At 43.8% G+C, this 144,179-nt stretch overlaps 2 protein-coding genes across 6 annotated transcripts in view; one reads left to right on the top strand and one right to left on the bottom strand.

Annotated features, from left to right (window-relative positions):
- The first annotated feature begins 36,399 nt into the window (after window positions 1-36,399).
- FHL1 (four and a half LIM domains 1) lies at window positions 36,400-119,888 on the top strand. 5 transcript variants are annotated; one of them, XM_055120926.1, is made up of 7 exons: window positions 36,400-36,545; window positions 70,470-70,543; window positions 114,758-114,939; window positions 115,671-115,845; window positions 116,405-116,574; window positions 117,006-117,192; window positions 118,435-119,888. In XM_055120926.1, exons 3-7 carry the CDS (start codon window positions 114,784-114,786, stop codon window positions 118,587-118,589), a joined length of 843 nt encoding a protein of 280 aa, XP_054976901.1. In that variant the 5' UTR covers window positions 36,400-36,545; window positions 70,470-70,543; window positions 114,758-114,783; the 3' UTR covers window positions 118,590-119,888. The 5 variants fall into 5 exon arrangements, with proteins under 5 accessions (XP_054976901.1, XP_054976902.1, XP_004606606.1 ...); XM_004606549.2 differs by lacking the exons at window positions 36,400-36,545; window positions 70,470-70,543 and adding exons at window positions 105,459-105,593; window positions 117,844-118,043; XM_055120927.1 differs by lacking the exon at window positions 70,470-70,543.
- Window positions 119,889-125,650: 5,762 nt separating this feature from the next.
- MAP7D3 (MAP7 domain containing 3) overlaps window positions 125,651-144,179 on the bottom strand; it is a 21,957-nt gene continuing 3,428 nt past the window's right edge. Inside the window, exons 4-17 of the mRNA XM_055122240.1 lie at window positions 143,150-143,313; window positions 141,681-141,804; window positions 140,314-140,406; window positions 137,586-138,340; window positions 136,497-136,597; window positions 136,154-136,317; window positions 135,648-135,831; window positions 135,331-135,478; window positions 133,197-133,301; window positions 132,336-132,389; window positions 129,562-129,670; window positions 128,472-128,667; window positions 127,419-127,669; window positions 125,651-126,678 (exon numbers count right to left, since the gene is read on the bottom strand). Of these exons, the coding sequence (XP_054978215.1) occupies window positions 126,671-126,678; window positions 127,419-127,669; window positions 128,472-128,667; window positions 129,562-129,670; window positions 132,336-132,389; window positions 133,197-133,301; window positions 135,331-135,478; window positions 135,648-135,831; window positions 136,154-136,317; window positions 136,497-136,597; window positions 137,586-138,340; window positions 140,314-140,406; window positions 141,681-141,804; window positions 143,150-143,313 (2,456 nt within the window). The 3' untranslated portion in view covers window positions 125,651-126,670. The remainder of the gene's footprint in view (window positions 126,679-127,418; window positions 127,670-128,471; window positions 128,668-129,561; window positions 129,671-132,335; window positions 132,390-133,196; window positions 133,302-135,330; window positions 135,479-135,647; window positions 135,832-136,153; window positions 136,318-136,496; window positions 136,598-137,585; window positions 138,341-140,313; window positions 140,407-141,680; window positions 141,805-143,149; window positions 143,314-144,179) is intronic.

Genomic DNA, 144,179 nt, shown 5'->3' with positions numbered 1-144,179 from the left:
GGTAATACTAAGCAACCCTGTTGTGCCAGGCATGAATCAAGTTTTTCTGCATGCAACACGTGTACTCATGCCATTGAGTCTTCTCTTCATCCCCCAAGAATGCAACTTTTTTTATTTTGGGGAGGAATTAAAGGTTCCTTAGTTCCACACATTGAGGAACTAAGGGTTTCCTCCCAGCTCTGTGCTCAAGGATCACTCCTCATGGTACACGGGGGACCATATGTAGTTCCAGGGATCAGACTGAAGTTAACCACATGCAAGGCAAATGCATTACCTCCCGGGCTATCTCTTCAGTCCCAAGAATGAAATTTTACAGAAAGTCTTTTTTTTTTGCTTTTTGTGTCACGCCCAGCGATGCTCAGGGGTTACTCCTGGCTTTGCACTCAGGAATTACTCCTGGCGGTGCTTGGGGGACCATATGGGATGCCGGGGATCGAACCCGGGTCGGCCGCGTGCAAGGCAAACGCCCTACCCGCTGTGCTATCGCTCTGGCCCCCAGAAAGTTTTTTTTTAATTTATTTTTTTAATTTTATCACCATGTGGAAAGTTACAAAGTTCTCAGGTTTATGTCTCAGTTATACCGTATTCAAACACCATCCCTTCACCAGTGCCCATATTCCACCACCCAAATCGCCAATATACCCCCACCCCCCACCCCAACTGTATAACTGATGAATTTCACTTCATTTTCTCTTCACCTTGATTACGTTCCATATTTCAACACAAAACTCACTATTGTTGTGGGAGTTATACCCCCAAACAAGATAGCCCTACTAAGGAAGCATTTGATAATTAGTTTTCCATTAAAAGATTGTATGTTTTCAGATTTTAGAAAAGGTCGCATGGCCCCGTTAGCGGCCTCGTGGCTCGGATGTGTCCCAGTCCCGAATCCCGGAGCCGTGTTAGTTGCTGCTCAGTGTCACCAGGGCTCCATCTGGAGAAGGTGTGCAGGTTGCACCTCCTCTGTCCGGCTCCCCGGTGTTGTTGGCCCCAATTCGGGTCCGGAGCATTTTCCGGGCTGCGTTGCTCACCAGAATGCCTGGCCGCTTCTCTGTTGAAGTGGCAAGATGGCGCCGAGGGTGGGTCGAGGGCGTGACTTCCGGCAGCCGGGACCACTTGGAGTTTGGGCTGGCGCCGCCCCACTCCAGTGCCCCCCCGCGGCTCGGATTACAGAAAGTTTTATCTCTGATAACTTCTTCAATTAATTTTGATATTCAAAGAACTAATACCAGTGATTAGTATATAGCACACATGAATAGATAATCATTAAATAAATGTATGAATGGTCTTACATCAAGATAGTGACGTGAACATATACAAATTATTCCCCACACTGTTTTAAATACATAGGAGCAATCAATTAAAGATAGGTTTTAAATGTATGAGAAATGTAAAAGGAAAATGGGAATGGACAAGAACACAACTTGGTAAGCCGTGAGCAGCTATGACCAGTGCCAAGTCCATGGGGTGAAGCTAAGCTTTCCCAGTATGTGGTTGGGAGCTGTGCCCAGGACCCCAGTGAGAAACCAAGCCCTAGGGCTATGCTTTCTCTCTGGAATCAGTGGCTGAAAGCTCTGCCCTCCCACAGGAATTGGACTAAGATCTCCTGCTTGCCTGCAGAGAGCTCCATCTGAACTTTTGCCATGTGGTCTGGGCATTTAAATGGCTGAATCCTTTGGAAGAAGCTTTTAGTTGAGCAGCTCGAAGCAGACCAAAGTCACTGAGCATCCTTATCTCTCCAAACACCCTCAAAGGAATGGTAATGCAGGAAAGAGATCCCATAGAATATTGGCTCTAAAACAAAACTGAAGTATTTAATATGTGAAACACCATACAACTGTCAACAGACCCGATATCTGGGGAAATAACAAGAACAGTTTTTTATAAAGGACTTTCTTCTAAGCTTGCTAAAAATCTTCAAAGACACTACAGTCATGCACCATATAATGATTTTTTGGCAACGACAGATACATATATTGCTGTGGTCCCTATATAATCTAGGTGTGTAGTGGATTAGATAAGCATTTCTAAACCAGAGGGCATATAGCTCTCTGTGGATCCCCAGGATTTCCAATAGGACCACAGGTAAAATTTTGATAAATTGGGGTCTATCATGGAATGATACTAGGGGGCCAACCAGTATAACAGGCTGGGGGAGTATCATAGGAGGGAAATAAAGTTGGAAGGGGGGCATGTTTGGAAAGGGTTAAGAAGCACTGGATGATACCATCTAAATTTGCACAAGTACAGCCATGACATTCTTGAAATGATGAAGTTGCTTACAGTGCATTTCTCAGATGGTATTCCTATCATTAAGCAAAGCATGACTTGTTCAGAAGATTATACATGGTATGTATATATTATACATATATTCTACCTTTTATGTAAGAAAGAGAAATATATACATATGTACCTGCTTATAGCTTCACAGCATATATTTCAGAGAGGATAAAACAGATAAACCAGGATAAACCAGCTATTAAGGGCACTGATTTCTTTTTTTAATTTTTTTTTATTAGAGAATCACTGTGATGTAGTTACAAACTTATGAACTTTTGTGTTTGCATTTCACTCCTACAGTGATCGTTTACCAATCCCTCCACCAGTGTCCATTCACCTTCACCAATGAACCCAGTATCCCTCTTACCACTCCCACCCCATCCCCCACCACCCCACCCTGCCTCTGTGGCAGGGCATTCCCTTTTGTTCTCTCTCCTTTGGGTGTTGTAGTTTGCAATAGAGGTATTGAGTGGCCTTTATGTTCAGTCTATAGTCTACTTTTAGTTCTCATCTTCCAATCCGAATGGGTCCTCCCAACATCCTCTACTTGGTGTTCCCTTCTCTATCTGAGCTGCCTTTCCCCCCAGAATGTGAGGCCAGTTTCCAGGCTGTAGGGCAGACCTCCTGATCCTTATCTCTACAACCCAAGAGTTATTTTATATACCACAGATGAGGGGCACTGATTTCTTAAAGGGAGTGGGTGAAAATTAGTTGCAAGAAAGAGCAATGCTACTTCACTGAGTACAGTTTTATAATTTTTCTGTTACCTAATTTACATATTCATAAATAAAATTTAATTGGCAAAAGAAAAACAAAAGTCCATAGAAACAAATAAATTAAACATAAGGCATCCTAGTTAAAATGTAACTATTAAAAATGTCAAAAAGTAATTCATTCAAATATCATTTAACACACTACTTTCATTGTACACCTCAGGCAATTGCATCATATAGATAACAAAAAAAGCTGCAAAGAAATCTGGAACCTTTTAGTGGTTTTATTGACAGTATATTGCCTAGCAATTTAAAAATTATTTTGTGTTCATTATTCAATTTAACACAGAAATGCATTGTGAGTAGTGTACTCAGTTTCCTACTGAGAAAAGAGAAACTTTTAAGGGAAAGTGGAAGAATCATTGTATTGGAATATAGCTATTATATGAACTTATTATTTAAATATAATTTATGTCTGCTAAAATGGTATAACAGTGCCTAAAAGTAAAATAAGAGAGAGAGAAGGAAATGTTTGTCATAGAGGCAAGCTGTGGGCACTGATTGGGGAGGGGGACGGCGGGAGGGAGGGAAACTAGGAACTTGTAACTGTGATTCAATTTTTAAAAAGTGTTACTGGAGTCTCCCTTTGAATTTTATTCTTCTTTCCCTGAGTACACAAAATTATGCATGACAGAAAAGGACATTTAGAGCAGCAAAAATTGCATTCCAAGACCAAAGAATGGTGAGCATGAGCTAGCACTAGTTAAATAGTCTATGTGTTCCCATATTTGATTGATACTTCTGCTTTTGTAGACTTGAGAGGAAGGGTGGACTTATGGCTGCAGTTGTCATTGTAGGTCTCATTCGATCTTATGTCTCCATACCCAATGTTTCGTCAGGGTGACAGTATGGCTACCAAGCTGGTTTCTTCTGATCTTGTAGAAGACAGTCTGTACTAAATGCCTCCTGCAAAAGGGGTCTTGTGACAACATTGTCAAACTTTGGGAAACATTTAGCACCTAATCAGAACAGAACAGTTTGTCCCTCAGGGTGAGACTTGTGGTATTCCCTTATTGCTTTAAGCAGGCAGCTCAAACAAATTGTCCTTCTCCCCCTGAATATTTTTTCACTCCTCCTGCTTGAGCGATAGGGCCAATGATCTATCTTCTGTAACTGCTTCCTACCAGACATGGCTTACTGTAGAAGGGGCCCAAAAGAAGAGTGAAATCAGTCCCTAGTCACTTTTATATATATCTGACTGTCTCCATGATATGGAATGAGTTGCTCAGAGCCTAGGAACACGAGCAGTTGCAAATTAAGAGTGAAAGTATGTCGATACAGAGTGAAGGAGAAAGAGCTCTGAGTTCAGGGTCAAAGACAAACAAGTAGATTATGGTCACTGTGAGGCCCAGGAGGGGGCAGGAACCAAGAGGATGCTAGATTGTATCCCTTCAACTGCATTCCAAATGAGGTGTCCTGACTAGGGGAATGCGCCTTTTAGCCTTGTTCTTTTGGGGCGAGGGTGGTATTATTCCTGGTTATGTACTCAGGAGTGACCAGTGGCTGTGCTGAGGGGGTCAGGGGATATATAGTGTTCAGAGGATATGAAGTTCTGTGAAACAAACTGGGTTCAGCAAGATGTAACGCAAGCACTTTCTTTACCTCCTGTACTATCTCTGCTCCTTTCCCTTCTGTATTCGTTCTTCCTTTGCATGCCAGTTCTGAAACATTCACTTGTTCACCTCAAATAAATAAAGTTGAAGGAACTTCTGCCTCCCCCATGTTATTTGTAATGTTTGTCAAATACAGGAGGTGCTTTGAAAAATAATAGACTTTTACACTGCCAATAATTCTGGGGTTGCATGGTCTAAAGAAGTGCATTCTCTTTTTGGCCTCTTAGAGACTCTTCAAGATGTGGATAGCCTCTCCCAGGGTACCTGTTTCACTTCTTTTAGTCACTGCAGCTGGTAGGACATTTTACTGGTTCCTAAATTCCCACAAGAATGCATGCCTGGATATGGTCTAGTCTCAGATGGTCTCCATGGCTATTTAGATTACAATTAGATCGACTAAGAGGATTTCTTATTGCCTGGGTCTGTGGTTTCCCTCTAATGATCAAGGCATTTGTCTGCTTTTCTAGTCTTCTGAATTCCTAACATCTTATTTCTGGCAAGGAGAATGCTCAACAGGGATTGGACATCAGCCAAGTTAGTCTGGAAAGTGCTCTAGATTACATTCAGGAAGCCCTCCATATCTTCCCACGAGCCCTTGGTTTATATTTTTCATTTATACAGGACAGTTACCATATGCCTGTGACCGTTAAGAACCAGTTGGAGAGAAATCAGAATCACTGGGCCAGGCTGGTGAGGGGGTTCCCATTCCTCATTCTTGCTGGACTAAGTCCTTTTGTTATTGTTGGGGGCATTTTTGTTTGTGTTTGCTTGTTTTGGTTTTGGTTGTTTATCAGAATGCCTTAATCCCTGTGCCTTAATCTTTGGCCCATAGACCTAGTCCTTTAGGAAGACAGAGGATATACAGAGGTGTAAAATGGGGCCTGGGGTGTGATGGTGGTGGTGAGAGGATAGTGAGAGGAGTGGGTAGATGTTGATAGAGTCAGTGATCGTAGTAGCTTCACTGGGGCCTTAAGTTCCAGGGCCAATGCCTATGTTCCTAGAGGAAGTGTCATTGCCTCTTTGTTTGTTTCCTCAGGATAACACATTGTCATTCATTTGGGATTATTTTAGTGGTCTTTAGATTGGACTTCTTTTGGAGGCCATTGTTCTGAAATAGGGACAGAAAAATTGAACATATGGAATCTAGCCCCATTTATTGCACAGCACATCCAGTTACAAAAAGGTGTTGTGCACCAAGTAAAATGTGATCGGAGAGCCCACGCAGGAAGGGAGATGCGTGCTGAAAGTGGACTAGTGACTGAACATGATGGCCACTCAATACCCCTATTGCAAACCACAACACCCAAAAGGAGAGAGAGAGAGAGAACAAATTGGAATGCCCTGCCACAGAGGCGGGGTGGGGTTAGGGGGATGGGATTGGGGGTTGGGAGGGATACTGGGTTCATTGGTGGTGGGGAATGGACACTGGTGGAGGGATGGGCTCTCGAACATTGCATGAGGGACAAACAGGCACAAAAATGAGTAAATCTGTAACTGTACCCTCACTGTGACTCACTAATTAAAAAAATAAAAAAGGTGTTGTGATTTTGGGATGGGGGAATCACGCCAAGGAATTATTTTTGGCTCTGTGCTCAGGGGAGTATACGTGGTGTTGGGGATTAAACTGGGGTTGACTACAAGCATGGGAAGTGTGTTTGCCCCTGCACTGTCTCTCCAGCCCATGCTGCTTAATATTAAATCTTGGCTTTAGAGTTGTCGAAACTATTTTAGTCAGTTTCCTAACAACCCCCCCACCCAACGCAAACAATCTAACCCAGCACAGAATCAGGAGGCACCACCAAGTGGCTCAAACTTCCCAAGATAGGAGAGGAAGCAGGATGGAGGAGATAAAAATCAATTTACATTGTAGATAGGGGTTAAAAGCAAATAAAATGAAGAGTAATAAAATGATGCCTGTAAACCATGTGGTATGTAATTCACTGTCTCTCCTGTCCCACCCTAGTCCCCAGTTCTTTAGGCAGCATCCTAGTTGGATCATCTCAGGAATTCTGGACTCTTGTGTTTTCATTGCTTCATGCTAAGAATTTAGTGCATGAGTTAAGGCACATGAAAGTACCTGAACCAGGTTCTATCTCTGGCACCAAATCACCTCCCGTCTTAGTAGGTATTTATCCTGTAGACAAATCACCATGGGGTATGGTCCCCAGCACTGCCAATATGACACTGCACTCTGGTTTGTGGAAAGATGTGGCAATTGAAGTGTTTGCCTTGCATGCAGCTGACTTGGGTTCAATTTCCAGCACCCCATAGGGGCACCTGAGTCTACCAGATGTGTTCTGTGAGAGCAGAGTCAGAAGTGAGCCCTGTGTACTGCTGAGTGGGGCCTAAAATTTTAAAAAAAGATGTGGCGATTTTATCAAACTTTAACATCAAGTCAGAACATTTCCCCCTTTTGTGTTTGGTTGTAGTGTTCCTCTACACCTAGATTTTGTCTTATGAATATCATATACTTTGAGCTGGATTCTCTGGGAACAGATGCTGCCATGGAGTTTGAAGTATAAGCTATTGGCTAGGGAAGCAGAAAAAAAAAGAGATGTTAACTGAGTGCATGCTTTGCATGCAGGTGACATGGATTCCATTTGAGCTACCCCTATACACAACCTCACCCAGCACAGAGTCAGAAGGCACCACTGACCACTGTGTGTGGCCCAAACTTCCCCAAAAGATGAATTTATAGAGATAGGAGAGGAAGGAGGATGGGGAAGAGAAAGATCAACTTACATTCTAGACCTGACAAAGTTTCAATTAACCAAGCAGGAAACTCTAGAGCTAGTATTTTGCCCCAACAGACTGTTCCTTCCTCAAGATATTAGAAAGCTGGGCCATTCTGCCCCATTCACAAAGTCATTGGAGGTGGGCTTCAGTGAGAGGGTCTCAAGCACAACTGAAGAAGTTTTTTGCAGGTGAGATAGATCCTAACAGACTGGTAGCTGGAGACTGCGTGCTAACCCCACTCCTCACAATAGGACAACAAGTCTGTTTCTGAAAGGTGACCTGGGTGGCCAGTTCCATGCCTGCCTCTCTGTTCCCCACTCATGGAAAATAGATCTCTTTGGAGAAGTGGCTCATGCCATGAGCAGGGCAAAAATATTCTGGAATATCTTGTTAAATGAAAAAGCAGTGAAATGTTCAAATGAGCATCAAAATGAATAAGGACAGAAATGACTAATAATATATGAAATAATGAGACATGATAATTCAGGAGTCTATACTGACACTAGAAAAAATGTTTATAAGGTTGGAGAGATAGTAAAGGGGTTAAGGTTCTTGCTCTGAACAAGATGAATCCTGATTTGATCCCTGGAATTGCATATGACCACCAGAGCACTGATTGGGGTGACCCCTGCACACAGAGCCAGGAGTAAACCCTGAGTATCACTGGGTATGGCCTAAACACCCCTCCAAAAAAGATAAAAAAGTGGGAGAAGAGGAAGCTCTTGTTAAAAGGAGAATTCTACTAGTGTAGACTTTATGGCTGAAAGTGAAAATCAGTGTTCTATTTATCAAAAAAGAAAAAGGAAAAGGAAAAGGAAAAACCACCACAATACTACCTGATTTAACAAAAATAATAGGGGTTCCTGGGATATCTCAGTGGTGAAAGCACCAGCCTTTTATTTTTTACTTTATTTTAAAACCATGGTTTACAAAGTTGCTCATAATACAGTTGTTATAGGCATTCAATATTCCAACACCAATCCCACCTCCAGTGTGACCTTTCTTCCCTAGTTTCTCACCCACCCTCTAAGCCTGTCCCCTTAGCAAGCACAAAATAATTGATTTTATATTGTTTGTTGCCAGGCTATCCCGCCCGCACGGCAGAGCCTGTCAAGCTACCCATGGTGTATTCGATATGCCAAAAACAGTAACAAGTCTCACAATGGAGACGTTACTGGTGCCCGCTCAAGCAAATCGATGAACAACAGGACAACAGTGCTACAACAGTGCTACAGTGCTATATTGCTTGTTATAAATAAATGGTTAATGGAATTATAAAAAATACTTCAGTGAGGACTTGGAGCAATAGTACAGCATGTAAGCTGTTTGCCTTGCACGGGCCAACCTTGGTTCAGTCCATGGCATCCCATATGGTCTCCTGAACAATGTCAGGAGTGGTCTCCTGAGTGCAGAGACAATAGTAACTGCTGAGTATCGCCAGGTGTGATCCCAAAAGGCAATAAATAAATAAAATGTGTTTATAAAAGAGCAAAACAAAAAATATTTCAGTATAAGAAAATTTGTAAAAAAAAATAATTTTATCTCACCATGGGGTCACTAATTCATTGTCTCGGGGTTTACTAAGTGATTTGTTGTTAGTTGAGCCTTCTGTGTTAATGTTTTTGTTTGTTGACTTTAGTTGGCATCTCTGTACTTTTCCATCTAATTTGGTGTGTTTCTACTGGAATGTAAGTATTGTGGAATTTGGAGATGTTGTGCAGCCACATATGCTTCGCATCTGTTCCAGGAACTCCAGGATCTGTAGAACAAGGCCAATAACTTGACATGACGGCGGCCGTGTGATGTGGGTGTGACTTCTAGGCCTTCTGAAAGTACAGGGCGTGTGGGGGAAGGCTGCTCATTCCCACTCAGAGAAGATCCCATATTTTTAAGTCAGAAAACTGGTGTACCTGGAATTTTCATGGGTCTGGTGTCTCTGCAGAAATCAGTTGAGAAACAACGAAGTTGGCGATGTTTTTGCATGGCAATGGCTTTGGGGTGCAGGTGAGACTGCTGGGGCTTCTGCAGGGTGGAGACTCAGCCCTCTTCCTCCCGAGAGCAGCCCAGAGTTTTCAGCTGGAAGACCAGAGTACCCATAAATTTTAGTGGATTGGCTTGCATCTCTTCTGGAATTAGTCCTAATCTGGGAAGCTGAGCCAGTGCGCTTACATGGCAACAGCTGTGGGATGTGGGCATGGCCACTGGGGCTTCCAGAAATACAGGAGGGCAGAGGGAGGTTGTCCACTTCCACTCTGAAAAGACCCCAGAGTTTTCAGCCTGAAAACCTGTGGACCTGGAATTTTCGTCTGTTTGGCATCTCTGCAGAGATTAGTCATGAAGCAGCTAAGTTGGGCCATTGGCATGGCAGCAGCTGTGGAATGTGGAAAAGCAAGTCTTTTAAAAAAAATTTTATTGAGACACTTTGATTTACAAAATTGCTTGTAATAGAGTAGTTTCCATTATACAATGTTCTAACACCATTCCCACCACCAATGTCCCCTTCCCTCCATCAAGTGTCCCGAGGTTCACTACCAATCCTCATTCTGCCACTTTGGTAGGCATATAAAAATTATTTCATACTGCTTGCTCCAACAAAACTTTAAAAAATGGCAAATGGAAATATCAAAAAATAAATCAATAAAAGTCAATTAATAGTGTTTGATTGCTATATGATTTTAACCAGTGTAAATAAACACAAATCATTTAATGCAATATAGTTAGTCTATAAAATGTTTCATTAAGGGTACATAATATGAGCACAACAGTGTTTAAGCTTATATTCCTATGTGCAAAACTACTGCATACCATAACCACCCAAAAAATGCACTACAGTTGAAAATGTGAGGCTTAGAGTTTGATTCCCAGTGCTGTCCACATGCACTTGGCACAGTTCTGGCAGTCTGGCTATTTCTGACCCCTAGAGGCACAGAAGAGTGTATGAACTCTAGCACCATGTCCAGATGTATGTAAGCACCTCAACTAACAGTGTGCAAGCACTGAAGCCTGTGAGTAGCTCCTGGTGAGCACTACAACCAAAAGTGTGCAATCCCCCAGAGAGCAACATCACCAAGTGTGGGATCACCACAGCTAAGTTTGTGTGCACCACTGAGCACGCCCCCCCCCAAAAAAGCAGCAGCAATAAAAGGGGGAGGAAAGAAAAGAGAATTGGGAGGGGTTCAGGCCACATCTAATAATGCTCAGGGACTACACTTGGCTCAGGGCTCAGGAGGGTCACTCTTGATGGTCACTGTAGGGGGTCACCCCAAGCAGTGCTCTGGGGGTCATTTGGTACCAAAGCCATATCAATACACTCCGGAAAGTGCTTGTGAAATCATGTGGTGCCAGAGATCAAATATGGACTTCTTGCATGCAGAGCATGCACTCTATCCTGATGAACTCATGCTCTAGCACTAAAAAGAGGAATTTTTAAAAAATCATCTATGGTTGCTAAAACCATCAGATGAGAGCATACTGTGGTCTGTTAGACAAAATAAATTACTGAGCTGAAATAGAAAAACTCCAAGAAATACACAAACTACTAAAACGGACTCAAAAACCAGATAAAAATGTACAGAGCTGCAATAAGTAAATATGGAATTACTACTTTTTAAATTCCACACTAAGAAAATTTTGTGATAACATGACTTCACTGGTAAATTTTCTCAAAAATTTAAAGAAAATTAATATCAATTCTTCAGAAAGAAATAAATGAAGAAATGTCCCCCTTTAAATACAGTATTATATATATATATATATATATATATATATATTTAGGTGCCATGATTTGCTATTTCAGAAGGGAGAACGTTGGGAACGACATATCCATCCTGCCGAATTTGGTATGTGGGCAGGTGGACATGGCAGTCAAAGAGATCCAAGTAGAAGTCGTGAATAATTTTCTCCATTGCCTTTCTGGAGGATGTGATAGATCCATCGGGATGTCAGAGGGCAGTCATCTTGGTCTTGTCGTTGGCAAAGGACAGGCGAGCGTTGTGAATACTTTTCCCGGCTTCTGCTGCACTGGCCAACACTGCTGCTCTTCTCTCTTTGAGGCCTTCCTTTATCACATCTCTGCATAGCTTTATGAGCTTGGACGTTAGCTTGTGGTTGCCTGAGGCTCTCGCCAAACCACGTTGATGAATGAGCTCGAGAGTTTCCGAAGACAGGCGTCTGTTTGTGGCTTTCTCACTCTCGGCATTCTTCATGCAGTCATGGAGGTGCTGAACCAGTCGATCATATTCCTTGTTGATGTTGTCAAGGACGGCATCTTCCCACATAGCTGCAATAATGCCAAAGAGCTCCCTGTTGGTGGTCATTCTGGGAGTTGTCTTCTTAGACTGAAATTTTGCAGACTTTTCTCCCCGCGCTGTGAAGTAGAATTTTGCAAAGGAGATGGTAGTCTGATCCCATTTTCAATTTTGGGACAACAGCGACATCGGTCAGGCAAAACCTTCGATTGGATGATGTGGTCAATTTCATTGTGGAACTGTCCACCAGGAGACTCCCATGTCCAGCGTTTAGATTCGGCCTTCTGGAACTGTGAGTTACTATGGATGGTCTTGGTCGACATGATGAATTCAGACAGTCTCTCACCCTGATCGTACCATTCTAGGCCATGTGTCCCAATGTGGAGTTCTTTGGGCGACCTTCTCGGTCCTATCTTGGCATTAAAATCACCAACAATGTTCTTGTAGAAGGTGTGGTCTTCTTTATAGAGCTTCTCCAGTTCCATGTAGAACCTCTCAATTTCTTCTTCATCGTAGTTGGAAGTTGGTGCATAGACGATGAAGATAGAAACTGCAGGCAGTGAGCCACATCTATCCAAGCGTAATCGTCCAATTCGGGTTGTTAGGCATTTGAATGAATCGATGCTCATGGCCAAGTTCGTGTTGACAAGGACACCAATGCCACCAACGCCTCTGTTGTCGCATGTTCCGAGGAACAATTCTTCTCCAGTGTCGAAAATGGCTTGATGTGATTGATGTCTCCTCGTTTCAGTCAGACCAATGATGTTGTACTTGATCTTCTGCGCTTGCACCATCAGATCCTCGATGGATGCTTCTGATGCCAGTGTCCATGCATTGAAAGGCACATTTCGCTGGTAAAGACGCGTACAGCATCTGGTCCAGACAAGGTCAGACCCGAACACCTGAAGAATCTGCAACCAGTACTCATGAATACACTGGCCTGACTCTTCACACGCTACCTGTCTGAATGCAAGGTTCCGTCCCAGTGGAAAACCAGTAGGACCGTTCTGTTGTACAACTAGGGAGACATCCACGACATTGGCAACTATCACCCAATCTGCCTGTTGTCTGTCGTCTTCAAGTTGTTCACTCGTGTCATCCTGAATAGAATAGGCAGAACACTAGACGAAGGACAACCAAGTGAGCAAACCGGGTTCCGAAAAGGATTCAGCACGATAGACTATATCCACACAGTGACCAAACTCATTGAAGTTTTGCGAGAGTTCAAGATGCCGCTCTGTCTAACGTTCATTGACTTAAAGAAGGCCTTCGATTCTGTTGAGGTGGTCATCGAAGCCCTGGCCAAACAGGGCATTCAAACTCAATATATCAAAATCCTCCGCGAGTTGTATTGTGGATTCACCGCCAGGATCTCACCATTCTACAAGGAAGTGATCATTGATGTAAAGAGAGGGGTGCGGAAGGGTGATAACATTTCACCGAAACTCTTCAGTGCCGCCCTTGAGAACATCATGTGACTACTGGAATGGGAAGGAATGGGAGTGAAGATAGACGGTCGGCAATAACACCACCTCCGCTTCGCAGATGACATCGTTCTCATAACACCAAATATTAGCCAAGCGGCACAAATGCTGGCCGACTTCTACCACGAGTGTGGAAATGTTGGATTGCAGCTGAATCTCAGCAAGACATAAAAACTGAACTGGTCCCTGAAGCTCCATTTGCTCTCAATGGAACAAACATCTCCGAATGCAGCAGCTATGTGTACCTGGGTCGAGAAATCAATATGAGGAATGACTTGGTGCCAGAACTGTGCAGGAGGAAGAGAGCAGCGTGGAATGCATTCCAGAGCTTTGAAGAGGTGGTTAAGAGAACGAAGAACCTTCGACTCTGGGCACATCTTTTCGATTCCACCGTTCTTCCTGCACTAACATATGCCTCAAGGACCTGGGCCCTGTGCAAACAGGATGAGAATGCTATTAGGGTATCCCAAAGAGGAATGGAAAGAGAATATAATGGGAATATCATGTCTCAGTCAAGTGAGAGGAGGAATCTGGAGTTCTGACCTTCATGGACGGTCAAAATTCAGGGATGCTGTCTCGTTTGCCAAGGCATCAAAAATCAGATGGGCTGGTCATGTAATGCGATTCAGAGACAACCGCTGGACTAGAGCTGTTACTGACTGGATTCCACGGGACGTCAGAAGACCTCGTGGCCACCCACCAACTAGATGGTCAGATTTCTTCGTCAAATCCCTGAATGAACGATTTGAGTGAGGCTCTTCCTGTTCCTGGAGCAAGCAGATATCATTGGGCTGCACTAGCACGCGACAGGGACAAATGCAGACGTTACTGGCGCCCGCTCGAGCAAATGGAAGATCAACAAGTGATACAAGTGATTTGCTATATTGTTCATGACCCGGTTTCATACATACAGTATTCTAATACCACACCCTCCACCAGACTGTTCCCCCACCTCAACTTGCTCCCTCCTGAATCTCCATCATGGTAAGCTCAGTTCTGTCAATCAGTTTTCAGTTTCTGCAACTTTAGGTCGTTTGTTATTCCTTTATTATGTTTCTCTATATCACACATATAGGTTTCCCTTTTTCTATGACACCAGTAAAACTTTGATACCAATGCCAAATCAATACACACCAAGGGAAAAAAAAAACTATACAATCCGTCTTGTGAATACACATGTAAAAATCTTCAATAAAATAGTAGCATGTAGCACTGTAATCCTGTTGTTTATCAATTTGCTCAAGCGGGCACCAGTAACGTTTCCATTGTGAGACTTGTTGTTACTGTTTTTTGACATATCAAATATGCCACGGGTAGCTTGCCAGGCTCTGTCATGTGGACAGGATACTCTCGGTAGCTTGCCAGACAGAGGAATCGAACCTGGGTCGGCCGCATGCAAGGCAAGTGCCCTACCCACTGTGCCATTGCTCCAGTCCAACAAAATAGTAGCAAAATTAATGCAGCAATATTTAAAGTATTATGTACCTAACTAAATGAGATTTATTTCAGGAATGTTGGTTTGATTTAACATCAGGAAAGCAATTAATGTAATACAGCATATCAATAGGATTAGCATAGAATATATCCTTTGACTGAAGCAGAATTTTCTTAGCCAAGGCTCAGCTCTTCCAGGGTGATCAGAGATGAAGATGGTGGAAATAGGGAGCCACAACACAAAACTAAGGGGTCAACTGGTAGGACAGACACTACAGTAAGGAAACATGTTTGTAAGGGGGTCATGACTGGGAAATTTGAGAAACACTGAACTGAATTCTCATTGACATCCTGATATGGTCAGAAAAAAACATCTTCTCATGGAAAAAGCACTCAACTAATTAGCAATAGTGCCTTCCTTTAGATAACACACAGATAACATACTTAGTGGTGAAAACCTGAAAGCTTTTCCATTAATATTAAGTATAAAACAAGGAATGCCATTCTTGACATTTCTAATCAACATTGTAATAAAAAAATCTACTCAGTGTGATCAGACCAGAAAAAGAAATAAAGAAATTAAGATTAGAAATAAAGAAGTATCTTTACTTGTAGCTATAGAACCCGTAAGAAAATCTATTAGAATCAATAAATGAATTCAACAAAGTTGCAGGATGCAAGATCAATATGTAAAATTCAATTATAATGCTGCACACTAGAAATGAACAATTGAAGAGTAAAACTAGGAAAATAACTTCATTTATAAATAATAAAAATGGAAATAAATTAACCCACCAATATAAAACTAGATTCTCTGAAAACTAGAGACTATTATTTAAAGCAGGACTATATAGCCGAGTCTCAGATCCGGGGCACCCTGGAGGGGGCCAGGTGAGCCACGAACCACCCAGAGCCCTAGCAGCTAAAAATCCCACACTCCAATCGCCACCATGCTCACAGACAGACTTCACAGACTCAGGGTGAGCCTCATCCAGGAAGGAATTTGTTGAAAAACTCTGGTATGCAGTTTTTGTGACCAAAATATCCCAGCTCTCATGGAGCCAGGGATGGGTGGCTCCCCCCATTCCCCTGTTCTTCCAGGATCCTGGCAGTCACGCCCATGAACTGCCTCTGGTGTCATATAAGCTCATTAACTGGCCATGATCCAGAGACTCATAAATAAATCTAGAAAGAGATCAGCAAACTACAGAGATGTCTCCAGACTCTGAATTAACCATTCAGTAAAAAATTTGACTCGATCTGTATCACCCCATTCAAAATTTTAGAATTCCTGGAATGCACCACTGATAAACCAGGAGTAGCACACCACATTGGATACGACGTAAAGTAGAAGGCAACCGATCTTGATTAAGAAAACATTAGCACATAAGCTTAACCTGTAACAACATTTTAGTAATCTCTTATCACTGTCACTGTCATCACTGTCATCCTATTGCTCATCAATTTGCTTGAGTGGGCACCAGTAACGTCTCCATTGTGAGACGTGTTGTTACTGTTTTTGGCATATTGAATACACCACGGGGAGCTTTCCAGGCTCTGACATGCGGGCGAGATACTCTTGGTAGCTTGCCAGGCTCTCCAAGAGGAACGGAGGAATTGAACGCGGATTGGCCACGTGCAAGGCAAACACCCTACCCACTGTGCTATCGCTCCAGCCGGTAATCTCTTATACAAAGGCTTAATGGTTCCAGGATGAGATACAACAATCTTCACACACTTTCTTCTAAAAAAATCTTTTTTGATTACTTTTAGAAAATTATTCACAACAAACAATATAAAATAAATTATTTGGGGCCTGCTATTGGGGCTAAATTTAAAATAAAACAGGCCTAAATAAATTAAAATGAATCCCATGTTAATGGTTTAGATGTCCTACTGTGTAAAGATAGCATTGCTTTTCAGTGTTATACATAAAATCAATACAATCCCTATCAAAATACCAATGGTAATGTTTGCGTAATTGAAGAATTCAAAAGACTTAGGATAGAAGTTTCCATCTTAAATATTAAGAAAAAATTGACATAACTGATTGTAATTAGGTAAGACTTCGTTCTTTTCTACTTCTTTTAGTCAATTTCCTATTACACACATGATAACTTTTTAAAAATTAAAGTATACCTCCTTAGACAAAGACTTAATAACCCCATGGTGAGATATAACAATTTTCACATTAATAAAATAATTGATTTTAGGGGCCTGAAGCAATAGCACAGCGAGCAGGGCATTTGCCTTGCACGCAGCTAACCTGGGTTCTATTCCCAGCGTCCAATATGTTTCCCCAAGCACTGCCAGGAGTAATTCCTGAATGCAGAGCCAAGAGTAAACCCGGTGCATCACCAGGTGTGAGCCAAAAAGCAAAAAAAAAAAAACACAATTGATTTTTAAACTTACCAATTTTTAAATTGGAGCTTATAAAATCAATTTTAACTCTAGAATTGTAAAAAATAAAATAAGGAAAAAATTAATTATTAAAAAACTCAAAACTTGGCACATTCACACTTTGATTTTAGAACTTACTATAATGCTGTAGCAATCTAGTCAGTGTAGTGCTGACATGGATCCATGGAATAAATAATTAATAAATCCATAGATCAGTGGAATAAAAATCCATGGAATAAATTGGAGCCATTGACCCTGACATTTACAGTAAACTTCTTTTTGATAATGTTTTTTTCCCTGAAGCTTAAACATAGTTACCCTTTGACTCAGCACTCCTACTCCTAGATATATATTCAGTGGATTAAAAATGTGTGTTCAGGAACTGGAGCAATAGCACAGCGGGTAGAGCGTTTGCCTTGCAGGCAGCTGACCAGAGTTCGATTCCCAGCATCCCATATGGTCCCCTGAGCATCGCCAGGAGTGATTCCTGAGTGCAGAGCCAGGAGTAACCCCTGTGCATCGCCTGGTGTGATCCAAAAAGAATAAAAAGTGTGTTCATGGAGAAACTTGTATGAAAAAATGTATATAAAAATCATCCATTAAGAGTGAAAGGAATAAAAAACACCAAATATCCTTCAATAGACAAGGTACAATCTAGAACAGATAAGAAAAATAACTGTACAATGACTTGTTATTTGACCATATAAAAGATGAACCTTGGAAACATGCTAAGTGAAGCAGTTAGACACAAAAGGACACTTACTGCATAATTTCATGTATATAATGAGGCTGACACCCAAGGACAGTAGAAACAAGGGCCAGGAGGATTGCCCCATGGCTGGAAGACCGCTTCATGAGTGGAGGGGAGAAGAGATGGTATAGAGAAGGGATCACTAAGAAAATGATGGCTGGAGGAATCAGAGGAATCAATTGGGATGGGAGATGTGTGCCAAAAGTAGATAATGGACCAAACATGATGACCTCTCAGTGTCTGTGTTGCAAGCCATAATGCCCAAAAGTAGAAAGAAAGAAGGTATGGGGAATATTGTCTGCCATAGAGGTAGGGGAAGGCTGGGAAAGGGGGGTTTACCGGTTATATTGTTGATGGGGAATGTACACTGGTGGAGGGATGATTGATTATTGTGGGATTGTAACCCAAACATGAAAGCTTGTAACTATCTCACGGTGGTTCAATAAAAAAATAATGTATATAAAACCTTTCACTATCACTGTCATCCCATTGCTCATCAATTTGCTTGAGCGGGCACAGTAACGTCTCCAGTGTGAGACTTGTTGTTTCGGTTTTTGGCATATCGATAACACCACGGGTAGCTTGCCAGGCTCTGCCATGCGGGTGAGATAATCTCGGTTGCTTTCCAGGCTCTCTGAGAGGGACGGTGGAATCGAACCCAGGTCGGCTGCATGCAAGGAGAACTCCCTACCCGCTGCACTATCACTCCAAGAAAATTGACTAGTATTGGCCGGGAGCTCAGAAAGATTGAAGTGTCTGGTAGAGCAAATGTTAATCAAATGCCAGGGGGGGGAGGAGGTGTTGAAAATATCCTGCAATTGTATAGTGATGGCAGAACTCTGAATAAGCTAACAATCAGTGAACTGTTTACACTTTTAAAGGGTGAATGTTACAATGAGAAATTATTTTCTTTCTTTTCTTTTCATTTATGGCATCGGAAGCATCCATCGAGGACCTGATGGTGCAAGCGCAGAAGATCAAGTACAATATCATTGATCTGACCAAAACGAGAAGACATCGATCACATCATGACATTTTCGACACTGGAGAAGAATTGTTCCTTGGAACATGCGACAACAGAGGTGTCGTTAGCGTTGGTGTCCTTGTCAACACGAACTTGGCCATGAGCATTGATTCATTTGAATGCCTAAAAACCCGAATCGGATGAATACTCTCAAATAGATGTGGCTCACTGCCGGCAGGTTCTATCTTCATCGTCTATGCACCAACGTCCAACTACGATGAAGAAGAAATTGAGAAGTTCTACATGGATCTGGAGAGGTTCTACATAGAAGACCAAACCTTCTACAAGGTCATTGTTGGTGATTTTAATGCCAAGATAGGACCGAGAAGGTCACCCGAAGAACTCCATATTGAGACCCATGGCCTAAAATCAGGGTGAGAGAGAATCTGAATTTGGCACTATTGCAGCAATGTGGGAAGATGCCGTCCTTGACAACATCGACAAGGAATACGATCGACTGGTTCAGCACCTCCATGACTGCAAGAAGAATGCCGAGAGTGAGAAAGCCACAACCAGACACCTGTCTTTGGAAACTCTCGAGCTCATTCGTTAAAATGGTTTGGCGCGAGCCTCAGGCAACCACAAGCTAACGTCCGAGCTTGCAAAGCAGTGCAGAGAAGCGATAAAGGAAGACCTCAAAAAGAGAAGAGCAGCAGTGTTGACTGATGTGGCAGAAGCCAGGAAAAGTATTTGCAACGATTGCCTGTCCGTCAACAACTACAAGACTATGATGACTGCCCTTCAACGCCCTGATGGGTCTATCACATCTTCCAGAAAGGCAATGGAGAGGATTATTCATGACTTCTACTCGGATCTCTTTGACAGCAAAGTCCTTCTGCCCACATACCAAATTCCGCAGTATGGATATGTTGTTCCCAACGTCCTCCCTTCCGAAATCCGACATGCCATTTCGTTGGTAAAGACGCGTACAGCATCCTGTCCAGACAAGGTCAGACGCGAACACCTGAAGAATGTGCAACCAGTACTCATCAATACACTGGCTCTGCTCTTCACAGGCTACCTGTCCATATCTGAATTTCCATCCCAGTGGAAAACCAGTAGGACCGTTCTGTTGTACATCCACGACTTTGGCAAGTACTGCCCAATCTGCCTGTTGTCTGTCGTCTACAAGTTGTTCACTCATGTCATCCTGAATAGAATAGGCAGAACACTAGATGAAGGACAACCAAGTGAGCAAAGTGGGTTCTGAAAAGGATTCAGCATGATAGACCATATCCACACAGTGACCAAACTCATTGAAGTTTTGCGAGAGTTCAAGATGCCGCTCTGTCTAAAGTTTATCGACTTAAAGAAGGCCTTCGTTTCTGTTGAGACTGAAGCGGACATCAAAGCCCTAGCCAAACAGGGCATTCAAACGCAATATATCAAAATCCTCCGCGAGCTGTATTGTGGATTCACCACCAGGATATCACCATTCTACAAGGACCTGATCGTTGACATAAAGAGAGGGGTTCGGCAGGGCAATACCATTTCACCGAAACTCTTCAGTGCCACCCTCGAGAACATCACTGGAATGGGAAGGAATGGAAGTGAAGATAGATGGTGGGCAAATACATCACCTCCGCTTTGCGGATGACATTGTTCTCATAATGCCAAACATTAGCCAAGCGGCACAAATGCTGGCCAACTTCGACCATGAGTGTGGAAAGATTGGACTGCAGCTGAACCTCAATAAGACGATGATCATGAAAAACGAACTAGTCCCTGATGCTCCATTTGCTCTCAATGGAACGAACATCTCCGAATGCAGCAGCTCTGTGTAACTGGGTCGAGAACGCAACATGAGTAACGACTTGGCGCCATAACTGTGCAGGAGGAAGAGAGCAGCGTGGAAAGCCTTCAAGAGCGTCGAAGAAGTGGGTAAGAGGACAAAGGACCTCTAACTCCGGGCACATCTTTTCGATTCGACCATTATTCCTGCACTAACATATGCCTCAGAGACCTGGGCCTTATGAGAACAGGATGAGAATGCTATTCGGGTATCCCAAAGAGGAATCAAAAGAGCTCTGCTAGGAGTATCACGTCTCACTCAAGTGAGAGAAGGAATCCGGAGTTCCAACCTTTGTCAACGGTCAAGAATCAGGGTTGCTTGGTAGAGGTGAATGGGCACTGGTGGAGGGATGGGTAAACGATCACTGTATGAGTAAAATGCAAACACAAAAGTTCATAAGTTTGTAACTGTACATCACAGTGATTCTCTAATAAAAAATTACAAAAAAATAGAATCAGGGATGCTATCTCGTTTGCCAAGACATCAAAAATCAGATGGGCCGGACATGTAATGCTATTCAGAGATGACCACTGGACTAGAGCTGTTAACGACTGGATTCCACGGGATGTCAAAAGACCGAGTGGCCGCCCACCAATGAGATGGTAAGACTTCTTTGTCAAAACCCTGCATGAACGATTTGAGGCTCTTCTTGTTCCTGGAGCGAGCAGATATCTTTGGGTTACACTTAGCACGCGACAGGGACAAATTGGAGTCATTACTGGCACCCGCTCGAGCAAATCGAAGATTAATGGGAAGACAAGTGATGCAAGTGATTTTTTCATTGAATCACCGTGAGAAACAGTTACAAAGCTTTCATGTTTGAATTTCAGTCATACAATGATCTAACACCCATCCCTCTACCAGTGCACATTTTCCAACACCAATGTCCCCAGTATCCCCTCTTTCCCTCCCCTCCCCCTGCCTTCTATGGCAGACAATTCCCCCCATACTCTCTCTCTACTTTGGGGCATTATGGTTTGCAATATAGATACTGAGAGGCTATCACATTTAGTCCTTTATGTACTTTCAGCACATATCTCCTATAACGAACGATTCTTCCAACCATCATTGACTTAGTGATTCTTTCTTTTATTCCAGCTGCCTTCTCCCCCAGCTCATGAGGTAGTCTTCCAAATATGAATCAATGTTCCTGGCCCTTGTGTCGACTGTCCTTGGTTGTCAATCTTGTATTCACTGTCACTGTATCACTATGACCCCATTGTTCATTGACTTGCTCGAGCGGGCGCCAGTAACATCTCCATTCGTCCTATCCTTGAGATTTTAGCAGCCTCTCTTTACTCGTCCTTCCCAACGGTGCCCCATTGAAGGCTCTTTCAGGGTCAGGGGAATGAGATCCATCATTGTTACTGTTTTTGGCATATCGAATATGCCACAGTGAGCTTTCCAGACTCTTGTATTATGTTAGAGAAATTATTTTCTTTCTTTTTTAAAAATTTAGTTTTTTATTCAGGTGCCATGATTTACAAAGTTGTTTATTACAGGGTTTTATGCATGCAGTGTTCCACCTCCAATCCCACCACCCCCAGACTTTCCAAGAATGACCCCAGGTTTCTCCCTCCCTCAATCTGAATACTTGAAAGATATAGCTTTTTAATTTAATTAGAAACTAATTTAATTTAAAGCTATTGGCTCTAGTGATTTAGATATATACAAGTACCTCACCTCTACACCAGATGAGCTCATGGCCCCTGTTATTTGCCCCTATGTTACTTCCAGACCTCTTCTTGCTTCTTGGCTCCATTTATATCCTTCAGTGACAGTTTTGTTTCTGTAATCTAGAGTCAATGTCTTGCCTATCTTCCATTCCCTGACATGTTGTTCTATGTATCACAGATTAGTGAGAACATCTAGCATTTGTCCTTGTATTGTATATGAATTATATCTCAAAAACCAAACAAGTGTTGACAAAGGCTGCCTTGACAGTGCAAATATTAAAATGTCAAATCAGTATGTTATACAAAACCAAAACTGAAAAATAAAAATCACAAACAACAAAACACATTAGAGTTCAGGGTGGGATTGGAAATTTTGGGAGAAGACTAGAGCTACTCATTACACTGACCATAAAAATGACAGATGCATATCTTCTAAAATGCATATCTTCTAAATGCATCTCCTAATATCTTCAGTGACAAATGCATATCTTCTAAAAATGATGCTGGTGGTGGAGGAGAGGTCTAATAAAGGCATGACTTTGAATCAGGCAGAAAAACAACAAAAGCAGAATTATATACATTACTGGGTAGGGTGTTTGCCTTGCACGTGGCCGACCCAGGTTTGATTCCTCCGTCCCTCTCGGAGAGCCCGGCAAGGTACGATGAGTATCCTGCCCACACAGCAGAGAAGCTACCCGTGGCATATTCAATATGCAAAAAACAGTAACAAGTCTCACAATGGAGACATTACTGGTGCCCGCTTAAACAAATTGATGAAGAATGGGATGACAGTGCCACAGTGCTTCTGGTGCTACTAATAAAAAGCAGACTAAATCAGAAATCAAAGCCAACCCCTTTTATAGTGGTTGACTAGAAAAAGACAAGGTAAGATTGAATGCAATGGTTGATAAGAGCAATTTATACGCAATATTTAGTTACTTTTTGAAAGAAAGACAATGTAAATACAAACCATTAACAGTGGTTAATTCTGAAAAAAAAAAGAACGACCATTATTTGCTATAATTTTTTCTTTGTATTTTTCTTTTTCGAACTGCCTGAAAGTTAAAATATTAGATTTAACTTTTATTTTAAGTTAAAATAACTAGATTTTCAACCCATTTTGATTTCCTATGTAACCTTGGTCATGTTACAGACCTTATGTGAAATGGTATGGTATTTTATCCATACCATTTTTGAGTGTACAGCAAAAAAAATGCTTTCTTCCCTTAGGTAAAGAGGGAGGAGTGGGGAAGGAATACTGTACCTCACATCTGATATGCTAGGTTCTTTGCATGGAATTAAATTCCATTCTTGCAATAATCCTGTGATTAAGGTAAAGCTAGCCCCAAACAGCAAAGTAAATGAAGTCACACTAGGTTATAAATATCCTTGGGTTACATAAAGAACTTCCAGGATTCTGAGCACACATTTAGTTGGAAGAAATCCATATCTAAACTCAAAACTTCCTAAAACTTACACGCTGGAACCTTCTTTGGCAGGTGGGTTATGTTTTCTCACCTCCTCTTTCTCAAAGATTTCTCTCAGCCACAAAAGAAAGGGAAACCTCTGCCTCCTCCTCCACCTCTTTTGCTAATCTGACTTCAGTGCATTGCCCTCAAGGCAGTAGGGGTTAGAAACCTCCAGGGCAGCAAACAAAGAAACAGCCTAAATGCGGGTGTGGTGTGGAAAGTGAATGACCTTAATCACTGCTTAACAAGACCTTTTGCAACACAGGTGGTTTCTAATTCTTATGCTTTCAACAAAATCCCTGAAGGATCTAAGGGAATTGTCGGCTAGCAAATCATTACAATTTCATTTTCAGGATAAATCATGGTGGGATTTGGTGACTATAATGCAGAAGAAACACACACAAAAAACTGTGTGACGATGCCATGAGAAAAACTTTCCATTTTCTTCTGTGTGAACAAGGCTTCTTTGTGTTTGTAATTTTAAGCGCTAAAAATCAAAGTAAAATCTCCACAGGCTCATTCTGGCAATAACTGATCTTAATCCACAGTGCATGATCTAATTGAAAAGCAACACTGCATCCATCTCAAAGAGATTTGTCTTCCCCGGCCACATTTTTTTGTTGTATATTTAAATTATTTTTCAAGGGCTGGGGATGTAGATCATTTGCCTTGAATGTGTGAGGTCCTGGGTCCTGGGTTTGCAAAGAAAAATTGTTTTTCAAATTTTATAAAATATTTGTGGTGAAGACATTATTTTCACTCTTGTTTGGGGAGGCCTCCCCCATTCATACTGAGGTTCATCCAGGCTACATCCAGCAGCGCTTGGGAGGTATTTCTGTGCTGGGCATCAAACCTCGGACCCTGTGCATGCTGGAATTACATTCCACCCTTTGAGCAATTTCCCCAGTTCTAAAATACGTGGGTTTTTGTTTTGAAATCAATTGGATAGTAAGGTTAACTCTATGCAGAAATTGTTTTCAAACATGTACAGCTTGGTGATGATAAAAAATATTAAAGACTAATTTCAATTTAGATATGCATTTTCATTGCAGAGAAGCATATGCAAAAAATCAAAAATAGACTTATGCCTAAAGTATGTTACATTAGGACACAATTCTATGAGAGGAGTGGAATGGAGGTCTGAGTTTAAGGAACAAAAGGAAACAATGAAAAATTTCCAACTATCAAAGATTAATAATCACATACTATTAAAATAGCTGATGGTAGATGGCTCTTGTATTCATTTTCAAATAAGTAGATTTTAAAACATAATGTGACTTTATTTTAGTATGTCAATACTTAAAAATAAAGTATTTTTTGTATTAAAAATAACTTACTTTGTGATTAAACATGGGATGCACATTAGATATCAATGTGTAGCATTTAAGGGGTCCTTGGAATATAAAGGTTATTTTTGGGAGACAATACTATAAGTTTTTATCTTAATTAAATTGCATTTCATTTAGAAATAAGTTACTTGGTTGTCTAAAATAAATAAGTACTTGTGCCAGTTCTACTAGCTGCCCAATTGTGGTTAAGGTGCATTACTTCCCTCCAGAGAGCAAAAAAGAATTTAGATTTAATTTTTAAAGATAAGAGAAGTTTATGGAAAGTGCTATGATAAAAGAGATTACTTTTAGCTGAGGTATCAGCTAGATACTTGAGAAAATTATGGAATTAGACAGATCTTTGTAAAATAGATTTTGACTAGAGGAGCTACTGAGAGGGAAAGTTAGTAAGGATTCATTCATTCATTCATTCATTCATTCATTCATTCATTCATCCAAGAACCAGTAAGCAGTAGTATATCAACTAAATATAATAAATTAGCAGACAAAAAATCCTGGTTACAAGAATCTGGAAAAAACCCGAGTGCCCTAGAACAGATGACTGGTTGAAGAAACTCTGGTACATCTATACAATGGAATACTATGCAGCTGTTAGAAAAAATGAGGTCATGACGTTTGCATATAAGTGGATCAACATGGAAAGTATCATGCTAAGTGAAATGAGTCAGAAAGAGAGAGACAGACATAGAAAGATTGCACTCATCTGTGGAATATAGAATAATAGACTATAAGACTAACGCCCAAGAATAGCAGAAATAAGTACCAGGAGATTGTTTCCATGGCTTGGAGGCTGGTCTCTCATTCTGGGTAACTCAGGGAAAGGACCACCAAGTAAAATGTGGTTGGAAGTCATGTGGGGGAAGGGTGATGCGGGCCGAATACAGACTAGAGACTGAACACAATGGCCACTCAACACCTTTATTGCAAACCACAACACCTAATCAGAGAGAGAGAACAAAAGGGAATTCCCTGCCATAGTGGCAGGGTGGGGTGGGGGGAGACGGGACTGGGGAGAGGGGGAAGGATGTTGGGTTTACTGGTGGTGGAGAATGGGCACTGGTGAAGGGATGGGTTATCGAACTTTGTATGGGGGAAACATGAGCACAAAGATGTATGGATCTGTAACTGTATCCTCACGATGACTCTCTAATTAAAAATAAACTAATAAAAAAATCCTGGTTACAATACACAAACTGCAAAAAATGGGAGATGTCTGGGAAATTCTGAATAGTTGTTGATATTAAGGAATTTTAGCTAATTGCTTTTCAGTGAAATAACATTATATCTTTGTTTTAAACAAGAATGTTTTGTCTTTTACCAAGAGACACTGTGATATTTTCAGATGGAACGAGTGCTACCTTTACCCTAAAACAGACCACTCACTGTGTGAGTGCGAGTGTGATGGAAAAAATGGGTTGAAATTTAGAAATGGAAAAAATATATGTCATGTTGATAATTGTTTCAGCAGGATATAGGTTAAATTCATTGTTTTTGTCTGTTTTTGTGTGTTTTTTATATTGTCACATAAAATATTTTAAATAGAAATGTTAACTTAATTCCTACCATTGTTGTAAGACACTAGAAGAATGAGGAAAGACACATTTACTTCAAGAAGTCTATCACAATGATAGTGGCAAGTGATCACTTTGAGGAGGAATTGAGTGCTGAAAGAAGGTAAAGAGATGTATGATACCCTTTCAGTAACAGTAACACAGTAATCAGTAACAAACCACAGTACCTAAAAGGGAAAAAATGGAAAGTAGAAGTAGACTGGGGGTAGGAGGATAACTGGGGACATTGATAGAGAGAGACAGACACTGATGAAAGGATAGGTGCATGAATATTGTATCTCATTCATTCATTGTATCTCATTCATTCATTTGTTCATTGAATCTCATTCCTAAACAACTCTGTATCTCACTCTGATGAAAGATAAAGAAAAAGAGAAAGAAGAGAGAAAGAGAAAGAAGGGGAAGAAGGAAGGAAGGAGGGAGGGGGGAAGTAAGGAAGAAAGGTAAGAAGATGAAACCTGTGATCTAGTGGTGGAGAGAGATGCCTAAATCATCAGTTCCCTGGTGAATTACTAGCATTAGTCAAGTGCCATGGGTCGAATGAATGTTCTCTGCTTGAGTTAATCAGGGATAACTTGAAAAGAATTGAGGTGTGTATACTGGTGATGGGTGTGGTGTTGATATTATCTGTACTATTATCTGTACAGGAAACCAATGACAGTATTGTAAATCACAGAATCTCAATAAATTAGGGAAAATATTTTAAAAATTAAACCTTCCAGTATGAATTCAAAAATGAAAAGAAAAGAAAGGTGAGTTTTGGTTTTCTTCACAAATCAACTTGGAATAACAGTTCTATTTCACAGAACTTGGTGACCAATCAGACATAACAAAAAAAGAATCCAATGTCATGAAACCATTTAACTTTGACATCTGGGCATGAAATATGTCATTAAAAGAGCCAGGTATACAAAAGAGAAATTGGCCTGGATGAACCTGACAGGGGGCCAACGCTGACTTGGGGAATTTATTTCAAGAGAGGCTTGAAATACCTATAAAATGGAGAGACGTAAGGAAATCGGTTGATCCAATCTTTTTGAAAAAAAATATGGGCATTCCTTCAAAAACTAGAAACTAAGCTTCCATATAACCCTACAATATCACTTCTGGAAATATATTCCGAGGGTGCAAGAAAAGCAGAGTAGAGGATGTAAGAAAAGCATAGTAGAAATGACATATGAATCTATATGTTCATTGCATCACTGTTCACAATAGCCAGACTCTGGAAACAACCTGAGTGCATGAGGACAGACCACTGGTTAAAGAAATTTTGGTGCATCTAAACAATGAAATATTATGCAGCTGTTTCGAGAGATGAAGTAATGAAATTTACTTAGAAGTGGGTGGTCATGGAGAGTATCATGCTAAGTGAAATGAGTCAGAAAGAGAGGGACAGACATAGAAGGACTCCACTCATTTGTGGAATATAAAATAACATCATATGAGACTGACACCCAAGGACAGTAGAAACATGGCCAGGAATATTTCTCCGTGGTTGGTAGTCTGCCTCGTGAGCTGGGGAAGAAGGCAGCTGGAATAGAGAAGGGATCACTAAGTCAATAATGGTTGGAGGGATAGTTTGGGATAGGAGTTGTTTGTTGAAAATAGATAAAGGACCAAAAGTGATAGACTCTCAGTATCTATATTGCAAACCATAATGCCCCAAAGTAGAGAGAGAGTATGGGAGAGAATTGTCTGCTATAAAGGCGGAGGTGGAGTGAGATGGGAGGGATACTGGGGACATTGGTTGTGGGAAATGTGCACTGGTGGAGGGATGGGTGTTCAATCATTGTATGACTGAAACTCAAACATGATAGCTTTGTAAATGTATCTCACAGTGTTTCAATTTAAAAAAAACACTAACGTGGTTAAAATTGTGTTCTAGGCAAAAGAATCCACTGTAGAAAACATTTTCAGCTGGAGAATGCTCATAAGGTGTCTCCGGATCCTTCTAGAACCAGGCTGAAAGTCTGAACTGAAAGAGCTTGTAGCTAAAGTTGGCCAGAGAGATAAGTGCACTCATTAGATGTGTGCTGGGATCCATCCACACTCCAGTGCCAGGATGCAGCAATTGTCTGAAGGCTTTCGTTGAGGCCCATGTGGAATGACACCCTAGTCCTCTCTGAATTCCATTGATAAAGGGTGAAAAGCGCTTAGCAGTTTTACTCTGGCACAGAGTAGGGGTGAGGAAGCCACACCAGAAAGAAGTAGCCATTTTGCATGACCATAGTGAAAGTGAGGAACTCTCTTCTGTCATTTTGTTCAAAGTAAACTGGTTTGGGTTGTGGACTCTGGGGCCATGTTATTTTATTGTGGGTGCTACAACCAGCGGTACTCAGGTTCTGTGCTCAGCAATCCTCCTGGTGATGCTCAGGGTACTATATGTGGTGTCAGGAATCAAACCAGGGTCATCCATGTTCAAGGCAATCATCTATACTATTTCTCCAGCCTATGCTGTTTGGTTTTAACTCTTTGCTCCATAGTTCTTTAACCTATTTGAACCACAGTTTCCTAATCTCTCAAGTAGGTATGACATTAGTATCTAATGTGAGGAACAAATAAAATGAAAAGTAAATATAATGATGCCTATAAATTGCTATGCAATGCATTGTCAATAGCTTCAGATTTTCAGACATAATTTTACTTGTTTTGAGGGAAAAAAAGATGAACTTGATTGTTTTGCCTGCTAATAAATGCTTTACACTTCTCTCCAAGGGTGCTTTAAATTCTCATGAAACCTAAGACCCATTTCCTCACGCCTAGCTTTTAATTCAAACAGAGATGGGAGGAAAGGCTCAGATATGAAATCATGCCATCTGATTTTAGTCTATTTCATTTCTTTTTTGCTTCTCAATGCTAAAAACATTTCCAGAATGAAGCACATAGTTCATAATTTGGGCAGCCTCTTTCCTTTTATCCATTTTTGCTTATTCTGCAACATAGCCCCCCTGCATATTTTAAGTGAAACAATGTGTTTCTATGACCCACAAAAGTTGAGTTCAAATCCAAGAAGATGAAGTGTTGAGAGGCAAGCAGGGCTGACCTCTGGTACAAACCAAGTGGGACTACGTGGGAGATCTGTGTCTAGTACCTTGTAGGAACATTTCAGTAATATTTGAAGAAGGAAGGGAAGGAGGGGGAGGAGAGAAGGGATGTGAAGAGGGGAAAGGAAAGAAGAAAAAAAGAAGGAATGAACCACAAGTAACAATGATTGAGTGCCAATGACTGGTTGGAAGATTACCAGAGAGAGGACCATTCACCCAGAGACTAACATTCTGGGTCCTCTTGACTGTTTCTTTGGGGGTGGCAATCTGGTCAAAGGATTGCCTGCAGCTATGCTGATCATTAGAGTGTTGAACTCAAGTAAGGAGCCCTCAGAGATTTCACCAACAAAATGGATTTATTCAGAAACAACACCAAAAAGGATTTGGTAAGTGCCCTCTCATAATGAGATTTATAGTCACTTTCCCTAATTCAAGTCTGGTGCTCCCTTAAATATCTTCAGAGGGGTAATGGTTTAAAGAGGCATGTTAAGCAAAATAAACCTGAGCGAGGGAAGATAAATACCAGATGATCTTACTCATCTGTGAATAGACAGAGACAAAACAAAGGAATAGACCCTTGACCTTGGATCACAAAAAAAACAGATTGATGAGCACTGGGCGGGGGCAGTATTGGGAGGGAAACGAGAATGAGACTGAAGGTGCCATGAACACAGTGGTGGAAGGTTCTGGGCACTTTGATGGTGGTGGTATCCAGTTACTTTGTATATCAGTACCGTAATACTTTAACACTACTGTAACAATTATTCATAAACTATTTTTTTTGCTTTTTGGGTCACACCCGGCAATGCACAGAGGTTACTCCTGGCTCTGCACTCAGGAATCACCCCTGGCGGTGCTTAGGGGACCATATGGGATGCTGGGAATCGAACCCAGGTCGGCTGCGTGCAAGGCAAACGCCCTACCCGCTGTGCTATTGCTCCGACCCCTCCTAAACTATTTTTTTAAGATGGCTTCTTCTTTCCATCCTTCCATGGAAGCTAGTCATTCCATCTTGACTTCCTGTTGGAGACACAGGTTAATATTAGATCCTCCCATAGTTTGCTGATGGCATGCATATCAAAGGGAATTCTCTTTTAACCTACTGATCTTATTTTAGTAGGCTTTTGTATATTAATTTTCCCAAGAGCCATCTTGGGATCAATTTGGGCAGATCAGTGTCTTTTTTAGCAAGCTGACATCTCTATCGCCTTCTAGAAAGATCACATTCCCATGATTCTGAGGGTCAGAATGGGAAGAAGGTAAGCTCGGGTGGGTGATCGCGAGGGAGAGAAGAGACAGAAAGTGTTTATACTGCTTGATATATTCTAAGAGAGGCCAGCTCCAGCTCTTGCACCCAGAGAAAAACATAAGTGGTCAGGTTGGATTTGCTTGATGTATATAAAGGTGTGGTTACTTCACACTTGTCCCTCAATTAGCATATATTTCTGTGGTCATATAGCCGAGAAACCTGTCAGCAGTGGAGTGCCCCAACCCTCTCTTGGAATCCAGCCTTATTCCAAGTCACCTAGTCAGGGATTTGACTCCTTTCGGAAGCATTTTCTCTCTCTCAAGCATCGAACCCCCTACTGGTCACAGTGTTCCTAAAGGTGTGCTCAACAGCTCCAACCAATCAGCTGCTCGTTACACAGGGTTCACATCTCAACAGTGCTAACTCCCTCCTGGTGAAGAAGTTTCGCTGAAAACCCAAGTCAATCACATGCAATTACAAAACATGTCATTTGGGGGGGAATCCTCATGATAGTACAAGCACACAACTAAATGGGTTGTGGGGAGCAGTGGAGAGCAGAATGAACAACTAAGACTAGGACTAGAAAACTGGCATGCAGACCACTGGCGCTTAGATCCAGATGGTTCCTCACAGGAAGGGAAAAGCCACTTGTCTGAAGAAAAAGTCCCTGTGGCTTTCTCCAAACCCTGGAGAAGTTTTCAGACTCATGGGCGAGGAGTCCAGCAAGCATCTCAGATTGGCTAAATCTGTTAACAGAAATTAAGAGGTGTGCTATGAGGATTACCTATTAATTTTACTTTAGGTGGGGCTGTCCTTCCTTCACATGTCTGTTTATTGAAGTCTTCATAAATAAATTATTGCTTTTTGAAATATTATTTATTATAGTTTAGGAAGTTACAGTGGTATTAACATTTATGGCATTGATGTCAAAACTTTTCATTTGTTTTTGTTTGGGGGCCACACCTACAGATGCTCAGAGCTTATTCCTGACTCTGTGTTCAAGGAACACCTGCTGGTGGTGCTTGAGGGACGATATGGGATACTGGAGATCGAACTCAGGTTGACTATGTATAAAGCAAATGTCCTACCCCTGTACTATCTCTCCAGATCCTTGATGTATAAACCTATACACCCCACCATCATCAAAGTGCCCACAATCCTCAGCACTGTCCATAAGTCTCTTGGTTCAGTCTTCTTTCTCTGCCTCCCATCCCCCACCATTCAGTAATACAGTTCTGTGTTCCAATGCCAAAGGGTTGTCATCATTCAGTTCTGGCTATGTTCTTATTTTGACTATCTGCATCCTGTTAATATATGTGGTTGCTATTTAATTGATAAGTTAGTCCTCTATCTCAATTGCTCCCACATTCTGATCAGCCAGAGTCATTCTCTGTACGGTCTCTGTTTCGACTCAGCTCTCTTTTCAAATTCACTTTGTTAATTGTTTCTTCTTCCCTCCACAGATGCCATGTTAATCGAAACCACCCCCAGCTTTGATTACGACTTTCGGGAAAGTCTCCTAAGTACTTTCTGCTTGGAATCTTTTTTATTTGGGGGGAGAAGATTTGGGCCACCCCAATCTGTGCTCAGAAAAAACTTCTGGCTCTACGTTCCGGAGGTCACTTCTGGTGGTGCTGGGACTATTATATGGTGTTGGGGATCAAACTGGGGTGACCACATGCAAGGCAAATGTCTTAATCCACTTTAACCCTCTCCTAGGCACTCTGCTTTGATTCTTATTTTAAAAAATTAAAGTTTTTAATCTTATTAAAAATTTAAAATAATATAAAATTTATAATAAAATAAGAATAAGATAAAAATAATATAACATTTATAATAAAAATTATTAGTTACTGAGAGTATCCCATCGCATGGCAGAGCCTGGCAAGCTCCCTGTTGCATATTCGATATGCCAAAAACAGTAACAGTAACAGGTCTCATTCCCCTGACCCTGAAAGAGCCTCCAACCTTTGGGAAAGACGAGTAAGAAGTGGCTGCTAAAATCTCAAAGCTGGAAAGAATAGAGACGTTACTGGCTCCTGCTCAAGTAAATCGATGAGCAACAGGATGACAATGATACAGTGATACAGTGATTAAAGTTTTATGATTTACAAATTTGTTCATAGTTCCAGCACCAATTCCACCACCAGGATCAACTTCGCTCCAATGTTCCCATTTCCCTCCCATATCCCCAGCCTGTCCTCCAGAGAGGTTCCTTTTAAGTTCAGTTGTTAAAGTCTGGCTGTCCTAATTTCAGTGACACTGACTCTGTAGTTTGGCTAGTTAGCTCTATCATCCCTTAACATCATAAATACATCTAAATTCCCTTGACCCTTGCCCCCCTTGGTTTCTCACTGTCTCTTCTTCCACCCCCTCCATTCTATTTCTTTCCTTCTCCTCCCTATACCCTGGGAGCTTAATGTAGTTTGAACTTTTGTCCACACAGAAGTCTGGATGGTCTTTACAAAATCTGTTAGGGGCCCAAGAGATAGTATAGTGGATTGGTGCTTGTCCTTCATGCAGCCAACCCAGCACTGGCTATAGTCATCGAAGTCTCATCAGGAATGATCCCTGAGCACGACAGAGGCAGGAGTAAGCCCTGAGCACTACTGGTATAGTGTAAAAATCCAAAAATAAATATAAATTGAGGTCGGAAATGTAACTCAGTTGCAGTTGCACTGCAGCACTGTCGTCCCATTGTTCACCGATTTGCTCAAGCGGGCACCAGTAACGTCTCCATTGTGATACTTGTTACTGTTTTTGGCATATTGAATATGCCACGGGTAGCTTGCCAGGCTCTGCCGTGCAGGCAGGATACTCTTGGTAGCTTGCCAGGCTCTCTGAAAGGGGTGGAGGAATTGAACCTGGGTCTGCCGAGTGCAAGGCAAATACCCTACCCACTGTGCTGTTGCTCCAGTCCAGCATGAATAATATTTAGAAGAAAATAATGAGGAATGCTGGAAGTGTGTATGACTCACAATTATAAAGTCTCTGACTTGAACCTTGGCACCACAAAAACTTTTGAACATAAAATGGAGGACTGATAATTAAGGACAGACACTCCTGTAGAGGAACATTGTGTGCACGAAAGTTAATCATGAACAGTATTGTAAATCATGGTGCCTCGATGAAAATAAACAAATTTTAAAAGGAGCTACTTCTAAAATATTAAAGATGTAAACAAGAGTTACTCCGGTTTGTGAGTCTCTTGCCTATACAGGAATAAAAGCGCTTATTATGACACATATTTGGTTTTCTTCTTCTCATCCATACACATGTATATCATAACTGAAATAATACCCAGCAGTAAAAAGAATGACTATGGATATCCGCAACAGCCTGGATGATTCTGAAGGGAATTCAGGTGAGTGGTGGGGAAGTGAATTTCTAAAGGTGTGTTCCTATGAGTCACTTACATAACACACTCTTCTGTAGTGACAAAACTATAGAAATGGAGGGTCAAGGAGAGGTCACCAATGGTGAGGGACTGAGGGAACTAAGCAGAGTGTACAGCTCTAAAGGATGACTCTCAAAATCACATAAATGCTCTGTGTCTTGGCTGTGATAATAAAATTGTGTCGAATTAAACCCCCAGGGGTACGAGTAAAAACCAGAGAAATCCGAATGAGGCTAGGATATTGTGGCCTTGTCAGTTTCCTGGTTGTGATCTTGTGCATCTGGGAAATACTGGCCAGGGTAGATGGGCTCTCTGGCATTATTTCTTTACTTATATACGAACCTGCAATAACTCAGAAGGAAAATAGAAGGACAGTGGTGAAGTACACGGGTACTCTGGTAGTGGTCATTTGTAGTAACTGTCCATCAGTAATATAAACTGGAACACTATTGTCACCAGATCACCCAAATTTTAATTTAAAATAACAATTAGCACCATAGCACTGTCGTCCCGTTGTTCATCGATTTGTTCAAGCAGGCACGAGTAACGTCTCCATTGTGAGACTTATTATTACTGTTTTTGGCATATCGAATACATTGAGGGTAGCTTGCCAGGCTCTGCCGTGTGGGCGGGATACTCTCAGTAGCTTGCCGGGCTCTCTGAGAGGGACAGAGGAATCGAACCTCAGTTGGCCTACCCGCTGTGCTATCAATCCAGTAATAATTAAATAACAATTAAAGGGGAAAAAGGGAAACTGAAAAGAAATAGAGATATTACAGCAAGTCGTATCATGTCGGTGGTGTCATGCCTTGGGATTCATCAGCCTCCTGTGGATTTGGGGGGGCACACCCGGTGTTACTCAGGGGTTACTCCCAGCTCTCTGCTCAGGGATCACTCCTGGCACGACTTGGGGGATCATCTGGGGTGCTGGGGGATCAAACCCGGATCCCCCACCTGAATGTACGGCAAGCACACTACCCATGGTACTGTCACTCTGGCCCCTTCCTGTGGATTTTTGTATATAATGCCCTGCACCACCTGTCCACCCTATACCACGCATCTCTCCGCGGCTCTCCGAGAGCCGGTCACAACACCACCCTAAGAGGTGCCAAGATCTCTGCCCACCCCTCAGCCCAGCCTTGACATCGCTTTCATTGGGGAAGCCTTTCTCTCCTGTTGCTTCTTTCATAACTTTCCCTTTTGTAATCACCCAAGTCGCACCTCTTCCCCCCCCCCCCCCGCACCCCGCAGAGGCCTTGTCACCCTCTTGGCTGGCCTCTCTTCTGCATCGCCATCTCTCTAGCCCACCATAGCAAGATCCCGGGTCCGGCTGCCAGTGGCCTGCGTGACTGCGCCGTTGTTCCCCCAGCCCCTGGCTCCCATCTTGGCACCAGGCAAGGGCCCAGTGGCCCGAACGTGCCACTTTCCCCTCTGAGCGTGCGCACAGTATCCCGGGGAGGGTGGCATGAGGGGCTTTGGGCTGGGGCTCCTTCGGCTCCCCTTCAGCCTGCTACTAAGCAGGTCTGGGGGAAGGGGTCTGCCCAGGACCTATCAGGCTTGGTGACTGGGGGAGATTAAAACGGGTACACTCCCGACCAAAGGTGCTTTGCAAAGTGCACCGGTTGACAGGGGCCCCTGGCGAGGCCAGACGCCACCCCCCGCCCCCCCGCCCCTCTTTGTTGCTCCCACAGCCCCTGCCTTGGCCGTGGCTGCCTGCAGTGACTCGTGACTCCCAGCAGCCTCGAAGGCTGTGGCGAGAGGCAAGTGTGTGAGTCCCGGGGTGGGGCGGGTGACCCGGGCTCGCCCCCCCACACCCCCACCTCCAGCTCCCGCCCTCCATCCTCTGCACCTCCCGCTGAGATCAGCCCTCTGGGGGCCACCACCCCGCAGCCCCCTTCCCCCGCCCACCCCCTAGCTTCCCCGAGGGGGTGGCAGTGGCGGCAGGGCGGCTCCCGAGAGCTGGGCCCGTGGGGTGCGCGCCCCCCCGCGCCGCGGCCCCCGAGCGGCTCCCGCGTGGAAGCGTGCGCGCCCCCCGCACCGCAGCCCCGGCGGGCAGAGCGCGGGTTGGCGCGCGCCCCGCCCCGCCCCGCGCCCTCCCTCCCTGCCTCCCCCCTCTGTCCCTCCCTCCCCGCCTCCCCCGCGCGCCCCTCCTCTCGCGCCCCTCCGCGCCCTACATCCCCCGCCCGGCCGGCCCGTGGCTCAGTCGGTGCAGCGGCGGCCGCCGGCGGGAGCGCGGCGCGGGCCAGCATCCCAGCCGTAAGCCCGCTTTCTCTCGGCGCGGGGTGCGGGGGCCCGGCGGGGGGTGCTGAGGGGGGGGTAGGGCGCACCGGTCTGCAGCCGCCCGGACGGCGGACGCGGGCGGGGGAGTCCCCTCGGGGGCGTGCCTCGGGCGTTCACCCTGCCTGGGAGTCGGGGCGCCGGGAGGTGGTGGGCTGGGGGAGCGGAAACGGGCTGAGGGGGGGGCTCTCTTTTTTTTTTCGTCCATGAAACGGCGGGGAGGGAGTGCGTGGGGACCCTCGGTTTTGTGCCCCCGGGTGGCGGGCCTGGGCGGGGGCCCGTGGTGGGACGGGGCGGGGGGCACCCTCGGTAGCTCTTTCCACCAGGGGAGTTTGGCTCCGGGGGGGCGGGGTTGCGGGGAGCCGGTGAAGGTGAAGTGGGAGCCCCCCCTGGATTTTCCCGAAGGGCAGGGACGGTGGGGCCGTGAGGGGGTGGGGGGCCCTGCGGTGGTTCGCGCGACGCGGTAGGGGTGGGGGATGGGGATGGGAGGGTGTGTAGGTGAGGGGGGACGTGCGCCAGGATTTTCTCGAAGGGGAGGCCGTGAGGGGTCACAGGAGGGGAAGGGTCGGCTGGAGCGGGGGAGGGGGGAAGGCAGTGGGTGGGGAGGGGGAGGGCGGATTTCAGCTCTGTGGGGAGCCCTTGGAGGTGGGTTTTCAAAACTGCAGGGTGTGACCTTCCCGTCTTGAACTGCGTGCGATTCCTACGAGGTGCCGTCTGTTCTGGGCTTGGAAGGAGAGATTTCTGCTTTCGAAGTTTCTCATCCTTTCCTAGCGGTCCCTTCTCAGTCACTAGCCCAGGGCTAGGCAGAGATTTGGAAAATCAACCAGAATGGACTGAATGTGGGTCGTGTTCAGCGCTGGGTTTTCTGTATTGGGGTGGGGGGGCGCGGATTGTGTGCGTTTCTCAGGCTGGTTTTGCTCGTCCTTTGCAATTTAAAAAAATCACGGTCCTAGGAAAACCCACTGGGAAAAGAAGAGAACAGGCTTATTAGGGGATTCCAAAGATTTGTTTAATGAATTTTCCGAAGGGCAAGAGACATGTTGTAGTATTTTATTTGGCTTTCAGAGGAGTAACGTGAACGTATGCCTTGGCGTGAAGTCCTTAATATTCATTTAAATTATTCCAACGAGATGATCTGAGGCGCCTTTGGTTTGGATTTGGAATAGATCCAGGTTTTCTAATTGGAGCCATCATTTTGTAATTGCCCGTAATTCTTCCCTGGGTTATCAGATCTGTGGCTAGCGAGTAGAGCAGCAGGAATACTGGATTTTGCCTTATCTTGATTAAGACAGATTTAAGGTAAATTTTAGGTTGCTCCTGGAAAGTGCAGAGATTTGCAGACTAGCATCCATTTAAAATACAGGCCCCTTGAAATTTGGCAGAGGCATTTCTCCCCAGCTCATGGCCAGGAACCCAACCCTCCCCATCCTTCATTCTATAGGAACAAGAGCTCTGGGATGGTTGTTAGCTTTGCCTTTGGAAACTCACATTTGCTTTAAGAAGAATACATACTTTAAAGGCCTTAGTCCTTTCATGTGGTGAGGCTATACATGCTTTTCCATTTTGGTTGCATACGGTTCCAATCTAATTTTTACCTTCAGTCTATACTGAAATGCTTCTTTAACATTTTAAAGAGCAAATATAATCTTTATGCAACAGGAAAGTGATCAGATAGATAGCTTATGATTTTGTATAGCCCATCTCACAATTAAGTATACGGATCATAGAGATTCTTTAACCTACAAAGTTTTAAAATTTTAATCTGTCAATCTCATTGAAATCCTGGAGAATTATTTTTTAACCAAGCCTAGATTTTTGACTGAAAATTTTTTAAAATTAGTGTGAGGCTTAACTTAGTAAAATTCCTCTTGTGTGGTGTCAGTGCTTTGAAGCTAATTGAATATGTACCAAGTTAATGGAGCACTGAAATCAGATAATTATTGCCTATTTATTCACTGGAAATGTTTATGTAAAAATAGATTTTTGGTTCTCAGAGATTGACAAAAATACATTTTATAAATTAACTCTACTTAGTCAACACTATTGTGTTTACTATTTCTAATGCTAATGTGATACCCATTCTACACACAGGCAAGTGCTAGAAAATAGTATTTTGAAAGTCCATTTAAATCTGCTTCGTGTGTTTCTCTCATGAATAGGATGTGGGAAGTGGTAAAATCTTTCACAGAGAGAAGCATGCCAAAGGGTGGTGGACCTGAAATTTCTCCAGACAAAAGGAGTAACTGGAGTGTCACTTACCCAGCTTTTTGAGAATCATTGTTGCCTTACAGCACTGGGGGAGGGTTGAGAGATGAAGACTTTTAAAACTCAACAAGAACATGATTGAATACGTTTCTAAATATCCCTGAAGAATTTTGCTGACATCCATTTATTTGCAAAATGATTTGTTACTTGTCTTTGTGGAATAAATTGACCCTCGTCCCTAAAGTTGAGACTTTTTTTTTAAATGGATCTGGAGGAATGGAAGCTAACCTTTTTGGGAGGGGTCCCTGTTTTCCTGTACTCCACCTAGGGGTTCCCTTCTTGCAGGCGCCCCACCCTCTTCCCCTCTCTGGTGTCAGCAACATTAGCTTTTATAACCTTGTGAAAGTAGAACAAATGTTCATGCTTGCTTGAACTTTTCAGACCTTATCTTTCTGGCTGCTCTCCCCCAACTTTTGCCTTCAGTATCTCTCCCCCCTCCCCTCGTTAATTGAACTTTCCAGTTGTTTGGATTAGGGAGTAGACTAATTCTTTTCTTGTAAAAGATCTTTTCTTTCAGCTTCTGTTGGAGGAGAGCAAAGAAAGATTTTTTTGGTCAAAGGAGTACCTAATTAAGTAGAATGCATGGCCATTCACTTATTCAACAAATGTCTACTGAGTCCCTGCGTCTGTTGGAAGGATACAGATGCAGGGATTCCCGAATTTGAAATGGCTCCTTTTTTTCTGGTGCTGGTAGTAAAAAGAAAAATTGTAAAATTGTGGCTCAACAGCTGCCTAGTGTCTGTTAGATATCAAGTGTCTGCCTAAAACTTTATTAAGCCTGGTTCATTAAGCATGCTTCGGCCATGCAAATTATATGCTATTTTCCCTGGTAAAATATAAATTACATTATATTTTACCAGGGAATTGCTAATACATTCCATCTCACCTTCCTAAATAAAGGTGTGTTTTTTCATTCAGGGAAAGAGGGTTTATGCCTCACTTCAAAGTCTATAAGCTTTTGAACAATAAGACAAATTTTATATAAAGTTGATAGGATACTGAAATTTCTTGGTTTGAGTTTGATGTTGGCTTCACTGAATGGAGTGGTGAAAGCAGATGGCCAGCACAGCTTCCCTTCCTGTGACTTCACACATCCTTGGACAGGATATTATCCTGTCCCAATTATATTCCTGTGGATAGCTTTGGATTATGAATGAAAATAATGGGTGTTGGAGCCAAGTGGAACAAGTAGTAGTAACTAACATCCTGGATAAATGTTTGGCCGTTGTAGGGATACATCCTGAGTTTTGAGAAATACCTTGTTCCTACATAGTGCTAGACTGTTGTTTTCTTTTTTTTTGGCTTTTTGGGTTACACCCGGCGATGCACAGGGGTCACTCCAGGTTTATGCACTAAGGAATTACTCCTGGCGCTGCTCAGGGGACCATATGCGATGCTAGGAATCAAACCCGGGTAGGCCGCGTGCAAGGCAAATGCCCGACCTGCTGTGCTATCGCTTCAGCCCTAGACTGTTGTTTTCAAATGAGAGAACTTTGGGGTCAGAGAAGTAGTACAGGGGAAAGGCCTTATATAAGACCAACCCTAGATTTATTCCTGACACCACACGTGGTTCCCCTGAGCAACCAGGGGTCACTCCAGAGTGAAGAGCCAGAAATAACCTCTGAGCACCACCAGATGTAGCCCCAAAACAATAACAACAAAACTGAGGCGACTTCGCCCTGCAGGTGACATCGAGCAATGCCTGTTTGGTTCTCACAGCTTGGGGTGTGGCATACTATTATTGTCTTGTGGGCAGAAGACATGGATGCAATACCACAAAGAAAATTTCTCCAACCCAAAATGTCAATCAGTGTTGAGGTAGATATAATTTCCTCTCTAAAATGGGTTTCACAGAGTCAAGAACCATAACCTTGTCTTTCTGACTCTCTTCCTCTCCTCTTGATGTTATGATGACCAGGCCTCATCCACAGGCTCGATTGTGGTGTTGGGCCCTGTGGGGCTCACCGGGGATCACCTACCAGGTTGCAGTGCTCACATATACAGCCAAGGGGCCACTGGGGTGGTATTCATCTTTTTAGTTCTGATGCTCACACACAGTCTATTATCACATTTGTTGGATGTCACATTTCCTGGCCATGTTGCTCGTACATGTTTTTAGTTGTGCTGCTCTTTGAAGGGGCTCACACCCCTTTACTTGTGGTGCTTGAACACATCTGACTGGAAATCACTTATAAGGCAGGTACTCTAAGCTACTGATCTGTCTATGTAGCTGTACCTCCAGAAGAAATGTGACTGATGAGTAGCTGAGTTCATTGTATTAGTCTCTAAGAAGACTAGTTATGCTTTATGATAGGAATAATTAGAAGAGTCATACTATCTTCTCATTTGTTACTTGTTCTGTGCCAAATATGTATTTGTGTGTGTATATACACGCTGCTGACTCAGGTTCGATTCCTCCGCCCCTCTCGGAGAGCCCGGCAAGCTATCGAGAGTATCTCGTCTGCAGAGCAGAGCCTGGCAAGCTACCCGTGGCATATTCGATATGCCAAAAACAATAACAACAAGTCTCACGATGGAGACATTACTGGTGCCCACTCGAGCAAATCAATGAGCAACGGATGACAGTGATACAGTGATATATATATATATATGTATATATATTTATAATTTTGAGTTCCTAAATGAGGAATAGGACTCAGAGGGAAAGTAACTTGCCCCAGGTCTTATAGATGAGCAAGGTTGGCAGTATACCTCAAATGAAGGTTGTTTTCCAACTCAGAACTTAGGTTCTCAGCACATCACCATATTGTCTCCCTTGTGGCAGGATCCACTCAAATCTTACTTAACATAGTTAAAATTACTATGTGTCCTATATACCACTGAGCCTGCTGGAGAGTAATTAAAACCATGAACATTACATTTGATCACTCTTGCAGTCAAGTGTCCGGGAAAGTGAGGAAGAGGAAAGAGAACCAGTATGACTTGAGGCCTACCGTAGTTCCAGAAAATTCACTAGTTGAATTGATACCCATTCTGTAGTTGGATCCTCACAGCATGGTAGTTCCGATGAATATTTAACATATATTACAATTAAGTCTTATCTAAGATTGCAGATTAAAAAGTGGAACGATAGGGGGCCCAGTGCAGTAGTACAGTGGGTAGGGATTTGCCTTGCATGCTGCTGACCCGGGTTCAATCTCCTGTCATGCCATATTGTTCCCCAAGCACTTCCAGGAGTAATTCCTGAACACAGAGCCAAGAGTAAGCCGTGAGCACAGCCAGGTGTGGCCCCCAGACCAAAATAACAACAATAATAATAAAATTAAAAGTGGCACAATGATATTTGAGCTTCACTGTCATGACTGAGTTACTGCAGAGATGAGTAACTGTTACTGGAAAAGAGTAACCTTAGGGAATATTGACAGTAAATTATATACAGGTAGAGAATGGAGAGGTGTACCTGACTTAGTTGAGTTCAACGTCAAATGTTCTAGAACCCTACCCAAATTGAGACTGATTGCCATTTTGGAGAACTTTGTTTTCAATCTTACTTGAATTTTTAAAATATTGTCTTAGTGACTATGAAACTGATTTTGTATCTTTTCAGAGGTTCACATAACTTTTCTAAGGACTGTTCTATGGAACTTGGTAATGACTGACCACATTAGGTCTGTCATCTTTAACATAATTTAAACGTTTGTGTTTTCAATGGAAGTTGTTTTTGTAACAAAGTCATCAAATTCATACTTGAATTTTCCAGACTTGTTGGGGGGGTGAGTTTTGTTTTGACAGTTAAATATTCATTTTAACTTTGATGTGTTGTGTTTTAGAGCATAAAAAGAGGAAAAATAAAAAAACAGTACAACAGCAATCATATTTTGTCTGGCAAGCATTTTTTTGTGGGTTGAAGAAAGACCTCATGTTTCATTTCATTTACTTTAAATTGGAAAGGAATTTTAACCATGATTCTCAAGAGCCAGGATGTTAAGGGGGGGAAAGAAATGTTATTTCGAGAAAATGCATGTTTTGATTTCCACATAGGACTGAAAGCCATAGATTCTGATTATAATAATAATAATGTCCTGGTTCTGACTATAGCAATCAGCCACTTGAGTAATCAACCACTGTGTATAGACATATATCGTTATACTGCTTCATTTGTCTGTCCCTTCTTAAGTTATTTCTAGTAGACTTGACAGACACGATCAAACTTGAAAGAACACATTAGTCCTTTTGAAAATGTGATTCTTTTGTGATGCCAGGGATCAAACCCAGGACCTCTGATGTGATTTATGTGCTCTGCCACTGAATCACATCTCTGACCCTAAAAAGATAATGGAGGGTGGTAGCTTAAGACCACTCCCAGATATACTAGGGGTTACTCATGGTTCTGTGCTCAGGGATCATTCCTAACAGATTTGGGGTGCCAGGGATCACACCTGGGTCTTTTATATGTAAGGCAAGTGCCCTACCCATTGTAATATTTCTTCAGCCCTCTAAAAAGGTAATTTTTAAGGGCCAGAGACACAGCTAATGGGCAGGAGTATATGCATTGCATATATATGTATGTATGTACGTACGTATGCATGTATACATATATATCACTTGTATCACTTGTAGTCCCGTTGATCTTTGATTTGCTCGAGCGGGAGCCAGTAACGTCTCCATTTGTCCCTGTCGTGAGCTAGTGCAGCCCAATGATATCTCCATGCTCCAGGAACAGGAAGAGCCTCAAATCGTTCATTCAGGGATATATATATATATATATATATATAGAGAGAGAGAGAGAGAGAGAGAGAGAGAGCTTGGGTTTGAACTCTGATCACCACTGGGAGCAGCCCCAGAGCAGCTTTTTCATAACAAGAATCTTCACTGTATCACTGTCATCCCATTGTTTGTTGATTTACTCAAGCGGGAACCAGTAACGTCTCTATTCCTCCCAGCCTTGATATTTTAGCAGCCTCTCCTTACTCGTCTTTCCCAACGATTGGAGGCTCTTTCAGGGTCAGGGGAATGAGACATATCATTACTGTTTTTGGCATATCGAATATGCCATGGGTTGCTTGCCAGGCTCTGCCTGTGTGGGCGGGATACTCTCAGTAGCTTGCCACGCTCTATGAGTCAAATATATATATATATATATATATATATATGTATATATGTATATATATATATATATGACTCTCTATGATTTGTTGCCTACTGTCTGAACTCCATCAAATATAGTGTGGTAATTATGGAAAATGGGTAGGAAGTGTCTGGAGCATGGCGGTGGTTGGGTAGTGGAGGTTTCTGAAGTGGCGCGTAGTAGTGTCTGGAGTGTCTGAAGCGGCCTGGAGTGTGGCGGAGGTTGGGTAGTGGTGGTCGGCTGACAGGGCTGGGTCCCTTGGGGCGGGGAGGGTTCTGACCCGCCCCCCTCTGGGGCGCTCTAACTGAAAACAGCCTGGCGCGGAGTCCCAACAAGAATCTCATATTTTTTTATTAGGAAATTTCAGAAAATACCATAAAACCTAGACAATACAAAAGTCAGTTAAACTGACCACAAATTAGTGACAATGTCTCATTTTTCTCTAAAAAAAACTTAAAATTTTAAATTTATTGTTTGTTGAAAATGTTATGGAATTTCAGGGAGTTAGTGTCATACCTGTTTTTGTCTGTAATTCTCACTTACATCCACCGCAAAAGTTCCAGTGCCATCTAACCACCCAAAAGACCCCTCTCCTCATTCCTCCCATTCCTCCTTCCATTTTCCCTCTGATTCTCACTAGATCTAGGACATAAGTTTTTTGGTTTGGCTAGTTTTGTTTTTTTGCTATACTTATTCCACATGTGAGTAAAAGTATCAAGTTATTATATTTCACTTCCTGATTAGTTTCATTTGCCTAATCACCTGAAGATCCAAAGACACAGTTTTATCTTTTAAATGGCAGAGTAGTATTCCACTCAGTATCTAGGCCATGCTTGCTTTATCCAGGCATGTTTGGATGATAGACATTTAGATGGGTCCCATGTTTTGGCTATTGGGAATAATATTATTGTATATGAGGTGCAAATATTTGTCAAGTTATGTTTTCCTACCATTTGGATAAATGCCTGAGAATGGTAATTTGGGATTGAATGAAATTTTATTGTTTGGTGGGACTTTTGTTTGTTCTGGGGATGCATTTGGTAACGCTCAAGGATTACTCCTGGATCTGTGCTCAGGGATCACTGTAACAGGGCTCAGCAGACCATATTTGTTGCCAAGGATCATACCAGGTTCAACTGTTTGCAAGACAAGTGCCCTACCTGCTGTAGTATACCTCTGGCCCCATTTTAATTTGTTTTAATGGAATCTCCATACCATGTTGCTTAGTTGCTCCATCAGTTGACATTTCTATCAACAGAGTGCCAGGGTTCATTTTTCTTGATGCCCCTGCCAGCACTTGTTTCCAAACCTTTCATTACAGACCACTCTCACAGGTGTGAGCTGGACTCCTGTCTGTTTTGGATTTGCACTTTCCTGATAGCAAATTCTCATCTGATGGTTTTCATGTGTGCATAGGCCATCTGTACGTGTTCTCTGGAAAAGTGTTTATTCAGGTCTTTTGACCATTTTGAGGGGTTGGGTTGCTGCTTTCTCTTGTTGAGTGGTGAGGATTTTTTTTATATTGTTTGGATAGCAACACCTGTTTGGATGTATGAAGTATAAATATTTTCTCACAACCGCTAAGCGGACTTTTTGTGGTAGTTTCTTTTTTCTTTTTTGCTGTGTAAAAGTTTTTGTTTTGTTTATGTACTTTGTGGAGGTGATGGTAGAGGTAATATGGGGAGGGTCTCCCGATAGGTCTTGTATGCTTGTTGTGCTATGGATACACTCAGCAATATCTGGTGATGCTCAGCGAGGTCAAGCTCCTGATGCACGGTTTCAGAATGTGTCCATGTTTAGTTTTAAATTTTAGGGTCTCCATATATACATAACTTTTGGAATTTTGGGGGCGTGGGGGTTTGGATAACACCCAGCAGCACTCAGGGCTTACTGCTGGCTCTGTGCTCAGGGATTACTTCTAGTAGTGCTCAGGGGAACCCTATGGGGTGCTGGGGATCAAACGTGGGATTTGTATGAGACAAACGTTTTACCCACTGTGCTATCACTCCAGTCCCTATGTAAAGTTTTTATTTCCTAATGAATACTTCACAATCAAGAACTTCTAGGAGTTTGAGCGATAGTATAACGGGTTCCGCATTTGTTTTGCATGTGACTGATCCCAGTTCAAATCCCAGCATCCCGTATGGTCCCCCAGAGACACTGCCAGGAGTCATCCTTGAGCACAGAGCTAGGAGTAAGCCCTGAGAACCACCGAATATGGCCTCAAAACAATAAAAAGAGAGAAAAAAGAAAATAACTTTTGACTTGTCTCAAAAAGAGGCAAGCTTTTATGGTAGAGCCTGTAGTAAAAGATACAGCTCTATTAAATGATACTGGGAAGGGCCAAGTGTTTTCTGGTTTCAGAAAATGTGGTAGTGGGGTGCAATAACTTTTGTACATCGATACTGTAAACTCTAACACCATTGTAACTATTTCTTAAGCTGAAATTTAAAAAAAGTACAATGTGAGCAGTCCAGGACATTTTTGTATTGTTTGTTTTCTTGAAAATAAATATTAGGGGCCTGGGTGTGTGCATTGACGGAGGAGTACCCGCTTCACAGGCATGACACTGCCAGTTTATCCTCAGCACTGCCCCACAGGCTGAGTGCGACCTTGTGGCTATGCTATTTATGATATCTGGCACCACAACAAGGGCACAATCTCAAGAGCATGGCAACCAAGTCTACTTGAGCTACACAACTGAAATGTATGGAACCACAACCAACCCTACTTATTGCATAAACAAAGGGCGTGAAATGGGGGGAGGGGGCAAATAGATCTGGACAACCCCTGCACATGTGACAGTTCACAAAAACAGAGAGAAAATTGGACATTAAGGGTTGGGAAACTCTTTCATTAAGTTCTCAGATCTTTTTTTTTCTTTTTGGGTCACACCCAGCAATGCACAGGGGTTACTCCTGGCTCATGCACTCAGGAATCACTCCTGGCGGTGCTCAGGAGACCATATGGGATGCTGGGAATCGAACCTGGGTTGGCTGTGTGCAAGGCAAATACCCTACCCACTGTGCTACCGCTCCAGCCCCAAGTTCTCAGTTTTAAGTTCTCCTGGCCTCTGGAATAGGTCAAGGCACATCAAACATGTGTATACAGTTACATGTTGCATAAATCTGCCAATGGCCGACCATATATACAAAAATCCTCAGTAGAGCCTTGGTATACAATAAACTGCTCTATCTTGGTTTGTGTAAATACATTCCTGATCACTTCACAGCAAAATCACAGGCTGATACCTCAGAAGGTATTGCTAGATTTCTACTGTGTATGACTGGAGTTATAATAGTTAAAAAACTTTTAAAGTCTCTTTACATATGGTAAATTGGAAGACCAGAGTTAGCATTATTGTTACATGAACCTAATTTTCTCTTTATACAATGAAATGTTCATTAAAAATGTGGGAAGGAAATCTGAAAGATTGCATCTGCTTTTAAACTAAGGAAATTAAATTGCCTCACAGGCTGATGGTATGGCATTTTTAACACACACAAACAAAATTGTTTTAATTTGGCACTGTAAAAAAATGTATGTTCTTGGGCCAACGAGGCAGCTTGTCTCCCCTACTTTTCTTTTACTTGCCATTAGCAGTTGGAGTTACTTTTTTTGCTGTGGTGCTATTTTTTGAGGTGGCATGCCCAGTGGTACTTAAAGTTTACTCCTGGCTCTGTGCTCAGGGATGACTCCTGTTGGGGCTTGGGAGACCATATGGATGTCAGGGGAAGAACCTGGGCAAGCTGCGTGCAAGGCAAATGTTTCAGCCCCTGTACTGTCTCTCTTGCCCCTGTTGTTTGGTTTTTGATCACCCTCGGGTGCTTGTGGGCCATGGAATTTCAGAAATTAAACCCAGGACTTCATGCAGGGCAAGTGCTCTTCTGCTGCAACCCCTCCAGACCCCATGCCCACTCTTGTGTTGTTCTTATTGTATGTGTGTGTATGTGTGTGTGTGCGCACGCGTGTATTACACCTTCAGTGCCTATTTTGGATCCTTGTCCCTCTTCTGGACTGGAGCGATAGCACAGTGGGTAAGGCGTTTGCCTTGCATTCGGCCAACCCGGATTTGATTCCTCCGTCCCTCTCAGAGAGCCCGGCAAGATACCGAGATTATCCCGCCCACAGGGCAAAGCCTGGCAAGATCCCCGTGGCATATTCGATATACCAAAAACAGTAACAATAAGCTTCACAATGGAGACGTTACTGGTGCCTGCAAGAGCAAATCAATGAACAACAGGATGACAGTGCTACAGTACAGTGCTCACTCTTCCCATGCCCCCTTTCTGAGCTCGCTGCCTACCTCATCAGTCACTCTGCCATGAGTGTGCCAGTCTCCTTTCTCTGCCTAATCAGGGGAGGGCCACAGCATTCCTGAGCAAGTTTGGGATGGATTGAGTTGGTGTCACCTGAGGTGGCAGCATCACCACACAATGGAGTGAACCAAAGCTGGGGGATTAGAGAGGCTTTCTGTCAATCATTGAGATTATGGAAATTGGGGAACGGGAAATGATTTCGGCTCTGCTGCCAGTGCCCCAGCACACATCACATCTTCAGGGGAATAATGAATATGGAGACTCCTTGCCAAAGGCTTGCTATTTGGACAAATGAGAAAATTGTACCCTTGCCGAGGGGTGTGTTTTTAAGCAGTTTTTGTGCCCGTTCCTCATTATTGCCTTCTAATGAATATGTGCATTGTCAGTAGGCAGCCTGCTTTCCCTGCTGCCTTACAGCAGTGCTCTTCAATTTTTTTAAAGACCCATGGACCAGGGAAAATGGGGAAAATACTTCATTGACGATGGCTAAGGCAGAAGCAAAAACGAATGTAGGTAGTATTTCATTCACTAAGTCCAATGTTATGAAATTAACCACTTTAAAATTTTTCAGGGACTGGAGCAATAGCACAGTGGATAGGACGTTTGCCTTGCACGCGGCCGACTGGATTCGATTCCTCTGTCCCTCTCGGAGAGCCCAGCAAGCTACCGAGAGTATCCTGCTTGCACAGCAGAGCCTGGCAAGCTCCTCGTGGCATATTCAATATGCCAAAACCAGTAACAACAAGTCTCACAATGGAGACATTACTGGTACCTGCTCGAGCAAATCGATGAACAACGGGACAACAGTGACAGTGAAAATTTTTCAGTAATTTTGGTTTGGGGACACACCCAACAGTGCTCAGGGCTGCACACTAAGGAATCACTCTTGGTAGGTCCCAGGAGACCATACGGGGTGCTGGGGATCAAGCATGGGTCAGCTTGTGCAAGGCAAGTGTTCTACCTGATGTATTATTTCTACAGACCCTAAAATTAACTGGTTTTAGTTAGCGCATCATTTCTGCTGCTTTGATTGGAGAGAAATTTTTTGGCAGATCAACAGGAGATTTCCAAGGACCGGCGTTGGTTTGCAGTTGAAAGAACAGGCTGAGGCATGCTATTACTTTCCTGGAAATGACTATTCCTGTATATTTAAACTACCCAAATCACTTGTACTTGATTATCACCCCACCTTCTCTTGCTTCTATTGTTGCCACAACTATTCTATTGTTGCCACTATTGTTGCTTCCATTTTTGCAAGGACCAGGGATTTAACACACACAAGCACACGCACAAACACACACACACACCCACACAGCTCTGGTACTCACACATTCAGCTGGGGTGCTTGTTCGAGGATGTATGTGGCAGAGCTCATTGGGGGTTCACACTTTTCTATATCATGGTGTTTGCACAGATCCTTATGGGGTGTCCCACTCCTGGCTGTGGTGCTTCCACATCTTTTCCATAGGGATTCCTGCAAGGTCCACACCCTTTGGCTATGCTCAAACCTATCTAGTTGAAGTGTGACCAGAAGTTTCTTGCAGCACTGAGGATCACAGATGACAGAATGGAAAGGATTGTACTTGGCACGTGCAGGTAGTTACAGGGGATTGAAATATCTCTCATGTTTGTAAGGTAAGCATTTTAGTCGCTGCCTAATCTCTTGCACTCGTTTTACTGTTTTACTTATATAAATATATATATCAAATATTATATATATTGGTGGTCTTGGGACACACCTGATGGTGCTCAGGGCTACTCTTGGCTCTGCACTTGGAGATCACTCCTGGTGGGGCCATGGGATCATATGGGTGCCAAGGATCAAACCCAAGCAGTCCATGTGAAAGGCATGGCAAGCACTTTCCCACTGTACTATCGCTCCAGCCCATGTATATTTTTTTCTTTAAAAAGTATAGTCTTGGGGCTGGAGAAATAGCACAGCGGGTAGGGCATTTGCCTTGCATGCAGCCAACCTGGGTTCGAATCCCAGCATCCCATATGGTCCCCCGAGCACCACCAGGAGTAATTCCTGAGTGCATGAGCTAGGAGTAACCCCTGTGCATCGTCGGGTGTGACCCAAAAAACAAAAAAGTAAATAAATAAATAATATAGTCGTATAGGGGCTGGAGCAGGTGGGGTGTTTACCTTGCATGTGGATGACCCGGGTTTGATTCACAGCATCCCATATGGTCCCCTGAGCACCGCCAGGAATAATTCCTGAGTGCGCAGCCAGGAGTAACCTCTGTGCATCACTGGCTATGATCCAAAAAAAAGCAAATATATATACATATATATTATATATAGTCCTATATATAGGCATATCAGTATGTGCTTCTCTTTGTCTTTTTTAAAATAATTTATTTTATTGAACCACCATGTGGAAAGTTACAAAGTTCTCAGGCTTATGTCTCAGTTATACAATGCTCAAACACCCGTCCCTTCACCAGTGCCCATATTCCACCACCCAAAAACCCCAGTATACTTCCCACCCCCCACCTCCCCACTCCCGCCTGATAAACTTCACCCCATTTTATCTTTACCTTTATTACTTTCCATATTTCAACACAAAACTCACTATTGTTGTTGGAGTTTCCCCCCCAAAGAAACATCCCTACTGACAAGGAAGCATTTGATAATTAGTTTTCCATTGCTGAGAATGAAGAGATATGAATTTAGGATTTCTGTATTTTAGTAATTAAGTCCAGGGAGATTTATGTTAGAAATTGCATCATTTCCCTTCCTGGGGCAGTATGGGGCAATGGCTTAGTTCACAGTCTAGAGACATGGCTGAAAGCAGTTTCTGGGACCAAAAGTAGTCAAGCTGGCCTCTGTATCATGGTCAATCAGCAGCAAAGTGGCTGCACCAAAGTGTGACCACCCGGGTCTAGTCTTGGTAGAGCGCATGCCGGTATCGGCCCCAGCCCAAGACTCCTCTTTGTCTTTTTTTAGCCTTCCAAGTAGTATGCAAGAGACCAAGGAGTCCCTATGATGATCCTCAGCCAACAGTTGGGTCCAGTACAAGGGTCTAGACTATGGTGATGCTCAAGCCCTGCTCTGCCCCTAGGATAATCAGGGTCACCCATGCAGTGGTTGAGGACTTCCAGGGCCACACCCTGAGGTATACAGGGGCCTCTCCAGGGCTGTACGTGGTGATATTCAGGGGTCCAGGGAGTGCTGGTGATTGAACCTGGGTGTCTGCGCTCAGCCTGCTGAGCTCTCTCCAGACCAAATGCTTTTCTGAATATGATGAAATCTACACAAAGGTAAAGGACCATTCAAACAAATCTCTTTGTCAGTCTTTGAATGCTTGGAGAAATGATATTTGATTTAACCACACAAAAACTCTCTGGAGATTGTACATTACACATTAAATGTTCCATAGTCATTTAACTCTAAGAGTTTGTAATCTCCCCACACAGGATTTTAAATTTACTTTTTTTCAATACTTAGAAAATGAGAGCTGGGAATACAGAGGTTTTATCCTCATGGTGGTTTTCACAACGATGGTATAACATAACATTTCAGTACTTGATTCATAAATGTCTGGTCCTTCACTTTCAGTTTTGAGTGGATGCAGCTGCTTGATTCCTGTCAAATATGAAATGCATGATTTATTGGGAAGACATTAAGGATTACTTTTTCCAGTGAACCTTTGCTATATGTAGTTTTACATGTTATCCTTGTTTGTGAAACTCATTGTGAGTGTCTGCCACAAGATGTAATCCATCATCTGCATTTGCCAGGTAAACTGAGTTAACATCTGTTCCCCCATTTTCCCAGAGACACACACATAACTTAGAAATCCAAGAATTTTTGCATCTGTAAGCCATAGCAGTGAATCTAAGCGTTTGAATGAATAAAATTAGTCATTTTCAAGTTTTGGGAAAACTGCCCTATTGTAGTTTTCAAATAGTTAAAAATAAAATCCTAAAACAGATTCTAGAAGCTAAGCAGACACTTTTTGTTTTGGTTTCTGGGCCACACCCAGCGATGCATGTGCAGGGGTTACTCCTGGCTCTGCACTCAGGAATTAATCCTGTCAGTGCTCAAGAGACCATAGGGGATGCTGGAGCTCAAACCCAAGTTAGAGAAGCACCTTAACCACTGTGCTATCTCTCCAGTCCCCCAAAGGAGGAACTTTTAAGTTCCTATCAGAAACTACATCTCCAGATGCCAGGTCAATTAAAATCTTCAGATCATAGGCTGATTCCTTTCTAGATCACAAGAAGCACTCTTACTCACGTGTGTGTTCTCTTGTGCGATCTCTTCTGCTCTCCCGTGTCCTCATTCTCTTTTCTCTTCTGCTCTCCCTCTTCTTTCCATTCTAGATAAGAATTTGAGTCTTTTTTTTTGCTTTTTGGGTCACACCCGGCAATGCTCAGGGGTTACTCCTGGCTCTGCACTCAGGAATTACTCCTAGCGGTGCTTGGGGGACCATATGGGATGCCGGGGATCGAACCCTGGTTGGCTGAGTGCAAGGCAAATGTCCGACCCGCTATGCTATCGCTCCAGCCCCAGGATTTAAGAATCTTTATCCTTATCTATTTCTCTCACTCTTCTCTCTGTCTCTCTCTGTCTCTTTCTCTCCCCGAATGAGGGGCGGCTCCTGGCTTGGTGCTCAGTGCAGCAAATCATGTCTTCCGTCATTGAGCTTTCTCTTCAGCCTGGATTCTGTCTTTCTTAAGGAGAGAATTGGGAAAGAATTTTCCAGTGTAGTAAAGCATACCTAAGGGAAGTTACCAAGCAGATAAATAATATGAAAGGGTGAAAGTTTACACCTGTAGATTAAGTCTGTTTATTAGGTAAACTGTCAGCATTGTTCCCCACGTTATTAAGAAATAATTGACAACACAATCACAGGTATTTAAAGTGTAGATCAATTTAATTGATAAGATAACTGCATGTCTTTAAAGTGTATAGTTAAAGTGTTCAGCAGTTATATGTACACATACATGCATCCATGAATGTACTCTGTGGGGCAGTGTACCAAGATCAAGATAATACCAACTTACGGGGCTGGATCGATAGCACAGCAGGTAGGGCGTTTGCCTTGCACACAGCCAACCGGGGTTTAATTCTCAGCATCCCATATGGTTCCCCGAGCACCATCAGGAAAATTCCCAAGTGCATGAGCCAGGAGTAACCCCTATGCATCGCTGGGTGTGACCCAAAAAGCCAAAAAAAAAGATAATACCAACTTTAGGATAGCATTTATATACAATAAACTGTTTCCATTCAAGACATACAATCTGATGAGTTTCCACAGATGTATAAACTATAACCACTGTCCCTACCAGAATATAGGGTCATTTTATCACTTTTCCTACTATCCTTCTGCCCCATCACCACACATCCCTTTGGCTTCACCTGCAGTTAACCGCTGACCTGCTCTGGTGTGTCAATTTATATTCTGTTTTTTAAATTCCTGTCTCCCACCTTTTTGGTGATGGTGATGACTCGGGTTGGGGGTCACATGTTTGACTGCAGTGATTGCCTGGCATCATATTCTTGAGTTTTGGTGTGCACACACACATGGTTGCAGTGTGCCAGCCATCACACACTTTGTTGTGGAGCTGAGGATTTCTAACAGTGCAAGAAGGATTCCTAACAGGCTCCTTTTTGGTGCCGGCAAGGCAGGTGACTTGCCACTGCCTTGGGCCCCCAGTGACCATTTGAAAAACTTAAATATGAGGGCTGGGAAGATAACTCAACAGGCTGAGCATTTTGCATGCAGGAGATATGGATTCAAGTTTTATGTGTCTCCCTGAGCAGCACCAGGAGGAGTAACCTGAGCACTGATGGGTGTGGACTCCTACTCCCCCATACGCCAGTCCCCAAAATACACAAGCATACAAAAAAGAAAAAACTTAGATATGAACATTTTGGATTTTTCCCTAGCCAAAGACCACATTTATACTCCAAGCACAATTTTCTTCTCTGTTTAAGATAAAATTGCAGGGTGATTTGATTTCTTGGAGTCTTTTCCTGATTACCTAAGGATGAGCACCATACTTCAGAATTTTGCCTGCATACCACATCCTTGTTTGTCTCACTCATTACATACTTGGATCAAAGGGAAGTAACAGTCCTCAGAGAATCAATTCTGATGAAAGAGCAAAGCGGAGTCTGGGGATGCGCCTCAGAGGTGGAGCACATGCCTGGCGTGTGTGAGGTCCTGGGATTCAGCCCAGAAGCGGCAGCACCATTGCAGTGGATGTTCTCCTTGAGAGGTTTCTGTGAGATGCAAAATCCCTCTAGAATAGGACAAATACAATAATTCAAATTCTACTTCATGCTTCTTCATAAAGTAAAAATGAAAGAACAAGGATATTTTCCACGTTTATTATGGTTGCTTTCACTCCCTGAAAGCAGAGTGGTGCCTTGCCCTGAAGCCTTCTGGGAGCCAAAATGGCATAAACCAGAGATGCGGTTGCCATTCATTTATAGGAAAAATGTTTTAACGTTCCCAGAATCAAAAACTATCCTACCAAATTAGGCCAAAGAACACAGAAAACCCAAAATCACACTAACAGCGAATGAAAGGGAAGATAATGCTAAATACAAGCCTTCTAAAATAGTTTCTGGAACAAAGTCGTTTCAGGGCAGTAACTTTTGCTGCTTGGGGTGCTGATACTTTTAGGGTAGTTGCTCCCAAGTCAACCAGAGAGCAAAGGAGATCGCTCAAAAGTCTGGAGCATATAGTGAGCATGTGGAAAGTCCAGGTTTGATCCCCAACACTACAGGAGCACTTCTGGGTGTGTCCCTCTCCCCCCCCCAAAAAAAAAACCAAGCACACAAACAAGAAAACAACCTAAATGCCTTTTTTTTGCTTTTTGGGTCACACCCAGCAATGCATAGGGGTTATTCCTGTCTCATGCACTCAGAAATTACTCCTGGCAGTGCTTGAGAGACCATATGGGATGCTGGGAATCAAACCCAGGTCGGCAAACGCCCTACCCACTGTGATATCGCTCCAGGCCCCCTAAATGCTTTTTTTTTATTTTTGTCTTTTATCACGAAAACAGAAATCCTGTTTAGACTTTTTTCAAGGTAGTGGAAACTGGTACAATATGTAGACCTTTTATAGAAGTGAATTGTGCTAATGTGAACTTTGTAAAACCTCGTATATATATGCATATATATAATTTCCTGTGGATGGAATTTTACCATTTTTATGCATAGCAGTGCAAAGTGAGCTTTTAATATGATAAAGTTTCCCATTTGATTGTATTATATTAGGTAATTTTAGAGCTAAGCATTGAGATTCAATTTATTTCTTCCTTTCTCAATACTTACCCCAATTCGTTTCACTCTTTATAACTAGCTTTTTTTTCAGTTTTTAAAATATTGTTTGGGTGGGGATGCTGGGCAATCCCTGGCAGTGCTCAGGGGCAGGTGTGCCTGGAAGTGAGCCTAGCAGTACTCCAGGGAACATAATCTAGGGCTGAGGACTGAACTGAGGTCAGTGGGATGCAAATGCAATGTATTACCCCCTATACTATCTCTTTGGTCTTCTATCTAGTTAGTTCTTGCTTCCATTGCTCTGATGTATACCTGGTCTCCAGCTGCCACTTCTGATTGTGTCTCTTTCTGTCTTTTCATTTCCCTTTCCCAGTGGTCTTTCTCTTCTTTTCCATGTGCCGATGCTACTTCCCTCACACCATTCTGCTTTCTCATGACAAAGCTGTTTGTTTATATTTTGCTGGTGGTGGAGCCAGGGATCACACTTATTGCAGAGCCAGGGACGGAACCCAGGGCCCTCACACCAGCAAGGCATACACTTTCCACAGAGTCACAATCTTGGACCCCACAGAGCTGATTTTATAAACTTTTCCAGACCAACCATTCATCAGCTGACTAATTCCAACATGTCAGATATCATCGTGGAGACTATTCTCTTTCTTTTTGTTTGTGGTTCAATAATTCATTCAGACTGTTTTCCTGTTTGGAGTCAAACTAGACAGAAGTTTGAGGGGGATGGTTGGTTTTCAGAGAGCCAAAATTTAGTATGTTTGTGGGGATATATGGTAGATTCTTTGGCTCTGAGAATTAAAAATAATATTTACCTTGTAATATTACTATGAATCTTTCTTTTACAAAACAAATATACAGCATTAATGTAAGATGTTTCTAGTAGAGGAAATAGAGAGGAGATCATCAAAGAGGAATATGGAAACTGAACCTTTGTTCAACCTTTCTGTAAGCCTAGACGTGTTAAGAGTCTTATTAATTACAAAGAAATTTTTGTAAATTTGAGATTTAACAATGCAAAGAATGTGTCAGGAGCTTGCAAGGTTAAGATGAAAAACATGTAAAATAATAAAAGCACTTGCCCTTGAGTAAGAAGAGCACCCCCCTCCCTAACGCCCCCTCGTCTTGCCCCCAATGAGTTTCCAAGAGAACAGCTCGGGACTGGTAATGCTTGTTCCATGGTATAATAGTTACTGAACAGGTCACTGTATGCATTCAGTTGAGACTTTCTTTGTCTGCTAAGGACCATCATGCCATCTTTGTCATGGAATGGAACCCCACAACTGACAAATAGCCCACTCTACAGCCCAGTGAACTCTTTTAAGAACCTTGTATTTGTGATGTTACTAGTAATGATGACAGTTGGCGAACTTTTGCCAAGTCATTGCACCAATATTTTTTTTTGCTTTTGGGGTCACACCTGGCGATGCACAGGGGTTACTCCTGGCTCTGCACTCAGGAAACACTCTTGGCGGTGCTCAGGGGACCATATGGGATTCTGGGAATTGAACCCGGGTAGGCCGCGTGCAATGCAACCATCCTACCTATTGTGCTATCACTCCAGCCCCCATTGCACCAATATTGAGATCAGAGTTTAATCTCTTTGAGCCCCAGGCTATTGCTTGGTTTGTAGAGGTATAGACCTATACCGGAATCTTCATGCAGTTATTCATGATGGCTTTTTACACCATGTGAATTAACCCATGTAAAAAGATTAAGCTTGCAAAAGTTATTGTAAATGGCATCTACATATTGGAATCGAGTGAGTCTTTGCTTTATTTTGGGGCCATACTTGGTAGTGCTCAGGGATCAGTCCTAGTGGTGCTCAGGGGACCATATGTAGTATTGTAGATGGGACTGACATCTTCCATGTTCAAGCCGAGTACCTTAACCTATTATCTCTGCCACCCCAGGAACTGAGTGATTTTTTTTTGCTTTTTGGGTCACACCTGATGATGCACAGGGGTTACTCCTGGCTCTGTACTCAGGAATCACCCCTGGCGGTGCTCAGGGAATCATATGGGATGCTCAGAATCGAACCTGGGTTGGCCGCGTGCAAGGCAAACACCCTACCCGCTCTGCTATTGCCCCAGCCCCGGAACTGAGTGATTTTTAAAAGGAACTGCAAGTGTGCGTTGCTTTGTTGTGTTGGGTATGAAAATGGTGCACTTTTTTTGAAGAAAACTCTCTGTAATAGATGGCAATAAGCAGAAAGTGAGGGTTTGAGTCTGAGAGGACATTGAGGCTAAGAAGGGAACCAAGCAAACCTGTTGGGTTGGTTGGTTGATTTTAAACATGCCACCGGAATCCGAGCCAGGGGCGCCCCAGAGGGGGGCAGGTGAGAGCCCCAAGGGACCCAGCCCCAGCAGCCGACCTCCAATACCCAACCACTGCCATGCTCCAGGCTGCTTTCCACACGCTCAGGCTGAGCCTCAAGCATGAGTGAACATATTCCTGGACCGCATGGCCACTTCGCAGCCACACAACACATCATAAGACACTCCCTACCTATTTTCCATAAAATCATCACTGTATCACTGTCATACCATTATTCATCGATTTACTCAAGTGGGCACCAGTAACGGCTCTATTACACTCAGCCCTGAGATTTTAGCAGCCTCCCTTACTCGTCTTACCCAGCAATTGAAGGCTCTTTCAGGGTCAGGGGAATGAGACTTATCATTACTGATTTTGGCATATCGAACACACTATTGGGAGCTTTCCAGGCTCTGCCATAAAGTCATAGAGGGAAATGTATATTAATGCCTCTCGGAATGCCCGGCAAACAATCAAAAGAATCTCGCCTGCATGGCAGAGCCTGGCAAGTTCCCCTTGGCATATTTGATATGCCAAAAACAGTAACAATAACAGGTCTGATTCCCCTGACCTTGAAAGAGCCTCCAATCATTGGGAAATATGAGTAAGGAGAGGCTGCTAAAATCTCAGGGCTGGGACAAATGTAGACGTCACTGGCACCCGCTTGAGTAAATCGATGAACAGCGGGATAATGGTGACACAGTGATATCCAAGCAATGCTCAGGGCTTATTTCTGGTGGTGCAAAGGAACCATAAACAGTGCTGGAGACTGAACCAGGTTTTGCCATGTGCAAGGAAAATGCCTTAACTCCTGTACCATCTATCCGGACCAGAAGCAGTAGATTTTTGGTGGAGTGGGGTGGGTCACACCTGGCCATGCTCAGAGCTTACTCCTGACTGTGAGCTCAAGAATCACTCCAAGCAGGCTCAAGGGACCATATCGGGTGCCAGGAATCAAAGCCAGGTAAGTCGCTACAAGTCAAATGCCCTATCCACTTTCCTACCTCTCTAGCCCCAAAGCAGTAGATATTAAGAAGGAATTGGAGAGAGGGGAAGTAAACCACTTTTTCTTTGCATCATCATCTGTGATGGAGGCTGAAGATTCCAGTTCCATGGTAAAGATCACAGGTTACTGAGCCAGCAGTTAAGTAGTCAAGAGAGCACAACCAATGCATTTCTTCCGGTAACTTTCACAACAGTGATTTCTGTTCACTGTAGTAATGGCAGAATTGATGGGATGACCAAATCATCATGTGTTTGCATCATAGGTAAACATGGGCTAAGTCATAGTCATGTTCCTCCCAGAGAAGCTGCTAGAATTACCTGGCGACCCAGGAAGGTGTAGTGGCAGTGCTGGATAGACCAAGTGTGTTGAGAATAAAATCCTCCTGCTCCTCACTCTTCATCCAACTGCTTCTGTTTGACCTTGAACTCCTCTTTGTCTCCTGTTTCTTTCATTCACTTCCTTTGGAACTTTCTGTTAAGGAGCAAGAAGGGCCTCAATACACAGAAGTGTTGGGGACAATAGTCCCAAGGATTCGAATTACCAGAGCAATATAATTTAGGTTTCTAAACTCTAAAAACTTGCCAGGAATTTTGGTTTCATTTTGGTTTGGTTTCTGGCCACACCTGGTGGTGCGTAGGTGCTATTTCTCACTCTGCTCGGGAGTGACTCCTGGCATTGCTTAAGGGACCCTGTTCAGTGCTGGGGATTTGTGTGGTGCTGGGGATTTAAACCCAGCTTGACAGGATACATGGTCGACACCTTATCCACTATACTATCTCTTTGGCTCCTAAACCACCAGGTTTTTACTGCTGCCCTGATTTGTCCTGGATAAAATAGAACTTGGGGTACTTGGTAAACATTTTTTGATACAGAACTTGAAAGTTGGATTGTGTCACCTTGCATATTTACCATTCCTTTCATTTTCAAAGAACTGTCATTGGTATGTTAGTTACTATGCCTATGTAGATAGCGGTCAACTGCAGCTGCTGTGAAGAGCCTGCCCTATGGCTAATTAATTGGATAAGGGCTGGCCAGTTGTTGGTACATAAGGAAAGAATGCTAGCCTCAGACTATAAAGCATGAGCCTGAGGACTTTGTAAAATGAAATCAGTGGATGTTTACGGAGTACTTACTCTTAAAGTGCATGCATTACACTAGACTGGCTAGAAGCTGTAGGGGGAACAAAGAAAATAAAAATTATTCCTTCAAGCAAGAGCCTTTCATTCAATCTGGGAGGCTTTTAGAGATGCATTAAGCATGTGGTGGAAAATGTATTGAGTTTAGAGGGAGAAATCAGGAGTTTTGAAATCTAGCCCAGGTTCTGCCAATAACCTTCTGATCCCTTTCGGCAAAATCACCTCTCATTTCAGAATCTCAGTTTATAAAATGGGAAGCAACTAGTTAGATCATCTCTAAAATTTTCTGTAGATTGGTTCGTAAAGATGTGTTTAAAAATTAAACCATAGTGCAAACCATTAGTAGAAGAGATTCCAGAAGTTCTCTGCTAAACGAAGTTCCCATTACATGTATGTGGTACATATGTTTATATTGTATAATTATACTTAGTATTACTACATACTACTATGTTTTTGCTGTCTCAGTGATCAAATCCAAGGCCTTGTACATGCAATATTTCTCAAAATGGTCCTCAGGACTCAGGCCCAATCTTTTTGTTGTAGCATGCCCCTTTTCTCTCAGAGATTCTGGTGTCCCCCACAACTTTGACAACTGTGAGCTATAGGAATTTGCTATAATAGTGGTTCTCAAACTCACCTGACATTAGAGTCATCTGGGGAAACTTTGTAGGTAGACTCCCTGAGTTCACTCTTTAATTTCCAAACTGCTGACAATTTGAGGATAGCTCGTATAGGCGGGGTGGGGTGGAGCATGGTATGGGCAACATTACCTGTTACTCTCTTCAACTTCAGAGTTAGGATGTCAGCTAAAGCCAGAGTTGAGTACAGGAAAGGTGAAACACCTGATTAGACTGCTGAGAGAGATTGGATCTTTAAATTACAGCTGAGAGAAATCGGATCTTTAAATTACAGCTGCAGATTTGTAGTAGAGTGATGCCTTCAAGGTGGTAGGGTTTTAAGATTGTCCTGGTAGCTATGCAAAGACAAAAGTGTTCGTGTCCACAACATTAGACAAGATGGGACAGAAGTTTCTGGAGTGCAGTGCAATGAAGTAGGCTAGATGTGGGTCAAATTGGGGTCAGAGAAATAACTTAGAAGGAAAAGTATGAAAGCCCCTTCACGGGAAACAATGAACAGGATAGTCAGGAGAAATCATGCTGGGGCTAAGGTACTTGCTTTGCATCCCACCGACCCCAGTTCAAATCTCCAGCACCAAGTAGGGTCCTCTGAGCACCACCCCTCCTGATGGACAGAATGGAGTGGTGGTTGTGGAAGTAAGTTGTTGGAATGCCTTTAGTTTGGCAGTTTTCAGGTTTCTCTAGATGCATCTATCAGAGCTGTCATGGGGGAGGGGGAGTATCCAGGAGTGCTCAGGAAACATGCAGTGCCAGGTATTAAACCAGGGGCTTCCACATAACGTGCACCCTAGCCCTTGGACGCATCTCTCTGACCCAAGAGTTGTCATGTTTTATGGCTCTGGACTCATCCTTTGACCCTTATGGCTTTGATGTAGGAGTTCTGATTTGGAGAGTGGGTGTTCCCCAAGGAGTAACACAAAAATTATCAGATTGTAGTCACCCAGTAAGCTATCTGTCCCTGGCCATCATACTGGGGGTAGGGGTGGAGGTAGGGGGAGCCTGTCTCTCAGAAATGAGAGAATGCTTGTAGTTGTGGGAAAGTTGCAAACTTGGCAATGACCTGTTCGAGCCTTTCACTCAAATAAGTGAATTTGTATCTTATCATGTGTTTTATTTGTGGGCTGTTGTAATGAGCATTGAGTGGACATTCATCTTCATGTTTTAAAAACAAAAATATCATTGAACATTAGGGCAAAGGACAAGAATTGCAATGTTTTACCTTTGACTTCGGCAAATATTTGCCGCTCCGCTTTTCTTGCTGGATTTCGCCATTTGATTTTTTCCTTTGTTCCCATTTGTTCCACATGCCTGATCATGTTAGTTTCCTCTGTTTTGTTATTTATGGCATTTTAATTCTGAATGTTCATAATGTTTCAGTATTCTGGTCAAAAATAGTTTTTGATTTCTGATTTCCCTTTATGGCCAAAAATATCTTTAAGAACCTCTTCCTGTTTATTTGGGGCCTGGTGGGGGCTGTGCTCACCTTTGCCCTTTGATTAGTTTGTAGGTTGTATGCGCTGGAGCGATAGCACAGCGGGTAGGGCGTTTGTCTTGATGCGGCCGACCCGGGTTTGATTCCTCTGTCCCTCTTGGAGAGCCCAACAAGCTACCGAGAGCATCCCGCCCGCACGGCAGAGCCTGGCAAGCTACCCGTGGTGTATTCGATATGCCAAAAACAGTAACAAGTCTCACAATGGAGATGTTACTGGTGCCCGCTCGAGCAAATCAATGAGTAACGGGATGACAGTGATACAGTGATATATGCCATGTTCAGAAGCAAAGCTCGTTTTTTGAGGGGTGGGGATTGGGGCTGGGCCATACCCTACCCACGAATAAACTGGGGTCAGTTGCCTGCAAGGCAAGAAGCTTAACTTCTAAACTATCCCTCTGACATAGAAAAGCTCTTTATTAGAAAAAATATTTTTTTAAATGTTTTTGGCCAGGGAGACGGTTCAAAGGAGTGAAGCGTATGTAAACCATGAGGTGTAACCCAGCACCTCATGGGCCCCTCACCAGCACCTTGAGCATCCTCCCCAAATGGGATGGGAGTTATGGTCATATCCAGAGGTGCTCAAGGGCTACTCTGGGGTCTGTGCTCATGAGTGACCATTGGTGGTGCTCCAGGGAACTTAACGTGGTGCCGGGATGTCGGGAATGGAACCAAGATTGGTCAGTCACCTGCAGTGTCAAGTGCCTTAACCCCAATACCCACTCTCCAGCACAATTTTTATACCACTGCCTGTAGCACTGTAGCACTGTCGTCCTGTTGTTCATCGATTTGCTCGAGCGGGCACCAGTAAACTATCTATTGTGAGACATGTTATTACTGTTTTTGGCATATCGAATACACCACGGGTAGCTTGCCAGGCTCTGCCATGTGGGCGGGACACTCTCTGAGAGAGCTTACTGGGCTCTCTGAGAGGGAAGGAGGAATCGAACCCAGGTTGGCTGCGTGCAAGGCAAACTCCCTACCCTCTGTGCTATCGCTTCAGCAAAATTTTTTTTTGAACCACTGTGAGATAGACTCTTACAAATCTGTTCATGATTGGATTTCAGTCATACAGTATTCCAACAACCCCACTAGTGTAAATTTTCCAGCACCAGTGTCCCAAGTTCCCTCCAATCACACCACACCCCACACCCCCACACCCACCCTTCCTCTATGGCAGTTTATTCTCTCTCTCTCTCTCTCTCTCTCTCTCTCTCTCTCCTTCTCTCTTTCTCTCTCTCTCCCCCCACCCTTTTGGGCATTGTGGTTTGCAATATTGATAGTGAAAGGTTATCAAGAACTTCCCTTTACCTATTTTTAACCTTTAGATCTTGTCCAGAGTGATCATTCCCAGCTACTATTGTCATACTGGTCTCTTCTCTACGTACCTACCCTCAGCTCTACACACCCTTGTTGTTAGTTCCATCCATTGACCAATCCTCCTAAGCCCTGTTTTTTCTGCTATATATATAATATATATTTATTTATATTTATATACCACTAATGAATGAAGTCATTCTATATCTGTCCCTCTCCTTCTGACTCATTTCACTCAGCATGATACTCTTTGTGCCCATCCATTTATAGTCAAATTTCATGACTTCATTTTTCCCTAACAGCTGCATAGTATTCCATTGTGTAGATGTGCCCTACTTTGTCTATCCATTCTTCTGTTCTTGGGCACTCATGTTGTTTCCAGATACTGGCTATGATGAATAGTGTTGCAATGAACATGGGAGTCTCCAGGACAATTATTTTAAAAAAATATTACAAAGCGTTTCTGTTTTTCCTTTTTTACATAATTAATTCAAGTTTGCAATATTACAGAATTTCAGGGGTATAGCTTTGCATCTCTCTGTGTGTCATTGTGACCACTCCCATCACCTCAAGGGCCACTGCCATCCTACCCTATAGAAGACCCCTCTGCTCTTTCCCTCTATCTGCTCGTTTTCCCGCCAGTAGCCACCATGGTTGGTTTCACCAAGTCTGGGAGTTCGTTTCACTGGTGTTTATAGTTTGCTTTAGTGATTTATATTCCACAAATGAATAAAACCGTCTAGTAACTGCATTTCACTTCCTGGTTTCTTTGCCTTACTGTCATCACCTCAGGGTCTATCCAGTTAATTCCAAAAGGCACACTTCCCTCTTTTGATGGCAGAGTAGTATTCCAATGAATAAAAATTCAATATAACTTCTTTTTTATTTGTTTGAGGGCCACACCTGGAGTTCTCTGGGGGCTGGATAAGTGCTTAAAGACTATCCTGTTGATGTTTGGGAGAGTCTTCAGTGCCTAGGAATTGAACTCGGGGTTTTACAAGACAAGTATAGTACCACTGAGCCACATTCTGGGCCCGTGCCACAGCTTCTTTATCCAGTCCTCTATGGATAGACAGTGAGGTGGAGTCCATGAAATTTGCTGCTGTGAACATAGGGATGAAAATACCTGTTCATATTAGTGTTTTCACATCATTAGTGTAAATGCCTAGGAGTGATATTTCTGGATTATATGGATGGCAATTTGATATTTTGTTTGTTAAGGGATCTATATGCTTTTTCCATAGAGGCTATAGCAACTTAGATTCAACCATCATTGTATCCAGGTTCTTTTGCTCCACATTCTCACCAATTCTTGATTCCTGTCTCTCTGGTATAAGCCATTTTTACCAGAGGCAATACCTCATTCTTATCATTCTCATTTCCCTAATACTAAGTGATGTTGAGCACTTTGACATGAGGCTTGGTGTCCTCAGTATGACTTAGAGAAGTGTTTTGTTTGTTTGTTTTGTTTTGTTTTGTTTTTTTGCTTTCTGGGTCACACCCGGAGATGCACAGGGGTTTCTCCTGGCTCTGCATTCAGGAATTACCCCTGGCGATGCTCAGGGGACCATATGGGATGCTGGGAATCGAACCTGGGTCAGCAGCATGCAAGGCAAACACTCTACCCACTGTGCTATTGCTCCAGCCCCTGGAGAAGTGTTTTTTAGGTCTTTTGCCTGTTTTAGTTTTTAGCTGGGTGGCTTGCTCTTCTATGGTTGAGTGATGTATGAATGATATATTATGTATTTTTAATATCAATTCCTTGTCAAATGAGTGATATGCTGACATCCTCTCCTAATTGCAGGGTGCCTTTTTAGTATTTTGGTGGCTTGATTCAGTGTGCAGAGTCTTTTAATTTGATGTAGTCCCATTTGTTTTCCCTTGCTTTTACCCTGTCATTGAAGTTTTGTCTCCAAATATATCTCTGACATTGGGATCCTGGAGTTCATAACTTCATTTTTTTAATTTCTCAGATATATTTTTATGGATTTAAGTCTAATATCTAAGTCCTTTGTTCATTTTGAGTTGTTTTGTGTATGGTGTTAAACAGTGATCTTTTGTATTTTGGTTTTTGCCATGTAACTGTCATGTGTTTCTATTTTGTTCTCTTCAACAACACCATTTGTTGAAGAGATTTTTCTTTTCTTCATTCTCTAGTCTTGGCACCTTTATCATAGACTAGAGGTTCCATATATGTGTGCCTTTATTTTTAGGCACTCTATTCTTTTCCTCTGGCTTTTTACCTCTTTTTGTTCCCATATCATACTATTTATTTTATTACTGCTGCATTCTCTTTTTTTTTCCTCAGGAAAACTTTGACTATTTGGAATTTTGTGGCACCACACAAATTCCAGAGTTTCTTTTTTCCCTTAAAAACTCCATTGGTAGGCTTTTTTTCTTTGGCTTTTTAGGCCACACTTGGAAATGCTCAGGGGTTGCTCCTGGCTCTGCACTCAGGAATCACTTCTGGTGGTCTCGGGGACTATATGGAATTCCAGGTATACAGTCCGTGGGAGCACGTGGTTGGCCACATGCAAAGTAAGAGCTTTACCCACTGTTCTCTTGCTCTGGACCCTCCACTGGTAGTTTTATAGGGATTATACAGACTGTCAATTTCTTTAGGTAAGTTGGCCATTTTAATTATGTTTACTCCTCCAATCTATGAACACAGAATGTCTTTTTGTTTCTTTGTATCTTCTGTTTATATTAGTAATGCCTTTCAGTTTTCACTGTATAGAAGACCTTTTTTTCACTATTTTTGAAACTTATAAAAGCAGGTTTAATGCTTTAAAAGGTTACATCTACCCCAATGCAAATTTGGTAAAGCCTCACTTACCAACATTGGATAAACTTGGAAAGAATTTAGCAAAAAAAAAATCTAAACAGAGTTTTAAAAGATAAAAGAGTTTTATCTAAGAAGATTTTTAGGTAAGAGAGTTTTACATAAAAATAGTTTAATAAAATAAAAAACTCTTTTTAGGTTTTTTAATTTTAATAAAGGGTTTTTATTTTAATTTTACTTTAATAAAATAAAATAAGAGTTTTATCTAAAAAAGAGATTACTAAGAGTTTTGGTCAACTCTTTTTAGTTTTCTGAAGGGACTGAAAAAATGTAGGTGAAAATCCTAAACTATTACAGCTTTATAAGGATGGTGTATTTAATAGATAACTTTATTTTTTGTATTGATTGAGCTTCTATGATTTTTGATACTACTAATATTGTTCCTTATGTACATAATCCAACACCACACTCATCACCAGTGTACCTACTCCCTCTTCCAAGGACCCTAACACCCATCCCTTGCAACCCCCCTGGCTCTAGTAGATAACTTTTAAAAATATACCCTATCTTTTCACAAAATGTTTAGAGATTAAAAACTCAAGTTGTAAAGAATATCAGATGAAATAACTGTTGACTGGTGTGTCACATGATCTTCCAGACATAGTATGTGTAAATCACATAAAACCTCAATCTAAGGACCTAAAATTAGATTTTATTATATTTCCATAACCAGCAAGAGACTTTGGGCTCTTTTTTATTTATTAAGTTAATACAGCATAAGAAATTTGATTATGTCCCAGATCTTGATTATGTTGAAATTATTAAAAATGAGGTATCTTTTATCAGCACTGCTTATTTCAAAAAAATTATTGTTGCTGATGGAGAACCCGTTTATCAGTTCCTCTGCTAAAGGAAATGAGCCAGTGACCATCTCATTTGTATTAATGACTGCATTTGATGGTAACATTTAAGATGTGTTTGGAGCAATTCCTGGCACATATGGGGCTCCCTCCCGACTCCCCCAGTAGGCTAAGCATTTCAAAGAGGGAGAAATACGAGAAATAAGGAGTCCAAACTGCCTGTCGCCATCCCAAGGCTACCTCATTTAGAAGATATTTGGGGTTCATTGCTCTTTGGTTACTGAAGTGGGAGAGCATATTCTGAAGGACATGATTAAGGAACGGTTACCATGACAATCACATCCAAAGAATTTGGAGGAGACAATGGTTTTGTGGAGCTCATCCATTTTGAGTGATTGAACTAGTCTTTTAGGTCGATTCAGACAGCTGCTGTCTCCGGATTTTATTTTTTCCATAGAATTCACCAGTTGATTAGTGATTGGCAGGAGGGGGCATTGAAGCTTGGCTGTCTGTAGTACAAGGGTGAGTCACTAGTGTCCACGACCACGATGCTATTGTTAAACATGCAGGAGAGTTATTGTGGTGGATAACGGTCTCTAGTACGCCGCTACTGGATTCCTCTGGAATAATACAAATGGTTTGTCTAATTTTACTTATTAATTCTGTCAGGACAGGATGAGTTTAACATGATTTATTTTAAAGCATGTCTGACCCTAAAGTGTTTGGGTTTTATTTTGGATTACTTTGCTGTCATCACATTCCCTCCAGTGTGTTTGGCTGCTGTTCACATTTATTCTTGCGCAAGATCACCAACACAACTTGGATTGTGTCTGGTCCGAGACACAGTTGCACAGCACAGACTGAAAAAAAAAATGCAGGCATCAAGCGACCTTCCATGGGTATCTTCCGCCTTCCAGCCCCAACTGAGAGTTAAGTGCGCCAGACCAAAAGCAATCAAGCGCAGACAATAGAGCTGCATGGGTAGCTAAAAGCTCCCTGGACATTTTTCTAATTCCCCGCTGACCAGCTCTTGATGGGGGAAACATGAGCTAGGGAACTTAAGATGTCTCCAGCAGGGGCCCCTATTAGACGCCAGTATGATTATTTTGCCTACCCAGCCTTTGACCTTTCTCTTTTCTGCCCCCTGGAGGATGTCAGGGAAAGTGCAATAAAAGTTTCACTTGGCTTCCGAAAGGGAGAGCCCACATCAGGTGGTTTCTTAGCAGACAGGTTGTCTTACTTCCCTCTCAAAGCCTGAACTTGTAGGAGTGAGAAATAAATAAGCAAAGGGTGGGAGAATTACTGGCACACTTATATTATTGGGAAGGAAGCCATCCTTGTTCTTTAAGGAAAGGGCTCAACTACAACCAATAAATCTATTTTTTAAGGAAAGAGCCAGTTTCCTCCAAGTACAATACAGGATGTAGTAGAAGCTCCATCTCCAGAAATAATCAGTCCCAGAGGAGGGAGTAAGAGGAAATAGTGTAAGGGTGTAGGGACAGTACAGAATTTAAGGCACTTGCCTTGCATGTGGCTCACCCAGGTTTGATCCTGGGCAATGTGTATCATCCCACAAATGCTACCAGACATGATCCCTGAGCACAGGTCCAGGATTAAGTCCTAAGACTGCTGGATGTGGCCATCAAACCCAACCCAATTCAAATTCCAAAAATTCTGTTTCTAAGTAAATTAGGTAAAGGACCCAGAGGGTTTCTTCTAAAGGCTTTTTTCTTTTGCTTTTTGGGTCACACCCAGCGATAGCACAGTGGGTAGGGCATTTGCCTTGCATGCTGCTGACCCGGGTTCGATTCCTCCACCCCTCTTGGAGAACCCCACAAGCTACCAAGAGTATCTCGCCTGCACGGGAGAGCCTGGCAAGCTACCTGTGGCGTATTCAATATGCCAAAAACAGTAACAAGTCTCACAATGGAGACACTACTGGTTTCCACTCAAGCAAATCGATGAGCAACGGGATGACAGTGACAGTGACACAGCAATACTCAGGGGTTACTCCTGGCTCTGCACTTAGGAATTATTCCTGGAAGTGCTTGGGGACCATATGGGATGCTGGGGATCAAACCTGCCTTGTGCAATGCAAATGTCCTACACACTGTACTATCACTCTGGTCCAAGGGTTTCTTCTAAAGTTAGTCCCTTTCAAACATTCACTTTTGAAAGTTAAGTTCACCGCTGGCACAGATCGGCCTTCTTCTGGGCATTTGACTTGCCAGTTAAGAATCCTTTCCTTAGAGTGAAGCGCAGCCTATCGGTAATATTCAGTGCAGCCTTAGTGTAGATTGACTTTGTTTTCTCTTTAGCCACTGCTTATTTGATGATCTGCTGAGAATTGGTTGGTCAAGTTGGGGGCAGTCCTATTGTGGCCCAGTGCTGGCAGATACTTGCCATAATTTGGACATTTTCTTTTGTGGTTGTGGTTTAGATGGCCTCTTTCATTTGCTTAGTACTTCTTGTGAGCCTCCTGTGTGCCAGGCAACTGTTCTGGACCTGGAAGCAGCGAACAGAGCTGACAGGGGCTGTTCCCTTGGGGAGCAGGGCTTCCCTCTGATTTCATTGGCTTATGTACACATCCCAACTGATCTAAAGGTGCACATGGGATGAGTTGTAGCATTTCACACTTGGGGACTAAGACAGTGATCAGTCTTCTTTCTCCTTAATTCCAGCCAATCCTTTCTCAATAAGGGGTTTGGGGGAGGGATATTGAGGGTGAGACAGTAATGGCAATATGCCAGTGGGGTAGCTGCCTGGGTAACAGGAGGGTACCACATGGACCTCGATCTTTGTGGCCCGGTAGGAAAAGCCCAAAGCACACCTGTTTCCTAGGGCTGGGGAAGCATCAGCACCAGGTTGCGCCTACCCACCGTCTGCATCCTGATCCTGTTGTTGGTTGGAGAGCAGTCACACTGTACCTCATTGCCATGGCAACGCCTCTAAATATTCCTCTGGTGACTTGTGCGCTACGTTCTGCCTGGATCTGAGCCCTCCTGTGGCCAAATATTCTAAAGATGTTAAAAGAGGGGGAAAAAAGGGCTCAACTAATAAATCTATTCTAAACGACTGAGTCATTTGTTTTGATTACCCGGGTGATTGCCAAATGTTCATTTAAAACTGAAATAGACCATGAGCTCACTCTGCTAACAATGCTGAGTGTTTGAGCGAATCCAGCTTGATAATGAGGGAGCCAGATCCGATGCCGGGGCAATGTTAGATGATAAACAGACCGTGTGTATGTACTGGTGGGGTGAATTATACAGACCCTCATGACTGTTTTCCTTTGACTTTTAAGGGTTGTGGCTAAGAAGTAGAATTTTTCTCCTGGGCCATCTCAAAGGAAGTCAACTTCGGATTTTGCGAAGTCCTGACTTTTCTCCCGAAAAGTTAACTTTGCCTCTTGATTCTCATTCTGCCCTGACTTAGGCACGTGGGACATTGCCATCAACTCTATCCTCCTTTTGCTGAGTCCATCCCATTTGCCACATATCCTGTGTGAGGTAAGTCATACTGGTCACCACCAATTCTTACACTATATACAGTCTGCTAGTGTGTGGTGTTAGGGCAGGCATTGTATGAAGAGCTCTGTTCATACAAGAGGTATGCAAGGCTTCCTTTTATTTATTTTACCTTAAACAATTCCATTGTCACTTAGGTTCCCTGGTTATTTATAATATTGTGAACTTTCATGGTTTTGATGTTCAAGTTACTATACTTTCACTACCACCAAAACGTCCTTGACCCCTCTCCACTAGTCTTTATGTCACCTCTTATGTCCCCCAACCACTCCCCACACTGCTTAGTGCTCTCAGTTTTGTGATCAAAGGAAGAGGCTTCATTTTAATGGCCGCAACCAGTATCATGGCTTATTCTAATGACTGGATCCTTGGGGGATGCCTTTCCAAGGTGGTAAATAATCTCATTTGCTTTTCATTGGTAGGGGGTGGGTGGCATCACGAGTGACTGTGTTCAGCACAAGAAATTTGTGAAAAGGGCTGCTTGAACAGATCTGCTCTTGTCACTGCTTGAACAGTAGGGAGCAGGAAAGCTGCAGAGAGCAAATGCTGACCTGAAGGGAGATTTCTGCTGACAGATAGCTGTGAGAATGTGGGATGACCCAGTCAGCTGCCTGGAAATTTTATGCCTCTGGGTGAAAGAAGCCCAGGTGTGACAGTGGCACTGAAAATCTGGCAATAGGAACTCCCAAAGAGGCCCTCCTGGTGATTTAGTATTAACATGGGCCAGCAAAATTGTTTCTGATTTGTACACAAGTTCTGAGCAGCCCAGCTAGGTGGAAAGCCATTCAAGCTGACCTTTCATTTCTCATTTAGCCATGGTGGCATGTAGATCTGTTGTGCAGATCCAAGGTCAGTTATTTCTGCTTCGGAGAGACTGGCTATTTCCCTTTGCAAATAATAAACAGGGAGGGGATCTCATAGATGGGCCATCCAGGCACAAAGTCAGAGACCCCAGCCTTTCTATGCCCCAGTCATTACTTGAATTTACAAGAGAGGATATAACCTTTGCCAGCCCCAGATTAGTCCAGAGGTCCAATTTCGACCTGTGGTTTTGCTTTCCTAACCTCTTCCCATGCAACATCCTACAGTAAGGATACGCCCTTTTATTTCAGTTAGGGTAGGTATCCGTCTGGAGTGATAGCACAGTGGGTAGGGCGTTTGCCTTGCATGCAGCCGACCTGGGTTTAATTCTCACCCCTCTCGGAGAGCCTGGCAAGCTACCGAGATTATTTCACCCGCATGGCAGATCCTGGCAAGCTACCCGTGGCATATTTGATATGCCACAAACAGTAACAACAAGTCTCATAATGGAGACTTTACTGGTGTCCGCTCGATCAAATCCATGAGCAACTGGATGACAGTGATACAGGGTAGGTATCCACTAGATGGAGACAGCACCTTTGTTACATTCTACTTGGCTAACAGGACTTGTCACAATTTTAAAACATTATCTTCAGATAGAGGCATGGGTGTTGGAACATTGTATGACTGAAACCCAATTATGAACTTCTGCATAATGCTCTATCTTATTTATTTATTAAAATAAAAATGAAAACAAAACAACAACAACAAACAAACAAAAAACCTGTTATCTTCAAATACCCAATGCTAGTAAGGGGAAAAAAAAACATGTTTTCTTTTTTAATCCAGCTGAATTTTATCAATGTCATCAGTTACAGTGATAGTGGGAAATCCTGCCCAGGGCAAAGATGTTCCTCTGGCCTGATGGTAAAACCTTCAGCAGTTTTTCTTAGCAGCCAGAGGTGGATGTTTCCATCTTGGGTTGAAGCCCTGGCATAGTTTTCACTTATAGACTTTCCCTAAAGTGGTTGTTTTCAGACTTTTTTTTTTTGGCTTTTTGGGTCACACCCAGCGATGCACAAGGGTTACTCCTGGCTTTGCACTCAGGAATTACTCCTGGCGGTGCTCAGGGGACCATATGGGATTCTGGGAATCGAACCTGGGTTGGCCACATGCAAGGCAAACGCCCTACCTGCTGTGCTATCACTCCAGCTCCATCGGACTTATTTTTTAATGGTCTAAGACCTAACAAGTCCAAATGTATCCTCAGGTCTAACTCCCATAGAGAATACCATAGCAGTATGGCTTTGCTTCAAGTGGGAGACTCTCAACTTTCCTGTTCCTCCGAGGGACCCTCTGTCAGTTGAAAAGCATGTTTCTGTCTCTACAAAACACTGATTTTTTAAGCTCTGTGACTTTTCATGGCTCTTAATCTTAATTTTCCAGTGTCTAGATTGTTTAAGGAAATAACAGATGGTGGTGGGGGGAATATCCTCCCATCAACTTAGTTGGAAAGGCTGAGTATGGTCCTTTACATGCATTGTTTTCTTTAGTATTTCCGCAGAGGCCAACACTTTGACACATGTCATCAGTCTAAGCTTAAATAGAACTAGGTGAAGATTGTAACTGAAGTGTTTCAAACATATTTGAAGTGGTTTTATGATATGAGAAATAACCCCAATGACATCTCTAACCTGACCCAAATTTAGTATCTTTGAGTTTCCTTTTAGAGCATGTGTTTCTCAGTTGAATTCCTCAAATGGAATCTCATCAGTTGTTTCACCCTGACATAAATGTCAAAGATTCCCATAAAACTTTAGTCCAGTAGTCAAGAAGAGAAATGGGATTTCTCTCCCATTCTTTAATTTCATTCGTTCATCCAGCCTCTTAGGTACCAGGCTTCTTCACATGTAGAAATGTGAACAACAAGAATAATTACCTGGAAGATTGGTATTCTTCAAGTATAGTTACAGCCTGAGATGATTTCCACCTTGTAGATGAGCAAGCCAAAGCTACCCTTGGTTTTGTTTTAATTACATTGCCTAGTGTGAAGTGGAACGGTATGGGTTCAGAGGTACAGTTCCAAGTCCCAGTCTGTAATCTGCTGTCTTGAGCCTGTGCGCTCTGCCCTCCATAGCATGTGCAAACAATCAAGAATGTCACCATAGCTCGGGAGGCAGCTGTGCCTGGGACCCACATGCCCCCAAATGAAAACAAATGTAAACTGTGTATTTCACACTCAATTTTTTCAAAGTTTGTTTGGAATAATTGAACAGTTTTGGAAAGTGGACCTCGCAATTTCCACTGAGGGTATTTTAAGATTTGTGTTTTAATGATAATATGTTCCGTTTTATGTTTAATACAGCCTTTGTCATAGATACACTTTATAATTCAAGAACTTGGAAATGGCTCCATTTGGCTGACATTCAGTTAGGGAATGATTTGGAACAAAATTTGGAACACAGCGTCATTCTTTAGTATGTACATGAGCCGGCTACCACTCTGTGTAATTTGTTTCTGCAGCAATGACAATATTGTTAATTAATAAGACATGTATTTTATATCTAGGAAATGTTTGTATCACTGACATATGGTCACTTTCAGTATTGATTTGGCAGTTTTATAATATTGACAAAAATCTTAAATACAGTAGCCATAGTGATTTGAGTTCTGCCATTTATATTGATGTGACCTCTCTTCGTGGAACACTTAATCGTAAGTATGACAATCAGCACAGATGGTCTATACAGGCTTAAAGAGTTTTAAAATTATCAGTCTAGAGCCAAGGTCTCAAACTGGTGGGCTGGATCTGGCACACAGAGGTGTTCTTTTCATTTTTAAGCAAATTTCCAGCATTTAACAAACGAAGAGTTTTCACATTTGAAAAAAAAAACAACAACGGAGTTTTAGCTTCTCTGAAAATGCCAGAAGATCTCGAGAGACTGATCCTGCATTCCTATTTGGCAACATTCTGCTAGAGCCAAATAGCTGCTGTATCTTTAGATAGAGCATTAGCTCAGAAATTTGTCACAGTTTCTGCTGTTTTCTGTTGTCCCTTTCACATGAAGGAGAAGAACAGGTTCTTATTATTGGAATTTTCTGCCCAGTTATAAGACAAGAGCTCTTAGAGGCATATGATTTGTCCTCCCCAGGTCTATTGAAATTAAATCCACAAACTTAGAAACATCCTTTCCCCAAAAAAGTCTATTTGTTAATTTTCAGGGGCACAGTTTTGAGTGAGGGTCATTTGAAAGGAGTTTTTTGAAAAGAGGAGTTCATTAAAATGTTTGAGGGAAGGGGCACCTTCTGATGATTCCTGATTAAGAAAGGAGTCATCAACAGAGTATAGAATATGGATTTTTATTATTTTTGGGGGTTGGATTGCTGTGGTTATCCTCAGTTCTTCTCAAACTGGAACATGGCAGTCTGATACAGGAAATCGGGAATAGGAGCTGAGGGTCTGTGATTCCAACCAGGCAGCACTCCACTGGTCAGAAGACCTAGTTTTCTTAAGTAACAAGGGGTTTTAATTTGTTTAGTACTTTTTTTTGCCGTACCCAGTGGTGTTTAGGGCTTATTCCTGGTTCTTCACTCATGGATCACTCGCAAATGATCACTCCGAATGTGGTGCTGTGGATTGAATTTAGGTAAAGCACATGCAAGGCAAGTGCCCTACCTGCTTTACTATCTCTCCGGCCCTAGCAAGGGGGCCACTAAACAATTGTAAGAACAGATCTATGTAGTGAAGGTTCTATTATCTTTACATTTTGGCCAGAGAAAGAGAAGGCAATTTGAGACAGCCTATTAACAGTTGAATGTTCATCGCTAAACCTGAGTTCATTTCTAGTTGCATCAGGATCCATTCCAAAAATTGATCATCTGTTTTGAATGCAGCATAGCCCATGTGAAAAAAGATAAATCTAACTTTTATTTTACAATTTAAATAATTTTAAATGCTTCTGATAGATGAAGGGTCCAAAAATATTAAAGCTCAAGAGATACACAGGTAAGGATTCTGGGGCTTTTTATTTTATAAATTCAGGAGATTATAATTACAAGACTCTTAGCCCCCTTATAAATGAAACCACTAAAATAGGTTTATTACCAAGTTTCTAGCTATCATATAACTTGTTTACAAAGTTATAGAAGTCAGAAAGGAAAATGAGGGCAGCATATTAAAAATATGTTGAGAGTAAACCTTAAATATTCTCACCAAACCCTAAAAGAGGCAACATCTGAACTAATTTGAGTGTGGTGATTATGTCACAAAGTACATATATACTAGATCATCATGTTGTTTACTTTAAAGGTACATAGTTTTTTGTTCTTCATGCCCACAGTTAAGCATGGGGCAATAATGAAATTAAAAGTATACCAGGAAAAAATTGGTGGTGAATTTCACAAGATAATCAATTTCTCAATTCTGCACAGAGCTCATCTAGATGTTCAAGCGTGACACATGGGAAATCTCCTTACTAGTTTGTTGAGTGAGTTTTCTAAGTTGGGAGAAGGGGCAGAGGAACGGGGAGGGAGTTGGACATTTACTTTCTGTCACAAAGTAAATAACTGGAAAGAAACGTTCAGCCTCACTGGTATGCAAAGACAAGCATATTCAAACAGCAACAAAGTACATTTTAACCTTTTTAAAATCAACAGAAACAGAAAAGCACAATGCTAATATACCGCTGAACTAATAAACACTTCCTTAATGCTGCATTCTAAATTGGTTAAATGCCTTTGGGAAGTTCTTGAGTAAGTAGTATATAGCAAATTGATAGTCTTTTGGTCTAGTAATCTTCCTTTGGAAAATGTGTTCTTAAAACCCAAGTGTTTTAAGATATAATCCAAAAGATTGTATGTTATGGATATTTATCACAGTGTTTCTTGTAAGGACAAAGGTATTAGTGGCATGGAGAGCAGTACAGTAGATGGGGTGCTTGCAGAGCTGGGAGTAAGTCCTGAGCACCGTCAGGTGTGGCTTGAAAGCCAAATATATATACTGAAATGTCCAATATTAGAAGAAATATTTTTTGCATAACTATGGTATATCTCTATGTAGTAGAATTCCATGAATCTGTTTAAAATGATCATTTGATGCTTGAAAAGCCATAGACAATAATTTGTAAAATCCAACCTTAGATTTTACAAGGTGCAAAATTGTATATGTGCTATGATTGTAATCATATTAAACGAGTGTGTATGATTGGACAAGAACTAGAAGGCCCGGGGCTGGCATGATAGCACAGCGGGTAGGGCCTTGCACATAGCTGACCCGGGTTCGATTCCCAGCATCCATATGGCTCCCTGAGCACTACCAGGAGTAATTCCTGAGTGCAGAGCCAGGAGGAACCCCTGAGCATCGCCGGGTGTGACCAAAAAAAAAAAAGAACTAGAAGGCCCATTGACAAATGTAGCCCTTTGAGATTTTGTTTGTATTATTGTTCTATTATTTGTACATTTCAGAGTGTGATAATCTTGACCTTTTACCTGATGGAGTGAACTCCACCTCATAAGCAGCCATGCTCTCCCTTGATCACCCAGGTGGTATTTAGTAATAAACTAAGAGACCCATTGAGAGCTCCCACCTAGAGCTTACACATGGATTTCTGATGAGATAGTTCCTTCTTGCTGCTTTGTACCATCATCTAAAGCCGCCATTTTCCTTTCTCCCGGTTTTCTGTGATTGGCAGAAAGGCTTCTTGAAAATTTGTTTCAAGGGGCTGGAGCAATAGCACAGCGGGTAAGGTGTTTGCCTTGCATGTGGCCGACTCGGGTTCGATTCCCAGCATCCCACATGGTCCCCTGAGCACCACCAGGAGTGATTCCTGAGCATCTCTGGGTGTGACCCAAAAAGAAAAAAAGAAAAAATTTGTTTCAAGAGCTTTTCATGAATGTGTAGCCATGCCAGACAGTGACACCTCCTGCCTAAAGGGTCAATGTACACCTTAAAGAAGCAATACCCTTTTATTTCCTCTGCTGATTTCAGTTAACTCGCAAAAATCCCCTTTGTGTCTGGAATCTTCTTACAAGTGACCACTCCCCTCTAGTGCAGCCCGGTTTCATATACAGTTGTTTCCCTGCTGTACATAGACTTTTCTCCTTTAATTAGGTCAGTTACTTCATGTCTGTTTTTCTTTTCTGACATGGTTTCCTCTGGCTCTAGCAACACATATTTTCCCCATATGTCATTGCCTCTGGAGCTTCATGTTGCAATCGTTTTTCAAGGGGAACAGAGAGCACATTACTAAGGGGGGGAGTGCTCTTGACTCCTTGCCTGCCCTTTGCCTGCCTGAGCGCTCCTATTTCTTTTGGGTCTAATTCTGTTTGGTTTTGTCATCTTCATCGTCAGTTATGTTTGGACTAAAAGATACTTAAGTAAAAATAATGTAAGTCAGAAAGATGTCTGGCAAAGGTGCTGGCCATTTGTTAAGGTTACTGGTTTATTTATCTGCCCTGTCTCTATGGTGACTAAATTTGGGGCTGGGATTTAATGGACTTAATTTTGACCTCTTGTACATCTCTGAGCTTTCCCAGCCTCTGATACAGCAGGAATTTGTTTTCACTTTAGGAGAGAAACTAGTTCACTTAGAGTAAAGGTCCTAACCAGACTCTTGAAAAGTGGAGTGTGCAGTCTTGAATTCTTACACTATATCCCATCGAGGGTCAGACAACACTTGGAAGAAAGCTGAGCAATACATGCACTCAACATTACCGATTGCCCTAGGAGATAGTTTTCTTTTCAGTGAGCTATTGTTTCTTTAATGTAAATGAATGTGTGTGGATTTTTTTCTAAGAGAACCTTCTATAAAAATATTAACTTAATGGGAGCATTGGTTGGATATTTCATTTAAAATTATTCCTTCCCCTTTTCATTGTGGTCTCATGAGTTAAAATACTGTTAATCATAGTTTCCTGCATGCATTGTTCAAACACATATTTTTAAATTAATGTCTCTGTTATCTGATTATATATTTGCATGCGTATAAATATTCAACCATGTTTCAGGATGAAAGTGTATTGTATACTACTGCACTATGCTGTCCACAGTGTTGTATTTAACTAGGATTCCCATAGTAAAAATCAGACTTGGACACTGAAAAATTCAAATCTAGGGTTCTGTCTATACCCAACTGATATTAAATGAAGACATGATATCTGACCCTTTAAGTAGCTAGAGTCACACCATCCTGGATTTCACTTGGTTCAAATGACCTTTTAATGTTTTATCCCCACATTTAATGTGCTTTGACACTTAAAGAGACACAAATTCATTTCCTGCTGTAGAAAGGAAATGCAATTTTTTATCCCAAATGATATCAGAGTATGATATTTAAAGCAGTACTCTATATGTTAAATTTGTTTGAAAATCCCTTAACTTTACTTCTCTGAGGAAAGACTCACATATATGAATTTGCCTTAAAACCAAAACAAAGAAGTCAGTAAATGATCGGTATAAGCCGCCTGTAGAAATTCAGATGCCAAAAAAGCAAGCTAAGTGCCTTGGTACCCATATTCCCAAGGATACTCAGATTTGTCATCAAGTTCCATTAGAGTCCAAAATAGAAACTTTTGAGTACTTCACCTTTCTATTAAAATTTCTTACCATACTAAAACCCTATGGATTATGGTATTTGTTTTAAGTTTTCTCCCATATTGGTTCATCTAACAATAAGGCAAAGACTAAAGAATTCAACACCAGTGCTCACTTGTTAAGGAGATCTATATTTATAAGATGGATGCTCGATACCCATTAGGTTCCATCTTGAGTATGGAACCTTAACTAGTGTCTTATAACTATGAATAGAGGAATTTATTAGATTGAAGTCATGGCTAGATCATAGAAATTTTATTATGGTCAGTACACAAAAGAAAACTGGGGACAGAAATTTTAAAGTTATATTAAAATGTTAAGTCTGAAACCCTTAATAATACTTGAAAATGAGTAGCTCGCTTATCCTTGTTATCATTGTCATCATTATTGTACTATCGTCCTTCTGAGTTGTAAAGGCCAGTGTAGAGAACTTAATAATACTAGTTATTATTTATTTCATTATTTCTTGAATTTCCATTTTGTATAAATCACTCTAGGAACCAAACAAATTTATATTTATAAAAAGGAATAAATAGATAAAATGCATTTAGGACAGTTGCCTCACTTTCTTATTAAACACACTCACTTCACAGTTTATATAATATCTTTCACTTAATTCTATCCATTTATTAGAAGAACCATTGGTTTTTGTCAAACTTCCTCGACTAAATACAAAAGTCATGGTCCTTTGATCCTCTGGTGAGAATTGATACCCTCCATAAGTCTCAAGACATTTCTTAAGTCAGGTGATATTTCCATTTCTTTGGGGATATAAATTAATAATTTAATTAAGCTATAGCTAGTGTTTCTACCCCAGAACCAGTGGTGCTTTTCTTTGTAGATTCTGATGAGGGTTTTGTACATACCTGCCAGCATAAGCGGACCTAGTGGACCTATTCTTGTACCTGTAGTGTATTTTGCTCACTGGAGTGGTTCCAATGCTGATCAATTGAAGAGGATGAGTCTCATTCTTGACAATGGGTTCACATGGCAGGCTTGAACCTGGCAATGGTACAACATTTTCTGTGATTTTTTAACAAAACGTCTTATTTATTATATATTGGGATATTTTTTGGTTTGTTTTTGCTTCGGGGTCACACCCAGCAGTGTTTAGGGCTTACCTTCTGGTTCTTTGGTCAGGGGATCACTCCTGACCCTATGGTGCTGGGATCCAACTGGGATCAGCCACATGCAAAGCGTGCACCTTAATCCCTGTACCAACTCTTCAGCCCTGAGACCAGTTTATTCCCACCTTAGACTTTATGCTGGATATTGACCCAACTCATTTGATCTTCTTCTGGCACTTATTGAGACAGCTAAGACACAAAGAGAGTCAGTGACTTGGTCAATATTGATGTCTTAAGTAGTGCTTTGCTTTCCAAGAAAACTCAACCTATTTTAGAACAAGAATTATCATGTCTTCTCTGATGTTGTCTTCCATATCGTTTTTTTTTCTTTTTGGGTCACATTCAGCGATGCACAGGGGTTACTCCTGGCTCTGCACTCAGGAATTATTCCTGGCAGTGCTCGGGGGACCATATGGGATGCTGGGAATCAAACCCAGGTCGGCCACATGCAAGGCAAACGCCTTACCTGCTGTGCTATCACTCCAGCCCCTCCTCTATATCATTTATCATTATTTTGTTTTGCTTTTTTAATCACACCCAAGTGATGTTCAGGGATTACTCCTGATTCTGAACTCAGGAATTACTCCTGGAGATGCTCAGGGAACCATCTGTGATACTTGGGATCAAGCCAGGGTCCGGTGCATGCAAGGCAACTGCCCTACCCACTGTACTATCTCTTCAACTCATATCATTTATTGTTTAGTCTGGAGGCTTCCTAGGCATTTTCTAGAGATACAGTTAATTGAATGAACCATATTTGAGAAGTGACAAGTGGTAGTATTACCATAATGTTACACAGAGGATTTCAGAATCACTCTAAATTCAGTGCTCTGACATTCCTTGAGGATAGTCTCTAATAAAAAGTTGTCTTATCTCTTTCTAATATTTATCATTACTTTCCTAAAAGTTTGTTGTGAAATTTTTCAAACGGATTGAAAAGGTGACATTCTATAGTGAACACTTCTATTCCCCCCACCCAGAGTGTTAAATTAATATTTTATTGTTTGCTTCGTCTCATGTGCATCCTTCCATTACTCCATTTTTGGTTATGATTTCAAGTCTGTGACAGAGTTCTGCACAATTCACCCTTGAATAGCTCATGACATGTAACGTGATATGATTTCAGTTTTGACATTCTTCTACATGCTATCAGATTTACTGACATACTGGCAATTCTTATGGTGGTGGCTAAGAAGAGATGCTAAGTATGTAACTTAAGAGACAAAGGAGATAGCTCAAAGGACTGGAGCATATGGGTTGTTTGTGGGATGTGCAGGTTCAATACTTGGTACCCCATGGTCCCCCAAGCTTCACAGGGATCAGCCCCAAAGGCCCAGACCTGGAGTATCCCCAGAGCACTGTGGGACGTGGCCCTCAAAAATAATGAACAAACAAAATAAAGAAAATGAGCCTCATTTTAGTAATGGGAAGTTGAATTGCTTTTATCCAATGATAAGTATACAAGCACATATGTACCACTTGATACAAGATCACCAACTTGGTATTGTTGAAACTTAGAAGGTCATCTGGTGTATAGGATCAATGGTCTTGTTTATATAAGCAAAACCAGAGATCTGGGGTTGAGAAAAGTGGGGCCAAATACTGATATTTAATGCTGGGGAGGGTGGAAAGGGGCCAGAGAACTCGCACAGGGTTTAAGGGCACCTGTCTTCAATGCATCTGAACCTAGTTCGATCCCCAGACACCACATTATGATCCCCTTGAGCACCATCACGAGTCACAGAGCCAGGAGTAGTCTCTGAGCACCACCAGATGTTGCCTCAACAACCCCCCCACCTGAATAAATCAATTTAAAGGGAAGGAAAAAATAATTCCAAGTAAGAAATTACCAACAAGAGAGCACCCTAAGAGTCTCGAGCACACATAGTGACTGCTGTATGACCTGCAAATCATAGAAATAATAAACCCTGATGGGTCAAGGGTCTTTCTAGGCTAGTAGTTTTCACATTTTATTTCATGGAACCTTAAAACTCAGAGAACCGTTTCTGAGGTTTCACTCACAGTTTGACTTAGATTTTTAAAAAGTGTCTTGGATAGGTCATTAAAAAAAGACATGTACTTAGTAATAAATTTTAAGATACTAGAGAACACCTTCTTGATTGACTTTAGAATCAGGGAAGGTTATGCCTGTCAACTTAAAATAAAATTTTGAATAACACTTAGCTGTCATCTATCAAAGCCAGGGTAATATTTCTCTTGTGGGAATCAAGACAAAGGGTCTTCAGCCAGACCATTACACTAAATCCATGGTGTTAAGGCCTGGGAAAGATGAAGTTACATTTTGGTTTCTAGTTACCATGAGCTCTTACCCATCTGTTATATTTAGATTTTTTCCCCTCATACCTTTAGGAATCTGAAAACAGATGAGTGTGCGCTTTCAACTTGAAATTACCATAAAAGGGGAAAGGTAGATCAGAGATGGGACATTGTTTATCCCTGTGAGTGGATTAGAGAACCTTCAGAATGTTCTCTCGGTGGTCTGTGACTCAAAATGCCCAACATGAGTCTGAAATGTAGACGTGTCACACATTGCTGTGCATGAGAGCAAATTGTTCAGGACCTCTCCAATAGTGCCTGAAAAGCCTTCCAAAGATTTGGGAGCACATTTTCACTGGTGAGGAGGCTGGGGTCCTCATGTGGGTCCCTTTATTCCACACTCCAGTCTAAGTACCTTTTGGAAGCCAGTATCTACTTTGGCATGATTTTTAAAAAACCTTTTAATTGAATCTCTGTGAGGTATACCCTTACAGAGCTGTTCATGATTGGATTTCAGTCATACAGTATTCCAACACCCATTCCTCTACCAGTGTACATTCCCCAGCACCAGTGTCCCCAGGTTCCCTCCCTTCAAAATGAGGAGTGGGTGAAGAAAAGAACCCAGAAGCCTCAACAGGGAATACCCACAAATACAATCTCTTTGATAAAGAATTCAGATATTGGGGCTGGAGTGATAGCACAGTGGATAGGACGTTTGCCTTGCACTCGGTCGACCCGGGTTCAATTTCCAGCATCCCGTATGGTCCCCTCAGCACCGCCACGGGGTAATTCCTGAGTGCAGAGCCAGGAGTGATTCCTGTGCATCGCCGGGTGTGACCCAAAAAGAAAACAAAAAGAATTCAGAGATTAAATGTTGAGGATGTTCAATGAGCTCAAAGAAACAGTGGAACAGACATCCAGTAAATTAAAAGAGGATATGAAAGAAACAGTGGAACAGTCAGCCAATAAAATACAGTAAGAAATGAGAACAGAAATTAGAAAGGTACAAACAGAAGTGTCAGTAATAAAGAATTTGGTAGATTAAATTAAAAACTCAGTGGGTGCCCCCAACAGTAGAATGACAACAGCTGAAACAGAATCAGTGAGCTTGAAGATGAGCTGCTGAAAGCATACAGGGAACAACATACAATGGGGAAAAGATCTCAAAATAGCTCTAGGACGAATCAGAGATCTAGGGGATGAACTAAAGAGGAACAACGTGGAGTACCAGAAGGACAGGGAGGCAACCCAAATGAAGTGGTAACAGTTAAAGATAACAGTGAGAAATTCCCAGAGCTGGAGAATTCAGGCATCCAGATCCAAGAAGCCTGAAGTACTCTTTTAGTACCAGCTAAAAGAGACCCTAATAAAGACTCCAAAACGTATCCTAATCAGAATGACTATTACCACAGGTAGAGACACAATACTGTGAGCAGCAAGGTCAAAGAAGGAAATCACATACAAAGGAGCATTCCTTAGATTTACAGCAGGCTTATCAGAGGAAACTGTCTGAGCCTAAAGACGGTGGTGGGATATAGTGAAAAACTCAATGAAATGAACTCCTCACCAAGAATAATTTATCCAGCTAGACTCTCACTCAGACTTGAAAGAAAGAACAGTACATTATTTCATGGATAAACAACACCTCAGGAACTTTATAGACTCAAAACCAACCTTAAAAGAAGGGCTTAAGAAGGGCTACTGTAAGACAAGACAAACCCACAAGCACAACAAACCTCTACAGAAAGATGGCACAAAACCCCATGACAAAAATCTCTCTCAATGTCAATGGGCTAAAAGCACCAATTCAGAGACAGAGTGGCAAAATTGCATTGATTTTTAAACTATTGTTTATCATGGCCAGGGAAGTAGTAGGGCAGCAGGTAGGGCATTTGCCTTGCAAGTGGCTGACTCTGGTTTTATCCCCACCAGGAGTGATCTGAAGCACAAAACTTAGGAGTAAGCCCTGAGCACAGTCGGGTATGGCCAAAATGAAAAAAAAAGATTGTTTAACTATATTTTAGTTTTCACTAACATTATAAACAGTAACATTATAAACATTATAAACTTTTACTTTTACAGTAAAATGTATATACATATGTCTCAGAGAGCCCGGCAAGCTACAGAGAGTATCCTGCCCGCACAGCAGAGACTGGCAAGCTACCCATGGTGTACTCAATATGCCAAAAACAGTAATGATGGGTCTCATTCCTCTGACCCTGAAAGAGCCTCCAATCATTGGGAAAGACGAGTAAGGAGAGGCTGCTAAAAATCTCAGGGCTGACTGTAATAGAGACGTTAATGGTGCCCGCTGGAGTAAATTGACGAACAAAGGGATGACTGCAATACCGTGAACATTATTAAAAGAGTAAAATTTATAAGACGATTTTCCCATTTATGCCTCATCTTGAAATTACCATTTACATTTTACTACTTTTTGTTGGGTTTTTTTGGTGCCACACCCAGCAGTGCTCAGGGCTTTCCTCTTGCACTGTGCTCAGGGGTTACTCCTGGTGGTGCTTGGGGGACTCTATGAGGTGCTGGAATCAAACCCAGATCAGCTGTGTGCCAAGCAAGTCCCTGCATTATCTCTCTGGCCCCAGATTTTACTATGTTTGTGAGTTCACTAACACTTCATCACACAGCTAGCTAAATCTCGACCTGTACGTTGGAGGTGTACATTGAAGTAAATTTAATCAGTTTCATTAGTTAAGTCCATATAGTTTACGTGCTTGGGAATCTGGCTTTTTGTACATTACACAAAGATGCCTAAATGAGCAAAAAGTCCTGTGAGAGGAGATGTAAAAGATATTCCCCAGTTTTACTGGGAAGGGGGGAATTTGGGGAGCCTTATTTTTAAAATAATGGATTTTCTGGAATTCTGTCATGACGTTGGAAAAGAATACTGGCTTGTTTTTCAATATGAACTTTTTTGTGACTCAGACATTGTTGACCCCTCATAAAGAAGGGGAGTATACTTGTAAATTTTGTTTTCATCCTTGAGACAGGAGCCAAGTAACTTCCTGTTCTTATAGAGACATGGCGTGATCTTTGTAAGTCTTAGAAACAAGTGGAGGTCGGGCCAGCAAAATTTATTGCATTTGGAAAGCAATGGAACAACAAACTGAGGACAAAACTGGTTCCATCCAAAATATTGGTGTCAAGGTGTTAAGTGTAAATTATTTAAACTTACAGACACACACACCACCACCACCACCACCAAGAAAAATGAAGAGGGAGAATGGGCTGGAGATGAAAGATCCCACTGTATGACTTGTCCCTATTTATGTAGAAAGGTCTCCTACAGTCTTACAAAGCTGTGTTCCTGTTCCCTTTATTCTTAACCCCCAGAGTTGGTTCCAAACACTTTGCCCTTGTGCAGGGAGCTGACTGGGTGTATTTGTTTCTGGAAGTCTTCACTTACACTCTGGAGTTAGATGGCAATAGCTCTCCATAGGCATCCATTCCCAAGCAGTTTTTCCCACTGCCTAGAGAGCTTATCCTGTAGTTCTCATTTCCCATCCAGCTACTTCCGCTTGAGCAGAAACATCTTTGCTCTGCTCCCAGTCTCTAGAGTCTCAAAGAAACTTTCATATATAAGAACAAATAGTTTGGGGGCTGGAGCGATAGCACAGTGGATAAGGCGTTTGCCTTGCACGCGGCCGACCCGGGTTCGATCCCCGGCATCCCATATGGTCCCCCGGGCACCGCCAGAAGTAATTCCTGAGTGCGAAGCCAGGAGTAACCCCTGAGCATCGCTGGGTGTGACCCAAAAAGCAAAAAAAAAAAAAAGAACAAATAGTTTGGACAGAAAACATTGGAGATTGGGGAAGAGGGAGGATGCAGATGGGGGACTTAGTGATTAGATCTACCTTAAACATGTCAGTAAAACATGACTTTTTACTAGGAGCCAAAGGGATGGAACAAGCAGGCAAGGTTCTGACTTGTAATAGAACCAACACCATGATTTGATTTCCAGCACCATGTATGGTCCCCTGAGCACTGGAAGAAGTGACCCCTGAGCACAGAGTCAGGAGTAAGCTAAACCAAAACATGAATAAATGCATAAAGTTACACATACGAAACTAACAAATTTACCTACACCCCGCGCCAGACACACTATCCTTTAAGACCTATTACATACCTCCATGGAATATGTACTTTGATCTTGGAAGAGATGATTAGGTTGCAAAGATTTTGATTCCTTTATCAGAGACTTACTCTTTGATCTCAGAATATAACTGACTTGCTCTGTGATTATTTCCTAAGCACCGACAATAAAACTGATTTATTGTACATGGTATAGCAGAGCAATTAAAAACTGTCAGAAAGGTAGCTCAGAGGGGTAGAGGCATGCATGACATGCCCAGGACCACAGCTTTAATCCCTGGAACCATTTGGCCCTTTGGCCTCCCAAGAACAACCAGGTGTAGTCTTGGTGACTCTGCAGCATAGCCGGGGAAGTTCCCCCTAAAAGCTAGTTATTTAGCTAGCTAGTTATCTAGTTAACTCCGGGGATATGGTGCAAAGGGCCGAAGCGCATGTGATTCAATTTCTATGTTCATCTGAGCACCCCTGGGAGAGATCCCAAGCACTGAACTTGGAGAAGCCCTCAACTATGTTACGCTTGGTGTGATCCCCCACGCCCCCCTCAAAAAAACCAAGCAACTATATTTAGCTAAGGTAAATTTGAATTATTTTGAATCGTTTTATTAACATTTGGATATTCAAATGAATCATATTTCATTTTATTTGGGTTTAGGGCTTTGTCTATGTCTGCTTTCTATTCTGTGACGCATGTGCAGTACCACCCTTGATCCCCTATTACTGCAAATCTTTTTCAGAGATTTGTTTTCTTTTCAAAATGTTTAGTGACTAACGATTGACAATACTGTCAATAATAGGATTCCGTGCATGCAACCTTCCAACCCCGCACCCTCCCCAAGAGTGATCACTGCCTTTATTGTTGTCTCAGAACCTCCCATCGCACCATATCACTACCATGGCAGACTCATTTTCTTACTGTAAATGTTACATTTAAAACACATAAATGTGGCCATGCTTATTGCCAGCTAAAAGGTGGAATATTTTCTAGATTTATGATTAGGACAGGTGACAGTATATGAGCTGCTATTCTTAGTTAGACCTCACCCCCTGATCTAGGCATGACACTTAATCTTTTTAATGTCTCTGTGAAGCCATCCATAGCACCTGTAGTTTTACTTCATGAAAACACTACCTGGTTTATAGAAGTTTGAGGATTTGATGGTAGAAAGTGGCATAGGGGTTCAAATTATTGTGGAGAAATGATTTGTCTTTTGAATGATAATCTTGACCCATTGCTAATAACTACATTTAGAACGTTACAACTCTGGAGGGAATTGATATTTGATATTGTTGTCCTGTGTGTTCTAAGTTACCATCATAACAGTAGGGAAATAAACCCTGGCCTGGCTGTGTGACAAAGGGATTAACTCACTTCTTCAAGTTGTTACTAAATCTCTCCAGTCCTTTAAACAACAGAAATAAAAAGTGCTCCTTGTCTTATTAAATTTTTCCGGAATAAAAGTCTCCTAATAAAACTTGGCTTAATTTTTTCTTTTATGGGCACTTTCAAGTTATTCTTGTTATGAAGAATGAAGGATAAAGCATGTCAGTTACTTAAAGCAAGTAAAATTACCCTCAACAAGTATGTAGGAGTATGCTTTTGATTTTTAGATCAAAGGAAAGAACCAAGGCTATGTAGAGTATGCTTATTCTGCATTTGTTCTCAGCTACTTGTGTCCTTGCTGAGAATTAAATATTTGCTATCATAAGGCTAAATAAGTAGATTATGTAAAATAAAATTACTCATATTTTCTAAATTTTATATCTGTCAAAGTTTGGCCTAATGTGTCTGTGTGCATGTGTCCTGAGTGATTGAGAGGAAGAGAAAAAGGGAGTGGGGAGAGAAAGAGAGAGACAGAGAGAGACAGAGAGAGAGAGAACAGACACTATCATGGAGATTTCCAGTCTTTCCACAGATTTCTGCTGCTGAATTTTATAGTGTGAAAAATTATGTGTTCATTATGAAAATGTTATGTCATGTTAAATATTAAATCCACTTGAAAAATTGGAAGAAAATTCACACTTTTCTTGAGGCAAAGCCAATTTAAAAAATATATTTCAATATACATTTCATTCCTATATATTTAAAATAGATATCATACTTTATATAATCTGTGTACATATAAATACTTTTAACTACAAGTATAGTATTTTGATAGTTCTTTTTTCAGTTTATACTATACTTGATCACGTATGTAATTTGAAACAGTTCTATAGGTGTTGCAGGAGAGGGTTTCATGTCCCCATTTTGTAGGTGTGAAGAAAAATAATCTAGAATTCTATCTGGGGTTATTTTTATAGGGGACACATCCAGCAGTATGGGAAGGGACGTGCATGTGATGCTGGGGATGGAACTCAGCGCTTTGCATGTACTCGGTATGTTCTCTACCACTTGAGCTATTTTCCTGGGATTCATACATGCGAAGCAGGTGCTTTATACAGGCCTTAGCACTTACTTGTGATATTAAATGAGCAGTTTTAATTCTAATAAGATTTGTTTGAGGTGGTGTTTGTTGTTCTTTTCATTTGTTGTTCTTTTCATTTTGGGGCGTTGGGAGCCACATCTGGTGGTACTCTAGGGCTACCCCTAGCTCAGTATTTGGGGATTGTTCCTGGCAATGTTCAGGGGACCATGTGGTGCTGGAGATCAAACATACATAGCCTGTGCTCCAGCCCTTTGATATCTCCCTTTCTGGCCCCAGAATTTGTGATATTTATAAAATGGTCTTGGTTTGCCCCATGGAATTGTTACCACACCGAAAGAGACCTGTTTCAATGTCTAACAAAAACAACTCATAGACACAGCTTTGCAAATATTATGCTGATTTATCACCATCAGCAAACCTCTTGCAGAAATTCAAGGGGTTCATTTCTTGAAATGGTCGGCTGTGAAAGTAGAGTGGGTGTACTAGGTCACATTTCTTTTTCTTATTGAGCCATAGCAACAGGAAAGGTACACCCTAAGTTTGGTAAATCAGTGACAAATAGAATCTGAGTAACCTGGCTTCAGTTAGTTATGCAGCCTTGCCCAAACAAATGCTCATTTCAGAAAAAGATTTGCATCTAGAGACCACTGTCAGTCTGCTTCTCTTGTGCTTTAAACAAGGAACAAGTTCAGGCTGAATTTATTGCTTGGAGTTGAAAAGCCCCTGACTGATCTTGGTGATGAACAAGTTTGGGACTTGGTTTTCCCAGCATGCAGTTTTAAGGTCAACCCCGTGACTCAGAACCACGCATGGCATTGGTGGTATGCCTTGGTGATGGTGTGCCAGCTTAATCGTCCAGAAGGGTCTGTGCCCAGCTCAGGTTGCTCCATTATAATCCCCACTGAAGCTACCCTTCCTTTTTAAAATAGATCAGAAAAAAAACATGAACATTTAGAAGTCAAATACCATATGTTCTTGATAGCTTTGCAACCTAGAGTTGACTGACATTCATTAGCTCTTTAATTCTGAGAGCTATACGGGTCCTCCATTGCCCCTAATCCATCAGGATGCTGCATTGTGTGAGCATCTGTGTTGCTCATCATAAGAAGTGTTTTGCTAAGTTTATCACTGGCCAATATATAGTGGTGGGGCCTTAAAGTTTGGGGAAAGGGTCTACTTGAAATCAAAAGCCACTTCCTCCTGTCTGGGTAGTATTTTTGTGCTAGATCACACCGAGAGGTTCTCAGGACTTATTTCTGGCTCTGTATTCAGGATGATCCCTGGTAGGGCTCAGAGGACCATGTGGGGTGCTGGGGATCAAACCTGAGTCGGCTCCATGCAAGGCAAGTGCCCTATCCACTGTACTATCATTCAAGCCCCTCTCTGGATAGCTTAATAATTGACAGTAACCTTATCATAGTTAGTATGAGATTTTTAGTTGGCATTTTCTCCACATCAACAGAACTAATATGCCATTTCAGTAACCTTTGGTGGGTGCCTCCTGAGGAGTAGCAAGCCATGTATCATCTTATTCCTTTTCTCCCTCTTTTTCCTTATAGATCAACTTCAAAGCCAAATGCAGGTAGCCTCTTTAGCATATTACATGAAGGCCACCAGAATAAAATAAAGTTACTGCTTTTTAAATTAGTATATTTTGGTCTAAGGTATGTGGCTCTGGCACAACATAGTCTCCTGAACCTCACTTGGTGTGACCCACCCAAATGAAAGATATTAAAATTAGTTCAGTCCATAGCTTGACACTTTACACATTTCTTACAACATTGTTTGCAATAATCACTGTCATCCCATTGCTCATCGATTTGTTTGAGTGGGCACCAGTAACGTCTCTCATTGAGACACTTATTGTTACTGTTTTTGGCATATCCAATATGCACGGGTAGCTTGCCAGGCTCTGCCGTGTAGGCTCCATACTCTCGGTAGCTTGCCGGGCTCTCCAAGAGGTTTGCAATAATAAGAAACTGGAAATAAATGTCTATTGTCAGTTGCTAAGGAAATTTTGCTGCTCCACAACTGAATCTCCACAACTGAATATATATATATATGCATATATATATATATATATATATATATATATGTTTAGGATGGGTATTTTTGTTTGTTTGTTTCGGTGCTGGAGGTTTAATCCAAGGCCTCATACACACAAGATAAGTGTTCTGGGGGCAGAGCAATAGTACAACAGTTTGTACAATGCCTTGCATGCAGCTGACCTGGTTCAATCCTCAGAATCCAATATGGTCCCCCGAGTCCCCCAGGAGTAATCCCTAAGCACTGACATGTGTGGTCAAAAAGGGCAAAAAACAAGTGCTCTACTGCTCAGCCACCTCCCCATCCTAAGTATTATGCATATAATGTAAAAGTAGAAGGCCTTTATATATAAACTTGGAAAATTCTCTGAGTATGTGATTAAGTAGCACTGTAGCACTGTCGTCCTTGTTGTTCCTCGATTTGCTCAAGCGGGCACCAGTAACGTCTCCATTGTGAGACTTGTTACTGTTTTTGGCATATCGAATACGCCACGGGGAGCTTCCCAGGCTCTGCCGTTCAGGCGGGATACTCTCGGTAGCTTGTTTTGCTCTCTGAGAGGGATGCAGGAATCGAACCCAGGTTGGCAGCATTAAAGCCAGCCCTTTAATCCTAATGTGATTAAGTAGAAAATGCAAAGTGTAGAAAGAGCATGTGATGACTATTATGTTTTTTTACAAAGGAAAAGAAAGAATATATAGGTGCCCATTTTTCACAGGCTGATGAACATGATACTGGGGTCATCCGTTAGTGATGGTTGGGAGCAAGTGGGTGACACAGCAAGGGAAAGACAACTGCTCATTATATGCTCTTTCATAACTTTTCAAAAGAAATATATTTTTAAAAATATTCCCACATATAAAGGGGCTGGAGTGATAGCACAGCAGGTAGGGCGTTTGCCTTGCACATGGCCAACCCAGGTTCGGTTCCCATGGTCCCCTGAGCATTGCCAGGAGTAATTTCTGAGTGCAAAGCCAGGAGTAACCTCTGTGCATCGCCAGGTGTGACCCAAAAAGCAAAACAATAATAATAATAATCCCACATGTAAAAATGACTTGTCACAGCAGCATTATTCATAATAGCTGAAAAGCCAAAGACTGCTTCTGTCCATTAACTGAAGGATGAATCAGCAGTGTATGGTGTAGCCATACAAGGGAATAATATTCAGCTATAAAAATGACTTAAGTACTAACATCTCCATTAATAAACTAACTTGAATAAGCCTTGAAAACATTATGCCAAGTTAAAAAAATCAGCTGTAAAAAAAATCAGCTGTAGGTCATACATTATGTGATCACATTTATATGAAATGTCAAAAATAGACAAATTAAGACAGAAAGTAGATTAGTGGTTGCCAGCGATTGGGGGCGAGGGATGAGAGGGAGTGACTGCTAATAAATGTGGAATGTCTTATTGGGGTGATGGAAGTGGTCTGGAATTAGATAAAGATGATGGATTCATAACCTCATGAATATGATAAAGTCACTGAAGCATGTATGTTATAAAGGGTGAATTTCACTGTGGGTATTTGCAACTCAGTGATCGTGATAAAAATCAGCTGGGGTGGGAGTGGCAGAGATACAGCTCTACAAGCTGGAGCAGATACTTTGCATGCAGGAGACCTGAGTTGGATTCTCAGCATCCCATATGGTCCCCTGAACCTTACCAGGAGTATCCCTGAACACAGAACACACCCCAAGAACTACTGGGTGCAACCCAAACCCCCCCAAAAGTTACTTTTTTGCTTATGGACAGAAGGTGCAAGGGTTAAGGCACTTGCCTTGTATGCAGCCATCCCTACACTGAGTATGGAGCTCCCAAACACCACTAGGAGTTATCTCTGAGCTCAGATCCAGGAGTAAACCCCGAGTACTTCTAAAAAAAAGGAAAAAGGGAAAACTAATGCTTAAGTAAGCAGTAACTAGGCTGCAGGCATAGTATAGAGATAAGGCACGCACCCGATCCAGAGTTCTATCCCTGACACCACATATGCTCCTGATCATCACTGGGTGCAGCCCTGTAAACAACACCCACACCACTCCCCAGCATTTCTGTATGTGCCCCTGCAAGTACCTAAGCATTGTGGGTGTGACCCTGCAGCTGTCTCCCAATACTATAAGGTGTGGCCCTGGTAGCCCCAAGCACTTCCGGAGGGGCTCTGATGGCTCCTGACAAAGCAGGGTCTAAGCAGCACTTCATCCTTGGACCCTTCCATTAAACCGCTAACCCATTTGTCTAGAAATCACTTGAGAGTGGTCTTTGAGCACCCAGAGCAATGCTTGGGCACCCCTCGCTACCACCCTACCAGAAAAAACTCCAAAATGTTTTAAAATAAGCAATGACTTAAGTGTCTACCTAAAAATATTCAATATTTCAATACTTCAAATATTTATATTTGACTTATGATCACTGGTGACTGAGTACTTCATGTCTTTTACCAACTTTCACTAACACCATTGATCTTCTATTTTAGAGAAGGGGATTGTTAATGCAGATGAAGACCTGACTGACAGAATTTTAGGCAAAATACTAAAGGGAGGTTGGAGCAATAGTACAGTGGGTAGGGCATTTGCCTTGCACGCGGCTGACCCAGGTTTGATTCCCAGCACCCCATACGGTCCCCCGAGCACCGCCAGGAGTAATTCCTGAGTGCAAAGCCAGGAATAATCCCTGTGCTTCATCAGGTGTGACCCAAAAAGCAAAAAAAAGCAAAATAACTAAAGTTATTTTTTAATATATAGAATTTATTAAAAGAGCATTCAGAGATGGGGTAAGGGGAACAGGAAAGAGAGGACAGCAAAGAATCTCAGAGAAGAAAGATAAGACATTTGAGCAAGAGAGAAGAAAGAATACAGATTTGAGCAGGATGCATTCTTTGCATGTTCTGTCCGACACAGAGACAGGGAGTTGTTGCGGAGAAACTAAAAGTAAATCAAACCCATGGGATTACAGGGTTTCTGCTGCTCTAGTCAGGACAAGAAGCAAGGGCTGAGAGTCCTAGATCTTGTTGCAGAAAGACTGATTCCGACAACATATGATTTACATCCTGGTCCCATGGGAGAAGAGGTTCATGGATGGACACATGTTCTCACATGTGCCTGAACCATGAACTGGAGCTTTCCCCCTTCATGTCTTTCTGTTATCAGGGGTTGTGGTGTGGTGTAGCAATGGGCTTTCCCGAAGCCCTGCCTCTAGGAGAGAGGGTTTTGGGAGTTTTCACAGGAACTTCAGAGAATCTTCTTGACTAGTTGACCCTTTCTCTCTTCCAAAGTAATCCTAGAGGGACCATGTCCCTCACCTGCCTCCCTAGACCCATGAGAGTCCCCCATTACCTTTGTAGTTTATTGGGTTGATCTGAATCACAGAATTTCAGGAATCCTTCGTCACAGAAAGGGGATTCGATTGGGAGCTCTGTAGGTGAGATCAGTGGACCTGACGGTACAGCTTCTCCTCCCCTTGTCACTATTTATAAGGACTGGGTTACTGTGGACTATTGTCTCACAGGAAAATTGCCTCATAGTATCTTGCCTATTTAGGGGTTGCTCAGAGACCAATCTTTGATCAGTCTTCCCTACTCCCAATAGTTACACTAAAATGAATCTATCACTTTGATTTATATGTTTTTGTAGTGCCGGGGATAAAACACAGGATTTCACATGTACAAGACAAGTGCTCTACCTCAGAGCTATATTCAAGCCTCTAGAATTCATCTAAGAGTGGGATTGGGAGGTTGACCACAGATGGTCAAGAGGGGAGTAGATCACAGCGCCTAGTTGCTGCTCCCTGGGACCTTAGGTGTTACTGTGATCCCCACAGCCAAATCTCCCCCCAAAGCAATGTTATGTCACCTTAGTTACAAGATTTTCTTGTAAGTGGCCTAATAAGGTAAGGCCTTTTAGATCCATGTCCTTGACACTGATTCATTCAGAATTAACTCACATAATAGAACGTCGGACTGGAGTGATAGCACAGCGGGTAGGGCATTTTCTTTGCACGCGGTCGACCCGGGTTTGATTCCTCCATCCCTCTCAGAGAACCGGCAAGCTACTGAGAGTTTCCCGCCCGCATGGCAGAGCCTGGCAAGTTGTCCGTGGCGTATTCGATATGCCAAAAACAGTAACAACAAGTCTCACAACGGAGACGTTACTGGTGCACACTCAAGCAAATCAATGAACAACGGGATGACAGTGCTACAGTGCTACAATAGAACATCAAAGTTTTGGCTGAAGCGACTTTCTTCCTGATGGTTTAAAGAGCCTCTTTCCACAGTTCCTTCTCTACAGACCCAAGGTTAGCCTGCCATTACAGCAAAGAAAGCTCATGCTCATTGTGTGGCAAAGGTTGCTCATTGAAATGGGAACAACTCAGGCCTTGGGAGGAGAGATATAGGCGAGAACCTTCCCCACTCAAGGCTGAGCAAATGACCTACACTAAACCAACTAAGTCTTTGGTGTTCATTAGAGGGTAAAGTGAGGAGACTCATTCTCTTTAGTTACCATCACAAACCCTCTTTATCAAACTGGAAGATAGAAGAGACCTCTTTTCTGGGCTACCTGCTGTCAGGGCCTGAAGGCCTAAAGTTCCTAGGACTGTCTGAATTGCTCTCTGGCACTTACTCATTCTCAGGCTCACAGCTCTTATAGCTGGGCTCTCAGCCAAGATCCTGTGCTCTTTCTGTCGTTTCTACATCTCCCCTGGGAACTGGCAGGCTTGGACGATAAATTCTTGCTTTGCAGGAATCTGCTGCTTGCCACATCCACATTTGTAAGAGTGTAATTGAATAACTGGTAATATATTGTGTTTACTGGGTGGCAGCCATTGTTCTGAATGTTAAACTTATCAGCTGTTTTATTTGTATGGAGACACTGATAATGTGGGCTGTATTGTTAGCCCCATTTTACAGATGAGAAGAATGAGTCAGAAAGATGTAAAACTTGCTACCACACAATTGTGGAGGAAAGGGTAGGGTTTGAGTCCCTACCCTCTGGCTCCAGAGTTCATGCTTGTTGCCACCGTACTATATTTCCTGGGAACTCTATCATAAAAGATAACTCCACATCCTTTTGAGGCATATTCTTTAGCATGTGCCTTAAAACAAACTAACTAAACTTGAATCAGTAAATTCAATAATAAGTAAACTAAAGACTTGAATTATGTCATGGAGGCATTATGAGTTAGCACCCAGAGATAATTCATTTGCCTTGCACACAGCCAATCCCAGTTTAATCCCTGACACAACCACCAGGTGTGATCCCTGAGCACAAAGCCAGGAGTAGGCCCTAAGCACATCTGGGTGTGGCCCAAAACTCCCTAAAAAAGGCATTATCAGTGATGCCAATACACCTATATAACTATTTGATACCAGTGAAACTGTTTTATCTGAATGCTTTCAAATGCAATAATCACCATCTCATTTTGGTTTCCCATACTTTAAACAAAGTGCCCTTATTTATACTCAGTTCATGTTCACATCTGCATTCTCTCTCTTTGTTTTTTTTTTGTTGTTGTTTTTGGGTGATGCTCAGGGATGACTCCTGGCTCTGACCTCAGGAATCATTCCTGGCAGGGCTTGGGGAACCATATGTGGTGCCAAGGATAGAGCAAGAAATGCAAGTGCCCTACCCACTACCCTACTTTCTCAGTGCTTGAAAGTGAAAAAGGGTCGGGATGAACAAGGGTTGGGACCAGAGAGGTGGCTCTGATGTAATCTTTGAGTGCATGACCTTTGATACCAATTCTGCCTCTCTAGCTGCAGACTCTCTCTCAGGATCTATTTGCTGGACTTGTGTTCCTGTTATTATGTTCATGTACTTTCTGCCTGATCTGGTGAACACGCTGCTCAACTGGAGAAGCCTTGGACCCCTCATTGGTGCTTTTTGTGTGGCAGTTGTTCCTTTGCGCCCCCAACACCTCACCTGCCTCTGTACCAGTTGCTACATCCTGGTGATCACAGTGAAAGGTCATGGATTCTGGCTGGATTTGGAGTGGGGAGAGTGCAGGATTGAGCCTCACTCAACAGTATCTGGGTGCTATTCCTGGCTCTGTGCTCAGGGATGACCCCTGGCAGTGCTCAGAAGACTATATGCAGTGCCAGGTACAGAAGTGGGCCGATGATATGCAAGGCAAGTTACCTTAACTCCTGTACTATCTCTTCATATAGCATTCAAGAACACCAAAGTGTTGCATTGCCAAATCATACACCTATCCTTTAATCTCACGGGCTGTGATCCAGACACCTGACTATCAAAAGTCAAAGAGCCATGAGCTCCACTTAGCATAAACCCATTCCAAGTTTCGCACTGTCAAGAAGAAAGAGTCCTTGCCAGAAGTTGCTTGATAGGGCATAAGGAGTGCCTGAGGACCACGGACACTGTGCTGCTTTTCATTCAGTGAAGCCAGTCATCCCCCATCTCAGCCTTAGTTTTCCCGTCTCTGAAAGGAAGAGGTGGGGCTAGGAAGAAAGATCACTTCTAGCTCTCCCATGATGCAGTTTTTAGGAAGGCTGGAGCCCCCCACTATAGTCTCTGTCCATTAATCTGTGCTCTCACCAACCACATACTGACCCCAACCAACTACCCAGGCCAGTGACTACACAACCAGTCAGACACAAGAACACAGTGGCCTGGACTCTGATGTTGCTATTGAGTTTTCACATAACGGTGTCTGTCCTCACTAACTGAATAGCTTTTTCCACTGACAGTTGTTTGTTTGCTCTCAGGCATGAATCAGTCTAGGCCACCACCCTCCTCGGATGAAGACACTGCTAAGGCAGACAGATAGGGCCCTTGAGGAAAACTGGCAGATAGGAGTCAAGTGTGGCTTTCACCTCTGTATTTTCAATCTTCCAGAAATCTGAATTGCCCTCTCATCAATAAACCCCATTGTCTAATTAAAATCTTGGTCTCTTGAGTGATACCAGATCACTGCTTGATCCCTTTTCTCCTCCTATGGCCCTAATTTCTGCTCACCCCTGAGGGGTCTTCACAGCACTACTCAGGAGAGTTCCCCAAACTTTACCCCAAATACTAGGGCTTCCCTTTTTCAGGAACTGAAAACACCAGCACATAATAAGCATCTTTAGGTCTGCAACTGATATCTTAATTAACGTGATCTGGAGAGAGGCCTTGTTAACTAATTAAGACTTCAGACCTCACTCCAGGAAGCAGAGCTCATGAGGTATGGTGACACCTTTGGTCAAGGAATTGATGTTAGATATCAGCATTAAAAAGAAAGCTGTGGAAGCTTGGGGCTGGGGAGATAGTACAGCAATTACTTAAGACAATTACCTTGCACCCCAATGACTGGTTCAAATCCCCAGCACTACATATTGTCCCCTGAGCACCACTAGGGGACATTCCTGAGCAGAGACCCAAGAATAGCCCCTGAGGACTGCTGGATATAGCCCAGCTTCCCCACCAACTCCCTGACCCCCCAAATAAGACGTGTAAGCTTACTTGTTCTTTCCAGTTATGGATAGTAATTGTCTGGGTAAATTCTAGTCTCGGGTCATAGACTGTTTAGCCCTCAAGTATCTATCAAAAGCTTGAAATGTCCATGACAGGTGGGCTTGGTGAATGCCAGGACTTAGTATGATTGAAAGGGTGTTTTGAATCATGGCACATGGCAACATGGAAATAAAACAGATGTATCACAAGTGGGTGGTAGAAATAGACTGGAAGAGAATTTTAACACCTAAACTATGGCAGGGATTTATCCCTACCTGCTTCTCAGCTTCATGAAGCACTCATTTTTTCCTAGAGCCAAGACTCATAATTTATATTTTGCATTTATTTCTAAAACTCTGGCTGGTTTCTATTTCTTTCCTAGTATCATTTTTCTCTTTGTTTCCTCCCGTAAGTGCCACTAACGAAATTTATTTGCAATCTGTGGTCTCAGAGTGGCTTGCTTTGAAATTCCTGGTAGATCGAGGCTCGAGGATGTGGTTGGAATCAGTTCTACATCTTGCTGTGAACCTTGCAGTGGTTAAGTAGGGGCCAACTATGGGGACAGGAGACATTTAAAACTGTTACTAATTGTGGAATGACATTTCCAAAAATCAAATGGCAGAGGCCACAGCACTGTGTTTAAATTCTTTATCTGTGAGTGAGTGCTAAAAGGATACCCTCTAAGTCTAACTAATTGTGAAATGAACAAGTCTTCACTGGAGTGAATTAGCATTTTCAAGGTGCATTGCAGTCTTCTGGTTCTTGTGTCTTACCTCACCTGTAGTTCTGCCCTTTTCATAGTCATTCCTTCCTTTGCTTTGAAATGCAGAGATCCTTACAACAGCAAGAATTTCAGATTTGCTTTCTTCTGGACCTTAGGTGATTATATTACTTTGCATATGAGGGTTTTTAAGGTGTTCCTTAATTTTACTTTTTGATGGGTTGTCCTAAATGTGGCACTGGAAAGCAATGGCTTTGATAAATGGGACTTGTCAGTAAAAGGGGAAAAAAGAACTCCTAAACCCTAAAGATTGACAGGAACATGAGATGGTTGAAGTTGTACTGGGCTCTTTCTGGCAAGACTACATAAGGGCAAGAAGTATTCCAGAGAGCGAACCATTGAATCACACCATATCCTGGTACATGACTAGATGCCTTAATCTTGCAGTTGGAATCACTCAGTAAAATTGTTGGCAGATGGACTAGTAAGTAGTCAGACAAAATTATGTTGAGGGGGAAAAACTTGCAGTATATTAATTTATTAATAGGCATTAGGAGAAATAATGGGTCAGTGAAGATGAAATCAGTGAAAAACCCAAAAATGACCTTCCAAACCATCCCCACCCTCTTGTCTTGGCTCTAATGAAGGACCACTAACTGATTGGTGCAAGACCACTTGGGAATTTTTTTTCCCATAAAAGACAAAGAGTGGGGCTGGAGTGATAGTACAGCGGGTAGGGCATTTGCTTTGCATGCAACCAACCCAAATTTGATCCCCAGCATTCCATATGGTCCCCTGAATCTACCAGAAGTGATCCGTGAGTGTAGAGCCAGGAGTAACCCTGATCACAGTCGAGTGTGACCCAAACAACAAAACTAAAATAGAATAAAAGATAAAGTGTAAAGGCAGAAGAGAGGGCTTCAAGCCAGGCTGTGACCTAGGAATTCCTCAGAACTGAACCAAGCCGGTCACCAAAATTGTCCTGTTTGGCTTTTAGATTGCACCACTTTGATCCTGGGAAGTTTGAAATTTCTAGTTGACGAGGCTGGGATTCAAATGCAGGGCAGGACGCTCCACAAACTCAATTCCCTCAGAATCTCACCCAAATTCTTTCTCACAATATTTATCTCTTGACTTGACAGCTTGGACCTCTGTTAAAAGAGGTTAGTTACTGGCATCTCAGAAAAATCTCATTCATTATGAGACCCCAAACAAAGTGCCACCAAGCCCTCAAATTCCCTGTTTCCTGATCAACTGGGATTGGCCATCCCAGAGTGTGGCTAGTTCCTTCCTCTCTGGCCCATCTAACCAGGCCTTTCCAGCTTACACCGGGAGTCTGAGCCAATGCCTCTGTCCTGTACACATGGCTACAGTCTCTCTCATTCCTTCCCTTTCATTTGAATCACTGCAGTTCTCTCTCCAACTTTCCTGCCTCCATAGTCCCTTCCTCAGAGATTTTCCCTTCTCCTTGCTTGCGTCACCGCCGGTATGCCCTGCCTATTGCACCTGGTACAAAAGGGTCCTTTGTCCCCTGAATTTCCCTACCCCTCTAGCACTGTATACCACTGCCCCCTGAGTCTCAACAGCTGCAGCCACCAGGCCCACACTGCTTCTGCAGCAGGCCCATGCCCCCCTCATCCCCTTGTAGCTACTGTCCATCTTTCCTAGGGTGGCCTCTCTTATCTCTGTGCTGAAGTCATACTCATTCTCCAGGGACCATACCATCTATCACATCCATCAAATCCTGATGGATTCCTCCAACCTGCTACAGTCTCTCCCCTTTTTTATTTGTGTCTTTGAGCCAAATTCAGTGGGTTCTCAGAACTTCCTCCTTGACCGTGCTCTGGGGGATTATTTCTGGCTGTGCTCGAGTGGAGATGTATGGTACCAGGATTCCAACAGGTGTCAGCTACATGCAAGGCAGGTTCCTTAACACCTGGACTACCTCTCTGGCCCTGTCTTGTAGAGGAGTGGCACAGTCCTTATACCCAAATGATAGTAACACTGAGAATATGAGAACAAAACTATCATAATGTGCCTGTCAAGGAAGCAGACTGGGGTGGGGGATGGGAGGAGACGTGGGAAAACTGGTGGAGGGAAATTGACACTGGTGGTGGGATCCGTGCTACAACACTGTATGTATAAAACTCAACTATCAGGGGCTGGAGCGATAGCACAGTGGGTAGGGCATTTGCCTTGCACACGGCCAACCCGGGTTCGATTCCCAGCATCCCATATGGTCCCCTAAGCACCGCAGCACCTCCAGGGATAATTCCTGAGTGCAAAGCCAGGAGTAAACCCTGTGCATCGCCGGGTGTGACCCAAAAAGAAAAAAAAACCCTCGACTATCAATAACTTCATAAATCATGGTGCTTTAGTAAAAATTTTAAAATAATTTTAATAAGGGCCTCCCTGGTGGTGATTGGGAACACAAGGACCAGTCCCAGAGATACTCAGTCTAGCACCGTGGGTCTGAGAGTTTGATGCTTTGCCATGGCAGTGCTGTGGAAAAAGCAGGTGACTGATGAGGATCAAACTCAGGGCTCTCAGCATGGAAAGAATGTGTTCCCCCCTCTGCCTGTCTTAATTCTGGACACTACAAGATACCTCTCTGGGGATTCGCACCATGCTCCGCCTTGCATGAATATCTTCTGGCAATTGACCTTGATTCAGGTGGAAGGAAGGACCGTGTCTTATTTTATGCAGGTAGCAAAGTGTCTAGCACATATGGTAGGACATCTGTTCAGCTAGTGTCCATCAACTAAAATCAATAAAGGGCTGGAGGGACTAGAGCAATAGTAAAATGGGTAGGGCACTTGCCTTCACCATGGCTGACCCCGATTCAATACCCAGTATCCCATATAACCCCACTCCAAGCCCACCAGGATTACCCCTGAGTACAGAACCAGGGATAAGCCCTGAGAATCACCAGGTGTGGTTCCCCAAACCAAAAAATGAAATAAAGTTCATGAAGGAATGGGGTGGCATCATCTGTAAGTGATGCCCCCAAGATCAGTTAGAGTGTCATCAACAGGGTGGTTGGAATAGAAGAGTGTGTGGGTGACCCCTGAAGTAAATATTTCTGGGAGAGTCACATACAATGGGGGACTGGTTTTGATGCCTGGCACTCACAGGAACCTCGTCCTGCCAGAGGGCGAGAGAGCAGAAGGCTCGAAATGTGACTTCAGACACTGAACAGATTGGTTCCTGCAACAACAGCCAAGCTTTTCCAACAGTATATGGAGGTACTCTGTAAACAGTGCAGTGATTATTAAGGGCATTATTCACTGTCCTAGTGTTAATGTGTACCAAAGCTGGCTCCGCCGATGGAGCTGGCGACTGGGTGTCTGCTAAATAACCTCAGCATTTCTCAAACACTGATGCAAAGCGGGGCAGAGTTACCCACTATTCCTAAGAGAAACGGGTTCTCCCACCAGTCAAAAAAGAAAAAAAAAACAAAAACCAGGGCCTTTTCTGTTTGGGTGTCGTTTTGTGACTTGAGGACCTGGGTTATAAGAACAGATGTCAAAGCAGGCCGTGGCCGATTTTAACCCCATGGAGGTCAATTACTGTCAGTTGCAGGCACGGATTATATATCTGCTGGAGGATAGAATCTGACCTCCAGTTCTCACTGGTGTGTTTTGAGGCTGAATAAATTTATAGTCCAACAGGAATTCTCCAGATTTTGCATTTTCTTCTCTGTTTCAGGCAAAAAGATTGATGCTAAGCAACTAAAGCTCTAAATCTGCCCATTTTTTGTTGCTTCTCAAAATGATCAGACAACAAAAGGAGCTGATATATTTGGTAGAAGAATACACCTCTTGGGCTAGAGATGTGTACCATAGTAAGGCACATGGCTTGGGTGCATGAGACCCTGGCAATTTAGAACATCAGAAAACAGGCTGGGGTGTAGTGCAGGGTTTAAGGCACTTGTCTCTGCACAATGGTAACCCAGGTTCATTTCCTGGCACTGTATATGCACACTACCAGGCCTGATTCCTGAGCACAGACCCAGGAATAAATCCTGAGCACTGTTGGGTGTAGCCCAATCCGACCCCCCCCAAAAATAAGAATGAAGAACCTAATGTAGACTGCACTTCAAATTGTCTTCCTAAAGGGAAACATTTGGCAAACTTAGCTCATTATTCTAAATATTGCAGGAGGCAGTATTTAAAAATACAGTGGCGGCTCTACCTAAAAATAAACCTCAGTAAAATCTAAAATCTAGAACTCATAGGGGTTAGCCACCTAATAAAACAAGCATGTTACCTTCAAGAGAAAGTTTTATTTCTGGATGCAGTATTGTTAAAACTGGCGCATATCCCTGCGACAATTTAAGCTGCTTGGAGTAGTATCTGGAAAGGCGAGGAGAACATAGTGTTATTTTCCTTCCCTTCCCAATACATTTGTCTGCAGAGGTCTGACTTTTATTGGAGTGTCATTTCCTTTCAAATCAGCAGCTCCCCAATAATTTTAGTTCTCTTTTACAACTTTTCATTAGATGTCAGAAGAGCTTAAGAATTGTGAAACTTGGGCGAAATGCTAGAACAGAGGGGAGGACGTTTGCCTTGCACGCGACCGACCAGAGTTTGATCCCCGGCATCTTGTATTGTCCCCCAAGTACTGTCAGGAGTATTTCCTGAATGCAGAGCCAGGAGTCCCCTGAGCATCACAGGGTGTGTTCCAAAAAGAAAAAAAAGAATTATGAGACTCATTAATTCAGTTTTCCAGGAAGCAGTCATTGCTCACTCAGTCTATGCAGAGGATGTGAAGATGCTGAAAGCTGTGTCCCTGACCCTCAGCTTGGTGGGGGCTTGTATAGGAAATGAGTGAAGGGGGCTCAACACCCCCATCTGAGCAGTAGGGAGTCCAGGACCTCTCCCACAGTGAAGGGTGGTGGTCTACCTGAAGGGTCAATGACAGAGTCACTTCTTGAGCCCCTGGTGGGACTGTGTTTTGGTTTTGTGTGAAGCTGCAGGAGCACTGTTAGTTGCTTGTAATTCATTTTTTCCAACAAGTGACATTGAGAGCCTCCTGGGAGTCAAGACCGCATGCTCCATGCTCTGGGTGATAGTAGGATGTTCCACCAGTCCTGTCCCTGTGCCTCTAAGAGAGCATGCAGACAATTAGCAGGACCAAGGATACATGGTCTAATATTGGGGAGGAGGGGTATGAAGCACCATGGGGGGCAAACTGGGGCCAGGGAGAGCAGGATCGGAGTGAGGTTGCCATTGTAGTACAGGTTGCAGAGGGAGCTGTAGCAGAGTCATAAAGGAAGTAGATACAACCTTGAGAGGCAGTTGTAAGGGAATGGTGGTGGGTCCCTGAGTTGGCTTGTGGCATATCTGAGAGCTCAGAGGAGAGCAAAGGGGCTAGGGAACCTGCTGTAGAAAGCAAGATGTACAGAGCTTACAGGCAGCCATCCTCAGGTCCTTGACTTTTCCTAGGTTACCAACCTCCAGCTGGCAGATGGTCTGAGTCCCGGGTGGGGGTAGGGGACAGATTACTGTAACAAGAGAGGTCACCACCTTCATTTTCCAATGTATCTTTACTTACTTAGATTGTTCCTGATGGTGAAAAGTTAGAATTTCATTGGTGGGACAAAACAGCTTTTTTAGGGGCTGGAGCGATAGCACAGCGGGTAGGGCGTTTGCCTTGCACGCGGCCAACCTGGGTTTGAATCCCAGCATCCCATATGGTCCCCTGAGCACTGCCAGGAGTAATTCCTGAGGGCAGAGCCAGGAGTGACCCCTGTGCATCACCGGGTGTGGCCCAAAAAGCAAAAAAAAAAGGAACAGCTTCTTTATGTACACATCGAAGTAATGTGTGTCTCTCCCATCCTGGCCTGTTTGCCTTGAAGGAGATAAGTGGTTAGAATTGCCCTTTTTCGATTATTCTGCTGCTCTCCAAGGAGGCCAAAGATAATGCCCTTGATGTCTCTATTCGGTCTATATTCAGAGTGTCTAATCCCTTTTAATTACACTAAGAACACGAGTCTGTCTCTTAGAGAGTTAGTTGCTGTTCCCATTGACAGCCCAACCCCCCAAATGAATCTTTCCTAGGGCCAAATGTGAGCTCTTTAGGCACAGAGGAAAGATTAATACGGGTGGCTCAGCATTAAGCTATGCTAGAGTTGAGTCCAAATTTTATTCCGGTACAGGGATGACTTTCTATGTGGCCTCTCTGGCTCTGGAGCTAATTTGGAGGCTGAGTAGCCACCCAGGTATTTATATGTTGTGTTTGGTATTTTTACTGGGTCCTATTCTTCTCCCTTGGATCACCTAAAATGGTTAAGAATTTTCTAGTGGGATTAAGGTTGTGATCTCTGGGGAGGGGTGGGCCATCTGCTCTCGGTTATTTTTGTGTTAGCTGCTTCCCCTTAAATGTATGTTCACAAATGAGCCACAGCCTTATCAGCAGGAGTCGAGGGAAGACTGGTTGAGGTGTTGCTCCAGAACTCGGTCTCTGAGCCATGGCTTCCCAAAGAGCCTCAGGTAAAAAGCTTCGTATTCTTTATCTCTTGTTGACTGTGATTCTGTTAAAGCAATGAATCTTTCCTTTGCCTCCAAGATCATTTTCCTTGAAATGATGTTAGTCTTGTCTAAACAGTGAGTAAGTCGGAGCTTGTCCTCTTCTATTCTTGCCTTCTAAGGCTATTTCAGAGACAAAGCCTGTTTTTTTCTTTTCATGTAAAATGAGCGGTTGGAGTGGCATACGTTTGAAAAAGACCTAAACCTATTACTATCTTAATTTTTTAGGATATCTTATGAAACTGTAAGAGACTGCAAGGCAAGTTTTTTGGGGAGTAGAAGGTGGAAATTTCGGTTATTTCTGAGATACAAATCTTCATCTTGACCATGCTTGAAGGAAATTTTAAGGTTTTTAGAAAAGGTCAGTCATATAAGGAGCTGGAGGGAGGAATATTTTTAACTAAGCAAGTCGATAATGCCTCATCTCATAGTTTCTTTTTTTTAACAGTGTCTTTTAGTCTTTCTGCAGGAGCAACTCTGAGCTTTTTGATATGACAAGGAGGTTACTACTTATTCTTAACAGAAGGGGGGCAAAGTTTCAGACCCTCAACCCATCATCCCCACAAAAAACTTCAGGTTACTTGTTCTGTAACCTGACATGAAGGAAGCTCTTTGGCCATGGACAAGAAACCCTTGGAATAGAGATTGATGAATTGGATAGTGGGAAGGTCCCCCACAAAGCTCTGTTCCCTGAGGTCAGCCCGCTCCAAAGGTCACTCACTCTGTTGTGTCGGTTCTTTTAGAAACCAGACACTTTGTCCTGACTCCCAGCTGTCCTGTTAAGGAACAAAGGGGTATTTGGGGAAAGTTACTTCTGCAAACAGTTGATCAAATGTAGCTATTTTAAGGGGGGGGGGTAAGTTGGGAATTTTTTCTTTTGGTGTTTTAAAACAGATAAGCTGGAATGGAATTCCATGCTCTAATGAATTAATGTGCAACATTTTCCTCATTCCCAAGTGTTCAAGGTCTCTGTGGTTTCTCCCAAGCCCCAGGAGCCACTGTATAAACATGACACCACAAGCCTCCTATTGTGATAACCAGACGACATATCTGTTTTCTGGGTCTGGGCAAACTCACACAAGTTTGTTCCCTTGGACCTCAAGCACATGTTGACTGGTATAGTAAATCCCCACTGCATTTACTCACTAGCTAACAGAATAAGTGAAAGTATTTAAAAGGGGAGAGGTTGGGGGTTAGAGATCGCAGAGGTTAAGTGCTTTCCTTACATGCAGCTGACTACAATTCAATACCAGGCACCACATAGGATTCTTGAGCACTACAAGAAGAAATACCTGAGCACCTAACAAAGAGAAAGTCCTGATCGTTGCTGGATGTAGCCCCAAATCCACACAAAAATGTGGAGGGCATGGGGCTGGAGTTATAGTACAGTGGTTAGGTGTATGTCATGCATATGTCATGCATATGACCAATCCAGAACCCCTATATGGTCTCCTGAGACTGCCAGAAGTGGTCCTTGAGTGCAGTGCCAACTAGTAAGCCCCGAGCACCACCAGGTGTGGCTCCAAAAATAGGTGGGGGACATGTTTGCAAGACACATTTGCAGAGCACCAAACTTTCAGGCACACCAAATTCTGACTTTGAGTTTACACCTCTGAATCTGGAGGCAGTAAAAATGATGAAAGTAGACATATTATTGACCACTTTTAGATTACTTTTGAATTTTTTGTTTTCTGCTTTGGGTTTTAGGGGTCACAGTTGGATGTGCTCTTGCTCGGGGTCTACTCCTGGGTCTGTGCTCAAGAATCACTCCTGGCTGAGCTTGGGGTACCATATGTGGTACTGGGCATTGAACATGCATACTGTCGGCCACACACAAGGCAAGCACCTTACCTGCTAAACTATCTCTACAGCCTCTTCAATGACTCTTAAATCAGGAACTATCCACTTGTGTTCTATTGAGTTTACAGGTCCATGAAAGCAGACGCTCAAAGTCCTTTTTGTGAGAAGATTTCTTTTTTGTGAAATCTATTGCCCTGAAGTGGGTTTTGTACATCTAAGCCAGAGGCTCAAAAAATTTGATCAGAATAAATTTCTAGTGGTCCCTCCACACACTAAAGGAGCACTCCAAGAACAGGAACTTTTTTCTAGTTACTGAAACTTTGCAAGATTACATAGATACAATACCGTTTGCCTTTCAAGTTGAAGATTAGTGTGGGGATTGATGGGGGAGGAAGAATTATGGTAATTTGCCATATTATAAACCCATTTTCTCCCCCTTGTTAGCCACTGCTCAGCGGGTTATACACCCACAGCTAATGGAAAGCAAACAAATAGGCAAATAGGGTGAACTGGAATAATCCAACTTGATTAGCTTCTTTTTTTTCTTGCTTTTTGGGTCACACCCGGCAATACACAGGGGTCACTCCTGGTTCTGCACTCAGGAATTACCCCTGGCGGTGCTCAGGGGACCATATGGGATGCTGGGAACCGAACCCGGATTGGCCGCATGTAAGGCAAACGCCCTACCTGCTGTGCTACCACTCCAGCCCTGGGATTAGCTTCTTATAATAAGTAAAATATGGTAGGAGATTTGATCTAGGGTAAAATTGAATAATGGAATATTTTGTGCTTTTTTGGTTTTGAAGCCACACTTGGTGATGGGTAGGAGTTACTCCTGGCTCTGCACTCAGGAATCACTCCTGGCAGTGCTTGGAGGATCACAGGGGATGCCAGGAATTGAACCCAGGACGGCTACATGCAAGTACAGCTTTACCCACTGTACTTTTCACTCCGGCCCCAATATTTCATACCTTTAATGATCACCAAACTACTGCCTAGTACTTTGCCATAACTGAGGAAACTCAAAGCACATGTTTGAGTGTTGCTATGTTGGAAGTGCTTTTGCCCCCCAGAGAAAGCTGGCAGGTCTGTCCGAAACCTCTGCACCTTTAGGAAAAGCTTTGTGTGTGGATGAAACAGTCTGTGAATAAATCTGACCTGGTGGGAGTTTATTGACATGCAATTTTTCATCCAGTCATTTCTTTCCACCCCACCAAAACCAGGCAGCATTGATAACAGTTTTACCCATATATCATTACCCAAAAAGGGATATATGGATTTTTTCCTCCCTAATGCAGCAAACAAGTGAAATCACTAATAGTAACGAATGGTTCTATGCTTGTTCTATTTTTAAGAGGAAAAAACATTTTTTGATTTTTCTATGAAACTCTATAAAAGGCGGCTTTTCAGCTGTGACTCATGAATGCTGTCTCATTACAGCTATTTAGGTATTTATTCCCCCGTGTCTGACGACACTTCCAGGTGTGTTAGCATGTGTGTTGGACAAACCTCCTATTCATCACCAAGGCTTCGTTCCATTTGTTGAATGTTCTCAGGAAAGCAATATACTCTTTCTTTAGAAGCCAATATTTATGCGTAGAGTGACTAACATACTGGTATGTTGGACTTAGCAATTAACAGACCAGAAATAACCTGACTTTTTTTCCATTTGGGTTGCTGTTCATTGTTTACACTGTGCATTACACCACTCAAGGAAAGCACAGATTTAGAAAAATGCTACCTAGTCTGAACATTCACTTTTCCCTTCAGTGTTCTTGTTTTGAACTCCTTAGCCATGAGCGGAAAAAGAAACACAGGCAAAAATTACATGGGAAAATGCATGTCAAAACACAGCCTTATTAAGTACAAATTAAATCTTCTCTAATGAGTGGTTTATAGATTTTTTAACTTTGCAGTGTTATGTTATTTGTACATTCACTTGATTAAATCCAAATACAAAAGGTTTTTTTTTAAATTGAGATACCAAGGTCTATGCTGGGTACCTCTTAGCATGTTGGATGTAGTTCAGAACTTTTTTGGAAAGAGTACGCTTGTTTACTAAGAGAAGAATGAGGTGTCTTTTAAAGCCGGCATAGCAAGGAAGTCAAGCTGCCATCTTGGAATGGATATCTAAAATGTGATCACCCAGTCATATTTATTTTTATGTTCTGTTTTGTTTTGGGGCCACATGTAGCAATACTCAAAGGTTACTCCTGGCTTTGCACTCAGGAATACTCCTGGTGGAGTTTAGGAGACCATAAGGAATGTCGGGTATTGAACATGGATTGTCTGTGTGCAAGGCAAGAACCCTCCCTGCTGTACTATCTCTCTGGCCCTATCAGTCACGTTTCTAACTGTCTTCTATCTGAAGTCCATAAAGGACTGTTGGCTGCATGCCAGCACCATAGGATCTCAGGAGTTGGCCCATTTTCTGAAATAGAAAGCTTTGCAAAATGCCTTTAAGGAAAGAGTTTATTGAAGCTTAATTGTGATGACTTTGCTCCATCTGTCTATCAGTAGACACATACTGAGTGACTCTATTCAGTATCAGAGTCTGCTCTCCGGGGCTCCGGAGTACACCTTTCTTCTCACATCACAAAGTTCTTGGAAACTGAAAATTTAAGCAGAATTCATATTTAAAGAGCTTGGTCCTCAAAGAGTGTCAGAGTTTGCCTCTTTTTTTTGGCCGGATCTGGGGCCACCCTTAGAAGTACTCCAGGCTTCTTTATTTTTCTTTCTTTCTTTCTTTCTTTCTTTCTTTCTTTCTTTCTTTCTTTCTTTCTTTCTTTCTTTCTTTCTTTCTTTCTTTCTTTCTTTCTTCCTTCCTTCCTTCCTTCCTTCCTTCCTTCCTTCCTTCCTTCCTTCCTTCCTTCCTTCCTTCCTTCCTTTCTTTCTTTCTTTCTTTCTTTCTTTCTTTCTTTCTTTCTTTCTTTCTTTCATTCTTTTGCTTTTTGGGTCACACCCAGCAATGCTCAAGGGTCACTCCTGGCTCTGCACTCAGGAATTACCGCTGGCCATGCTCAGGGGACCATATGGGATGCTGGGAATCGAACCCGGGTCGGCCACGTGCAAGGCAAACGCCCTACCCGCTGTGCTATCACTCCAGCCCCTCCAGGCTTATTTCTAGCTCAGCACTCAGGGATCATTTCTGTCAGGCTTGGAGGACCATAAGAAGTGCAGGGGATTGAAGCCGACTGTATGCAAAGCAATTGCCTTACCTGCTATACTATTTCCCCAGTCCCAGAGTTTTCTTTCCTTGCACTGGTATTATAATGAATTGGCATTATTCAAGGACTTGGCATAGTTTCATAATTATCTGTGATCAAGTGTGTCACTGCCTATAAATGAAAGCTATGCTGTTCAGGTAGGATTAGTCAGAGGCCCCGTAGGAAGTTGTGTCCTGGTTAATGTAGCATTGTAATGTGTGTCCAGAGTTTTGTGTAATGATCGATGCCACACTCCTTTCTAGATAGCAGCCCCAGGTTGAGGCAGATAGATCTGGAAGCTGTGGAAGGGCAAAAGCTCATACTGGATCAAGAATTATTCACTGAGATCAATCCCTAAGTATAGGGAATTCAGTAAGACACAAGAGAGTCCCAGGAAGAGGCCAACTATCGTTATTTTCCTCCTCTTTTCTTACTCCCAGCAAAGGGAAAGAAGCAAGAAGAAAGTTTTCTTCTCCTCTCTAAGTTTAACTGTAGGTCATACTTTCTTTGTGGGGTTACCACCTAGCAGGATGTTGCTGTGTTTTAGGAGTCTGTTAGTCTAAGCATTATCATTTGTAAACTGTTTTCTTAGGGATTGTTAACCTCCTAGAAAATAAGTAGCAACAAAATATTTTGCTCCTGTACACATTGTTCATATTTTCTGCAAACTTCTGACATGGTAACTATCTCAGCAGGAATGTATTACTCATATTTCATCCAAAGCACACTGTGTAGAGATTTGAAACATTCTGGGACCAAAGAATATTAAGGTTGGATAAACTAATTCAGATTTCTCAAAGTTCCTCTTAATTAAATGGGTTTCAAGAAAAAAATGAAAGGACTAAAGTTCATGAATTTGACATTAACATTGTTAACATGCTTTAAGTAATTCCAGCCTGTTTATTTATTAGGCAATGAAGACAACATTCCTTTAAGTGCCTGTCGGATTTGACCAAAAATAAAGTGTTTCCACACACACATAAAGAGACTTGAGACGACTGTAGAAATTGGTTCTAAACCCAAATGCCCTTTGAAATCATTCTCCATCTGGTGATAGACAAGTTGGGGTGATGTATACAGTGTGAACATAGAAGGAAACTTGGATTTTTTTTGACTCTAGAAAAATCCCAATGCCTAAAGCTGGCGTTCAAAACCATCATGAGCTGGTGCTCTCCTTAGTGGAGCTGTTGCCTTGAGGGTGATGTCTTTCCTTTTCCTTTTGCCTGATTCAAGTGCTTGTGCCCTGGGAATGCTGGAGTAGGAGCAGCCCAATGACTGACTCCACTTCCAGCACACTGTGGTGCCTCCATATTCACTGCTGAACTATGGGTTTAGCTGGATGCCTAGAAACTAGGGGTGAGTTGTATTCCGGAACTATGAAAGTAACCAGTGAAGAAACTTAACTTGGTAATGTCATGGTTTGAAATGTCATGGTGGTGAAGGGTAAGAGACTTGGCAGGTAAGATCTGTCTGGTACTGTGTGTAAACCATAGGGTCATTTTCCTTCTCTCCCAATCCTCTAAGTGCCTCTAGATAGAATTGACTGTTCTTCAAGGTGGTGGTTTTGTAGGACTTTATTGCAGTTAACCTAGCATGGTAAGTAATCTATATTTTTACATAAAGCTGGACCCTCCTTTGAGGTCGGAATTTATATGGAGCTTTGACATAGAAACATTCAGAGGCTGGAGAGAGAACACAGGAGGGAAGGGGCTTGCCTTATTGACTCTAATTCTAACCCCAGCACCACAGGGTCCCCCAAAACACCATCAGGAATAAACTAGAGACCTGGGGGCTGAGCTCCAAACCCCTACCCCAACTCCAAACCAATGTGTGAAATCCATTGACTGCTTCTTCGAAAGGTATCAGAAGGGCATGGCCTGAAAGTGAGTAAGGATAAACTCTTTCTTCTAAATAGAGATCTGGGTAAGGGTGAGGGAGGGGTTTTCAAATATGGTCCAGGAAGATAGTTTGCAAAGACCTAAACCAACTGCAGTGACTAACGGTGCAGAAGCCAGTGCTGTCTAATCTTACATATGCTGGTCTCCTGCCAAGTGGCCTTCAGGAGTCACTGATCCTTTAATATCCTGGCTTTTACTGTTAACTGGAGATTTAGCGGGTTTCTCTGTTCAGCTCTTAACAAGAAAGTAAATCTGAGTTGAGTGTTCAATTTCAGCATGGGTAAGCTAATACGGCAAGGATTGTCGTATAACATGTGAAAGATCAGCAAGAGTGAATTAAGGGGAGTGATTTCCAAAATAACACCGGCGGGTTATTTGGTTCACATACATAGAGGCCGGAGGCAGTTGAAAAACTGCTGTGGGTCAAGAGGTACATGGTTCAAGGAGGTTGGACTCCGGTTTCCTGGGTGCATGTTGGTATGTTGCCAGGTTTTCAACCTAAGACTCCTTCCTTCTCGTTTCGGACCCGGTTTCATAAGGGAACATCCTGGTTTTATGTGAGGTGGAAGGAAAAGTACTGGAAGAGCACGTTCTCTGGTCTTGCTAAAGCTCTGAACTGGGACTTAAACTGTCCCGAGCAGTTTTCTGCGCACAGGACTGTGATCCGCATGCTCATCCACTGTGAGTCTTGGGTCAGGGGCATGGAGGGGTTGTGCCTGGGTGTGCAGAGGGGAGTGGGAACTGTGACGAGCCCCAGAACATTCTGCTTGGCCCAGAGGTCTGGTTCGCTTTGTTAGGAGGGGACCTGGTTCTGAGTGAGAGTTCACAGGGAGTTGTGGGGTGTGGTTTCCTTAGCTCACTCTCTGCTATTTGGTTGCCCCTGGCAACAGGAGCCAAGCAATTTGGACATGTGTTTGTATAAAAAAAAAAAAACTGGGAATGGGACCCAAAGTGGGAGTTCGGGGCCGTTCAGTTACAGGAGTCGCTGCGGTGAGTACAGTCTCTTTTCTTTTCCCTCATTCTTTTCTAAATTGTACTCGGGGCTGTTTGCTAACGCAATGACCATGTTTGTGGGGAGCTGGGGAGATTAGTCTCCACGCTCCTGTTTCCTTATGCAAATGAAATCATTGCTCTTTTCCCTCTGGCTGAGTTTCTTTTTCAGGGAGTGAGTACTTGATGAGCGTTTGTTTAAAGTGGCGAGTTAATAGAAACTCCCTTTGCGGACCATTTGGGGGTCAGGATTAACAGTGCCTGGGTGATACCTGTGAGTGCAGGCGTGTGGTCCGGAGGGTGGGGGCTGTTGCCCAGGGGGTGAATGCAGCAGAAGGGGCTCTTGGTATATAATCAGCTTACCATTGGGGGGAGGGGAGGCGGGCCGGGATGTCCGTTTTCCTCCAGAGGAAACTTAAAAATCACAATGTGTAAAGCTAGCACGAACGCTAGCATGCCACTGAGACTGTCAGTCTGGCTTGAACAAAGTGGGGTTTTGATGTTACCACAGTGGTCCCAAAGCACACGTGAGTGTGACGAATAGGTCCCAGTCACCGAGTCTACCCGGCCCCGTCGAGAATGCTGATTTTAATCAGTCCTCTCGCCTGACTGCTCAGGCGTCCAAAATCAGTTGTTTCTCGGACCACAGCTCGGGGATCTGCAAGAGTTTGGTCGCGGTTTGGAGGGAGAGGCCAGCATTTTAAAGAAGACTGACTTGCTTGCCAACTGTAGACTCTTCACTCTATTTTTGTTCCCATGATGCTGAATTCTACAGATAGGAGCGAGGGAGGATACGGGCCTCCTGCCCTCCCCACAATGAGGCAGAGTGGGCGGAGGTGGTGGTGAGAGGGGGGGTCAGGCTCCCTCTCAGTCAGGTGAGCAGGTCCCTGACAATCAGTCATGACCGTGACAGAGGCAGGGAAGAAAAGCAACACACAGACTGCGCCCCAAGCCGTGTGTCCCCTGAAGTAAAGGAGTCACTTCTCATTGGCTCACTCCATCACTTTTGTCTGGCAAGTGTCCTGACCGGGCTCCTACTATGACCCTAAGAGCCCCCTGGTCATTGGCTGTCCAAGCTAGAATCAGGAGCCAGAGTGCCAGGCGCCCATCAAGTTTCTGTGGCCATAGCCCCCCACTCCGTGTCTCTTGGCTGGTCGTAGGAGCCTCCTTCTGCAGTGGAGGCAAGTCTCAGGCGTTTCCCTCGGTCATTTGTTCTGCTTCTTTGCCCCTGCAGGTGTTTCCAGCCGCAAGGTGGGCACCATGGCTGAAAAGTTCGACTGCCACTACTGCAGGGACCCCCTGCAGGGCAAAAAGTACGTGCAGAAGGACGGCCAGAATTGCTGCGTCAAGTGCTTTGACAAGTTCTGTGCCAACACTTGTGCCGAGTGCCGCAAGCCCATCTCTGCGGACTCCAAGGTAAGTGAGAGGCCCTGGGTGCCCCCGGGGTGGTGTAAGGTTTGCTCGGGACAGACTGGTGGCTGCTGGATGAAATAGTGACATTCCCAGAATCAAAGATCACCCTGACTCCAGTGTAGAAGACAGGACTTATGACAGGAAGCCACCAGGCTGCGTTCCATGCTTCCTCACATCCATCCCCTACAGATAACAGGCCAGACCAACCACACTGCTTCCACTTTTCTTTGTTCCCTTCTCCCCTTTTCTGCCCAAGACAATTTAAAAGCCCCCCTAGTCTCTCCCAGGGGGTGACTGTACCCCAGCCCTGCCAGAGATTTCTAGAGTTCCGTCCTGGAGTGTACCCCAATAAACTTCTATTTCCTTCATTTTATTCCTCTCTGTCCCTCTGTCTGTGCCAGACAGGGTTCCCAAATCTGTCAGGTGAGTCCCCTGCAGCACAGGGTGTGGTGCTGCCTGCCAGACTTTGTGAGGGCCACCTTCTGGGCTTGTGCCATTCTGTGTTTTGGGTCTCAGGTATTCTCTTTTTGTCACTGTCTTGTCACCCCCCCTGGACTCCAAGAGCGGAGACTTGGCATTGTTCCCAGGGTGGGGAGGGTGGGGCGTGGTGGTGGGAGGGTCAGGCACTCTGTGACCTCAGTGGTGAGGCCAGAGCCCAGTTGGCCTTGGTGGCAGGACCACCTTCCTGCCCTGCATCGCTCACTGAGACCCGCCTTCTTCTGCTCGGTTTACAGGAGGTGCAATATAAGAACCGCTACTGGCACGACACCTGCTTCCGCTGTTCCAAGTGCCTTCACCCCCTGGGCGACGAGACCTTCGTGGCCAAGGACAACAAGATCCTGTGCAACAAGTGTGCCTCAGTGGCGGGTTCCCCCTCGTGCAAGGGGTGCTTCAAGCCGATTGTGGCAGGTATTGCCCACACTCTCCCCCAGGGCAGCCAGGGAGGACGCCCTGAGGGCAGAGACGGTACAGGCTGTGGCTAGCGATGCTCGGGCTAAACTCGGGCTAAAGCGGCCTCATCTGAGCTGCTGGTAGACATTGGCATATATTTGCATGCATATATGTACCTGTATATATGCATGCACATATGTGCTTGCACACATGCATCCACTCGGGACTAAAGAAAACTGGTGAGAACTGTCTGGCAAGAGAAGGAAGTGAAAAGTATGTAGCGCTTTCTTATTTGGGTGGAGTAAGTGATCAAAGCATGTTTTCTCATGAGGGTGTCCCTGCGGCTGAGGACATTTCAGTGCCCATGAAAGACGTGGGCGGGGAAGAGTGGGGGATTCGGGTATAGTCCTCTAAAACACTACAGCCGGGGTCCCCTCCCCTGAGAAATCTGGCTTGGTGCCACTGCCACTAGGACAGAGTGGAGAGCCAGACCTCTGCGGACAGTGTCCCGGGCAGTGTGAGACCGGGGTCTGGCAGGGCACTGGCAGTGGGTCTAGCCAATGGCTTCCCCCTGCAGGCGATCAGAACGTGGAGTACAAGGGCACCGTGTGGCACAAAGACTGCTTCACCTGCAGCCACTGCAAGCAAGTCATCGGGACCGGAAGCTTCTTCCCCAAAGGGGAGGACTTCTACTGCGTGTCTTGCCACGAGTCCAAGTTTGCCAAGCACTGCGTGAAGTGCAACAAGGTACGTTGTCCAGGGAGTTCAGCATTTCTAAAAGCGTTGGACAGTTTGTAGAGCACTTGCACACACACTATCCCATTCCATCCCCACGACGGCCCTGCGACGTAGGAATTATTGTTCCCGTTTCACAGAGGAGGAGACTGCTGGGGTGGAGGAGGGGGGAACCGAGAGCGGTGGCCAGCTCCCTGGCTCAGACGGCCTGCTCTCCCCCTCACCTCGTGGCTGTGTTCCCTCACCCTGGGGCTCACTGCCTCTGAGCCTAGGGGTCCTCACCTGTAACTCGGGGATAATAATAACCCCTGCCTCCCATGGCCGTGGTGGTGATTAAATGAGATACTGTATTACCAAAGCGCCCAGCACAGTGCCTGGCACGTAGCAGGCATTCAACAAAATGGTTGTTGAATCTGAATCCGGTGCTACACTCCCTGGTCTAGGCCATCACATCTGGAGGAGTCACTTACCAGGATCAACCCTGGCATGCCGAGTGCTTTGTGTGTGTTACCTGCTCTAAGAAGCTGGCTGGGCAGCGTTTCACCGCTGTGGAGGACCAGTATTACTGCGTGGATTGCTACAAGAACTTTGTGGCCAAGAAGTGTGCTGGATGCAAGAACCCCATCACTGGTAGGCTAAAGAGTCCTTGCTAAGTCTGCCAGGCTAGGTTGTGCGCATGGTAACCATCTCTCATTTTCCTACGTCGTCGGTCTCATACACCAAGGCCCCACAGAGTGCCCTCCTTTCCCCGCCACTGTGGTCGGGAAGGTCCCCCCTCCCCAGTAGCTTGGATTCTCCCCCAGGCCAGGTTAGCCTGGGCACTACTGAACACTTCTGAGTACTGCTGACCGCCGCTGCTGCTGCTGCTGCCGCCGCCACCACCTGCCTCCGGAATCCCCAGCCTGAGCCGGGCAGGCACTGCGCCGCAGTTGGGATGGGGTGGGGGTGACGAGGGGGAGGGGCTGGTGGAGGGTGGGCCACATGGGGAGGTCGGGGTGGGCCTGTGGCGGGGTGAGGGTGGGCTGGGGCCGCTAGAGAGTCCCAGGGTTGGGGTGTATAAACCAGCCCCGGAGCAGAGGACTCGCTCCCCGGGGGGTCTGCGGGCCGTGCATTTGCTCTCTGACCTAAAGGCAGTCACTTCATTGCTCATCTCACGGCCGCCATCCACCATTGCGCCCTGGGCCCTCTCCCTCTCCCGCACCTCGATTTTCCCACCGCACCCCTTGCCCCCCGGGGGAGAGCCTTGAAATGTACATTTGAGAAGACTTTTGCCATCCTCAGGGAAAAGGACTGTGTCAAGAGTGAGCCACCCAGTGTCTAAAGCTAGGAAGCCCCCAGTGTGCCACGGGAAACGCTGGCCTCTCACCCTGTTTCCCAGCGCCAACCTCCGGGGCAGGCATCCGGGTGGAGAGAGGACTTGTCCCTCGTGGGTGGTGGTTCTTTATAGACAAAATCGAAGCTTAGCAGCTCCTCGAGGCCCGGTAAGTGCACACCCCGCGAGCAGCCCAAGTTTGCCTCCTGGTGGCCACTTTGATGTCATGGCCCTGAGCTAAATGAAAAGAACGTGGTTATGCTGGGCGGTCGGTGCGCGGCACAGGGCATGTGAATGTGGGGTCCGTGACTCTGGGAAGCCCCCTTCCCCCGGTGGAGCTCTGGCACCTTCTCAGGACCTGAAGAGCCGGGCAGGGTCGCGGCGGCGTGGGGGACAGTGCACGGCGCTGGGGGGAATGGGGAGGGGACGCGGACACCGGGAGCTGGGCAAACGCTGCCCCCTGCGTGCTTGTTGGCTCGGGGCAAGGCGGCGGCGGCGGTAGGGCTGTCACCTGTGTCCACTCAGCTGTCCCCTTTTGTTCTCTTTTGCTTTCTCCACAGGGTTTGGTAAAGGCTCCAGTGTGGTGGCCTATGAAGGACACTCCTGGCACGACTACTGCTTCCACTGCAAAAAATGCTCCGTGAACCTGGCAAACAAGCGTTTCGTGTTCCACCAGGAGCAGATCTATTGCCCCGACTGTGCCAAAAAGCTGTAAAAGGGACAGGGGCTCCTGTCCCATCACATGGAAATCGAGTCTTGTTCTTTCATGTTCTCGCCCCCTGCCCTGTGCCACGAGTGGGGAAAGGGCGGCCTTTCGCCTCTTCAAGTTGCTCCCCCCCAATCCTTTCTCCCCGGTGGCAGCGTTGCTCACTCCCTGGGCACACAGCGATCGGTTAGGATGTAGCAAAACAGCAGCTCCGCACTCACGTCCCTTTCGCCAGAGCTGCAGCTCCTCAGCCAACGCTTAGTTCGATCAACACTTCTGCATGTTTGTCATAGAGCAGAAAAGCGCGCCCCATGTACTGCATAGAGACGAAAGCAGGAAGCTTCAGTGGCGGGGCTACCCCCATCAGGTCGGCAGGACATGAAATGAGTTGCAGCGGCTGCTCCAACTCGAGTGCTCACCCCACTTGTGAGCAGCAAGAACTTAGCTGGATGCATGGTTTTTCCTTCCTTCTCCAGACCTTTCCTCTGTGCTTCCGTGCTTTCACCCAACTAATCCGAACCTCCTGCAAAAGAAACCTGAACACTCGGTGCCGGTTTGCGCTCTCTGACTGGCCCCTGGTACTACTAACGTTCTCTCCCTCACCCCTCACCCCAAGTGGCATGTTTTCTGAGCGTTCCTCGTGCAAAAGAGGAACACGCAGGTGATTGAAAAGAGTAGGCAGAGCTGAGCAAACGAGCCTGTTTCAGAGAAACAGCGTCACAATCAACACTTCCGGAAGCTTCATCGCTAACCCAAGCTGTCCCTTCGCTTTTGGTTTTTGGTTTTCTTTCACTTAATACGATCTTCATTTGTTTGAATTAATAGCAGCATAGTTTATGGGTTTGAAAACTTGCATGAAAATATTTTAGCCCCTTGGAGTGTTCCTGCAGTTAAAAACATGCACCCAGAAAATGGAAACCCGAAGAACATTCTAGAGGCGCCCACTCAGTAGCCACCAGAGCTGTCACTCCACACAGTGAGAAGCTTGTGTACCCTCTTCCTGTGTTGGAAGCCTCCCTTCCTCAGCCGGATCTCTTGGGATGCGGGGAGGCCCCCAGGCCCCACACTCGGCGGGCCCCTTTTCTGTGCAGTGCTACTCTGAGATGCAGGATCACCTACTTATTGTATTCTATTGACGTTGTTATATCACATAGTATAAGAAGATGATATCAGAGTCACCTGTAATGGCAGTCATATTAACATTCTTGTAGAAGCGGTTAGCCAAGCCGACGCCTCATTTCTACATCTTGTCATTAGCTACTATCATCTAACGATTCAGTGTATCCTTACAGAAATAAACGAGCATCTAAATAACCTGCCTCCTGCCTTTCATTCGGGCTGGCTTTCGTGCTCAGAAGTGATCACTGCTGGGACTGGGGCAATAGCACAGCGGGTAGGGCGTTTGCCTTGCACGCGGCTGATCCGGGTTCGATTCCCAGAATCCCATATGGTCCACTGAGCACCGCCAGGAGTAATTCCTGAGTGCAAACCAGGAGGTAACCCCTGTGCATTGCCGGGTTTGACCCCCCCCCAAAAAAAAAGTGATCACTGCTGATCCTGCAGCGTGAGTGACTTTTCTCCTTCTTTCAGGAATTGACTTTGTGATGTTCAGGTGCACAGATGGTTGGAATCCTTAAAATTCAGGAAGGAAACAAAACCCCCAAAGCACCATCCTGCAACAGCACTGGGACCTCGATGGAAAGTACAAGGAAACCGGTACTTTCCATTGAGGAAACCTGACCCCAAGAGTCTTTCCCTTCAAAGGGGCAAATTTGGGGCTGGAGAGATAGTGCAGAAGACATGGAGCCTGCCTTGCACACAGCTGACCCTGGTTTGAGTCTCAGCATCCTATATGGCCCCCCATGCCCGCCGGGAGGGAATTCTGAGTGTAGAGCCAGGAGTCACTTATGAACACCGCTGTTGTGGTCCAATAAGGAGAAAGGGGGCAAATGTTTTCTCTGCCCCAGGGAAAGGAGCACAGCCTGAAAGAAACACCACCCCTATTTTGTTGGTTGGAACCCCTGGACCTCAGTTGCTGCTCCCCCACTCTGGCCTCCAGGGGTCTACCTCTGTGGGCTTGTGGGGGAGGCTGCATTCTTTGGGTTCATAGACCTCAGTCAGATGTGGGTGCCCCAGCCTCCAGATGATCAGCTTACACTGACGCTTGGGCTGAAACGAGACAGTTTCAGGATGCCTCAGTATAAAGGGGTGTCCTCCGCACTCACTGCCTCCCAAGAGACCAGACCACAGCTCTGCCAAAACCCCCAAGTACATTTCGGCCAATGGCAGGGTAGACGAGGACAGAAGAAACAAAGGCCAGGAGGATGGATCCACAGTTGGAAGCTCTTCACAAGAGAGGGGGGAGGTCAGTTAGGACAGAGAAGGGACCATTGTGACAATGATAGTTGGAAAGGATCACTCTGGACAAGAACTGAAGGTAAAGGGACGGGACAAATGATAAAATTCCAGTGCCTGTATTGCAAACCACAGTGTCTAAAAGGACAGAGTGAGAGATAGAGAGTTGGAAATGATCACTTGGACAAGAAGTGAGTGGTGAAAGGAGGTAAAGGGACAAATGATAACTTCCAGTACCCGTATTACAAACCACCATGCCTAAAGAGACAGAGAGAGCAAGAACAAGAGAGAGAGAGAGAGAGAGAGAGAGAGAGAGAAGTGTCTGCCTGCCATAGAGGCAGGCTGGGAGTGGTGGCAGGAAAGAAATTGGGGACATTGGTAGTGGAAAATGTACACTGGTGAAGGGACAGGTTTTGGAACATTGTATGACTGAAACTAGTTATGAACAACTTTGTAACTCTGTATCTCACGGTGATTTGATTAAAACAAATTTTAAAGCAAAAAAATAAAACATAAGACAGGAAAAAATAAAAACAGGGTATAATGTGCTGGAGAGATAGCACAGGGGTTAAGGCGCCTGCCTTGCATGTGGATGGCACCGGTTCTATCCCTGACACTGCACAGGGTCTCCTGAACACCACCAGGAATGGCCTCGGGTTCCTGCATCAAGGGGACAGGTGTAGAGGAAAGGAGGCTGGAAATGAAGAAGCCCACCTCCCCCTGACTCAAGTCTCGGATCCCTGAAGATGCTCTTCTCCCCAGGGAGAGCCCACTCTAACTCCAGTCTGTCCCAGATGGTCACAATACTTCAATAGGGCATATTGGTTTTCTGCCCATTATTCCCTGTTTTATTCTTTCCCCCTCAAAATGATCTACCCCCTCAAAACTGTACTACCCCCTCCAGTGGCTGGAGCGTAGTACTGCAGGTAGGGCATTCGCCTTGCCCAAGTTCAATTCCCAGCATCCCATATGGTCCCCCAAGCCGTGCCAGGAATAATTCTTCAGTGCACAATCAGGAGTAAACCCTGAGCAACACCAGGTGTGGCCCCCAAGAAAACAAAATGAATTTGTCTGCCCAGTATTCCTTGCTCTATGCTTTTCCCCACTGCCTCCCTATCTCCCTTGGAGTGCAGTCCCCCCCACCCCCCCCCCCCCACACACACCATAGAGCAAAAGAGCTCTGTTGAGGCAAATCTGTACCACTGGGAATCAGAGATAGCATAACCACAGATGGACTTCCGAGGAACGCCAGGGGGCGCTCCTGAGCACATAGCCAGGAATAGCTCCTGAGTACCCGGATGTGACCCCACCCCCTCTGACTCCATTCCCTTGCCAAAGAAAACAGCCACTTCTGGGTGCAGGGACGCCATCTGCCGGTCAAATCCCATCATTATTCTCAGTTTATTGTCAGCACCCCCCCCCCTTCTTCTGCAAGGGATAAACAGGCCAGGACTGGGGCGCTCTGGCCTTCGCTATCCTTCAATACTGTGGCATCTAAAACCGTTAGCACCTTTTGATTAATCTTATCTAATTCTTAGAACTCATGCAGAAAAAAAGAACTAATGTGGGCCCATGGTCCCCATTTCTTTTTAATTTTTTTAATTTTTAATTAGTGAATCACCGTGAGGGTACAGTTACAGATTTATACAGTTTTTTGTGCTCATGTTTCCCCCATACAAAGTTCGAGAACCCTTCCCTTCACCAGTGCCCATTCTCCACCACCAGTAAACCCAGCATCCCTCCCACCCTCCCCAGTCCCGTCTCCCGCCACCCCAAACTGCCACTATGGCAGGGTATTCATGGTCCCCATTTCTCAAAGAAAACCAAGATCGAGAGAACTAAAGAGGTTTGCATAAAAACTTAAGAGGTTTGCATACACAACTACGTAGTGACACACTTCTAGCCTATAGCTTCTGACAAGGGAAATAGTGAGCACCCTTAGGTGCACTGAGTTCCATCACAAGAAAACCAGCTCAGAGCTCAGTCCTTAGTCTTGGAATATGCGTATTTATCTGATAAACTCAAAGAAAGCTCAGAAGGGAGAGAGAGGTTTAGCTACCCCATTTTCGGTAGAGAAACCACTCTCAAAGGGGATTAAGCTGGGGCCGAAGTGATAGTACAGCGAGAAGGGCGTTTGCCTTGCATGCAGCCAACCAGGGTTCAATCCCCACCATCTCATGTGGTCCCCCGAGCACTGTCAACAATAATTCCCCAATGCAGAGCCAGGAGTAACCCCTGAACATCGCCAGGTGTGACCCAAAAAGTTAAAAAAAGGGGGAAGGTGGGGCTGGAGCGATAGCACAGCGGGTAGGGCGTTTGCCTTGCACGCGGCTGACCCGGGTTCGAATCCCAGCATCCCACATGGTCCCCTGAGCACCGCCAGGAGTAATTCTGAGTGCAGAGCCAGGAGTAACCCCTGTGCATCGCCAGGTGTGACTCCCCCAAAAAAAATAAAAAAATAAGAAATGTGGGTAAGCACTTCAGTAACACCCCCCGCCCCGCGCCGTGGTCTGTGAGGGTTTCAGGTGCTACCTGTACTCGAACATCCGAGGCCCTGAATTGGATCTCTGGACCACACACATACAAGTCTGACATATAGAGCGAGTGTCAAGGCCGCTCATCCCCAAACATGGAGGGATTCTTAAGACACCCTGGAAACACTGGACTAGTTTTGAGGGGCAGGTGACCTTTCAACCCACCAATTTGGTGATGGCACAGAACAGTACAATGGGGGACAGATCCAGGAAACACAGAGTCATCACTCTACCTCTGGGTATTTGCTTCCTGGTATGGACTGGCTCTTGGCTCCTGCCACAGGGGGCAATTATTCAGAACTGAAAGGGCCCTTGGAGATTGCAGTGCACCCCTGCCACCAATTAGCCCATTAAGAGGAAGCAGAGGGACCATGACTGGGCACAATTCCAGGCAAGCTACCTGCCCCTCAGGACGAGATAGGATAGCGGGTGGGGTGCTTGCCTTGCACACGGCAGATGTAGGTTCAATTCCCAGCATACTGTATGGTGTCCTGAGCACTGTCAGGAGTTAATTCCTGAGTGCAGAGCCAGGAGTAATCCCTGAGCATCACAAGGTGTGACCCAAACACAAAACAAAAAACAAAAGCAGCTCTCAAAACTAAAGCTAGCTGCCACTCCAGTTAGGATTCTGGTTGTCAGACCCCTCTGACAGCCTTCCCAGTATTCTTTGTGGGAGTTAGGGGCCACACCTGGAGGTGCTCATGGGCTGTTCCTGGCCCTATGTTCAGGCGTGACCCCTGGATTGAACCAGGGTGTGCAACATATAAGGTAAGTGCTTAACACTGGTAATGTCTCTCTGGCCACTCTGGTGTTCCTGTGACCATATCCTTGCTCACCAGAGTGCAGTGATTCAAGTAGCCGCCACTGAGAGACCAAGACGCCTATGGGGAGAGGACACCAAGCCCCACCTGTGAATGGGAAATGAAGCACATAGTGTGGCACCAGTTTGGGCGAGGAGTGGCTAGGACTGTGAGCAAGGAGCTGTAGACACATGCTATCAACAGAGCTCCTGGGAGAGAAAGTCCGCAGGCCCCGGAGCCAGAGGGTGGGGAAGGACCTAGCCCCAGTAACATGTTGGGTGCCTTAGGATAAAGCGGGAATTTGCAGCAAGGCTGCCTACTCAGACACACGAAGACCAAGGGCTGGGGCTTGACCTTATCAAAATCTAACCCGAGGACTGAGGAGAGATTCATGCCCAGAGCACATGCCTTGCATGTGTGAGGCCCTGAGCTAGATCCCGAGAACAATGTGGCCCCTATGAATAGAATTTGCAAACTGAGTGGCATACAGGTTTCCCGATTGGGAATTCATCCAGATACCAAATACGTGCCAGGGACAGCAAGCAGCAGCAAAGCCAGAAGTCCCTGGGGTCATGGAGACAGCAACCAAGGGCCAGAACCCACTCAGCCTGGAACCAATGTACTTCTCCCTGCAGCTTTTAAAGGGATCCAAAAAGGATGGGTACTACAGGGATAAAGATGCCTGCATTTACATGCGGTCATAACTCTGGACTGAATTTCTGGAACTTTATATGGTTCCCTGAGCACTGGTGAACCAAGCCAAGAGTAGCCTCTGAGCATAGCTGAGTGTGACCCAACCCTCTCCTAATTTAAACAGAGGGTTGGAAAGGCCTGAGTGATAGGACAGTGGGTAGGACATTCACCTTGCACACAGCCCACTTGGGTTTGATTCCCTGCATCCCATATGGTCCCCCAGGCACTGTCAGGAATGGTTCCTTAGTCCAGAGCCAGGAATAGCCCCTGAGCATCGTTGGATGTGACCGATCCCCACAAAATAAAATAAAGTCATAGGAACAACTGCTCTCCATGTGATGCCAATGTTCTGGCAGTAGCTAGTGATGTTGCAAACACTGAATGTTCTAAAGGCCACTCATCGGGGTGATAAGTAGTTTTCCACAGTAAAAGGAGACACCTGAATCTTTGGCCTGAGTTCCAAGCACTGTCATGGAGAAGAGTCAAAAGCACCTTGATGTCCCATAAGAGCAGCTGTCACAAGTCACCCACTGGCTGCATCAGAGGGGCACCAGTGACTTTGTTTCCTATTTGTAGAACTGGCTGCTTGCCTGTTCATTGTCTGGGAAAAACTGGTGCCCCCTTTCTGTCATCCACACACCCATATTTTGTCATGATAATGAAAAGATAACTTGTTTCACTTGCAACTTTTATTTGAGAGAACATACACATTCAATATGGAGCTTATATAAGTGTTTCCATGAGACACTTGTGCAGAAAAACATCAGAAACCCATCTGTAACAGTGATTGTCTCTGCCTTCCACATATGGTAGTTGGCATATCCAAGACCCCCATAACCCCCTCAAACCTATAACAAAAAACATTCTTCTCTGAAAAGCTAACTTTCACAAATGCTGGGAATTAGAATGGTACAAGGGGCTGTTTTAAATGATGTGACTCAAACTCATCAGCACGAAGAGAGTGCCCTGAGTTGACGTTATTATTTTCTCAGGAGTCCATGGAGTGATTTTTGGAAACACTGTGTGTCTTGTCCATTGTAGACCACCAAGAGTTTGGCATTGCCCAACATGGCAGGGATAGGGCTGGCTGGTGAGCACAACACAGTCAATACTGACAACATCTAAATAGAGCCGACTGACAAATGTCACAGAGCGTTTCCAAAGGCGTGTCACACGTTAGGGGATTCTCCACATTCTGGGGGATTTGAGTGCTCGTGCAAATATGGCAAAGTTAAACACATAGACAACAGTAAACTATCTTGCAACCTTTGGTAACAGTTGGCTGGAAAGAGTCGACCAATTGCCCCTTGTGGGCAATCTGGGATCCCTGCATTAAATTCCCTACCCAATCGAGTGCGGGCTGTGAATTACCATGGAACTATTAAACACTTTAGGTTTCTAGTACATTCGGAGTGAAAGTATTACTTTGGCGCAGATTGTTTTAGAAGCTCAAGAAAAACGACCACTTTAATAAAAATGTCTCCAGAACGCACTCACACCTGTTGCGCCGGAAAACCCAAGAACTGAGACGAAGAAATTGCACGTGAAGGCACCTGTATTTACTTGAAACCCTAACTTGAAGAACGGCGTCGTTGGTGGTTTCTGTTCCTTCTTTTATTTCGGCTATGCTATCTTCATATTTCAACTAGAGGTGGCTAAATGTAGAAAGCTGCTCGCTCCTAGAGGCAGCACCCGGGCATCGTGAGCATTACTTATCTGCGTGGAAAAAAAATGAAGGAAAGCCCTTTAGAAAAGCCCTCACACCACAAGGCCCCGGCCTGCCTGCTGGGTAGGCCTGGGCACCTATCACATCGGTGGTTCCTCATGCACCCCACCCCCAACTCCAAATGGGCCAAAGTTGACTCTCGAGTAGAGACCTTCTCAAGGGAAGAAAATCCAAGGTCTTTGGGGGCCAGAGAGATAGTACAGACGGTAGGGTGCTCACCTTTTATGAGGCCATTGTGGGTTCAATCCCTGGAACCCCATATCTCCCCCCCTTTGCCCCGCCAGGAGTGGATGCCTCAATGCATCAGAAGCGTCCCTTGAGCACCACCAAGGTGTGGAGCAAAACCAAATTTAACCCAAACCATAACCACAAGAAAAAGAGACTCAAACGTCTTTGGGAGGTTGGGGTAACATCACAGCCCAGAGGCTAATCTGAGGTTCCTTCAACTAGCCTGCTGCCTTAAGCTAGAAGCTGTGCGCTGTCCGGCCCAGAGCAATCTGAGGGAGCTGGGGTTTGAAAGAAGCAACCCATGTGCAGGAAAGAAACACAGGACATAGTTGGAAGGAATGAAAACCACGGACCTGCTTACAAGTAACTTAATGGACGATGTCAATAGTTGACATCAATCCTAGATCCCACCACTGTCTTTACCCTCCTTTCTGCAGGGGCCAGGGCAGCCCTCAAAGGTTGGCTGTGTTTCCAACCCCGGGCAGCTGATGGTATAACTCACCTGATGAAGGACTGCTCTTGCCATCGTTTGGTAGATTTTGGCAAACTGACAAGGACCCTCTAGGATGATATTTTTTGATATGGGCTGCACGACGTATGAGGGTTTCAGTGTCATTGGACATATCAATGACAGTACTACAGTACCACTCCTGTTCCGGGGGGACTAAGCTTTTTGGAGAGTCCAGACTTTTATTCGCTTCTAGTGATTTGCCTTTGATTGATCTGCTGGTGGTGGCTCTTTTGGACAAAGTTCTAGAAAGAGAGGTTAGGGTTAGAACCCTAACTATTCCCAAACCAAGAGTGACTGTGTGATAAAAGACCTAAATGACCTTCCTGGAGGGAGACTCGGACACTTGTTGGGCAGGAAAAACCCAAGAACTTAAGACATAGGAGACTTTTTACAGGAAGCCAGGAAGGAACTTGACCCTTCAATTAGCGGAAGTGACAGTCTCCCGTCTCTTCAACCTGTTGCTGGCCAATGTTCAGGGAGGAGTGACGGCTAACGTGGAATCCCTCCAGCTCCCTCTCCACACCTTCACTGCACTGCTTGGCAGGCTCTTCCACCCTTGGACCCTGCAGTTAGTGTCTTCTCAAGCAACCATCTTAAGGTTTCTTGGCAAGAATCAGTCCCTGCTCTTTTGACATAAGTAATATGTCCTAAGTAATGTGGGGACATTAAAAACCGAGACAATGAGACCTGAAACAGATACTGAGGTGTACAAGTTCCAGTGGTCACTTACTGTCCCCGCCCCTGCTATTACGAGCCTTATCAACCACTGCCAACGGAAGCCCTGTTTGGAGTGAAATATAACTGAGGTGTGTGACTCCGGGCCCTGCCCTGTAATGTGTTAGCAAACAAGGCCAAGAAGCGCTCCAGGCTTGGATTCTGCTTGCCTGGAAATGAGCTTTCCCTAGCAAAATACCCTGGGCATTGTTTTGTTTCTGTCCACGTCTGGGGCAAACCAAGAGTGCTATCAGCAATTCCGCACATCCTGGTGAGAATGTCCACCACCCCCTGGCCAGCGTCCTGGGCCAGCCTCACTGACGGACTCACCTAGCCCCCTTTGTCATTGCCCCTGCGCCTTTGCTGCTCATTGGCTGGGCAGACTTCGCACCACAATCGAAAAAAACTCTTGTTCCTGGACGTAGTTGAGTAGATGTGGGGTCTAGGAAAATCAGTTTGGTGGATTTCTTGGCGTTCCGCAAACGTATTGGGGGTTTCAAAGATGTCTCTTCACTACTAAGTGAAGCTAGGGAGGGGAGAAGAAGATAAAATGGGATTTTGACAGGAAGCGCCCAGCAGTACATGCATGGACCAGACCCTAGGAGCCAGGCCTGGGCTGAACCCTCACTGCCCATACCCCCTAGTCCCACCCCTAGCTTTGCAGTCTCCCTCCCACACCCCAACCTTTCCTCAAGGCTTTAGGTCAGGGGTCGCCTCGACCTTTCTTATTCCTGCAAGCTGGCACGCATGAGCAGGTCCAGTGGGTGCCTTTCTGCCATGTTACTCTATAGGGACCAAATGACATTATATTTTTTTTTGGTTTGGGGGCACATCTAAGCAGTGCTCAGGGACCACTCCCAGCTCTATCAAACTGCTGAGGACCGAAGGCAGGCCTCCTGTGTTAAGCCCTCTCTCTGGACCCATCTTCATGGCCTGCGGCCAGCGAGCAGCAGCATCACTGGGGCTCCGCACTGGCTAGGGGCCGGGTTGCTGTGTGAACAGCTTGCCCGCCCCACTACCAGTGGGAGGCTAGAGGGACGCCACAGAAGAGTTGCGAGGGCACACCCCTCATGCCACAGCCTGCTGTCCTCACGCAAGGCGGAAATGGAATTCCACCTGGAGTCAGGCTGAAGGCCCACAAGGCTGGGCAATGCCTCACAAGCGGCGACGCACTGGCCTCTGCACCAGAGTGTCTGTGGAACCTGCCGGGTTCCACAGGTTCCAGCCACCAAAATGAGCTTCCCAGGTACCAGGCGGGGCTCTCAGCATTATGCTGGAATCCCAGGCCCACGCTATAGCATGCTTCTCAGATACCCAAACTGCAACTCTCAGTCGGCACAATGCCACAGAGCTCAGAAGCAGAGAAGCCCCTCAAGACAGGCCTGGGACTCAAGTGACTATATGAGTTCAGCATGCAAACCTGATGAATTTCTGTCATCCGACAAATCAGTTTCACTGTCCGACTCCTGCTCGTCATCGGCTTCATCTTCATCATCGGCATCCTCAGCTTTGCTCAGAGTTCCTGCAGCCTAGGATGGAAATGGAGCACAAGGACATGACGATTCCGTTGTCCTGACTGTGACATTTACTATTTGGGGGATGGAACCAGGGCCGGTGGCAAATACAGCAAACACCTTAACTCCTGTACTCTCTCTAGTCCCTGACTTAGATATTTTTTTTTTGTTTTTTGGTTTTTGGGTCACACCCGGCGATGCACAGGGGTTACTCCTGGCTCATGCACTCAGGAATTACTCCTGGCGGGGCTCGGGGGACCATATGGGATGCTGGGAATCGAATCCGGGTCAGCCGCGTGCAAGGCAAACGCCCTACCCGCTGTGCTATTGCTCTAGCCCCCATGACTTAGATATTTTAAAGGTGACAGACTTCACTGTTGGAGTTCAGTTAGAAGACTGAAAACTATCTAACCTGGGCCAAAGAGATGGCTCAGAGGGCGGAATGCATGCTGGAGGCTTGGGTCCTATCCCCAGCGTTACACGGTCTCCCACGCATCACTGGGAGCCATCCCAGATCCACCCCACACCTAGCCTCTTTGGGGCCTGAGAGATAGGACAGCAGGTAGGGCACTTGCCTTGCAAGCAGCTGACCCAGCTTCAATCTCCAGTACACCAGATGGTCCCAAGCCCCAGGAGTGATGCCTGAGCACAGAGCCAGGAGTAAACCCAGAGGGCCACTGGATGTGGCACAAAAACTAAACCAAAACCTACCCCTCTGGGGCACGATGGGAGGCACAAGTGAGATTTCAGACTGAGAGAAAAACACTCAAGAACAAGACACATCCCTGGGTGAGGGTCATGGGAAAATGGCTTTGCATTGGCAGGTGGTTCCAGCCCTCCCAAGTCTTAGCTATGCCAAGGAAAACCTCTCAGGCCAAGGGGAGCTTTTGGATGATCATTGAGATGGTGACTCCCAGCACTTTTCAGTCATGAAATCTCTGTGCAACGGCCAAAACAGGGCAATTATAAACAGACAACATAACGATCTGTGCAGAGGGTCAAATGGCACATAATCTAGAGATAAAGAAAAGCTCTGAGGGCTGGAGCGGTAGTACAGTGGGTAGGGCATTTGCCTTGCACACGGCCAACCGGGTTCAATTCCCAGCATCCCATAGTGTGTCCCGAGCACCGCCAGGAGTAATTCCTGAGTGCATGAGCCAGGAGTAACTCCTGAGCATCGCTGGGTGTGACCCAAAAAGAAAAAAAAGCTCTTTGATATGTGTGAGCTATATAAAGATCAAGGGAGCTGTAAAACTGGGGTGAGCAAACACTAATAAGCTAGAGCCCAAGAACACCAAAAAGAAAATTAAAAAAAAAACTTGTTTGTGGAGAAGTCATGCATGTGAAGTAAACATATATAGGTATATACACATACATACACACATATCCAAAGAATTTATAAGGCACAAATCAGTAAGAAGGCTAAGTGGCCATGGGTGAGGGAACCAACTCGGAGCTATAGCACACATTTCACATGCGGGAGTCCCCAGGTTTGATCCCAAACAATGCTTAGGGAATGCATAGCCTCCAACACCAGCTGTGGAGCCAAAACAAAACAAAAGAATGCCCTGATATCAAAATGGGTAAAGACCTTTACCAAAAGTGAATCTCCAGCAGGTAGTTTTTGCCTCGCACACAGCCAGCCTGTGTCCAATCCCCGGCATCCCATATGATCCTATGTTCACTGCCAGGTCTGAGCCCCAAAAACAAAACTAAAAAAGACCAGTGGATCTCCAAATGGCCTGGTGGCCTATGGGAAGTCCCTCCATTTCCATTAGCCATTAAAAAAATTACTGAGGTGCTGGAGTGATAGTAGTACAGCAGACAAGGCATTTGTCTTTCATGCTGCCAACCCGGGTTCAAATCCCAGCATCTCATATGGTCCTCTGAGCACCGCCAGGAATAATTCCTGAGTGCAAAGCCAGGAGTAACCCCTGTGCATTGCCGGATGTGACCCAAAAAGAAAAGTATATATAAATTGATAGATCTCATAGTGTGAAAGTTAATAACTTCAATCTAATGGATAATAGTCTTGAAGACAAGCCATAAACTAGAAGGTATCCAACTAAAAAAGTAGAACTAGAGGGGCTGGAGTGATAGCAAAGCTTGTAGGGCGTTTGCCTTGCACACGGCTGACGCGGGTTCGATTTCCAGCATCCCATATGGTCCCCTGAGCACTACCAGGAGTAACCCCTGAGCATCGCTGGGTTTGACCCAAAAAAAGCAAAAAATAAGGAAAGAAAGTAGAACTAGAACTCTGAAGGCCCTGTAAGAAAAGGAGAATGGACAATCAGCCCAGAGCTTTGTTTTGTTATGCTGGGGTACATACAGAGGGGCTTGGGCCACATGCGGTGACGGTGCACGAGAATTACTCCTGGCTCTGTGCTAACGGGTAAGTCCTGGCAGTAGCTGAAGGACTATATAGATGTGCTGGTGATTGAACTAGGGTCAGCTGCATGGCAAACAAGTACCGCAGCCTAGAGTTTCGAGTAAAGAAATCTCTGCAGTATTTCATATAGGACAAGACAGGAAAGAGAAATGAAGAGACGAAAAGATGCTCAAGCCTTTTAGCTTAATAATTGGGAATGGAAAGGTCTATTTATACTGCACCCCTGGGTTAGAGCAGTGGCAGCAATAAGAGGAAGCAATGCTGGCAGATGGTGAGAGTGCGTGGGGCTACCTTTGATGGGATCCAGTCTGTCTTTCTTGTCCGCTTCATTATCTCCTCGATCCTCTATATACGAGGAAAAGAAATAAAAATTCAACCGTGAAAACAGATTCAACCAAACAGTGGTCCTGCAGAAGTTGATGTACTTGCAGTTTCCAGAAGTGACTGCTCCCAGCCACTGACACCAGCCATCTGAACTGGGTTCAAGTCCTGTCATCTAGAGGAAGCCTTGCGGACTGACAGCTTCCCTCAACATGCATCTGGCTTCTCCCTTGCATTTTTGCAGTGTTGAAAACCCACTACAGAGACTAAGCACATAGGACTGTGTACCAGTTAGAGTTTGTGATATTAACTGGAGTGGCACAGACTGTAACTGGCGCTATGAGGTTTGGCTACACAGGAAGGTTAGCTAGATGTGCTAACGTTCTTGCAAGAGGCCATGCATCACCTCAGCCTGGACCAGGAGAGAGGTGAACCACACAAAATGAGACCTGGGTCGACAGCCAGCACCGAGGCAGACTGGAACTTCTCACTCAATAGCGCCAATTTTCGGTAGGGCTGGTGGCACTCCTATGCCCATTACAAGTGACTGCTTGTAGCAGCTGTGTGCCCCTGGACTCTTGCTTGACCAAGCAAGCCACCACCACTGCGGCTGGACACGAGGGTGAAGGATGGTCTCGCAGAGAGGAGACTCTTTAACATAGGAGCTGGGGCCTTAGATAACGAGAGAAGAGTGGGAAACCCCACCAGTGGACAACATGTCTGAAATCATCCCAAACGACGCTTTGCTCCATGGGCCGAATCTTGTTTTAAACCAAGTCGCAGACCCCCCTAAGACAGAGTCAGCGAGAGAGGAAAGATAAGAGTACCTACCTTCTTTCTTTCTAATCTTTCCTTCAAATTTTGTAACATAATTCTTTCGTGCTCCTTCTTGCGTTTGTCCGCCTCTTCCTGAGCTTTAGTTTTGGCGTCCCCTTTCTAGGAAATTCGTATAAAAAGGCCACTTAATCTCAACATACCAAGAGAACACGAGTTCAAACTTTTAACAGTGAAACATTTTTCAGGACAAAAAAATGGAACTGAGGCCGGGGAGAGAGCACAAATGGCAGAGCATATGCCGAGCATAGGGGATGGCAGAGTTCGAACCCTGGCACAGACTGATGGGGTAAAGCAGCAGTTACCACTGGGCCCCAGGAGAACAGTATTAGGCCAAACACACAAACCAGTAGCCCATGATGCTTCCAAATAAAAATCCATTTGATAAAGAATGGAAACTTTTGATCAAGGGTACTGTGTCACGATGTGCGGCGTTCAAGAAATAGCAGTCTTTCAGAGCATCAGCTCAACTAGATGAAACTAGAGAAACTGATCTCGAGGACTGAGAATGTAAGCCGTGGGGCTGGAGCAATAGCACAGAGGGTAGGGTGTTTGCCTTGCACGCGGCCAACCCGGGTTCGATTCCCAGCATCCCATATGGTCCCCCGAGCCCCGCCAGGAGTAATTCCTGAGTGCATGAGCCAGGAGTAACCCCTGTGCATCGCTGGGTGTGAGCCCCCCCAAAAAAGAGAATGTAAGCCGTCCCCTCCAGGACCTCTGGGTTACCGTTACAGTGACGCCAGACCACTACCACCTAAGAGCAATCCATTCCCATAGGACAGGGCATGTACTCTACCACTGCGCCACATCCCCAGCCATCTCAGAAGCACCAAGACGAGTCTTTTTGAGGAATTCAGTGATGCCATGTACAAGAGGAACCGGGTAAACAATACACTGAAACTGCAAGATACATTGGGGCAGGCTGATCACACAAACTGAAGATCCATCTGGCAATTGGGATTTACAAGGGTGAGACATACACTGAAGGAGGACTGGGAAGAATCACACAGGGCTGGGCAAGCAATTAGGAGTTCCTGAAACCAAGCTGGAATCTAAATATGGACACACTAGCTGGAATCTTATTAATACGGACACACTAAAACCTAATTCTTATTTTTTCTTTTTTGGCTTTTTGGGTCACACCCGGCAAAGCTAAGGAGTTTCTCCTGGCTCTGCACTCAGGAATTATTCTGAACCTGAGTCGGCCGCGTGCAAGGCAATCAATGGCCTACCCACAACAACATCACAACAAACCTAACTTCTTAACCTAGCAAACCTCCTATAGTCTCACAGCTGAAAGTGTGGCATAGCTTTAATATAAACTTCTTTACAATTTCCTGTAATTGTTTGATAGAAATCAATACTCCCAGAAGTTGTATAACGTTTTCTCAGCAAAATCTATAATGCCCCAAATTGTTTGCCATAGAGACAGGGGGAGGGCTAGGGGTGGGGAATACTGGGGATGTTGGTGGGGGAAAATTGTTTGCCATAGAGGCAGGGGGAGGGCTGGGATAGGGGGCGGGGATACTAGGGACATTGGTGGTGGAAAATGTGCACTGGTGGAGGGACGGGTATTCCATCATTATACGGCTGAAGCTCCAACATGAAAGCTTTGTAACTATATCTCACAGCGATTCAACAAAAAATTTAAAAAAATTTAAAACTGCTAGGGCTGGAGCGATAGCACAGCGGGTAGGGCATTTGCCTTGCATGCGGCCGACCCGGGTTCAATTCCCTGTATCCCACATGGTCCCCTGAGCACCGCCAGGGGTGGTTCCTGAGTGCAGAGCCAGGAGTAACCCCTGTGTGTCACCAGGTGTGACCCAAAAGGCAAAAAAAAATTTAAAACTGCTTATCTATAATTTTTTACGTTCAGCGTTTGGTTCTCTTAGAAAAACATTCTAGCATTTTGCCAACGGTGGCTGAGAAAAACAACCATGTTGGCTCCTAGCTCGACTCTAATGTAAAAGCGACAGACGGCGCTGCATTGGCGCATCATCTTTTGTGAATGCAAAAAATAAAACACAAAAAAGTTTGCTTGCCACATGCCACATTTTTATCTTCAAGGTGTCAGTGTCCCCTTGAGATTTCTGAAGTTGCTAGAGAACCAGGAAACCTATGGCAGTACAACCTTTTGATTGTCCGGCTCTGAGCTTCCTGTGGCTTTAGCAAGCTCTTGCTTCTGTGGAGCATCAGCGCTCTTCTGCAAGTCAGCTTCATCAGATGTTTGCGGTTGAGAAGGTCCATCCTCTCTGGGAACCGCCAAGTCTTCCTCTTTCCTAGTGAAGGAATGAAATGACGCTTAGTATTTATCTTGGTCTTGATCATACGCAGCTCCCATTTACACAATGCATTTCCTGTTACTACCTAGAAGAAACTACAATCCCCTACCACCCTATCGTTTCTCATTCACAATCCAGTTACTACTGGAGAGCTGATAGCAAGTACCTTGAGCTCGATGGTAAATTCAGAACTGGGGCCACAGCCAAGCTTTGAGTATGATCTTCTACCGCATCCTTTTGCAACTCTTTCTCCCTCTGTTCCCGAATGAGGCGGCGTTTCTCAGAGAGTATTTTAGTAGCCTCTTCCTTATTAATGACACCTGGGGTGGCTTTATTACCAAGGTCGGGGTCTAGTTTAAAATAATTTTAAACAGTTAGTTTTGGAAGCTACCTGTCACCTCTCAGCTCAACAAAGAAGTGCTTGACAATAACCAGCATGAGAAAATATGTACAGGGCACTGGAGTGATAGTACAGTGGCTAGGGCATGTGGCTGACTTGGGTTCAAGGTCTCCCAATTCCTGAGCGCAGATCCAAGAGTAAGCCGTGAGCATCCCCAACAAAAAATAAGTAACAAAACCTGTAAACAGGTGATCATATAAAAGGTAAAGCAAACACGGTGCTGCTCCCCAAAGCAAGGTTGACTACTCCCAATGACTTTCTTGGGGGCTTACCTTGGGGCACGGACTTTGGTTTAGGAGTCACTTCTCTCATCCTCTCATGTCTATTTATGGTGTTTGGTATATACAGCATCTGCTGCACAGGTGTTACTTTGTAAGTCAAAGAATACTGCGCAGGTGACTTGAACATCACAGGCGAAGGAGGACACTTCGGCTTGCTGGGAAAAATGGGAAAAGTCTGATACAGTGCTGGGATACAAGCGTGTTCATTAAAAATTTGGTGTATAAAGTAGGTTATCAACTCTTAAGAGTTTTAAGATAAAATCAACTGAAAAAATTCCTTGATATTAACATTACCCTGAATGCTACATTCTTTCACGTAGGATGCGACACTAACCTGATACGAGAACCACCTACAGCGAGGGATGGTGATGCATAGCACGGGTTGTTCGATGTTAGAAGCTTTTTGACAAGATGACTGGCGCTCATTTCTGTTTTCTAAACACAGCAATGCAATCAGTTAAGATTACAAGTACTTACCATCCTGTTGCTGGATTTGCTTCTTCCTGTAGCTGGGTTTGCTTTCAAAAGAAAGTTATTTTGAATAAAATACAGAAAGATACTTTGAATAAAATGAAATGAAACACAGCTACCTGAACTCCCAGTTTACCTCTCATGCATCAGAATTAGGTGCTTATTCTTTAAGTTCATTATTTAAAAAAAATAATTTGAAAGAAATTTTTCATTTAAAAATCTTATTCTAGTTCTATACCCAAATTAAGGATCTGTAATATTTCAAAGCTTGTAAATACAGTCCATACAAATTACCATAGCAGAGCAGCTTATTTATTTGGATTTTGGGCCACACCCAGCAATGCTCAGCAGTCACATGGGATTTAACTTGGGTCAGATGTTGGCCAGGCAAGCACCTTACAAGCTGTACTATTTCCCTAGCCCCAATAGGAGAGAATTTTATTTATTTTTTACTTTCTTTGGGTTTTGGGCGACATTTGGTAGTGTTCAGGAATCACTCCTGGTGCTACACTCAGGAATCACTCATGGTCATGCTCAGGGAACCATATGGGATAACCGGGGACTGAACCCGGGTCAGCCACATGAAGGGCATGACCTGCTGTATTAGCTCTCCGGCTCCCAGAGCTGAAAATTTTAAATGACTGAAGTTAAGGATGCCATTTCATGAATTTTATCAGAGAATACTATAATAAGCTGCTTATGTTATGAATCCTAACCAACATATCCACCCACAGGCACATCATATTAGAAGAAAACAGAATTTGGGCGCTAGAGCAATTATACAGTGGGTAGCGAGTTTGCCTCACACGCGGCCAACTTGGGTTTGACACCCAGCATCTCATATAGTCCCTCGAGCACTGCCAGAAGAAATTCCTGAGCACCACCTGGTGTGACAGAAAAGGCCAAAAAAAAAATCAAAGCAAGCTTAGAATTTAAAGATACTTGGACAAACCTGTCGAGTGTTCTTCATATCAGAAGACGGCCTGGCGATTTCATCAGTAGCTGATTCATTTAGCTGGTTCGTTTGATCCGCAAACTGCACATGGGGCAATTCCACAGGATGTTCTGGAAGGACCTCCACCTTCACATCCAATGGGATTTCTACCAGACTTGCCTCCGGTGATACCTCCACACTTACTTCAGGAGAGGAGGTACCTAGACTCACCTCTCCTGATGAGTCAATGCTCACCTCTGGTGACGGATTCACACTCTGTGCCTCAGAGGATTCTGTACTTACTTCAGTCGAGGGGTCCAGGCTATCACCTGGCGATGACTCCGAACTGACCCCAACACAGGCTGCCAAGTTGGTCTCGCAAACTGCCTTGTCAGCGGATGATGTCAGACGGCCATCTGGGTTGAAGCATTCTCCTAGTTCGATAGCAGGAAGCGATGCGCGACTCATCTTTGATGTTACTACCTTTGAAGTTACTTCCTGACTCGGGGATGCTACTTCCATACGCAGAGATGCAGAGACCTTGAAGGTCGGAGGAAGGCGACCTTTGGCAGGTTCTTGTGCTCGGGATTTGCGGGGAGCTTTTCTGCCAGTTTTATTATGGAGTACGTTGGTACTCTTGCTAATTGCTGTTTGGTCACTTAGGTTGGATGTTCCGGGCTCAGGCATAGAGGGAATGACGATCACAGACTGTAGCTCATGACTACTTCGACTACGATTAGACCGTGCCATACACGGAACTAAGGCATGAGTGCCTGTACATAAATTGAAGACAAGAAAGTAAGTAAACAATCAATGGTTGTCAGAAACACATCACTCAACAGTATAAGGTCACGGAGAGACAAAGGAGACTGCTTATGAAGAAATTCTAAAGATTATACACATTATACGAGCCTTTAGTGAACTGGATTACAATCCCAAAACAGAAGCTTTGCAAAGTTGGTACTTCCCAACAACAGAGACACTATCAAAGCAACAGTTCACGAGAGAGGAGAGTAAGATACTTCTCTGAAATGAAGCTAGCAAAAAGTTTCTATTTTAATCACGCTATAGTTCAGAATGATTTGCACAGAAAATTATAAGACCATCGATACTTCTTAAGAAGTATCTTCACTAGGAAGGAGAGGGTGGATGCAGAGTGTTAGCATGAGGAGATAAAAACACTATCTGTAACTACTTTGGACTAGAATCCTTAAAAAATGTATTCACCCATATAAAAAAAAGTAAGATCTAAATCAGAATACACAGAATCTCCAAGTCCCTTTCAGTTTCAACAAAATACATTAGTGCTTTTGCACATTGAGGACTTATAATAACCACAAGCATGTGGAACACTACCAAATAAATGAGAAAATACAGGTAACCCTGAAGATATACTTTTTTTGACTAGTCATTTTTATGCTCTTAGAAAAATTTATAAAGCGACTAAAATATTAGTTTATAAATAATAATTCTACATTTAACTCTACCAAACAGAGGAAGACAAGAGGAAGACAAACTTGTAAGCCCAGATATTTATTCAGCATTTTGAAATTTACGTATTAGTTTGGTGAAATTGCTGTTAGCTGGTAACAATACTTACTTGATAAATCAGACTATAGAAAACACTAAAGCAAGACCTTCCGTAAGATGAGCACGAGGATGCAATTAGAAAGACAATTTGGAAGGATTGGAAAATTCATTGGAATCTACAAGAAGCAAAATGCCTTCAAGTAAGTGCAGTGGTTTTCAACCTTTCTGTAGATGTGAAATGGCACCAGACTATGAAATGGGACGTTGAAAACTGGAAACTGCCCTAGTGCATTTAAAAAACACCAAGATGGTACTCTTTAGGAACTTACATACTAAAGATACATCATGACCTCACACTAAGACCCGGGTATTGACTCATACAATGAAAACCTACTTGGCCACAAATGGTTCAATGTGCTCTCTCCATGGATGGAAGATACCTTATGATGATTTACAGAACATGCTCATTCAGCTGGTACTTTCAACATCAGTTCCAAATAACCCCAAGTGTGGGGTAAGAACTCTCACTTGAAACTGGATTTCAAATCCAGTCCTTTTTAACATTACTGACATTTACAGATCTTAGGAAACTGCTAATTCAAACTATGTTTATGCTTCACCATAATTAAAACCCACAAGTACAGGTAACCACAAATCTTAGGCTTTCTACCCTTTTACCTAAATTCTTTCTGGCGTTAGGAAGTGAAGCTGAGCTTTTGCTCCTTGTTATCATCACTGACTTCCTTGGGATTCTCAGATGATTGAAAAGATTACCCTTTCCTAAATAATAAGAACAAAAAAGGATTCAATTTAAGGTCTAAACCACACTGCAAAAGTAGTGGCTCTGAGGGTGACGCAATAGGATTGAACATGACTTGCTACCTGATCAGACTACATTTTTAAGGAGAAGTATCTTAATAAAAGGATACAGCACACCACAATAACCCCAGGAAAGAATTTAGTAGAACCATACATGTTCCAGAGAGCTCATGTGTAAACATTTGTGCATGACCAAAAAGGAAAAAGAAAACAACCCATGTTGGGTATGGTTATGCCACCGACAAGATCAAGTTCACTGCCTGAAGTCCCAAAAGACAAATCCTTGTCCTAAGTTAATCTTTTCATCCTGAGCACTGATCCAGGAATGCCCAAGCACTGTTGGATATGTAAACAGAAACAGCAGCAAACAAAACGCAAGAAATTAAAAATAACTAACCAGGCGGTCTTCCAGCAGGTTGATTTTTATCAGAATGCTGTTGAGTATCCGTGCATTTTCTATTTAATGATGAACTCCTCTTACCCATTTTTCCTGGAGATCAAGGGAAAGTTATTTTTTAGAAAGTTCAAGAGTAAGCTACCTTTTCAGATTAAAAACGTCTTCTTTACTCTCATTTGTAAGTAAGAATTAATTATAGGGGCTATCGCACAGCGGGTAGGGCGTTTGCCTTGCACTCGGCCAACCCGGGTTCAAATCCCAGCATCCCATATGGTCCCCTGAGCACTGCCAGGGGTGATTCCTGAGTGCATGAGCCAGGAGTGACCCCTGTGCATCGCCGGATGTGACCCAAAAGAGCAAAAAAAAAAGAGAATTAATTATAATTATTACAGGGCAGATTACAGGCTTCATTTGAGTTTGAGATGTGGATCTCTCTGAATTACACAATTTTCATTCCAATTTAAAGAGATTTCATGAAAGTAATTCATAGTATTGATTTTTATTTTCCCTGGGATCATTAATCATTCACCACAGTATTCATCATTTCAGAATGGGCAAAATACTGTACCTTTAATTTATTTCACAAAGTATCTTCCACACATACTTCCCTGTACTAAAAACTAGTAGAGAAATGATTTAAAACATTACTTGAAATTGCTCCTTCAGTGAAATTTAATGGACTACCACTTTAAAAGTCATCACCCATCTCTTCTTTTTCACATATTATATTAGGATGGTAATGATTACTTATGTCTGGCTAAGAATGTGCCTCACATTTACAGCATATGCCTCGAATAGGTGAGGCACTGCCAACTAGAAATCATTCCATCCTGTTAAAATTATACTATTTAAATTAAAAGGGAAATGTTTTGGAAGCTGGAGATAGTACAGCAGGTAGGGCACTGGTTGCCTAGCATGCAGCCAACCTGGGTTTAATTATCATCATAATAGCCCAGCATCCCATATGGTCTCTGGCATTGTAAAAAGTAGGAAGGGATGAAGGAAGATGATAGGGAAATATTTTCCAACCATACCCAACCACTGCTATAAGTTAATTTAGAGAGCCAGCACCACACACACAAAAAGAGTAATAACTATCACCACCTACTGAAAAACAATGTGGCAGTGCTCCCCAATCTAAAGAAGTGGTACAATGAGGCCGGGGATGTTGTTGGATGTGGCTCTGGAGGGCCAAAATGGTTGAGAGGTGAATTTCACCGGTCCCTTTGGCAACTCAGTATAAAGGTATTATGAAGACCAAAGCAAAGGTAGCACTTAGGGCAGAAAGCTCAAAATCTCAGGTGGACCTGCAACCTCTTACACTAAGAGCCAATATCAAATCAGCAACTTAAGGCTGCCTCAGTTACCATCTTTGGTGTCAGCAGCGGGTTTCCCTTCAGCTATAGGGCCTTCCCAAGACCATCTTTTCTTGGAGTCCACGCGGCTGTTACTGCGGTCAACAATGCGAGAGAGGACAGCTTTGTATCGCTCCTATTCAAAAGAAACGCCAGGAAATATTTACATGTTCATTCCATTTCACTAACACAAGGCGTGAAGTTCCTACTTTTACAGGATCACGAGTAAGATCTGAAATTCTGGTCGTTAACTATGGAAGTTTTAAAATCTTTGATAACTCAAAACAAACTGTGTAAAACCACAAAATCTCAATCAATGAAAATGCCTTTTGAAAAAAAGACAACTTGGATAATGGATGCGGATCACAACTACACAAATGGGAATGCCACCTGTGAAAACTTCTCAGCCCTCTGCTAGAATGGCAACTTTTAACAGCCAGGATTTTTATTCTCCTGAGTACAACCATGGTTTCTGACCTCTGTCCACACAGAAGTCTAGCAGGAGAAATGGAGTTATTCATATCATCGCAATTCTTAACATTTACCATATGGTGGCATTTTAAAATTTAAATGGTCCTAACCAAAGGTTGTTGGAAAGCACCTAGAAATCCAAAAAAAGTGTAGCAAAAACTAAAAACATTTTCACCCTAATCCTATCCTATTTCCAAATACACAGTGGCTCTGCACTTACTCTCCCTCCTTCTACCCCCACATACTAAAAACTATATGGATGCCTGAGAGAGAGAGGGCATGGCAGCACATGGAAGAAGCAGGCAATGGGACAGAACAGTCAGCACAAGCTTAAGGTCACAGGTACTCCGTGTACCATACCGAGGGGGACAGAGCACTCTTCCCAGTTTTAGGAAATTCCATAGGAGCTAAGTTTTCGGGATCTGACCAGAACAGGGTAAGGGCCTTTATTCACTTCCCAGGTCAAGAAGAAGGGAGCCTGGGGCTGGAGCGATAGCACAGCGGGTAGGGCGTTGCCTAGCACACTGAAGGACTGAGTTTGATCCCCAGCATCCCATATGGTGCCCTGAGCACCACCAGGAGCAATTCCTGAGTGCAGAGCCAGGAGTAACCCTTGTGCACCGCCTGGTGTGACCCAAAAAGAAAAAAAAAAGAGCCGAGGGGGCTGCAGTGATAGCACAGCAGGGAGGGTGTTTGCCTTGCGCACGGCCGGCCTGGGTTCGATTCCCAGCATCCCATATGGTCCCCTGAGCACCGCCAGGAGTGATTCCTGAGTGTATGAGCCAGGAGTAACCCCTGTGCATCGCCAGGTGTGACCCAAAAAGAAAAAAAAAAGAGCCGAGGCCATGGAGACAGCAAGGCAAGTCTATAAAAATGCTATAAGAATGTTACTTAGTTCCCAGAATCCCATATGGTCCCCTTAGCACCGCCAGGAATGATTCCTGAGTGTATGAGCCAGGAGTCACCCCTGTGCATCGCCGGGTGAGACCCAAAAAGAAAAAAAATGTTACTTGGTCTTCTTCGAGCTTCTGCTTCCTCTTCTCCTCAACAGACATCCTTCTTTGTTCATCTTTCTCTTTCTGCTCCTTCAGTTTCCGCTGTTTCTCCTCTACTTGCTTTTCATAGTAGATTTTTGCCTTTCTCTCCTTCTCCAGAAGCTGTATTTCTTTATTAGCTGAAATAGTCCAAAGTGTACAAGGCAAGAAATAATAGTTCAAATGTTATTTCAAAATAACCCATGGTAGGGGGCTGGAGCAATAGCACAGCGGGTAGAGTTTTTGCCTTGCATGGGACCGACCTGGGTTTGATTCCCAGCATCCCATATGGTCCCCTGAGCACCGCCAGGGGTAATTCCTGAGTGCAGAGCCAGGAATAACCCCTGTGCATCGCCAGGTGTGACCCAAAAAGCAAAAAAAAAAATAATAGCCCATGGTAGGGGCTGGAGCGATAGCACAGCGTGTAGGGCGTTTGCCTTGCACACGGCTGACCCGGGTTCGATTCCCAGCATCCCATATGGTCCCCTGAGCACCGTCAGGAGTAATTCCTGAGTGCAGAGCCAGGAGTAACCCCTGTGCATCGCCAGGTGTGACCCAAAAAGCAAAAAAATAAAAAAATAACCTAATCCAAGGGCCTCTTCATATTCCCCTCTTTACCCATTGTCAGCTTGCTAAGCAGGAATTGAGTCCAGTGAGGAGGCTTGCAGTGGGGGGGAGATGGGCACTGATGCTCCCCCACTGAAGCCCCACCCCCACCCCCACCCCTAAAGCCTAGACCACAGGGATGCAATTGTAAAACCCTCTCACAAAGAGCCACAGGAAGAAACAGGTCCTTGGCCCAAACAAAGAAAATCAACTCTCCATTTGAATGAAGCTGAGCAACTTGTTTTTTCAGTCGATTCAGAAGACTCTAAGGAAAAAGATCTAGCTAAGAAATGATGCATGTGTGATCACTCATTTTGCACAGAAATACAAAAATTACCCTTAAGCCTTGTGCAATCAATCAAATAAACAGATGATGCAAAACACCTTTGGGGGCTGAACA

The sequence above is a fragment of the Sorex araneus genome, chromosome X (genome assembly GCF_027595985.1).
Source record: "Sorex araneus isolate mSorAra2 chromosome X, mSorAra2.pri, whole genome shotgun sequence".
Classification (NCBI taxonomy): domain Eukaryota; kingdom Metazoa; phylum Chordata; class Mammalia; order Eulipotyphla; family Soricidae; genus Sorex; species Sorex araneus.
This window is presented reverse-complemented; position numbering and strand designations above follow the sequence as displayed.

What these genes read in the sequence shown, in the direction of transcription:
- FHL1 (XM_004606549.2), top strand. Translation starts at nt 105,572, where the DNA reads ATGGCTTCCCAAAGAGCCTCAG. An exon ending in GGCTTCCCAAAGAGCCTCAG is followed by an intron (nt 105,594 to 114,757) that starts GTAAAAAGCTTC and finishes TTGCCCCTGCAG; the next exon opens with GTGTTTCCAGCCGCAAGGTG. An exon ending in ATGCAAGAACCCCATCACTG is followed by an intron (nt 117,193 to 117,843) that starts GTAGGCTAAAGA and finishes TGCCATCCTCAG; the next exon opens with GGAAAAGGACTGTGTCAAGA.